Below are 144,179 nucleotides of genomic sequence, written 5' to 3' on the forward strand. Positions count from 1 at the left end.
TCATACCAAAGGGTCTGAATACTTATGTAAATAAGGTATTTCAGTAATTTTTTTCTCAATAAATTTGCAAACATTTCTGCACCTGTTTTTGCTTCATCATTATGGGCTATTGTGATGTCATTATGGGGTATTGTGATGTCATTATGGGGTATTGTGTGTAGATTGCTGAGGATCTGTTTTATTTAATCCATTTTAGAATAAGGCTGAAACGTAACAAAATGTGGAAAAAGTCAAGGGGTCTGAATACTTTCTGAAGGCAGTGTATGTGTATTCATATTAATGTCATTTTCATTGATTTCCTCACAGAAGGGACATCATCACCATTTTTTGTTCTTCGAATTCCCTGATAAAGGAGTCCATTTTAGAATCCGCTGTAAAAGCCATTGCAGCGTGTTACAGGCTCTTGAAAGAAGTTCCAAATTCTATAAACTAAAGGAAAAGACTTGGAAACAGAAGATGAAGACAAGACAACAAGAGAAGACAATGCAAAGACAAGACCTTGTTATACAAACAACGAAAGGAAAGAAACCAATAGCAACACACTTCCCTTGTCATCTGATTGAGAATGGTCAAATACTCACCATATCAACCATTTCCAATGATAGTGGAGAGGCCACAGCTGAACCCACACAGATTTATACAGGAAATAAGCAATATGTCATTTTTTACATTGAATCTAAAGGTGGTAAGAAAACCAAAACCAAGCAACTGCTCAAAAACAAAAGCCTTGAACCTTTTAGCCCTCTTTGCATCTACGGCATCTGTGGAGAGACAGTGGAGACAGCACTAACAAGAGATGGACGCTTCCATGACAATGTGTTCACTAAAACTTGCATTCTCGTTGAATCAGACTCAGATCCACCGAGTTGTGTTGAGATGAATGTACTAGTTCACTGTCTGGATAAACAAACCTTCAAAATGATCCTGGAAGAGGAAAACACAACACAGGCTGCAACTGCCCCTGCACAAGCTGGTTCTAACCTTCAGAAAGAAGATGAGAGTAACTCCATACAACTCCCCATGTCTAACACAAGCACTGAAACATCAGCTGCAGGGGAACCCCACAAAAATAAGAAACATCTAGTCACAGTGCCAGATTCTGCTGAGATTTTGAAGATTCTTCGCCACCAGTTTGCTGATTTGGTGAAACAGATGAAGAAGAGGTACGAAAAGAATAAATATTCTGAGGTGCTAAGTCATTTAAGCGGGGAATTTGGAAAGAGCACCCAGGGGTTCTCTGAAGTCTACACAGTAAAGAAGTTGATGGAACTGAGTGACTCAGTCTGTATGATCATTGTTGAGGGAGTTAAGCAAGGCACTGGCTTCCTGCTGTTTGATCATTACATTCTGACAAATGCACATTTGTTTATTAAAGATGGCATCTTGTATGTTGATGGAAATTACCAGAATATCTTAGCCAAAGTAACTGCCACATTCAACAAAGAAAATCCCAATGGGTCAGATCTGAAGGTGATTGAGGTGAAATCAGAGATCATTGACTTTCAATGGGGATCTGACCCCTACAATCGACATGTGGACTTTGCTGTACTAGAGCTTCAGGACATTGATACCTCAATCGGTCTTCTCCGTAGATATAGCCCAGATCCAAAGAAAGGTGGAGTCTGTCTCATTGGACACCCAGGTGGAGGAGTGAAAAGAACAGACCCCACCACCATTATTGAGAGAGAAAGAAGAGGTGAGGCTTTCCAAAGAGAGTTTGGGAAAAATGACAGAATGGATATGCTGATCAATACATCCATAGAAGAGAATAAAGTGAAGTATGACATGCTCATGAATCCAGACAACACTGAAGTGACCTATGACACCTGCCTCTTCCATGGAGCTTCTGGCTCCCCAGTCTTTGATGAATCCTGCCAGGTGATAGCCATGCACACTGGAGGGTTTCCCTACGAAGATGAAGGAGTGAAGAGTGTGATTGAGTATGCCATCCCTCTCCTCACCATACTGGAGAACTTTCTGATCAAGATGAAGGACAGAAACAATGTTGAAATACTGACCAAGTTCACCAGAGAAGCCTTGACATGCCCCCATTTGCATGATTTCATTTACAATTTTATCAGACACCTGGTAAATGAATGGAAGCCCTCATTCAGTGCAGCCTTGACAGCAGTCTGGGAAGCAGTTGAGGAAAATGAGAACCATCTAAGATTTAAAGAACATCTTAGAACACGGATCATTTCAGAAAAGGAGGCAGTACTGGAAAAAATTCAGAAAGCAGAAAATGAAGCTTTGAAAGAGTTCATGTTGAAAAATGATCTTGTCAAGTTACCCCAGTGACTTAACTCTACCCACAGTGGCAGTCAGATGTCGGTGCCTGGTTGCAGGGTGGACACACAACACACACAACACACACAACACGTAACACACACAACACACACAACACACACAACACACACAACACACGTAACACACACAACACACGCAACACACGCAACACACGCAACACACGCAACACACGCAACACACGCAACACACACAACACACACAACACACACAACACACACGTAACACACGTAACACACGTAACACACACATAACACACGTAACACACGTAACACACACACGTAACACATACAGCTGTTTGCTGTAATTGTCTGGTACCTTATGATGTCCTTTGTATTTTCTGTATTTTTCTGAGACTTTGGGAAAAGGTTCAATAAATAGATAGAGGGAACTTTGTAGATGCAACTGTCAAAATATAATAAAAAAAATGTATTATTCTGTTCTACATTTTTGTTACTTTGAGTTTTGGTCACTTGTCTTTGGTTTCACTTGTCACACTTTTTTTTAAAGATAATAGCTCAATACTTTTTCATTTTGACGATACTTTTGTACTCTTCTGAGAATGTCTTCATAATTTCTTTGTAGAAGGTGGTAATTGTCTTTATATTGGAATTCTGTATGATGTTGAAATTGTTATAACTCATGAAATGAAAACAACCATGCATAAAACTAGTGACAGACTAATCAATAAATGTGTTGGCAATTACAGCTTGCTTATTGCTTCTTATTGCAAGTGGACCAAACAATGGTGTGTCTGATCACATGACTGTGACCACACAATGGTGTGTCTGATCACATGACTGTGACCACACAATAGTGTGTCTGATCACATGACTGTGACCACACAATGGTGTGTCTGATCACATGACTGTGACCACACAATGGTGTGTCTGATCACATGACTGTGACCACACAATGGTGTGTCTGATCACATGACTGTGACCACACAATGGTGTGTTTGATCACATGACTGTGACCACACAATGGTGTGTCTGATCACATGACTGTGACCACACAATGGTGTGTTTGATCACATGACTGTGACCACACAATGGTGTGTTTGATCACATGACTGTGACCACACAATGGTGTGTCTGATCACATGACTGTGACCACACAATGGTGTGTCTGATCACATGACTGTGATCACACAATGGTGTGTTTGATCACATGACTGTGACCACACAATGGTGTGTCTGATCACATGACTGTGACCACACTATGGTGTCTGATCACATGACTGTGACCACACAATGGTGTGTTTGATCACATGACTTTGACCACACAATGGTGTGTTTGATCACATGACTGTGACCACACAATGGTGTGTCTGATCACATGACTGTGACCACACAATGGTGTGTCTGATCACATGACTGTGACCACACAATGGTGTGTTTGATCACATGACTGTGACCACACAATGGTGTGTCTGATCACATGACTGTGACCACACAATGGTGTGTTTGATCACATGACTGTGACCACACAATGGTGTGTTTGATCACATGACTGTGACCACACAATGGTGTGTCTGATCACATGACTGTGACCACACAATGGTGTGTCTGATCACATGACTGTGATCACACAATGGTGTGTTTGATCACATGACTGTGACCACACAATGGTGTGTCTGATCACATGACTGTGACCACACTATGGTGTCTGATCACATGACTGTGACCACACAATGGTGTGTTTGATCACATGACTTTGACCACACAATGGTGTGTTTGATCACATGACTGTGACCACACAATGGTGTGTCTGATCACATGACTGTGACCACACAATGGTGTGTCTGATCACATGACTGTGACCACACAATGGTGTGTTTGATCACATGACTGTGACCACACAATGGTGTGTCTGATCACATGACTGTGACCACACAATGGTGTGTCTGATCACATGACTGTGACCACACAATGGTGTCTGATCATTAAACGGGCAGAGACCATGGAACTTGAGGAGAAATAACATGAATCCATTTAGAGTCGACAGTAATATTGTCATCCTGCATTTGGTCTAATGTCCTGGTTGTAGAGCTTGTGATTTATATAGAAATATCTCCATGGTGATTTAGCCCTCAACTACAGCAGAAGAGGCAACCCTTTCTTTGGCACTAAACAGTGTAGGGTGAGACAGTGGTACATGTCTATTACATAATCAATACTTTCAGTGAAGTGATAAATAAGCAGAAAAGTACAATAAATAATGATACATACAGATATTGTGTAACGTTTTAGACTAGAACAGAACAGGAAATGATTGGTAGGCAGTTCAACAACCATCAAGTCCTAATTCTTTCCATTTTTTAAATGAATAACTAGGTTAAATTCAGTGAAATCTCTTTGATTTTAAGAACACCACCAAAAGAGGTGCTGCATGAATCTCAATGACATCTGGATTTATCATTTTGACTTATGTCATACATTTTTGCTAACCATAAGGGCTGCACAGCCCTAAATTACTGGCTTCCATCTGAAATTGCACCCTATCCCCTTTATAGTGCACTTTTGACCAGGACCCAAGGTAGTGCACTATATAGGGTATAGGGGTGTCATTTGGTACGTAGCCACATGCAGTTCTCATGGCTGCTGGTTCCAGTCCCACGGTTGTCTGTGTAACAGGTGTCTGAACGCTGAAGAATATGATGTGTTTTGTCCTACTGCCTAGGTTTCTACTGTCTGTGTTTCTACTGTCTGTGTTTCTACTGTCTTCTGTCTGTGTTTCTACTGTCTGTGTTTCTACTGTCTGTGTTTCTACTGCATGTGTTTCTACTGACTGGGTTTCTACTGTCTGGGTTTCTACTGTCTGTGTTTCTACTGTCTGTGTTTCTACTGTCTTCTGTCTGTGTTTCTACTGCCTGTGTTTCTACTGTCTGTGTTTCTACTGCCTGTGTTTCTACTGTCTGTGTTTCTACTGTCTGTGTTTCTACTGCCTGTGTTTCTACTGCCTGTGTTTCTACTGCCTGGGTTTCTACTGCCTGTGTTTCTACTGCCTGTGTTTCTACTGCCTGGGTTTCTACTGTCTGGGTTTTTACTGTCTGTGTTTCTACTGCCTGAGTTTCTACTGCCTGGGTTTCTACTGTCTGTGTTTCTACTGTCTGGGTTTCTACTGTCTGGGTTTCTACTGTCTGGGTTTCTACTGTCTGTGTTTCTATTGACAATACTTTCCTGACATTCTTAAGCCAAAACTGGATAATGTGAACGAGCAGTCCCATGAGCAGAAACTGGATTAATGCAGCTACATACCAGCTTGGACTGAGGACCTAGAGAGCAAACACTACTGTACCAGAGGTAGCAGGCTTCGGGGCTTTAGCAATATCTATACTGATAGATATAATCACGTTTGCCTTCAAGACCCTGACCTCTCAAGAGAGCATGGAAGACGTTCTGAACCGTGTGTTTGCAGATGAGGCGTCCTCTGTGAGCGATGTCATGGAGGAAGGCCTGAAGACGATGTCATAGAGGAAGGCCTGAAGACGATGTCATAGAGGAAGGCCTGAAGACGATGTCGTGGAGGAAGGCCTGAAGACGATGTCATGGAGGAAGGCCTGAAGACGATGTCATAGAGGAAGGCCTGAAGACGATGTCATAGAGGAAGGCCTGAAGATGATGTCATAGAGGAAGGCCTGAAGACGATGTCATGGAGGAAGGCCTGAAGACGATGTCATAGAGAAAGGCCTGAACACGATGTCATGGAGGAAGGCCTGAAGACGATGTCGTGGAGGAAGGACTGAAGACGATGTCGTGGAGGAAGGCCTGAACACGATGTCGTGGAGGAAGGCCTGAAGACGATGTCATGGAGGAAGGACTGAAGACGATGTCGTGGAGGAAGGCCTGAACACGATGTCATGGAGGAAGGCCTGAACACGATGTCATGGAGGAAGGCCTGAAGACGATGTCGTGGAGGAAGGCCTGAACACGATGTCGTGGAGGAAGGCCTGAACACGATGTCATGGAGGAAGGCCTGAACACGATGTCATGTAGCTGTAGCTCAGTTGGTAGAGCATGGTGTTTGCAACACCAGGGTTGTGGGTTCGATTCCCACGGGGGGCCAGCACAGAAAAAAAATGTATGAAATTGTATGAAATGTATGCATTCACTACTGTAAGTCGCTCTGGATAAGAGCGTCTGCTAAATGACTAAAATGTAAATGTAAATGTCATGGAGGAATGCCTGAAGACGATGTCATAGAGGAAGGCCTGAACACGATGTCATGGAGGAAGGCCTGAAGACGATGTCATAGAGGAAGGCCTGAAGATGATGTCATGGAGGAAGGACTGAAGACGATGTCATGGAGGAATGCCTGAACACGATGTCATGGAGGAAGGCCTGAACACGATGTCATGGAGGAAGGCCTGAAGATGATGTCATGGAGGAAGGCCTGAAGACGATGTCATAGAGGAAGGCCAGAAGATGATGTCATGGAGGAAGGCCTGAAGACGATGTCATGGAGGAATGCCTGAACACGATGTCATGGAGGAAGGCCTGAACACGATGTCATGGAGGAAGGCCTGAAGACGATGTCATAGAGGAAGGCCTGAAGATGATGTCATGGAGGAAGGCCTGAAGAGACGGAAGATGAACATGATGTGGAAAAGATGAAGAGATGCAAACGTTGTGTTTCCATTGACGCAACTGAAGAACTCCATGCTGGAAGATGGCCACATGAAGACTCGTCCTCTCAAGATCTGGATCAACCAGATCATGGACATGACCCCTTCCATGTCCAGATGCTGATCCAGCTGGCTCGACTGGAGGTGGGGGCTGATGGCTGCTCAGCGCATGCAGCCATCTCAACCTACCAGAACAACCTGAAAGAACTTCTCCTTAAAAGCTGACCGCAACCTGAAATCGGGCACTAGGATTACTTCAAAAAAAGATGTATATGTTTACATTACTTATTTTATAAAATCCCTGCAGTTTTTTAAGTCAAAAGACTGAAATCGACCTTTCTAGGACCATGTAAAGGTCCTTTGTCGGATAAACATGTATCTACCTCCCTCTGGTGGTCGGCTGCATCATTACATCAATGTGTATCACTTCACTCCGACGTCACATCAAATTGGGGCAGTCCTTAGAAAAACATTTATCCAACTCGACTGCTTCACAGCACAGACACGGCAAAGCAATTGCTGAATTTGTCTCGAGCAGTTGAATCTAAATATATAACTTTCATAGCTCTACAATAAAGAATGCGACCTACACACTTCCTTAAACCTAAAATAAATAAAGAAGTAATTATGTGTGGAAGTAAAGAAATGTTTTATGTTGGAGGCAGACACATTGCATATGCTACAGAACAACAAAATGGAGCCCTTTACATAGTCCTTCTCCCCTTGTCTATAGGAGTAACACACGCTGTCTAAATGGCCCAAATGTTGATTTAGACCCTTTACATAGCCCTTCTCCCCTTGTCTATAGCAGGGACACACGCTGTCTAAATGGCCCAAATGTTGATTTAGACCCTTTACCTAGTCCTTCTCCCCTTGTCTATAGCAGGGACACACACTGTCTAAATGGCCCAAATGTTGATTTAGACCCTTTACATAGCCCTTCTCCCCTTGTCTATAGCAGGGACACACGCTGTCTAAATGGCCCAAATGTTGATTGAGACCCTTTACATAGTCCTTCTCCCCTTGTCTATAGCAGGGACACACGCTGTCTAAATGGCCCAAATGTTGATTTAGACCCTTTACATAGTCCTTCTCCCCTTGTCTATAGCAGGGACACAATCTGTCTAAATGGCCCAAATGTTGATTTAGACCCTTTACATAGTCCTTCTCCCCTTGTCTATAGCAGGGACACACGCTGTCTAAATGGCCCAAATGTTGATTTAGACCCTTTACATAGTCCTTCTCCCCTTGTCTATAGCAGGGACACACGCTGTCTAAATACCCCAAATGTTGATTTAGACCCTTTACATAGCCCTTCTCCCCTTGTCTATAGGAGTAACACACGCTGTCTAAATGGCCCAAATGTTGATTTAGACATTGACAAATGTAACAGATTTTGACGATCACTAATGTCATGATATGTTTGGTAAAGTCGTAAAGAAGGTGAAATATTTTGGGTACATTTTCCTAAAACATAACTATATATGGACATAATATAAAGTATGAAAATACTTAGATCGTATGGGTTGAAGTGTTTATTGTGTACTAGATCATATGGGTTGAAGTGTTTATTGTGTACTAGATCATATGGGTTGAAGTGTTTATTGTGTACTAGATCATATGGGTTGAAGTGTTTGTGTACTAGATCATATGGGTTGAAGTGTTTATTGTGGACTAGATCATATGGGTTGAAGTGTTTATTGTGGACTAGATCATATGGGTTGAAGTGTTTATTGTGTACTAGATCATATGGGTTGAAGTGTTTGTGTACTAGATAATATGGGTTGAAGTGTTTATTGTGTACTAGATCATATGGGTTGAAGTGTTTATTGTGGACTAGATCATATGGGTTGAAGTGTTTATTGTGGACTAGATCATATGGGTTGAAGTGTTTATTGTGGACTAGATCATATGGGTTGAAGTGTTTATTGTGTACTAGATCATATGGGTTGAAGTGTTTGTGTACTAGATAATATGGGTTGAAGTGTTTATTGTGTACTAGATCATATGGGTTGAAGTGTTTATTGTGGACTAGATCATATGGGTTGAAGTGTTTATTGTGGACTAGATCATATGGGTTGAAGTGTTTATTGTGGACTAGATCGTATGGGTTGAAGTGTTTATTGTGTACTAGATCATATGGGTTGAAGTGTTTATTGTGTACTAGATTATATGGGTTGAAGTGTTTATTGTGGACTAGATCATATGGGTTGAAGTGTTTATTGTGGACTACATCATATGGGTTGAAGTGTTTATTGTGTACTAGATCATATGGGTTGAAGTGTTTATTGTGAACTAGATCATATGGGTTGAAGTGTTTATTGTGTACTAGATCATATGGGTTGAAGTGTTTATTGTGGACTAGATCATATGGGATGAAACATGTTTTTTTTCTCAGACATACAGTGTACGTGGAAAGTATTCAGACCCCTTAACTTTTTACACATTTTGTTACATTACAGCCCTATTCTAAAACAGATTAAATTGTTTTTTCCCTCATCAATCTACACACAATACCCCATAATGACAACGCAAAAACAGGTTTTTAGCAGTTAGATGTGTACACCTGGGGTGAGTTTCTAGTATAGTTAGTAGTTAGATTAGTACACCTGGGGTGAGTTACTAGTATAGTTAGTAGTTAGGAGTACACCTGGGGTGAGTTACTAGTATAGTTAGTAGGTAGTTAGAGGAGTAAACCTGGGGTGAGTTACTAGTATAGTTAGTAGTTAGATTAGTACACCTGGGGTGAGTTACTAGTATAGTTAGTAGTTAGGAGTACACCTGGGGTGAGTTACTAGTATAGTTAGTAGGTAGTTAGAGGAGTACACCTGGGGTGAGTTACTAGTATAGTTAGTAGTTAAAGGAGTACACCTAGGGTGAGTTACTAGTGTAGTTAGTAGTTAGAGGAGTACACCTGGGGTGAGTTACTAGTATAGTTAGTAGTTAGAGGAGTACACCTGGGGTGAGTTACTAGTATAGTTAGTTGTTAAAGGAGTACACCTAGGGTGAGTTACTAGTATAGTTAGTAGTTAGAGGAGTACACCTGGGGTGGGTTACTAGTATAGTTAGTAGTTAGAGGAGTACACCTGGGGTGAGTTACTAGTGTAGTTAGTAGTTAGAGGAGTACGCCTGGGGTGAGTTACTAGTATAGTTAGTAGTTAGAGGAGTACACCTGGGGTGAGTTATTAGTATAGTTAGTAGTTAGAAATGACCTGTGAAATGATTCAAATCCAATGTATTGGTCACATACACGTGTTTAGCAGATGTTATTGCGGGTGTAGTGAAATGCTTGTGCTTCTAACTCCGACAGTGCAGTAATATCTAACAAGTAATATCTAACAGTTTCACAACATTTACCCCAAAATACACGTAAATCTAGGTAAGGAATGGATTAAGAATATATACATATGTCAGAGCAGCATTGGACTAAGATACAGTGGCACAGTATAGAATACAGTATATACATATGAGATGGGTGATGCAATATTTACACAGAATTAAAGTGACTAAGATACTGTAGAATAGTATAGAATACAGTATATACATATGAGATGGGTGATGCAATATTTACACAGAATTAAAGTGACTAAGATACCGTAGAATAGTATAGATTACAGTTTATACATATGAGATGAGTAATGCAAGATACAGAAACATTAAAGTGCCTATTGTTTCATTTCCTTAAAGTGGCCAGTGATTTCTAATCTATGTCTATAGGCAGCAGCCTCTGATGTGCTGGAGATGCTGTTTAACAGTCAGTGGTGTAGTATAGAATACAATACAGTATATACATAAGAAATGGGTGATGCAATATTTAAACACAATTAAAAGTGACTAAGATACCGTAGAATAGTGTAGAGTGCAGTTTATACATATGAGATGAGTAATGCTAGATACAGAAACATTATTAAAGTGGCTAATGATCCATTTCTAAAAGTGGCCAGTGTTTTCTATGTCTGTCTATAGGCAGCCGCCTCTGATGTGCTAATGATGGGCTGTTTAGCAGTCTGATGGCCTTGAGATAGAAGCTGTTTTTCAGTCTCTCGGTCACAGCTTTGATGCACCTGTACTGACTTCGCCTTCTGGATGAATGCGGGGTGAACAGGCAGTGGCTCGGATGGTTGATGTCCTTGATGATCTTTTTGGCCTTCCTATGGCATCGGGTGCTGTAGGTGTCCTGGAGGGCGGGAAGTTTGTCCCCGGTAATGCGTTGGGCAGACCGCACCACCTTCTGGAGAGCTTTGCGGTTGTGGGCGGTGCAGTTGTTGTACCAGGCGGTGATACAGCCCGACAGGATGCTCTTAATTGTGTAGCTGTAAAATTTTGTGAGGGTTTTAGGTGCCGAGCCAAATGTCTTTAGCCTCCTGAGGTTGAAGAGGCGCTGTTGTGCCTTTTTCACCACACTGACTGTGTGGGTGGACCATTTCAGTTTGTCAGTGATGTGTACGCCGAGGAACTTGAAGCTTTCAACCTTCACTGCGGTCCCATTTATGTGGATGAGGGGTGCACCCTCTGCTGTTTCCACGATCATCTCCTTAGTTTTGTTGACGTTGAGTGAGAAGTTATTTTCCTGACACCACACTCCGAGGGCCCTCACCTCCTCCTTGTAGGCTGTCTCATCGTTGTTGGTAATCAAGCCTACCACTGTAGTGTTGTCTGCAAACTTGATGATTGAGTTGGAGGCGTGCTTGGCCACACAGTCATGGGTGAACAGGGAGTACAGGAGGGGGCTGAGCACGCACCCTTGTGGGGCCCCAGTGTTGAGGATCAGCAAAGACGAGGTGTTGTTTCCTACCTTCACCACCTGGGGGCGACCTGTCAGGAAGTCCAGGACCCAGTTTCACAGGGCGGGATTCAGACCCAGGACATAGAGCTTGATGATGAGCTTGGAGAGTACTATGGTGTTGAATGCTGAGCTATAGTCAATGAACAGCATTCTTACATAGGTATTCCTCTTGTCCAGATGGGATACGGCAGTGTGCAGTGTGGCGGCGATTGCATCATCTGTGGATCTATTGGGGCAGTAAGCAAATTGAAGTGGGTCTAGGGTGACAGGTAAGGTGGAGGTGATATGATCCTTGACTAGTCTCTCAAAGCACTTCACGATGACAGAGGTGAGTGCTACGGGGCGATAGTAGTTTAGTTCAATTACCTTTGCTTTCTTAGGTACAGGGACAATGGTGGCCATTTTGAAGCATGTGGGGACAACAGACTGGGATAGGGAGAGATTGAATATATCTGTAAACACACCAGCCAGCTGGTCTGCGCATGCTCTGAGGATGTGGCTAGGGATACCATCTGGGCAGGCAGCCTTGCGAGGGTTAACACTCTTAAGTGTCTTACTCACTTCGGCCATGGAGAAGGAGAGTCCACAGTCCTTGATAGCGGACTGCGTCAGTGACACTGTATTATCCTCAAAGCAAACGCAGAAGGTGTTCAGCCTGTCCGGGAAGCAAGACGTCGGTGTCCTGGTCGCTAGTTTTCCCTTTATAATCCGTGATTGTCTGTAGACCCTGTGATGGGGTTCACCTTGGGGTCATGATAGGGGCTGCACCAAATGATTGATGATTTATAATAATTGATTATGCTTATTTTGTATTAATAGAAGGGGAAGGGCTATAAGACCCCTCCCCCACTTAATTTACAGGGTCCTGGACCACAGATTAGCAATATATATATTCATTATAAGGTTTAATACTGTTCCACAGTTCATTTCTAGTCTCTGCCTTTTATAGAAACGGTCTGAGAGATGTGTGAGTTATTGAAGTCAAAACAGGGTGTCTGTGAGAAAGCGCCTCAAGACCAAAAGAGATACATAGACACAGAACCCTGCAGGGGAGTAAAGAGATAAGAGACAAGTCAGACATACCACTGTAAAATTACTGCTGAGCCCTTAGAAAACACTGGAACTATTGTTCTCTCCTGCAATTTTGTATAACTGTATATGCATGGGCTTGGTCTCATGAGTAGAAGGTGTTGACGTAGGCAGTTACATCACTAGGGGTTCGACTGCAAGCGTATTAAAGCAACTTTGACCTTTTTTTATTTTGCAGAACTTACTCTGAAACATGCCTGCTGTGTTTCCGTTGTCAACTTCTGTCTGCAATTGCATTAATAAAGGTTTAATTGATTTACTTAAAGAAGATATTGTCCGATTGCTGATTTCACCAATAAGCCAATGATTGATAAGGAACAAGGAACCTACCCCAACACCTGCTACATACGTCTCGTGTCTGAGCCTTTCAACTGAGTCTCAACTTTGTCCCTATACCAACGTTTAGCGTGCTTGATTGCTCTGCGGAGGGAATAACTACACTGTTTGTAGTCTTCCATATTCCCAGTCTTATTGCCCTGGTTAAATGCGGTGGTTCGCGCTTTCAGTTTTGCGCAAATGCTCCCATCTATCCATGGTTTCTGCTTGGGGTAGGTTTTAATAGTCACATTGGGTACAACATCTCCTATGCACTTCCTGATAAACTCATTCACCATATCATTATTATGAAGTCCATTGGTTGATAAGAGGGTCATTCCATCAATAGTGCCTTTTGGGTAATTTGGTTTAAAACAACTATTTATGTCACCTAATTGTAACATTGTCATAAAGAGCACATTCAACTTCATAAAGAAACATGTTTTCCCATCTCAAGAGGTTAAAGGTAGACTCAGTGAAATGACGTAGCAACGAGCAGCTGACTAGGTATCCCCTTTCCCCTTCCCCAGCTCACCGGCTTTTACACTATAACTATTAGATGTTTCATGTTTCTTTTGAAACATTTTTTATAAAGGAATAGTTTCACCATATTGAAATAAGAATTCAGTTCAATAGACACCCTACCGGTGGTTCACAAGAACAAGCCAGATCCAATGGTACTCAATGACCAGCTAAGCTTTGGTTAAATGAATCTAGAAAAATCAGTTGTGATAGTGTAGAAGCCTACTGCTATGGCAACCACGTCTAAACCAGAGACTGTTGGTGATCACTGCATACAGTATATAGGGTACTGTATATTGCATATATAGCGTACTGAGCGTAACATACCCCACCCTCAACTTCTGGAAAGGCCCTGTCTACACTAAATGATTGTAAATTAATAAAGCAACTGTCTTTTTGGTCGGGCTATAGAAGGTAATGGAGAGAGATATAATTATAATAACAATTAGAAAATCACCCCTACACACACACACACTGTTCGCCCCCTAAACACACACACACACACACACACACACACACACACACACACACACACACACACACACACACACACACACACACACACACACACACACACACACACACACACACACTCTTCGTCCCCTACACACTCACTCTTCGCCCCTTCTCACACTGATCTTCCTCATTAACAAAAACTGGTAATGAAATGGGAGAACACATTGGGAGGGATCTAAGACCATTCCTCCATAGAGAACATTTCTAGATTCTTGATATCCTTTGTCTGCACTTATGGACTGCCCCCTTTAATTCAAACCAACAGGATTTCAATGGGGTTCAAGTCCAGACACTGAAATGGCCATTGCAAAATGTTGACTTTGATGTGTGCTTGGCGTAATTTCCTTGCTGGAAGATCCACTTGCGGTCAAGGCAACCAGGTTTTTGGCAAAATGTACTGGTACCGGGTAAAGTTCATGATGCCGTTGACCTTGACAAGGGCCCCAGAGGAAGCAAAATAGACGCATAACATCAAAGATCCACCACCATATTTCACAGTAGGTATGGGGTTCTTTTCTTCATATGTATCTTTCTTTCTACACAAAGCCCACCACTGGTGTCGACAAAAAGCTATTTTCAAATCATCCAGCAAGTCTAAACCCCTGGAGATAAACTGAATTGGCACTTGGATTGGAACCTGTCTGTCCTGCTCTGTTTGAATGTGGCTCGATGGGGGGAAAAAACATAGTTCTTGGCATGTGATTGGTTCTGCTCTTGGGGGCGGCACGCAGCCTAGGAGACAGCACTTGTGTGTGTGCGTGTGTGTCACGTCCTGACCAGTAGAGGGTGTAGTTGGGTCAGGACGTGGCAGAAGAGAAGTGTGTAGGTTGGTTTGTTTCCTTTATTTTGGCCGTGTGGCTTCCAATCAGGCACAGCTGTAGAGGGTTATTGCTGATTGGGAGTCACACATAAGTAGCCTACTTTTCCTTTGGGGTTTGTGGGTAATTGTTCTTGTTACTGTGTTAAACGTGACAGGACTGTTTTGGTTGTCTGTTTATTGTTTTGTATTGTATAGTGTCCGTTTGATCATTAAATATATAATGAACACTAACTCCGCTGCATTTTGGTCCACTCTCTCTAAAGACAGCCGTTACTGTGTGTGTGTGTGTGTGTGTGTGTGTGCGTGCGCGCGCGTGCGTGCGCGTGTGTGTGTGTGCTTACCCTGTCAGTAAACACACCGGGGCCGCATTTGCGGACATAAGCAGGCATTTAGAGGTTTCCAGTAAAACCCTGCAAAGTCCAACCCTGTTCAAACATTCTATTTACATGAATTTACTTTTGATTACATTTAGAAAAGCAACATAAAGAGACAGCAACAGCCATTCTTCCACAGTCACATTCTCCTAACAACATCAAGAAGAGCCCACAGTAGCCTAATTTAGAGGTGACTTCTTAAAAACTCTATTCAGAAACTTAGAAACAATGGGAAACTCAGCAACAAGCTCAGAGAACACTGCATCTACAGCAGTCACACATATTTTCAACACCACTCCCTGGGATTTGGGAATTGACCATACTTTCCAGACATTCTTTACCCCGAACGCCCTGGATAATCTGAACAAGCAGTACAATGGACGAAAACTGGAAGTGGTCAGCGACATACCAATCTGGACTAAGAGCCTAGTGACATACTTAGGGGGACTCACCCGTATACCAAAAGCATCAGGCTTCGGGGCTTTAATCATATCTATAGTGATAGACATAGTCACGGCTTCCATCAAGGACCTGATCCCAGAAGAGAACAGCGCAGACATTCTGCGCCGTGTATTTGCAGAAGAGAAGGCGTCCACGGTGTACAATGAAATGGAGGAAGCCCTCAAGAGATGTACGATGAACATAAATAATGAGGCTAAGATGAAGAGCGGCATCGTGTATGTGGAGCGCAGACTTAGTGTTGCGCTGACAACTCTGAAGAACTCCATGTTACATGACCACATGAAGACTCGTTCACTCAAGATCTGGGTCAACGGAGCAGCCTTCCATGTCCAGTTGCTGATTCACCTGGCTCGACTGGAGGAGGGGGCTGACAGCCACCAAGCGCTAGCAGCCGTCTTAATCTACCAGAAAAACCTGGAGCAGCTGCTCCTTAAGTACAAGGAATCTAAATCTAAGACTATCGTTGGAAAATATACCATGGGAAATCACCGCGTTTGCTGCCCTGTCTCGTACGATATTGTGGATGAAGACATTGGTCAATCTCTTTTGAGTGGATCATTTTATGCTCCCAAATATCCTCCAAACCTTTGGCCTCATCCACGAGAAATAGTAAAGGCATTGCATGATGACATTTTAAAATATCATCAAATTATACAGGTGCGAGAGCATTTCAGGGAAGTCAGGGAAAATCTGGTCGAACTAATCAGTCAGAGAGAATACTTCATACTGTCTTAGAGACTCCAGATCTATATATATATATATATATATATTTCAAAATTAAGTTTCTTACATTATTCAGCAAAAAGTGTGAAGGCAGACTTGGAGAAGATTTTTATCATGGCTAAATTAAAGCCACAGGCTATTGTTAGAGGTGTTCTTTAAAGGAGACGGTCTACTGCGGTTGGTGATTAACCACTGAATTATTTTAAACAAAATTCTTGACTATTGAATATTTGCTTGACCTTACATGCTATAATTCCTTAGAGTCCAAGATGTTGGGGGGGGGGGGGGGTGTACTAAGCTGACATGGACTTGTTTTAAGATGGTCATACTATGGATCATTTAGTTATTTGATTTTGAATTTTAGGACCCCTTTAGGGGATCTATATAAATTGGATCTATATTGATATATATATATATAATCAATATAGATCCAATTTATATAGATCCGATGTACTTCCAATTTTCGGGATGACTCGTGGTCTGACAAACACCGCTCTAGTTCTGCCACCTTTCACCACAGATGCGGAAGTGAGACACTGGCAGATGCGGAAGTGAGACACTGGCAGATGAGGAAGTGAGACACTGGCAGATGAGGAAGTGAGACACTGGCAGATGAGGAAGTGAGACACTGGCAGATGAGGAAGTGAGACACTGGCAGATGAGGAAGTGAGACACTGGCAGATGCGGTGGATTGAGATCTCTATGTTAAACTGATGATTTTTGATGTGGATTGTTTTTGTTATGTAAATTTAGATTGACACACCGGTGCATCAACTCTAGGGGCTTAAATAATATACTCATATGCATTCATCTTGATTTGACTATAGATACTGATACTGGTTTACCTCATCTATGTTGTCTTTCCTAACAAATTAAACAGGGTGGTTATGTAGTTATAAAGTTCTGTATCTGTTGTCACACTGCCTACAAGTGTACAATGCATTCATCTCAATGGAAATATCCTTAAGAATTACAATCAGTTTGCAATAAAATCAGTTTGCAATAAAATCACACAAGTCTTTTTGTACATTTCATTATATTTACATTTCTCTTATATAAAACCTTTTCAGATAAAACATGACATTATTCTACCTCCATGTGTCCTGGAGCATGGTTATTTTCATGTTTGAGTTTTGACTTAATCTCCTATAACATCCTGACTCTTCTCCTCCACTCTGCCGTTCTCTGGCGTGTACAGCAGGACGCAACGTTTGAAAACATTTGTTTAATTTTTTTGGGGTGTGGCTGCCTTCAGTCATTATGGTCCGGGCCATTGGAACCAACCTGGTCTCAGACCATTTTGTATTATTCTGTATGTAAATCCGAGATATTTTAAACAAAGTTTCATTTTCAATTAGTCGGAAATTAGAAGTTATAATCTGTATAAAGGCAAAAAGGCAATTTTTGAGAAAAGGATGATCCTATCTTAATAATCGACTGGAGAACCATTTTGGGTTTAAGTATAACTTATGTATGAATGATGCTTTTAGTGAGAGGTTTAATGCTTTAATATTTAATAATTTTAGCCCCCAAACTCGTATTCTGTAACTTCTCGTATTCTGTAATGTATACGCAGTGAGTCAGGAAGCATGTGCAGAAGAAAATACAAAACAGGAGCAGCGTGCTGAATGTAACCAAAACCAATACTGCCTGATGATTGAAGCTACTGAGGGCTAAATGAAGGGAGACTAATCAGGGTGGTGATGAAGTCCAGGTGTGCTTAACGATGGGGACCAGGTGTGCTGCGCAATGATGGTTGCCAGATGTGTACAATGTGGGTTGCCAGGACCGGTGATTAGACGAGCGCCGGAAGGAGGGAGCAGGAGTAGGCATGACAGTGCGGGGCTCCCCTTGATGTCCAAGGGAGGCGGAGGGGTGTCGTGGGGGACGCCATCAGCCAGGGGACCAGGAACCACCGGCCTGAGGAGGGAAACATGAAAACAGGGTGAGATTCGGTAGTTGGTGGGGAGTTCTAAACAATAGGTTACCTCATTGACCCTCTGGAGGACATTGAGGGGCTCAGCTTCCGACAGGGCAGGGGGAAGGTTCCTGGTGGAGAGCTAGACGCGGTCACCAGTATGGAACACGGGAGCCTCACTGCAGTGGCAGTCCACCTGATCCTTCTGACGGCAGACGGCGCACTGGGGCCACACATGGGCGGCGTTCCTAGGACGCACTGGAAGGGGTGACGAAGTGAGTTCTGGGTGTGTTCCTCCCAGGGAAGGTTCAGGCCCAATCCCCCTGCCGGTCCTGGCACTGTACCACAACCAATGTTTGTAAACGTACCTTATCAAAAAGCACCATGACGATGAAGAGTCCGTCTAGCTGTACCATAATATTAGAACTGTTAAGCATACTGTAGCTGCAACTGTGTAAAAAGAAAAACAAACCCTTGAATGAGTAGATGTATCCAAACATTTGACTGGTACTGCATATACAGGAAGTACCAGTACCAGATCAATGTGGAGCTATATACAGGAAGTACCAGTACCAGATCAATGTGGAGCTATATACAGGAAGTACCAGTACCAGATCAATGTGGAGCTATATACAGGAAGTACCAGTACCAGATCAATGTGGAGCTATATACAGGAAGTACCAGTACCAGATCAATGTGGAGCTATATACAGGAAGTACCAGTACCAGATCAATGTGGAGCTATATACAGGAAGTACCAGTACCAGATAAATGTGGAGCTATATACAGGGAGTACCAGTACCAGATCAATGTGGAGCTATATACAGGAAGTACCAGTACCAGATCAATGTGGAGCTATAAACAGGAAGTACCAGTACCAGATCAATGTGGAGCTATATACAGGAAGTACCAGTACCAGATCAATGTGGAGCTATATACAGGAAGTACCAGTACCAGATCAATGTGGAGCTATATACAGGAAGTACCAGTACCAGATCAATGTGGAGCTATATACAGGAAGTACCAGTACCAGATCAATGTGGAGCTATATACAGGAAGTACCAGTACCAGATCAATGTGGAGCTATATACAGGGAGTACCAGTACCAGATCAATGTGGAGCTATATACAGGGAGAACCAGATCAATGTGGAGCTATATACAGGGAGTACCAGTACCAGATCAATGTGGAGCTATATACAGGAAGTACCAGATCAATGTGGAGCTATATACAGGAAGTACCAGTACCAGATCAATGTGGAGCTATATACAGGAAGTACCAGTACCAGATCAATGTGGAGCTATATACAGGGAGTACCAGATCAATGTGGAGCTATATACAGGAAGTACCAGTACCAGATCAATGTGGAGCTATATACAGGGAGTACCAGATCAATGTGGAGCTATATACAGGGAGTACCAGTACCAGATCAATGTGGAGCTATATACAGGGAGTACCAGATCAATGTGGAGCTATATACAGGGAGTACCAGTACCAGATCAATGTGGAGCTATATACAGGGAGTACCAGTACCAGATCAATGTGGAGCTATATACAGGAGAGTACCAGATCAATGTGGAGCTATATACAGGAAGTACCAGTACCAGATCAATGTGGAGCTATATACAGGGAGTACCAGATCAATGTGGAGCTATATACAGGAGTACCAGTACCAGATCAATGTGGAGCTATATACAGGGAGTACCAGATCAATGTGGAGCTATATACAGGGAGTACCAGTACCAGATCAATGTGCAGCTATATACAGGGAGTACCAGTACCAGATCAATGTGGAGCTATATACAGGGAGTACCAGTACCAGATCAATGTGGAGCTATATACAGGGAGTACCAGATCAATGTGCAGCTATATACAGGGAGTACCAGTACCAGATCAATGTGGAGCTATATACAGGGAGTACCAGTACCAGATCAATGTGGAGCTATATACAGGGAGTACCAGTACCAGATCAATGTGGAGCTATATACAGGAAGTACCAGTACCAGATAAATGTGGAGCTATATACAGGGAATACCAGTACCAGATCAATGTGGAGCTATATACAGGAAGTACCAGTACCAGATCAATGTGGAGCTATATACAGGGAGTACCAGTACCAGATCAATGTGGAGCTATATACAGGGAGTACCAGTACCAGATCAATGTGGAGCTATATACAGGGAGTACCAGATCAATGTGGAGCTATATACAGGGAGTACCAGTACCAGATCAATGTGGAGCTATATACAGGGAGCACCAGATCAATGTGGAGCTATATACAGGGAGTACCAGTACCAGATCAATGTGGAGCTATATACAGGGAGTACCAGATCAATGTGGAGCTATATACAGGGAGTACCAGTACCAGATCAATGTGGAGCTATATACAGGGAGTACCAGTACCAGATCAATGTGGAGCTATATACAGGAGTACCAGTACCAGATCAATGTGGAGCTATATACAGGGAGTACCAGTACCAGATCAATGTGGAGCTATATACAGGGAGTACCAGTACCAGATCAATGTGGAGCTATATACAGGAAGTACCAGTACCAGATCAATGTGGAGCTATATACAGGGAGCTACCAGATCAATGTGGAGCTATATACAGGAAGTACCAGTACCAGATCAATGTGGAGCTATATACAGGGAGTACCAGTACCAGATCAATGTGGAGCTATATACAGGGAGTACCAGTACCAGATCAATGTGGAGCTATATACAGGGAGTACCAGTACCAGATCAATGTGGAGCTATATACAGGGAGTACCAGTACCAGATCAATGTGGAGCTATATACAGGAAGTACCAGTACCAGATCAATGTGGAGCTATATACAGAGGGTACCAGTACCATACAGCCTCTCTCTCTCCTTACTAGCCAGGGGCGTATTCATTACATAAACAGTTCACCGTTTATAACCAAATGGAAGCACACAGAGTAAAACCAGAGTTTCTATTGGAAAAATTCAGGAAGGTCCCTCCCCATTTCCTTCCTTTTAAGAACAGTTTTGCAACAGAAACTGTGTAATGAATACACCCCAGTTCCTTTGGTTTCTGTGTTTTACATTCAGCAAGCAAGAGCAAGCTGGAGTAAGTGGACAACAAGCTATTGTATGCCTAGTGTAGCTTTTCAAATCAAATTGTATTTGTCACATACAGATGTTTATGCAAGTGTAGCGAAATGCTTGTGCTTCTAGTAGCCTCTCTGAGTTAATGATTGCTGTTTAACAGTCTGATGGCCTTTGAGATAGAAGCTGTTTTTCAGTCTCTGGGTCCCAGCTTTGATGCACCTGTACTGACCTCTCCTTCTGGATGGTAGCGGTGTGAACAGGCAGTGGCTCGGGTGGTTGATGTCCAGGGACTCCAAGAGCTAAAGAGGAATGATAAGGAATAGTACTACAGTGAATAGCCTATAGGCCTACCCAATGAATTTACACAGTCAAATATCTTTTTTTTTACAAATCACTTGATGTGAAATCAAATCAAACGTTATTTGTCACATGCGCCGAATTCAACGTGTGTAGATCTTACCTTGAAACGCTTACTTACAAGCCCTTAACCGACAGTGCAGTTCAAGAAAGAGTTAAGAAAATATTTACTAAATCATCTAAAATAATAAAAAGTAACATTAACATGACAATAACGAGGCTATATACAGTGAGTACCGGTACAGAGTCAGTGTGTGGGCGTACAGGTTAGTCGAGGTCATTTGTACCTGTAGGTAGGGGTGAAGTGACTATGCATAGATGACAGGCAGCCTAGGATGACAAAAATATCACTTGAAAAAAGGAGAACAATTCGTAGGCATACAGCCTGTCCAGCCATCCACATGGACTGTTGTCTTCCCCATTTGGTACCAACTACAAACACCCGATGTAATCACTTTTCCCTACCATTGAGGAACCATCTTCTTTCCACTCCAAAATTACATGGAACTTTTCAAGACTCTCTTCAGCAGACAGAGACTGCAACAGACCCTTCACTTTTCACATGCTGTGTTCCTTGCGTAATTGTGCGACGCCATGCTTGTTGTTGTTATAAACCAGAGTTTTTTTTTTGGTGCTTTCAAGACAACAGGGAACTCAGGGGGAAAATGATGTAAAACAATGACGTCAATGATCTTCTGTTCAGGAAGTCGGAGCTTTAGAAAGATGCCAGAGTTTCCGACTTTTAATTCAGAGCTGGATGACCGTTCAAAACGATTTTGCCAGTCAGTTTCTTTATTTCCAGAGTTCTTAGTTATCTTGAATGCACTGACTCTGGAAGTCGGTGATTTCAGAGTTCCCAGTTGTTTTGAATGCAGCATCTCTGTTGTTGTTAGATCCCTATGTCATCACTACAAGCATTACTTTACTCGCCAGATACTCTACATGCCCACATTCTGGATATAAAGGGGAAATGCCCACCCGGCCGGGCTCAGCGAGGAGAACGAGAGCGAGAGAGCAAAGTTACACAGTCAAATTAAATTAGTTGTCACGGCTGTCGTAGGAAGGAGCGGACCAAAGTGCAGCGTGTGTGTCGTTCCACATTTTATTTTCACTGTGAAACTATGCAATACATAAATAAACTAAAGAACGGAAACAACAAACCATGACGCGCAACTTACTCAAACTCAAAAACAATCTCCCACAAACCCAGGTAGAAAAAAACCCTACTTAAGTATGATCTCCAATTAGAGACAACAAGGACCAGCTGCCTCTAATTGGAGATCATCCCAAACAAAACCCAACATAGAAATACAAAACTAGAACGTAACAACATAGAAAAACTAAACTAGAAAACCCCCGTCACGCCCTGACCTACTCTACCATAGAAAATAACATCTTTCTACAGTCAGGACGTGACAGTACCCCCCCCCAAAGGTGCGGACTCCGAATGCACCTAAACAAAACAACAACAACAACCCCCCCCCCCCTAAAAAAAGGGAGGGTAGGGTGGGTAACTACTGTCTATGGCGGCTCTGGTACAGTACACATAACCTTCTCATCCCGCGGATCCTCCAACAGAGGAGGCGGCTCCGGTTCTTAGATTTACGTGTATTTTGGGGTATATGTTGTGAAACTGTTAGATATTACTTGTTAGATATTACTGCACTGTCGGAGTTAGAAGCACAAGCATTTCACTTCACTCACAATAACATCTGTATGTGACCAATAAATTGGATTTGATATTGGAATCATTTCACAGGTCATTTCTAACTATACTAGTAACTCACCCCAGGTGTACTCCTCTAACTACTAACTATACTAGTAACTCACCCCAGGCGTACTCCTCTAACTACTAACTATACTAGTAACTCACCCCAGGCGTACTCCTCTAACTACTAACTATACGAGTAACTCACCCCAGGTGTACTCCTCTAACTACTAACTATACTAGTAACTCACCCCAGGTGTACTCCTCTAACTACTAACTATACTAGTAACTCACCCCAGGTGTACTCCTCTAACTACTAACTATACTAGTAACTCACCCCAGGTGTACTCCTCTAACTACTAACTATACTAGTAACTCACCCCAGGTGTACTCCTCTAACTACTAACTATACTAGTAACTCACCCCAGGTGTACTCCTCTAACTACTAACTATACTAGTAACTCACCCCAGGTGTACTCCTCTAACTACTAACTTTACTAGTAACTCACCCCAGGTGTACTCCTAACTACTAACTATACTAGTAACTCACCCCAGGTGTACTCCTCTAACTACTAACTATACTAGTAACTCACCCCAGGTGTACTCCTCTAACTACTAACTATACTAGTAACTCACCCCAGGTGTACTAATCTAACTACTAACTATACTAGTAACTCACCCCAGGTGTACTCCTCTAACTACTAACTATACTAGTAACTCACCCCAGGTGTACTCCTCTAACTACTAACTATACTAGTAACTCACCCCAGGTGTACTAATCTAACTACTAACTATACTAGTAACTCACCCCAGGCGTACACATCTAACTGCTAAAAACCTGTTTTTGCGTTGTCATTATGGGGTATTGTGTGTAGATTGATGAGGGAAAAAACTATTTGATCTGTTTTAGAATAAGGCTGTAATGTAACAAAATGTGTAAAAAGTCAAGGGGTCTGAATACTTTCCACGTACACTGTATGTCTGAGAAAAAAAACATGTTTCCCCATACGATCTAGTACACAATAAACACTTCAACCCATATGATCTAGTACACAATAAACACTTCAACCCATATGATCTAGTACATAATAAACACTTCAACCCATATGATCTAGTCCACAATAAACACTTCAACCCATATGATCTAGTACACAATAAACACTTCAACCCATATGATCTAGTACACAATAAACACTTCAACCCATATGATCTAGTCCACAATAAACACTTCAACCCATATGATCTAGTACACAATAAACACTTCAACCCATATGATCTAGTCCACAATAAACACTTCACCCATATGATCTAGTACACAATAAACACTTCAACCCATATGATCTAGTACACAATAAACACTTCAACCCATATGATCTAGTACACAATAAACACTTCAACCCATATGATCTAGTACACAATAACACTTCAACCCATATGATCTAGTACACAATAAACACTTCAACCCATATGATCTAGTACACAATAAACACTTCAACCCATACGATCTAGTACACAATAAACACTTCAACCCATATGATCTAGTCCACAATAAACACTTCAACCCATATGATCTAGTACACATAAACACTTCAACCCATATGATCTAGTACACAATAAACACTTCAACCCATACGATCTAGTACACAATAAACACTTCAACCCATATGATCTAGTACCAATAAACACTTCAACCCATATGATCTAGTCCACAATAAACACTTCAACCCATATGATCTAGTACACAATAAACACTTCAACCCATATGATCTAGTACACAATAAACACTTCAACCCATATTATCTAGCACACAATAAAAGTATAATAAAACATATACAAATATGATGAATGATAAAAATAAGCCCTTTCATACTTTATATTATGTCCATGTTATATGTTTAAGGAATATCTCTCCAACATATTTCAGGAGAGAAACATGAAACATGAGAAGATGGTGATATCCAGTAGTTAGTGGGGAGTTGTAATCTGTAAGTTACTTCATGAGAGATGGTGATATCCAGTAGTTAGTGGGGAGTTGTCATCTGTAAATTACTTCATGAGAAGATGGTGATATCCAGTAGTTAGTGGGGAGTTGTAATCTGTAATTACTTCATGAGAAGATGGTGATATCCAGTAGTTAGTGGGGAGTTGTAATCTGTAAATTACCTCATGAGAAGATGGTGATATCCAGTAGTTAGTGGGGAGTTGTAATCTGTAAGTTACCTCGCTGACCCTGCGGAGGACCTTGAACGGCCCCACAAACAAACAGGGACTCAGCTTCTTTACAGGGCAGGTGGAGTGGGAGGTACCTGGTGAGAGCCAGACGTGATCACCAGGATGGAACACGGGAGCCTGCTCTTTCTGATGGCGGACGGCACGTTGGAGTCTCACGTGGGCATCGTTCCATACCTCTTTCAGAGAGCCTGAACCACTCATCCACCCTAGGAGCTTCGGTCTGGCTCTGGGTCCACGGAGCCAGGAGCCATCTGATAACCCATAACACACTGCAAGGGAGTTAGGCTAGTGGAGGAGTGTCACAATGAATTCTGGGCGTATTCAGCCCAAGTAAGGAATCGTGACCACTCCCCCTGCAGGTCCTGGCAGTGACTCGTCAGGAACCTCCCCAGCTCCTGGTTCATCCTCTCCACCTGCCCGTTAGATTGAAGCCGGTACCCAGAAGTGAGGCTGACCGTGACCCCCAGCTTCTCCATGAAAGCCTTCCATACACGTGATGTGAATTGGGGGCCACGATCGGAGAGTATATCCTCCAGAAGGCCATAGTACTGGAAGACCTGCTGGAACAGTGCCTCAGAGACCTGGAGAGCAGTAGGGAGACCAGAGAGAAGGATGAAACGGCATGATTTAGAGAATCTGTCCACAACCACCAAAATGGTGGTGAAACCATCAGAGGAGGGAAGATGGTTTTTACTTAAACACATCCTGACTCTCCTCCTCCACTCTGCTGTTCTGGGGCGCGTTCAGCGGAAAGCAACATTTTGGAATGTTCAGATAGAAATATGCTACGTAATAATAATAATAATAATAAATGTTACATTTGCAAAAGCGCTTTACATTACACAAAAAAAATCTCAAAGTACATGAAATAAAAGATAAACTAGAATTTAAAATAAATAAATCAATAGAAATAACCATATCATGAAAGCAACAATCAAAGTCTAGGAGGAAGGGTAGCTAGGCCAGCCGATAGAGATGTTGTCACGTTGGTATGAATGATTCGGGAGACAGGCACAGGAATGCGTAATAGTTTTTTTTATTGTACCCAGATTACGGCGTGCCGTGTAAAGGCACGGGGACGAAGACCAAACAAACACTATACAAAAACCCAGGGTAGAAACCCAAACAAAAGAGGGAGGAGTACCTCGAATAAATAACACACGCACACGATGATAAACACACGGGATGAGACCCGCAATCATCTGAGCACGCCACAATGGCACGAAAGCCCAAAACACACAGCACAGGTACTCACAGCACCAACAGACATTGTAACAAAGGGTGCACTTATACAAGTACTACTCAGTGGGAATAGGGGACAGGTGTGCATAATGAACGTTCCGGAGGGATCCGTGACAGATGTCATAAAGCGTCTCAGAGAAGGAGTGCTGATTTAGGATCAGTTTTGCATTTAAGATCACAATGAATAAGATTACAGAACGGGGGGGGGGACCTGGGCCCTCATCCACAAAGAGTCTCAGAGTAGGAGTGCTGATCTAGGATCTGTCCATATAATCAATAAAACTGATCCTAGATCAGCCCTACTCTCAGAGGTTTAATACATACAGCCCCTGGTGTTCTGTGGAGCCTGGTCTCCAGATTCACTGATCACAGCACAGACCAACAGAACACAGACCATCCCCAACAGAACACAGACCATTCCCAACAGAACACAGACCATCTCCAACAGAACACAGACCATCCCCAACAGAACACAGACCATCCCCAACAGAACACAGACCATCCCCAACAGAACACAGCGACCATCTCTAACAGAACACAGACCATCCCCAACAGAACACAGCGACCATCTCTAACAGAACACAGACCATCCCCAACAGAACACAGACCATCCCCAACAGAACACAGACCATCCCCAACAGAACACAGACCATCCCCAACAGAACACAGACCATCCCCAACAGAACACAGCGACCATCTCTAACAGAACACAGCGACCATCTCTAACAGAACACAGACCATCCCCAACAGAACACAGGACATCCCCAACAGAACACAGACCATCCCCAACAGAACACAGACCATCCCCAACAGAACACAGACCATCTCTAACAGAACACAGACCATCCCCAACAGAACACAGACCATCTCCAACAGAACACAGACCATCCCCAACAGAACACAGACCAACCCCAACAGAACACAGACCATCTTCAACAGAACACAGCGACCATCCCCAACAGAACACAGCGACCATCTCTAACAGAACACAGACCATCCCCAACAGAACACAGACCATCTTCAACAGAACACAGACCATCCCCAACAGAACACAGACCATCCCCAACAGAACACAGACCATCCCCAACAGAACACAGCGACCATCTCTAACAGAACACAGCGACCATCTCTAACAGAACACAGACCATCCACAACAGAACTCTTATCCATAGCGAATTACAGTCGTGAATACATTTCTTTTTTCTTTTCTCCGTACTGCCCCCCCGTGGGAATCGAACCCACAACCCTGGCATTGCAAACACCATGCTCTACCAACTGAGCCACAGGGGGATATATCTCATACCAACCTAATCTGTATATTTCTCTGAAAAAATGTCTGTCTTTGGCCAGCTTCTCCATGAACTCCTGGCAGGAGAGATTGAAGTTTGTCTTCACAATAAGCATGGCCTTGATGGTAGGAACAGTGAACCTATTTCTTGCTGCTGTCAATATATCATTGATTCCGTTTCTTGGAAAGAGCCATTGTACCTCGGCTCTTCTTACTCTCTTAACTTTTTCTTCCGCTCCAATCTTTCTCCTCTTTTCTCCACTCATCTTACTGCTCTTTCTTCCTTTCCTTCTCTTCAAATTTCCACCTCAATCTTCTACAATCTCCTCGCTTCACTCTTTTTACTCCCTTCATTTTCCCTTCTCCTTCCTCTCCAATCTTTAATAATAAATAGTACACTATTAGATTAAAATACTTTGGTTAACAGATTCCCATTGCTTGCCTCCTTTTTGTATTTTATTTCAAAAACATTGTTTGGAATAATAAATTGTCAGGCTCTGTAATCATATCTTTACCTTTCCTCCTCTCTCTCTTTCTCTCTTCTTCCTATCCAGTCTTCCTCCTCTCCTTCCTCTCCACTCTCTAACAGAAAACATTGTGCCAATGTTATCCATGGAAATTTCTAAATATATTTTCACACTACTTATTATAATGCCAAACCATTAAAATTGTAATCTACAAATAAATATTATCATAAATAATTGTGCATACATTTAATATAATCATATTGTAACGACCTGACTAGATCATGAAGGAACAATTGTCCAGACGGAGGATGGAGTTAACGAATGGACGGTTTATTAACACAACTTAACACAGGCTACTGTTTGGCCGTAGCCCACGCCAAATGAATGAAAGGTACACTACAAAACGAACCGTGACCTTCTCTTGTGAAGCCCAGATGTAAGAGAGAGAACAATGGCTAAACCCGGTCTTAACTTCCAATGCTCCATCCCCCTGCCCAACCCCCCTTCACGCCACTCTGCCCGGTATCCTAACATTCCAGGCATTCCCGTGATTGGCAGATAGCAGGTTGATTGGCATGACCCCACGAACACTGGTAAGTACGACACAACCCACTAATAGCCTAACACATAACCCACAACTGTCTGTGCGGGTCGCTACAATATTTTCAAAATAGCCCATCAGTAGCCTTCCCTGTAGCTCAGTTGGTAGAGCATGGTGTTTGCAACACCAGGGTTGTGGGTTCGATTCCCACGGGGGGCCAGCACAGAATTTTTTTTAATGATATGTATGAAATTGTATGAAATGTATGCATTCACTACTGTAAGTCGCTCTGGACAAGAGTTTCTGCTAAATGACAAAAATTGTAAATATAGTAAAACGAATTGTGTCCGAATAGAGCTAGTGACTCTTCTGTCCCTTCACTCCATCCTGCCTACATCGCAACAAACGACGAGGTGGGAATCTTCCCCTTCAACTGGTTCTCCTTCACATTTCCAGCTCCCCCAGTAAATCATTCCTTTAAATGGCGCCCTGTTCCTAAGATCAAAGCAAACAACCGATCTGGTCCCGAGTTGCTGATATTGATCGCCAGCTCCCTCTGGGAGGAAGAAGTACACATCACAAGCCCACTACAGATTACCTTCACTGACTCAACTCATTCTACACCCGGGCCATGTGTGCAACAAAAATTCAACATTCACATTTTGCTACTTTCTGTCAAGTCTACACATACAATTTGACCACACAGAACGTGCAACAACTGCCTCTGCAACGCAATGCTGCAAGGCAAACGCAGCGTTCCATTGGAAATGAATGTACTTCTGGTGTATTGAAACGCAAAAACACAGTCGGTGTGTTCGAAGCGTAACGGATGAATTTAAGAAAGGTGAATATGGCCGGTGTCAGTAAAAGGCGGCAAAAAAGAGCGCGTAATTACATTTTTGCCAATGTGACAAAATGAAAACGTTGAGTTTCCGTCAACTTCGCGCGCAATTTAAATGTCAAAGAAAGAACCCCGCAGTTCGCGGGTAGAGTGGTGGGTGAAACCATTCACTTCAGGAAAAGGTGTGATATAAATAAAGTTTCCTTTCATTATGTGTTGTTGAATTCATAATAATAATTTGCTGCCATTGTAGTAAGGTTGGCAATACGAGAGGTCTTCGGACGTACCATTTTTGTTTTATTTTCTTTGAATGTACAACTAGTGGGTTTTGAGTACTTCTCCCCTATTTGGGAAGTTGGTCTGCCTGCTCCTCAGTCTGAGAGAGATTTTCTGAGAACAGGTTGGTGTCTCCTTCCTCTGTATATAAACAACTGTTTTTTAAACTGTATAACACAATAGTGTCTTTGGAAAACGGGTTCATGTATCCTAAAGTCAATAGCGAATGTGACTTTGTATATATTTATTTAGCCGTTAATGTATGTAAGACCTGTTTCGGTAAGTTAACCAAGTTTTTGCTGGCTTAGCTTGCCATGTTAATGACGAGCTAACTAACACCGTCGGTCACTGCGCTACAATGTCTCGCTAGCTACTGCTAGCAGGTGATTTATTGAAATATTAAGTGAATGTTTATTTTCTTACTACCTTAAAAAAAAGTTTATGTAAAAACGGTTGTACTTGTGCTCTGTATTTATGGATTAATGTCACTTCACATTGAGGCCATGTATCATTACTGTTGCTCCTATCTAAAATATATCTTGTGTCCTACCTAACCAGTGAACGTGTGGCTGTTACCGTCCTGTCAATGCCTGTCATCACTGTTTGATATCTTTTACTGCAGGTATGCTTTTCTGTATTTTTATTTTATTTTTTAAACACAACTCATGTATACTATACAATCACTTTGTGGATTGAGTCAGAGAGAGATATTCTGAGAGCAGTGAACATGTGGCTGTGACCGTCCTGTCGATGCCTGTCGTCACTTTGATATCTTTTACTGCAGATAAAAACCAAGTCAACCTGAAGTGTGGTTGTCCATGTGCCTTTCTTCTGGGGGGGTTATGTGAAGTTGGTTACACCAGCAGCACAGTTAGTCACCACCGCTCTGGACAACATGAAAACAGCCTAACCAGGTCTGCTAGGGCGAGTAAAATTATCAGTGTGAGGTGTTCTCTCATTTGTGTCTGGAAGTAGCTTGCAAGCTAGCCAACGTTAGCCTGTTAGCTTGATTGCCGTTGTGAAGCCAGAACGCTCGGATCAACCCTACTCCACGGCCAGAGCATCCAGTGAGATCTCTGAACCCTCTGAGAGCAAAACGCTCTGAATTTATGACCGGATAAACTGACAAAGCTCTGAATTTACGAACGCCCAGCGTGCACTCTGGCACTCCAGATTGAATTTATGAACACACCCTGTGTTGTTACACAATAGTGTGGTGGTAATAACACAAGTTTATCAATCCAAAACCTTTCAATAATTGACCACTGTCTTTTGAACACACCTGTTGTACGTACTAGTAGGGAGGTAATAACACAAGCTTATCAATCATGTCATCATAAGAGACTGTTTGGCTCACATTTCACTAATCATTTGGCATTTTCACATATGACTGTCTACTCAACTAAATTGTAAAATGTAAAACAAGGTAATTTTCTAATTGTTATTATAATTATATCTCTCTCCATTACCTTCTATAGCCTGACCAAAAAGACAGTTGCTTTATTATATTACTACCGTCTGGTTTAGACAGGACCTTTCCAGAAGTTGAGGGTGGGGCAGGTATGTTACGCTCAGTACGCTATATATGCAATATACAGTACCCTATATATGCAGTGATCACCAACAGTCTCTGGTGTAGACAGGACCTTTCCAGAAGTTGAGGGTGGGGCAGGTATGTTACGCTCAGTACGCTATATATGCAATATACAGTACCCTATATATGTAGTGATCACCAACAGTCTCTGATTTAGACAGGGCCTCTCCAGAAGTTGAGGGTGGGGCATTTATACAGTACCCTATATATGTAGTGATCACCAACAGTCTCTGATTTAGACAGGACCTCTCCAGAAGTTGAGGGTGGGGTATGTTACGCTCAGTACGCTATATATGCAATATACAGTACCCTATATACTGTATGCAGTGATCACCAACAGTCTCTGGTTTAGACGTGGTTGCCATAGCAGTAGGCTACTACACTATCACAACTGATTTTTCTAGATTCATTTAATCAAAGCTTAGCTGGTCATTGAGTACCATTGGATCTGGCTTGTTCTTGTGAACCACCGGTAGGGTGACTATTTTACAAGCCAAAGAGAGAAGGTACTGGTTTATCTTGTGTTTGGGTCTTTATTGAATGCCCTCTCTGGGCCGTCTTCTTCCCTGTTCTTCTTCCGTCTACCTGTTCTCGGTCGTTCTCACAAGTAGAGTGCCTTTTGCCCTTTTTATATTTTAAGTAGAAATGTGCACCAATTTTGCATCCTTCTGTTCTTTCTATTTCTAGGATGATTTTAACCCACAACATTACGCCACGTTTTGACCATCATTGTAAAGCCTAGTTACTTTGTTGCTTTGACAGTCATTTTTTAAGATGTTTTATTATATAACCTCTCTGGGCTAGGTGGCACCAAATCGTCCCACCTACGTAACAGCCAGTTGAATCCTGTGGCGCGATTTTCAAATACCTTAGAAATGCTATTACTTCAATTTCTCAAACATATGACTATTTTACAGCTATTTAAAGACAAGACTCTCGTTAATCTAACCACACTGTCCGATTTCAAAAAGGCTTTACAACGAAAGCAAAACATTAGATTATGTCAGCAGAGTACCCAGACAGAAATAATCAGACACCCATTTTTCAAGCTAGCATATAATGTCACATAAACCCAAACCACAGCTAAATGCAGCACTAACCTTTGATGATCTTCATCAGATGACACACCTAGGACATTATGTTATACAATACATGCATGTTTTGTTCAATCAAGTTCATATTTATATCAAAAAAACAGCTTTTTACATTAGCATGTGACGTTCAGAACTAGCAAACTTCCAGGGAATTTACTAACAATTTACTAAATTACTCACGATAAACGTTCACAAAAAGCATAACAATTATTTTAAGAATTATAGATACAGAACTCCTCTATGCACTCGATATGTCCGATTTTAAAATAGCTTTTTGGTGAAAGCACATTTTGCAATATTCTAAGTAGATAGCCCAGCCATCACGGGCTAGCTATTTAGACACCCAGCAAGTTTAGCCTTCACCAAAATCAGATTTACTATAACAAAAATGTTATTACCTTTGCTGTTCTTCGTCAGAATGCACTCCCAGGACTTCTACTTCAATAACAAATGTTGGTTTGGTCCCAAATAATCCATCGTTATATCCAAACAGAGGCGTTGTCACGTCCTGACCAGCAGATGGAGCTAGTGTTTTAGTTTTGGGGTCAGGACGTGGCATGTTTGTATTGGTTAAATGTTGGGTGGATGATTGGGACTTCCAATTGAAGGCAGGTGTGTATGAGTTGCCTTTGATTGGAAGTCCTATATAGGTGTGTGTGTTTTTCTTTGGGGTTGTGGGTGGTTGTTTTTTGCACTGCGTTTCTAGCCTGCAGAACTGTAGCTGTTGTTACTTTGTTTGCATTGTTAAGTGGATGCTTTACTCCTTTATTTTAATTAAAGATGAGTATTCACATACCTGCTGCGCCTTGGTCCATTTCTACAGAAGACAGCCGTTACAGGCGTTTTGTTCGTGCGTTCTAGACACTATCCGAAATGGTAAATCAGGGTTACGAGCATGGCGCATTTCGTGACAAAAAATTTCTAAATATTCCATTACCGTACTTCGAAGCATGTCAACCGCTGTTTAAAATCAATTTCTATGCAATTTATCTCGTAAAAAAGCGATAATATTCCGACCGGGAATCTGCGTTTCGGTAAATAGAGGAAAAAAAGAAAGATGGGGGCGACCAGTGCACACGCCTAAGCCCACTGTCCCCTGATCGGCCACTTGACAAAGGCGATAATGTGTTTCAGCCTGGGGCTGGAATGACGACATTCAGCTTTTTCCCGGGCTCTGAGAGCCTATTGGAGCCGTGGGAAGTGTCACGTTACCGCAGAGATCCTTTGTTTTGGAAAGAGATGTCAAAGAAAGCCAATAAATGGTCAGACAGGCCACTTCCTGTAAAGGAATCTCTCAGGTTTTTGCCTGCCATATGAGTTCTGTTATACTCACAGACACCATTCAAACAGTTTTAGAAACTTTAGGGGGTTTTCTATCCATATCTAATAAGTATATGCATATCCTAGTTACTGGGTAGGAGTAGTAACCAGATTAAATCGGGTACGTTTTTTATCCGGCGGTGTAAATACTGCCCCCTAGCCCTAAGAGGATAACGTCATTAGTGATGAAGTAACATTTGTCCCTCGTTTCAAGATCAAACCCTGTTAGGTACGTGAACTGAACTCTCATTTTAATATGGTGAAACTATTCCTTTATAAAAAATGTTTCAAAAGAAACATGAAACATCTAATAGTTATAGTGTAAAAGCCGGTGAGCTGGGGAAGGGGAAAGGGGATACCTAGTCAGCTGCTCGTTGCTACGTCATTTCACTGAGTCTACCTTTAACCTCTTGAGATGGGAAAACATGTTTCTTTATGAAGTTGAACGTGCTCTTTATGACAATGTTACAATTAGGTGACATAAATAGTTGTTTTAAACCAAATTACCTAAAATGCACTATTGATGGAATGACCCTTTTATCAACCACAATAGACTTAATAATGTTGAATCATTTCACAGGTCATTTCACAGGTCCAATGGCAGCCACGGTGAAGTCTGAGCCGCTTGAGAGCAATGTAAGTGAAGTTATTTTACTTTAAGCATGACTTTGATGGGTCACATAATAAAAGCATCATCAGCAATCAAGGACAGAGGGATCTTATCGTGTGTGTATATATTTATCACTGTTTCTCAATATGATGAAAATATACTGCAGAGTATCTCAGAATACTTTATGCTCACCATTTCAGTAACACCAGTAACATGAGAATATTGATGTTCGATTTTCTTTTACAGATTTATCTAGAAACGGAACACTGTCACTCGTTCTCCTTCAGTTGCTCAACTCATAAAATAACTAAAGAGGAAATCACCTGCACCAAACCTGGAACAATATTGAGAGCACTTAAAACTAATGACACATTCAAGGAGTTAAACCAAATGGACAATAAGACACTGAAAGGGAAAGACATTGTCATCAAGAGTTATAAGGGGTACATAGTGAAGCACTTTCCATGTTGGCTGATCAAAGAGGATGACCTTCTCACTATTGAGATGGTCACATATGCCACAGATGAAACTGCAGGGGACACGGATGAGGAAACAGACAATTATGTCACTTTCTCTATTGAGACAACAGGAGGGAAAAACAGCAAATCAAAACCAATACTTAGAAACAAACAACTTCAGTCCTACCGACCTCTATGTATCTATGCAAAACAGAAGGAGGAAGTGAAGAAGGCTCTACGAAATGATGGGCGCTTCTCTGACATTGTGTTTGAACAAAAATGTCAGCTCTCTGAGCGATTAACAGGGAGCAAGGTTTCAATGGGGCAAATAGCAAAAAAACTTAATGGTCGAAACTTTGAAATCTGTCTGACAAAACGGAAGGAGGAAACGGAAACCAAGATGGAAACATCTGACTCCACAATAAAAACCCTTGTAAACTCTGAAGGAGATAGAACACAGATGACTCCATCGACGCTAACAACTGAAACATCAGATGTAGGGGAGTCCTCTTCGAGAAGAAAGCAGAAACGGAAAAGCAATCCCATGCCAGACCATGGTGAAATATTGACGATCCTTCGCAACCAGTTTGATGATCTGGTGAAGCAGATGGAAAGTAGGAGGGAGGACAGCCAAAAGAAGACACTTCCTGAAGAGTTGGATCTGATGAAGCAGGAATTCGGGAAAATCAGACAGAAGTTCTCGGAGGTTCACAGAGTGAAGAAATTGATTAAACTTGGTGCCTCCGTTTGTCAGGTGATTGTTGAGGGTGTTCAGGGTGTTCAGGGGACAGGCTTCGTGCTGTTTGATAACTACATCCTAACAAATGGACATTTGTTTGGTGAAAATGTAAGAAAAAACATGCAGCTGTTAGTTGACGTATCTGTGAAGTTCAACTATGAAAATCCAAATGGATCCGATGTGAACGTGATCAAAGCAAAAACCCTGCTGATCGACTTTCAACATGGACTTCAGGGAAAACATTACATGGACTATGCCATACTGGAGATGGAACCTCCGAAAAACAAGCAACAGAAAAAGGTCCCTCCTGGTCTCCTCCGTGAATATGGCCCAGTTCCAGCATGCGGTGGGGCCTGCCTCATTGGACACCCAGGTGGACTGGTGAAACAAATGGACCCCACCTCCATCATTGGCAGTGAAATAAGAGAGGAGGCTGCGAATAAATATAAACGGGAAAATGGACATGCAATCTTCACAATAAATGATGCCGTTGAAGAAAACAAAAAGCGCTACGAGGACGTGATGCAGGAGAACAAGGACGACTTTGTGACCTATAACACCTCCTTCTTCCATGGATCTTCTGGCTCTCCAGTCTTCGATGACCTTGGTCGAGTGTTTGGCATGCATACTGGTGGCTTTGACTATAAGGATAAGCGCACTCAGAGCACACAGAGTGTGTTAGAGTACGCCCTCCCTCTGTTCACCATATTACAGAACTTTGTCATCCGTTTGAAGGAGGACAACAATCAGGCAGTTTTGACAAGAGTTCAGGAAGAGGCACAGAAAAACCTCTTCCTGTTTGAGGCTCTTTTCAAAACGTGTGGTCATGAGCCTATGGATATGTCGTAGGAGATTGTTGCAAATACAGCTAATACAATGCCACCCAGTGGTTGTCCTGGGAACAACACAACAATGCCACCCAGTGGTTGTCCTGGGAACAACACAACAATTCCACCCAGTGGTTGTCCAGGGAACAACACAACAACGCCACCCAGTGGTTGACCTGGGAACAACACAACAATGCCACCCAGTGGTTGACCTGGGAACAACACAACAATGTCTATTTAGAATTCAGAGGTAGGCTGCAAATACTGTAATGTCAGTATTTCTGTTCAACCATTCCACTAGTGCCTTTTGGGCATTGATAGATTACTTGTCCTAGGTCAAAGGTACATGTTTTTTTAATCATTTGTATTGTTTTATCTCTCATGCACCTTTGTTTTCTGTAATTCTCATCACCTGTTCCTTATGAAGTACGCTGCATTTCTGTGAAGCATGGTTTCCTTTGAAAAATAAACTTTGGTCTCAGTGGGCCTTCCCTGCAAAAATAAACATTTAATAGATTAAGACATCTACCTAGATCAGATTGTAACAATTTAAATATGGTTTTATTTTGTTCTACATTTTGATCACTTGTCTTTGCTTTAACGTGTCTCAAAATATCATGTGGAATAAGAGTCATGTTGAATAGTCATGGCTCACTACTTTTGTACTCTTCTGAGACGGTGACTTCCCAGTAACTTCAGGTCCTTTGTAGCTCAGTTGGTAGAGGATGGTTAGATTCCTGGGACCACCCATACTTACAAAACAATATTTTATGCAGTGTGACTGTAAGTCTCTTTGGATAAAAGCGTCTGCTAAATGGTATATTATTATATTACTTCATGGATCCATCATTCTGCTTTCTTGGTTTTGACAATGTAGCTTGTTAAAGTTAATCATGGATACAATGTGGTAACTATTATTACATTGGAATTCTGTATCATGTTGAAATTGTTATAACTCATGAAATGAAAACAACCATGCATAAAACTAGTGACAGACTAATCAATAAATGTGACAATTACAGCTTGCTTATTGCTTCTTATTGCAAGTGGACCAAACAATGGTGTGTCTGATCACATGACTGTGACCACACAATGGTGTGTCTGATCACATGACTGTGACCACACAATGGTGTGTCTGATCACATGACTGTGACCACACGATGGTGTGTCTGATCACATGACTGTGACCACACAATGGTGTGTCTGATCACATGACTGTGACCACACGATGGTGTGCCTGATCACATGACTGTGACCACACGATGGTGTGTCTGATCACATGACTGTGACCACACAATGGTGTGTCTGATCACATGACTGTGACCACACAATGGTGTGTCTGATCACATGACTGTGACCACACGATGGTGTGTCTGATCACATGACTGTGACCACACAATGGTGTGTCTGATCACATGACTGTGACCACACGATGGTGTGCCTGATCACATGACTGTGACCACACGATGGTGTGTCTGATCACATGACTGTGACCACACAATGGTGTGTTTGATCACATGACTGTGACCACACAATGGTGTGTCTGATCACATGACTGTGACCACACAATGGTGTGTCTGATCACATGACTGTGACCACACGATGGTGTGTCTGATCACATGACTGTGACCACACAATGGTGTGTCTGATCACATGACTGTGACCACACAATGGTGTGTCTGATCACATGACTGTGACCACACAATGGTGTCTGATCATTAAACGGGCAGAGACCATGGAACTTGAGGAGAAATAACATGAATCCATTTAGAGTCGACAGTAATATTGTCATCCTGCATTTGATCTAATGTCCTGGCTGTAGAGCTTGTGATTTATATAGAAATATCTCCATGGTGATTTAGCCCTCAACTACAGCAGAGGAGGCAACCCGCTCTTCAACATTAGATTGGATGGTCTGCTCTAAACAGTACAAGGTGAGACAGTGGTACATGACTTTTACATAATCAAGTTTCAGTAAAGTGATAAATTAGCAGAATACTATGACATATACTGCATACAAATATCATGTAGCTTTTTTTAGACAAGAATAGAACAGGAAGTAACTGGTAGTTCAAAGGCAATCAAGTCAGACTTTATTTATTTTGGTGATGTGATTTTAAAAACCAAAGAGAAAGCACTTTATAATCTACACTATTTAAAAACAGATTAAAGTTCTACATTTCTTCTCATCAATCACATCTTGATTGTTGATCAGTTGTACTTATTTCCAGATCATAGCTAAGAGATAAGCCCACATAGCCCAGGTCCTACTGTATAGACACATTACATAACCCAGGTCCTACTGTATAGGTTGATACATTACATAGCCCAGGTCCTACTGTATAGACACATTACATAACCCAGGTCCTACTGTATAGATTGACACATTACATAACCCAGGTCCTACTGTATAGACACATTACATAACCCAGGTCCTACTGTATAGATTGACACATTACATAACCCAGGTCCTACTGTATAGACACATTACATAACCCAGGTCCTACTGTATAGATTGACACATTACATAACCCAGGTTCTACTGTATAGGTTGACATGACAAGCCTGGCTGCAATTAGGGTGTTTTCCTCTGGTGCAGATTTACAATCACACAGATACGAGCTTCATTACTTACACACATCAAATACCACACAAATCAAGCCCTGTTCAAATACAATACAATTTAAGTTCAATGTCAATGATAAGTCACAATGTGCAGAGAGTCATTACAGATTTCACCTGCAGTGTTTTGACAGGACAGTGTTGTGAAGATTAGTTTTGACAGGACAGTGTTGTGGAGATGAGTTTTGATAGGATAGTGTTGTGAAGATTAGTTTTGATAGGATAGTGTTGTGAAGATGATTCCCAGGAATATCCACAGCATCTGGAGTGGAGATTCTCGGAGGCTGGTGTATTCTGTGGTTGTCAACAACAACATCAACAAGAGGTCATTCATCTCATCCACGTTTCATTTCCACAATGGTTCATGCTTACTTCATTAAAGCTTATATATTACACAGTATGCAGTACTAGGGCTGGGCGATATACCATATTTGACTATATACCGGTATTGATGCATGGACCAGTTTGGGTTTTTACTTTACCTTCTATAAAGGTATTTCAATGTTAGGTTTGTTAAATTACATGCTATTCCGCAGTAACCTAGGCTAACAGCAACAGTGTGGCTAACAGTAGCCTAGGCTAACAGCAACAGTGTTTGGCTAACAGTAGCCTAGGCTAACAGCAACAGTGTTTGGCTAACAGTAGCCTAGGCTAACAGCAACAGTGTTTGGCTAACAGTAGCCTAGGCTAACAGCAACAGTGTGGCTAACAGTAGCCTAGGCTAACAGCAACCGTGTTTGGCTAACAGTAGCCTAGGCTAACAGCAACAGTGTTTGGCTAACAGTAGCCTAGGCTAACAGCAACAGTGTTTGGCTAACAGTAGCCTAGGCTAACAGCAACAGTGTTTGGCTAACAGTGTTTGGCTAACAGTAGCCTAGGCTAACAGCAACAGTGTTTGGCTAACAGTAGCCTAGGCTAACAGCAACAGTGTTTGGCTAACAGTAGCCTAGGCTAACAGCAACAGTGTTTGGCTAACAGTAGCCTAGGCTAACAGCAACAGTGTGGCTAACAGTAGCCTAGGCTAACAGCAACAGTGTTTGGCTAACAGTAGCCTAGGCTAACAGCAACAGTGTGGCTAACAGTAGCCTAGGCTAACAGCAACAGTGTGGCTAACAGTAGCCTAGGCTAACAGCAACAGTGTTTGGCTAACAGTAGCCTAGGCTAACAGCAACAGTGTGGCTAACAGTAGCCTAGGCTAACAGCAACAGTGTGGCTAACAGTAGCCTAGGCTAACAGCAACAGTGAAAGAAGTCATAGAACTGATTCTGTTTCAAAAAAACGTTTTGTGTTGAGTGTTTTGTGTTGACCTGTGTCAGTGTTGTGGACCCTCCGTTGGTGCTGTAGGCTAACCGTTATTTGAAGTGGGGAAGACAGCATACCATTGTCAGGGCTGACCAAAGGGCTAAATGCTATGATAGTAAATCACCTGTTCATGTAAAATGCAACCCGATAGGCCATGAGAGAAACATTAGCTTGAAGATAAGACAATTACTTTGTCCTCAGAGCTGTAGGCTACATTTAAAGTGCACAACTTTAAACAATGTGCTGTCAACAATGTAACATGGATCATTTGATTTATTGTTAAATATCGCCCAGCCCTACCATATTGTCCAGCCCTACCATATTGTCCAGCCCTACCATATCTCCCAGCCCTACCATATCGCCCAGCCCTACCATATCGCCCAGCCCTACCATATTGTCCAGCCCTACCATATTGTCCAGCCCTACCATATCGCCCAGCCCTACCATATTGTCCAGCCCTACCATATCGCCCAGCCCTACCATATCCCCCAGCCCTACCATATCCCCCAGCCCTACCATATTGTCCAGCCCTACCATATCGCCCAGCCATACCATATTGTCCAGCCCTACCATATTGTCCAGCCCTACCATATCCCCCAGCCCTACCATATCCCCCAGCCCTACCATATTGTCCAGCCCTACCATATTGTCCAGCCCTACCATATCGTCCAGCCCTACCATATCGTCCAGCCCTGCCATATTGTCCAGCCCTACCATATCGCCCAGCCCTACCATATCTCCCAGCCCTACCATATTGTCCAGCCCTACCATATCGCCCAGCCCTACCATATTGTCCAGCCCTACCATATCGTCCAGCCCTACCATATCGCCCAGCCCTACCATATTGCCCAGCCCTACCATATTGTCCACCCCTACCATATCGCCCAGCCCTACCATATCGCCCAGCCCTACCATATCACCCAGCCCTACCATATCGCCCAGCCCTACCATATTGTCCAGCCCTACCATATTGTCCAGCCCTACCATATCGCCCAGCCCTACCATATTGTCCAGCACTATTCAGTTCTCTACACAGTATAACAATAACCACCAGTTGTTAGTGACCAAAGCTAAAGAACTGCCATCTAAATAGAGTGTTTCTCTACAAATGAAATGATCAGACATACACACCTGCAGCGATGAGCACCGAAGCCTTACATATCTGGTTCTGTAGAGGAAATAGGAAAAGTTGGTTTCTGTTAGTCAATGGCATATATATATTATGATTAACTCCCCACACACACACACACACACACACACACACACACACACACACACCACACACACACACACACACACACCACACACACACACACACACACACCCTGAAGTCAGATTCTGAAAGAGAACTTAGCAACGTGTGGGTTTTCACCTCAGGTGAGGGACTCTGCAGGTGTACTTCAACTACTAACTACTAACTACACTAGTAACTCACCCCAGGTGTACTCCTCTAACTACTACTACACCAGTAACTCACCCCAGGTGTACTCCTCAACTACTAACTACTTGTAACTCACCCCAGGTGTACTCCTCTAACTACTAACTACACTAGTAACTCACCCCAGGTGTACTCCTCTAACTACTAACACACCAGTAACTCACCCAGGTGTACTCCTCTAACTACTAACTACACCAGTAACTCACCCCAGGTGTACTCCTCTAACTACTAACTATACTAGTAACTCACCCCAGGTGTACTCCTCTAACTACTAACTATACTAGTAATCACCCCAGGTGTACTCCTCTAACTACTAACTATACTAGTAACTCACCCCAGGTGTACTCCTCTAACTACTACTAACTAGTAACTCACCCCAGGTGTACTCCCTAACTACTACTAACTAGTAACTCACCCCAGGTGTACTCCTCTAACTACTAACTATACTAGTAACTCACCCCAGGTGTACTCCTCTAACTACTAACTATACTAGTAACTCACCCCAGGTGTACTCCTCTAACTACTAACTATACTAGTAACTCACCCCAGGTGTACTCCTCTAACTACTAACTACACTAGTAACTCACCCCAGGTGTACTCCTCTAACTACTAACTATACTAGTAACTCACCCCAGGTGTACTCCTCTAACTACTAACTATACTAGTAACTCACCCCAGGTGTACTCCTCTAACTACTAACTACACTAGTAACTCACCCCAGGTGTACTCCTCTAACTACTAACTATACTAGTAACTCACCCCAGGTGTACTCCTCTAACTACTAACTATACTAGTAACTCACCCCAGGTGTACTCCTCTAACTACTAACTATACTAGTAACTCACCCCAGGTGTACTCCTCTAACTACTAACTATACTAGTAACTCACCCCAGGTGTACTCCTCTAACTACTAACTACACTAGTAACTCACCCCAGGTGTACTCCTCTAACTACTAACTACACTAGTAACTCACCCCAGGTGTACTCCTCTAACTACTAACTATACTAGTAACTCACCCCAGGTGTACTCCTCTAACTACTAACTATACTAGTAACTCACCCCAGGTGTACTCCTCTAACTACTAACTATACTAGTAACTCACCCCAGGTGTACTCCTCTAACTACTAACTATACTAGTAACTCACCCCAGGTGTACTCCTCTAACTACTAACTACACTAGTAACTCACCCCAGGTGTACTCCTCTAACTACTAACTACACTAGTAACTCACCCCAGGTGTACTCCTCTAACTACTAACTATACTAGTAACTCACCCCAGGTGTACTCCTCTAACTACTAACTACACTAGTAACTCACCCCAGGTGTACTCCTCTAACTACTAACTATACTAGTAACTCACCCCAGGTGTACTCCTCTAACTACTAACTACACTAGTAACTCACCCCAGGTGTAGGTCTTCAGATTCTTCAGGTGGCGGACTCTGCAGGTGTACTCCTCTCCGCTGTCTGGTGTGAATCCAACACTCTTGGTGAGGTGGAACTGCCATCCCTGTTCGAAGGCCAGGTCTGTCTGCTTGGCGTCTGGGATCTCCACACCATTCTTCAGGAGCTGGATGCTGATGTCAGGGGGGTGGAAGCCACTCACGTGACAGATCAGGGTGTTGTCCTTCCCATGTTCCCCTGGGTTACGGCTGTACACCTGCACCTTGGGGGGAGCTACAGGGGGAGGAGGGAATGGCACAGTCAGGCAGGCGCCCGCACACACATATGCAGTATCACAGAAGTTGATTATCTTATTCTCACTATAAAAACAAAATAGTAATCTCTCTGCTCAATATACATTTGCTTAGAAGCGTAACCCATATAAAGTACACATTTGCTGTCGACTTAAGATATAAGTTAAGATATAAGGAAATATATAATTGTTTTCAGGAACGTCGTGGGTGAGGCCTTTCAAATTAAGTTCGTACACAACACAATCCCATCAATATAGGCTAATCATAATTACAAAGTAATTCTTATACATTACTTACATTCTTTTGCGTTTATGGTCACCAACACGACGCAGAAAGCAACTACGGACAAAACCGTTTTCATGATTTCTTTTTCCAAGTCTTTCCAATGCTGAAAAATATATGAAACTGGACCAAACCAACAGTCGCAAACGAAGAAATGAAACTGAAAGTAAAATATATATTTTACTCAATGTAGTAAAGCCGCACCCTCTTCGATTTATGCACCAATTGAAAATCCTAGTTCACAGTTGCTATGCAGTCTTCTCCTCTTGATGCTTCTTTAGGCAGCCTGATGCAGTCAGTGACAAAGTTGATGCAGTCTTCATTTTATTAGTTACAATGTTGCACACATAATACATTGAGATAAAGTATGTTGAAAGGCAAGGTCATGTACAGTATAGTCATAATAAAATATGGTGAAAGGCTAGGTAGGTCATGTACAGTATAGCCATAATAAAGTATGGTGAAAGGCTAGGTACAGTATAGCCATAATAAAGTATGGTGAAAGGCTAGGTACAGTATAGCCATAATAAAGTATGGTTAAAGGCTAGGTAGGTCATGTACAGTATAGCCATAATAAAGTATGGTGAAAGGCTAGGGGCAGTATAGCCATAATAAAGTATGGTGAAAGGCTAGGGGCAGTATAGCCATAATAAAGTATGGTTAAAGGCTAGGTAGGTCATGTACAGTGTAGCCATAATAAAGTATGGTGAAAGGCTAGGGGCAGTATAGCCATAATAAAGTATGGTGAAAGGCTAGGTAGGTCATGTACAGTATAGCCATAATAAAGTATGGTGAAAGGCTAGGTACAGTATAGCCATAATAAAGTATGGTGAAAGGCTAGGTAGGTCATGTACAGTATAGCCATAATAAAGTATGGTTAAAGGCTAGGTACAGTATAGCCATAATAAAGTATGGTGAAAGGCTAGGTAGGTCATGTACAGTATAGCCATAATAAAGTATGGTGAAAGGCTAGGTACAGTATAGCCATAATAAAGTATGGTGAAAGGCTAGGTAGGTCATGTACAGTATAGCCATAATAAAGTATGGTTAAAGGCTAGGTACAGTATAGCCATAATAAAGTATGGTGAAAGGCTAGGTAGGTCATGTACAGTATAGCCATAATAAAGTATGGTGAAAGGCTAGGTACAGTATAGTCATAATAAAGTATGGTGAAAGGCTAGGTAGGTCATGTACAGTATAGCCATAATAAAGTATGGTGAAAGGCTAGGGGCAGTATAGCCATAATAAAGTATGGTGAAAGGCTAGGTAGGTCATGTACAGTATAGCCATAATAAAGTATGGTGAAAGGCTAGGTACAGTATAGCCATAATAAAGTATGGTGAAAGGCTAGGTAGGTCACGTACAGCATAGCCATAATAAAGTATGGTTAAAGGCTAGGTAGGCCACGTACAGCATAGCCATAATAAAGTATGGTGAACAAAAATATAAAAGCAATATGTAGTGTTGGTCCCATGTTTCATGAGTTGAAATAAAAGATCCCAGAAATTATCCATGGGCACAAAAAGCTTACTGCTCTCAATTGATGTACACACATTTGTTTACATCCCTATTGATGAGCATTTCTCCTTTGCCAAGATAATCTATCCACCTGATAGGTGTGGCATATCAAGAAGCTGATAAAACAGTATGATAATTGCACAGGTGCACCTTGTGCTGGGGTAAAAGGTCACTAAAATATTATTATTTGTTATTTATTATTTATCCTCTTGCTCTTTTGCACCCCAGTATCTCTACTTGCACATCATCATCTGCACGTCTATCACTCCAGTGTTAATGCTAAATTGTAATTATTAGAGATGATGTCACAGTAGGTGGCAGCGTAGAAACCCTGAGAGATGCACTGTTCTGAGAGATGATGTCACAGTAGGTGGCAGCGTAGAAACCCTGAGAGATGCACTGTTCTGAGAGATGATGTCACAGTAGGTGGCAGCGTAGAAACCCTGAGAGATGCACTGTTCTGAGAGATGATGTCACAGTAGGTGGCAGCGTAGAAACCCTGAGAGATGCACTGTTCTGAGAGATGATGTCACAGTAGGTGGCAGCGTAGAAACCCTGAGAGATGCACTGTTCTGAGAGATGATGTCACAGTAGGTGGCAGCGTAGAAACCCTGAGAGATGCACTGTTCTGAGAGATGATGTCACAGTAGGTGGCAGCGTAGAAACCCTGAGAGATGCACTGTTCTGAGAGATGATGTCACAGTAGGTGGCAGCATAGAAACCCTGAGAGATGCACTGTTCTGAGAGATGATGTCACAGTAGGTGGCAGCATAGAAACCCTGAGAGATGCACTGTTCTGAGAGATGATGTCACAGTAGGTGGCAGCATAGAAACCCTGAGAGATGCACTGTTCTGAGAGATGATGTCACAGTAGGTGGCAGCATAGAAACCCTGAGAGATGCACTGTTCTGAGAGATGATGTCACTGTAGGTGGCAGCATAGAAACCCTGAGAGATGCACTGTTCTGAGAGATGATGTCACAGTAGGTGGCAGCATAGAAACCCTGAGAGATGCACTGTTCTGAGAGATGATGTCACAGTAGGTGGCAGCATAGAAACCCTGAGAGATGCACTGTTCTGAGAGATGATGTCACAGTAGGTGGCAGCATAGAAACCCTGAGAGATGCACTGTTCTGAGAGATGATGTCACAGTAGGTGGCAGCATAGAAACCCTGAGAGATGCACTGTTCTGAGAGATGATGTCACAGTAGGTGGCAGCATAGAAACCCTGAGAGATGCACTGTTCTGAGAGATGATGTCACAGTAGGTGGCAGCATAGAAACCCTGAGAGATGCACTGTTCTGAGAGATGATGTCACAGTAGGTGGCAGCATAGAAACCCTGAGAGATGCACTGTTCTGAGAGATGATGTCACAGCTGGACACTGTTGGGGCTTCTTTTCAGTGGAGGGTGGGAGATAGGAGGGACGGTGAGTCGGGTGACAGGCAGCCTCACCACTGCTCTCTCCCTCCCCTCAGACTGACCATCAGATCCAGGCCAAGTCCAGTAAAAAAAAAAAACCGCTAATTATTATCCTCACTCAGCTGTGCCTCACAAGAAGCAATATAACAAATAATCTATTACCAGTGTGAACATATACTGTAGCTGACATGTTGAAATATAATTTCTAAAATGGTCTGAGAAGAACAACATTGGCAGGGCAATTGAAGCGTAGCCCAATATGCAGTGATAATGTATTGGGCCTATAGCCTACTGCAGAAACCTCATTGCTACACAACTGTTTTTAATTGGTTAATGTTGCATAGGTGATAAGGAAATTATATAATAAAGGTAAATTAATAAAGAATCCATACCTGAAACGTAACTGATTAGTAATTAGTAGTTATGTAGCATGTGTAATGAATAATTAAAGTACTGAACGTAAGTCCCATAAGGTCTAGTAGAGACCGGAGAGGGAGAGAAATGTGTGTATTAGCTAAGAGAACTGTTGACATGTGGTTGACCTAACCTGGAGAGACTTTGGAGAAAACCGGGAGTAACCTTCAAGGTCCCCCTAATCTCTGGGGAAAGGAACAGACAGCGCTGGGTAGTGAGTAACAGTGGTGAGAAGTCCGGGGAGGGATACATTTCACCTACTGTTTGTGTGTATGTATGTGTGTAGGATATCTACTGTTTGTGTGTAGGTGTGTGCGTAAGCGAGAGGGGGCATAAAATGAAGCTCTTTGTGTAATGTTCTTCAGAACGTTCTCTGAATAAACTGTACGAACCTTATGCAGATGCTGAGTCTTTGACTAATTATTACTAACCCATTGTCTTACAAACCTTGGGGATTAGTCAAAGCTTATTGATTGTTAATTATTATCATTAGGATAGAAAATTCCTACGACAACAGGCTTATGTTTTTTAAGTCATGTTTATAAAAGAAATCTCAGCGGTAGATCATCGGCTTGCGTTTTGACTCAAGAATGTGATCTGGGCTCAGAAAAATGTTGGTGACCACTGCTGTAGATTACTGCTCTGCATTCATTGCCTTCCTGCCTTGGCAATTTGACTAGCTTATTACAAGTATTTTACTGATTTACTCATTGATAATAAAGTAGAAATATAACTTCTCAAAAAATGACCGTTGACAATGACTGAGATCTTTAGAGATATTTCATCAAGAGATATCAATCATGTGCATTTTTGTTCACAAGGATTTTTGATTCCTTTAAAAAAATCTTTAGTCAAATAGAGGCCAATTAATGTCCTGTCGTAGAAACCCCTCCCCAAAAGGCAGAAGAGCAGCAGCAGTGGCTCTGTCTCCCTGGAAGCCCGAAGTTCCACATAAGAACCAAAAGGACTAAGTAAGTCATGTCAATAGTTTACAATTTTGTTTTTTATAAAACTCAACAGAACAGTGTTCTGTGCAAGGCCCTCTCATTAGGTAGGATGAGGTGAGACCAGGGCCTCTCATTGGGCAGGATGAGGTGAGACCAGGGCCTCTCATTAGGCAGGATGAGGTGAGACCAGTGCCTCTCATGGGCGGTGGGGGCCAGGGCCCATGGCAGGTGGTGAGACCAGGCGGCCTCTCATTAGGCAGGATGAGGTGAGACCAGGGCCCCAGCGGGGGTGGCCGGGCGGCCTCTCATTAGGCTGGATGAGGTGAGACCAGGGCCTCTCATTGGGCAGGATGAGGTGAGACCAGGGACGGTCCTCTCATTAGGCTGGATGAGGTGAGACCAGGGCCGGTCCTCTCATTAGGCAGGATGAGGTGAGACCAGGGCCGGCCCTCTCATTAGGCAGGATGAGGTGAGACCAGGGCTGGTCCTCTCATTAGGCAGGATGAGGTGAGACCAGGGCCTCTCATTGGGCAGGATGAGGTGAGACCAGGGCCGGTCCTCTCATTAGGCAGGATGAGGTGAGACCAGGGCCTCTCATTGGGCAGGATGAGGTGAGACCAGGGCTGGTCCTCTCATTAGGCAGGATGAGGTGAGACCAGGGCCTCTCATTGGGCAGGATGAGGTGAGACCAGGGCCGGTCCTCTCATTAGGCAGGATGAGGTGAGTCCAGGGACTCTCTCATTGGGCAGGATGAGATGAGACCAGGGCTGGTCCTCTCATTAGGCAGGATGAGGTGAGACCAGGGCCGGTCCTCTCATTAGGCAGGATGAGATGAGACCAGGGCCTCTCATTGGGCAGGATGAGATGAGACCAGGGCTGGTCCTCTCATTGGGCAGGATGAGGTGAGACCAGGGCTGGTCCTCTCATTAGGCAGGATGAGGTGAGACCAGGGCCTCTCATTGGGCAGGATGAGGTGAGACCAGGGCCGGTCCTCTCATTAGGCAGGATGAGGTGAGACCAGGGCCGGTCCTCTCATTAGGCAGGATGAGATGAGACCAGGGCTGGTCCTCTCATTAGGCAGGATGAGGTGAGACCAGGGCCTCGCATTAGGCAGGATGAGGTGAGACCAGGGACTCTCTCATTGGGCAGGATGAGGTGAGACCAGGGCTGGTCCTCTCATTAGGCAGGATGAGGTGAGACCAGGGCTGGTCCTCTCATTAGGCAGGATGAGGTGAGACCAGGGCTGGTCCTCTCATTAGGCAGGATGAGGTGAGACCAGTGCCTCTCATTGGGCAGGATGAGGTGAGACCAGGGCCTCTCATTAGGCAGGATGAGGTGAGACCAGGGACGGTCCTCTCATTAGGCTGGATGAGGTGAGACCAGGGCCTCTCATTGGGCAGGATGAGGTGAGACCAGGGCCTCTCATTGGGCAGGATGAGGTGAGACCAGGGCCTCTCATTAGGCAGGATGAGGTGAGACCAGTGCCTCTCATTAGGCAGGATGAGGTGAGACCAGGGCCGGTCCTCTCATTAGGCAGGATGAGGTGAGACCAGTGCCTCTCATTAGGCAGGATGAGGTGAGACCAGGGCCGGTCCTCTCATTAGGCAGGATGAGGTGAGACCAGGGCCTCTCATTAGGCAGGATGAGGTGAGACCAGGGCTGGTCCTCTCATTAGGCAGGATGAGGTGAGACCAGGGCTGGTCCTCTCATTAGGCAGGATGAGGTGAGACCAGGGCCTCTCATTAGGCAGGATGAGATGAGACCAGGGCCTCTCATTGGGCAGGATGAGATGAGACCAGGGCTGGTCCTCTCATTGGGCAGGATGAGGTGAGACCAGGGCTGGTCCTCTCATTAGGCAGGATGAGGTGAGACCAGGGCCGGTCCTCTCATTAGGCAGGATGAGGTGAGACCAGGGCTGGTCCTCTCATTAGGCAGGATGAGGTGAGACCAGGGACGGTCCTCTCATTAGGCAGGATGAGGTGAGACCAGGGCTGGTCCTCTCATTAGGCAGGATGAGGTGAGACCAGGGCCTCGCATTAGGCAGGATGAGGTGAGACCAGGGACTCTCTCATTGGGCAGGATGAGGTGAGACCAGGGCTGGTCCTCTCATTAGGCAGGATGAGGTGAGACCAGGGCTGGTCCTCTCATTAGGCAGGATGAGGTGAGACCAGGGCCGGCCCTCTCATTAGGCAGGATGAGGTGAGACCAGGGCCGGTCCTCTCATTAGGCAGGATGAGGTGAGACCAGGGACTCTCTCATTGGGCAGGATGAGATGAGACCAGGGCTGGTCCTCTCATTGGGCAGGATGAGGTGAGACCAGGGCTGGTCCTCTCATTAGGCAGGATGAGGTGAGACCAGGGCCGGTCCTCTCATTAGGCAGGATGAGGTGAGACCAGGGCTGGTCCTCTCATTAGGCAGGATGAGGTGAGACCAGGGCCGGTCCTCTCATTAGGCAGGATGAGGTGAGACCAGGGCTGGTCCTCTCATTAAGCAGGATGAGGTGAGACCAGGGCCTCTCATTAGGCTGGATGAGGTGAGACCAGGGACGGTCCTCTCATTAGGCAGGATGAGGTGAGACCAGGGCTGGTCCTCTCATTAGGCAGGATGAGGTGAGACCAGGGCTGGTCCTCTCATTAGGCAGGATGAGGTGAGACCAGGGCCGGTCCTCTCATTAGGCAGGATGAGGTGAGACCAGGGCCTCTCATTAGGCAGGATGAGGTGAGACCAGGGACTCTCTCATTGGGCAGGATGAGATGAGACCAGGGCTGGTCCTCTCATTAGGCAGGATGAGGTGAGACCAGGGCTGGTTCTCTCATTAGGCAGGATGAGGTGAGACCAGGGCCGGTCCTCTCATTAGGCAGGATGAGGTGAGACCAGGGCTGGTCCTCTCATTAGGCAGGATGAGGTGAGACCAGGGCCTCGCATTAGGCAGGATGAGGTGAGACCAGTGCCTCTCATTAGGCAGGATGAGGTGAGAGCAAGGCTGGCCCTCTCATTAGGCAGGATGAGGTCTATGGCGGCAGATTGATGAGAGGTAAACATTGTCTGAGGTAAACTGACCAAGACGCACCTCCAACAACAATGACAACTTCTCTCAACCAGTGGCATATGTTTATTTTTAGGTGAGCGCTGATGCCGCCCTGTGATAAGAAGTGCCCACTTAGTCAAAGGCAGGGACTCCAAATATTTATCTAGTCCATTCCCAGCATGCCTCTCCAGGGTGCTGTTGGAGAGATGCAGTGCTACGGCGCTCCACATTCCATCAGATATAGCATCTGGTAGAAAGAGTATGTGGCCTTTTCTGTAGCCTACAGGCTGGAGTGGAGATAAAAATGTATGACAATGCAATGAGCCGAAAACGTTTTACATCATGCAGGTTTCTCTGATCAAATAGCCTGACCTAAATCACGCTCAATCAAAAAATAAAAAAATGTGCTGACATGTTAACAAACATATTCTAAAAACAGGACAGGTCATAGTAAAATGGAAAACCAGGCTACTCACAACGGCTGTCCAGTAGTTTAAAATGTCATGGTCAGTGGTTTCAAGTTTGTATCCAAATTGATTTGTCAACAGGAATTGGGACCAATACATCCAATGCAACAACCTGTTTTACAAACGGTGAGCATTCATAAAATTCCATTGCAGGACATGGTAGGCTACACCCCAGTAAGAACGCACTAACGTCTTTCTTTTGGTCTTGTCCAGAACGGCCATCTTTTCTTAAATTTGTGTTTTACAAACGGTATGGACATACATAGATGGGCGTTCCTAAAATAAAAATTCTGTCAACACTGTAGACCAGGGATAGGCAACTCCAGTCCCCTGGGGACTGACCCTGGTTCAGTATCACTCAAAGATTGAAAAACAGACGCTGCTTTTTAAAGAAAACCATCATAAAAATACAGTTCTCTAATTATCAACAATATTCCTTTAAAAAAAAAAAAAAATCCCCTTTTATTAGACTGTTGATAACTGGTAATTTACACAAACATTGAAGGATAGACATAAGATTTGATTTCATGGTGTTGATGAAAAAAATTACTCCAAAGCAAAAAGGACATTTATATTTACAAGTCACGCAAATACAACAACGGATGTTCTGCAAATTATTTGGGCTTTTAAATATATTTTTAATCAAATATCAGATTTGACATTGTTGACAATTTGTGCTTGTAACTAAAACCACATTAACATAGGTGTTTAAAATTATGTAAAAATGTTGTGCTCACACTTAATGGTACCAACTTCAAGGATATTAAAGGACTACAAGGAGTCCCCACACATCTAAAAAAAATACAATGAAAATACTTGATCAATCATTAATTATTGTTTTTAAAGAAGAGAATGCGATTCTCAGCCAGAAATACTGGCAGCTTTTCTAGAAGAGGTCCCCCACACAGTGAATTCTCAGCCAGAAATACTGGCAGCTTTTCTAGAAGAGGTTCCCCACACAGTGGATTCTCAGCCAGAAGTACCAGCAGCTCCCACCGTGGATTCTCAGCCAGAAGTACGGCAGCTTTTCTAGAAGAGGTTCCCCACACAACTTTAATCATTTAAGTGTTTAGTAATGATTCTCTAAACTCAAAACCCTTGAAACTGGCACCTTGGCACAAAGTGTTATCAAAAATGAAAACGAAAGCCCATGTTGAGAGGGGAAATTACAGTCATCTCAGCTCTAGTGTAGGGCTGGCCACAGATGGAACGCCCCCCTGTTAAGAAAGATGGGTAAAGGTATGAGTTTTAGTTATGATTTAATCTAGTTACAGTTAATCTAATTAGATACAGTTTCAACAAACACTACCGTTCAAAAGTTGGGGTCACTTCGAAATGTCCTTGTTTTCCATGAAAACAGACATGAAATTAATTGAAAAAATGAATTGGAAATATAGTCAAGACGTTGGCAAGGTTTTAAATAATGATTTTTAATTGAAATAATAATTGTGTCCTTCAAACTTTGCTTTTTACAGCCTTGCAGACCTTTGGCATTATAGTTGTCAATTTGTTGAGGTAATCTGAAGAGATTTCACCCCATGCTTCCTGAAGCACCTCAAACTAGACACTCTAATGTACTTGTCCTCTTGCTCAGTTGTGCACTGGGGCCTCCCACTCCTCTTTCTATTCTGGTTCGAGCCAGATTGCGCTGTTCCGTGAAGGGAGTAGTACACAGTGTTGTACGAGATCTTCAGTTTCTTGGCAATTTCTCGCATGGAATAGCCTTCATTTCTCAGAACAAGAATAGACTGACGAGTTTCAGAAGAAAGTTATTTGTTTCTGGACATTTTGAGCCTGTAATCGAACCCACAAATGCAGATGCTCCAGATACTCAAATAGTCTACAGGCCAGTTTTATTGCTTCTTTAATCAGAACAACAGTTTTCAGCTGTGCTAAAATAATTGCAAAAGGGTTTTCTAATGATCAATTAGCCTTTTAAAATTATAAACTTGGATTAGCTAACACAACATGCCATTGGAACACAGGAGTGATGGTTGCTGATAATGGACCTCTGTACGCCTATGTAGATATTCAATTTTTTTTTAAGTCAGCTGTTTCCAGCTACAACATTAACAATGTATACACTGTATTTCTGATCAATTTGATGTTATTTTAATGGACAAAAAAATAGCTTTTCTTTAAAAACAAGGACATTTCTAAGTGACCCCAAACTTTTGAACGGTTGTGTATATTCACGCATGACTGTAAGTCACTTTGGATAAAAACATCTGCAAAATGGCATATATTATTATTATAAATAAATATAAATAAATTTGGCTGAATACCTACCATTAAGTCCTGCTCCAGATCCTTACATATTTGACTCTGGAGACAAAAACACAGAAAGCATTGTTATTGTTTTTACATTCAGACTCCCCACTAACTACAATCCTACCATGGTTTATGCCAGTAAAATGGGATTTAGTATTTTAACCCGACAATCAAATAAACATAAAGAAGGACAGAGTCAAGCTGCTCATCAACTAAATAGCTCCATAGAATAGAAGGACAGGGTCAAGCTGCTCATCACCTAAATAGCTCCATAGAATAGAAGGACAGGGTCAAGCTGCTCATCACCTAAATAGCTCCATAGAATAGAAGGACAGGGTCAAGCTGCTCATCACCTAAACAGTTGGCTGTCTGCAGGTGATGATGGTCACACATAAACACAGGAGCCAGATTTCATTTAGGAGGGGGAACTAACTCACACCGGGTTTGATCTCAAGGTTCTTCAGGTGGCGGGCTCTACAGGTGTACTCCTAACTACTAACTGCTACTAACTACTAACTATACTAGTAACTCACCCCAGGTGTACTCCTCTAACTACTAACTATACTAGTAACTCACCCCAGGTGTACTCCTCTAACTACTAACTGCTACTAACTACTAACTATACTAGTAACTCACCCCAGGTGTACTCCTCTAACTACTAACTATACTAGTAACTCACCTCAGGTGTACTCCTCTAACTACTAACTATACTAGTAACTCACCCCAGGTGTACTCCTCTAACTACTAACTGCTACTAACTACTAACTATACTAGTAACTCACCCCAGGTGTACTCCTCTAACTACTAACTATACTAGTAACTCACCCCAGGTGTACTCCTCTAACTACTAACTATACTAGTAACTCACCCCAGGTGTAGGTCTTCAGATTCTTCAGGTGGCGGACTCTGCAGGTGTACTCCTCTCCGCTGTCTGGTGTGAATCCAACACTCTTGGTGAGGTGGAACTGCCATCCCTGTTCGAAGGCCAGGTCTGTCTGCTTGGCGTCTGGGATCTCCACACCATTCTTCAGGAGCTGGATGCTGATGTCAGGGGGGTGGAAGCCACTCACGTGACAGATCAGGGTGTTGTCCTTCCCATGTTCCCCTGGGTTACGGCTGTACACCTGCACCTTGGGGGGAGCTACAGGGGGAGGAGGGAATGGTACAGTCAGCCAGTCAGGTCACATGATTTTACATGAATCTTTCAAAATTTTACATTTCAATAGCTCCTTGGTCATGTGACCTACTGACTTCAAACAAGGTTCAGAATGTCCACTGACTATACCTTCATATCGCACACTGATGTTTGTCTACTTTCATCTCATGCTATTAGACTTACATCTGTAAGATTTGCAGGCCTTCATTTTACATGGGTGTTATTTTTTGTTGTTGAAGTTAACAAATGTTCCAGCCTCACAATAACTATCTTTCACATGGACACTGAAAAGATCTGGAAATGGCTGTATGTGGTATGGATCAAGGACAGGAGAGGTGTTCGAACAGAGGTGCTTAAAGGAAGGCTTCTACTTTTAAAGCTTCTACTTTTAAAAATCCACCTTTCCAGAAACAAGTCTCTCACCGTTGCCGTTTGCTATAGACCACCTTCTAAGCTCAGCTGTGCCCTGGACACAATATGTGAATTGATTGCCCCCCATCTATTTTCGGAGCTAGTACTGTTAGGTGACCTAAACTGGGACATGCTTAACACCCCGGCCATCCTACAATCTAATCTTGATGCCCTCAATCTCACACAAATTATCAATGAACCTACCAGGTACAACCCCAAATCCGTAAACACGGGCACCCTCATAGATATCATCCTAACCAACCTGTCCTCCAAATACATCTCTGCTGTCTTCAACCAGGATTTCAGCGATCACTGCCTCATTTCCTGCGTCCATAATTGGTCTGCGGTCAAACGACCACCCCTCATCACTGTCAAACGCTCCCTAAAACACCTCAGCGACCAGGCCTTTCTAATCGACCTGGCCCGGGTATCCTGGAAGGATATTGACCTCATTCCGTTAGACCCAGGAACAGATATAGCCCTTGGTTCACTCCAGACCTGACTGCCCTTGACCAGCACAAAAACATCCTGTGGTGTACTGCATTAGCATCGAATAGCCCCCGCAATATGCAGCTTTTCAGTGAAGTTAGGAACCAATATACACAGGCAGTTAGGAAAGGAAAGGCTAGCTTTTTCAAACAGAAATTTGCATCCTGTAGCACAAACTCCAAAAAGTTCTGGGACACTGTAAAGTCCATGGAGAATAAGAACACCTCCTTGCAGCTGCCCACTGCACAGAGGATAGGAAACACTGTCACCAACGATAAATCCGTGATAATTGAGAATTTCAATGAGCATTTTTCTACGGCTGGCCACACCGCACAGCAACTTGCCCAAGCCTCCACCATTTCTCCTTCACCCAAATCCAGATAGCTGATGTTCTGAAAGAGCTGCAAAATCTGGAGCCCCACAAATCAGCCGGGCTAGACAATCTGGAACCTCTCTTTCTAAAATTATCTGCCGAAATTCTTGCAACTCCTACTACTAGCCTGTTTAACCTCTCTTTCGTACCGTCTGAGATCCCCAAAGATTGGAAAGCTGCCGCGGTCATCCCCCTTTTCAAAGGGGGAGACACTCTAGACCCAAACTGTTACAGACCTATATCCATCCTACCCTGCCTTTCTAAGGTCTTCGAAAACCAAGTTAACAAACAGATCATCGACCATTTCGAATCCTACCGTACCTTCTCCGCTATGCAATCTGGTTTCCGAGCTGGTCATGGGTGCACCTCAGCCACGCTCAAGGTCCTAAACGATATCTTAACCTCCATCGATAAGAGGCAATACTGTGCAGCTGTATTCATCGACCTGGCCAAGGCTTTCGACTCTGTCAATCACCATATTCTTATCGGCAGACTCCACAGCCTTGGTTTCTCAAATGACTGCCTCACCTGGTTCACCAACTACTTCTCAGACAGAGTTCAGTGGGTCAAATCGGAGGGCCTGTTGTCCGGGCCTCTGGCGGTCTCTATGGGGGTGCCACAGGGTTAAATTCTTGGGCTGACTCTTTTCTCTGTATACATCAATGATGTCGCTCTTGCTGCTGGTGATTCTCTGATCCACCTATACGCAGATGACACCATTCTGTATACTTCTGGCCCCTCTTTGGACACTGTGTTAACTAACCTCCAGACAAGCTTCAATGCCATACAACTCTCCTTCCGTGGCCTCCAACTGCTCTTAAATGCAAGTAAAACTAAATGCGTGCTCTTCAACCGATAGCAGCGCCTGCCCGTCCAGCATCACTACTCTGGACGGTTCTGACTTAGAATATGTGAACAACTACAAATACCTAGGTGTCTGGTTAGACTGTAAACTCTCCTTCCAGACTCACATTAAGCATCTCCAATCCAAAATTAAATCTAGAACCGGCTTCCTATTTTGCAACAAAGCAGCCTTCACTCATGCTGCCAAACATACCCTCGTAAAACTGACCATCCTACCGATCCTTGACTTCAGCGATGTCATTTACAAAATAACCTCCAACATTACTCAGCAAGCTGGATGCAGTCTATCATAGCGCCATCTGTTTTGTCACCAAAGCCCCATATACTACCCACCACTGTGTAACGGTTGTCGTACTGGAGAGAAGACCAAGGCGCAGCGGGTTGCGTGCTCATCATGATAATTTATTCAATACACGTGAACACGAAAAAACAATAAACAAAAGAGAACGACAGACCGACAGTTTTACAGGCTAGGTACTTACATACAGCAGTGCAAAATCAACTACCCACAAAATAACCAAACCAAACACACACCTCTATATAGGACTCTCAATCAGAGGCAACTAGAAACACCTGCCTCCAATTGAGAGTCCAACACCCAATCCTAAACATAGAAAAACTAAACTAGACAGAACATAGAAATACATACACAACACAAATCCTCTGCCACGCCCTGACCAAAACTAATACAATTACTCCCTCTGCTGGTCAGGACGTGACACACTGCGACCTGTGTGCTCTCGTTGGCTGGCCCTCGCTTCATACTCGTCGCCAAACCCACTGGCTCTAGGTCATCTAAGTCTTTGCTAGGTAAAGCCCCGCCTTATCTCAGCTCACTGGTCACCATAGCAGCACCCACCCGTAGCACGCGCTCCAGCAGGTATATTTCACTGGTCGCCCCCAAAGACAATTCCTCCTTCGGCCGCCTTTCCTTCCAGTTCTCTGCTGCCAATGACTGGAACGAACTGCAAAAATCACTGAAGCTGGAGACATATCTCCCTCACTAGTTTTAAGCACCTGCTGTCAGAGCAACTCATAGATCACTGCACCTGTACATAGCCCATCTGTAAATAGCCCATCCAACTACCTCATCCCCATACTGTTATTTATTTTATTTTATTTTATCTTGCTCCTTTGCACCCCAGTATCTCTACTTGCACACTCATCTTCTGCACATCTATCACTCCAGTATTTAATTGCTATATTGTAATTATTTTGCCACCATGGCCTATTTATTGCCTTACCTCCCTTATCCTACATCATTTGCACACACTGAATATAGACTTTTGTTCTACTATATTATTGACTGTATGTTTGTTTTACTCCATGTGTAACTCTGTGTTGTTGTTTGTGTCGCACTGCTTTGCTTTATCTTGGCCATGTCGCAGTTGTAAATGAGAACTTGTTCTCAACTAGCCTACCTGGTTAAATAAAGATAAAATAAAATAAGGTGCACAGGTAGACCTCATGAAAAACAATGTTTCATATGTTATTTTTAATCACAGTAATAGGCAGGGATTTGTCAGTCAGAGTGAGCTTGATAACGTGAAATAATTCTTTTCATAGCATCACTTTGATATTACTGTACATTAAGACAAATCCTTCTACTGTGAGTATTAGAACACCGTTTACATTACCTGATAATGACTTGATATTTGAGTGCATTCACAACAAGCCGCCTGCATTTGAGGGTTCCTTTTTCTGATGAAAATAGTTATTTGATGCATGGCCTTCTATTTCTAACTGGAAAAATAAATTCCTATGTCTTTTGTTGTAACACCAAAATGTATAACACTCCAACCACAACTACACGTTACAACTACAGTTTTTTTTTTCCTGTGCAGTGATCAACTTACAGTTTGATAGGTTTTTTTTTTTGTATTTCTGAGTGACGTAAAGGTATCGACATAGTGATTAATTAACTTTTAATGTCATTACAGAAAACCATACAGCAACAACAAAATAATCGAGGTAACGACACATTAGAAACAGAGCGTGTCATGAAACCGGCAAATAAAGATGACAATGGAAATATTGATGACGGCCAGAAATTCAGTCAACACCAACTAGATCATTACTCCAGAGAGAGAGGGACAGAAGGTGAGGCAGAGAGACTCTAGAGGACAGGAAGGATGAGGCAGAGAGACTCTAGAGGACAGGAAAGATGAGGCAGAGAGACTCTAGAGGACAGGAAGGATGAGGCAGAGAGACTCTAGAGGACAGGAAAGATGAGGCAGAGAGACTCTAGAGGACAGGAAGGATGAGGCAGAGAGACTCTAGAGGACAGGAAAGATGAGGCAGAGAGACTCTAGAGGACAGGAAAGATGAGGCAGAGAGACTCTAGAGGACAGGAAAGAGGAGGCAGAGAGACTCTAGAGGACAGGAAAGAGGAGACAGAGAGACTCTAGAGGAGGCAGAGAGACTCTAGAGGACAGGAAAGATTTACATTTTAGTCATTTAGCAGACGCTCTTATCCAGAGCGACTTACAGTAGTGAATGCATACATTTCATACATTTTTTCCCCGTACTGGTCCCCCGTGGGAATCGAACCCACAACCCTGGCGTTGCAAACACCATGCTCTACCAACTGAGCCACACGGGACCTACTAACTGCTAGATGTGGCAGAGAGACTCTAGAGGACAGGAAAGATGAGGCAGAGAGGCAGATGAGGCAGAGAGACTCTAGAGGACAGGAAAGATGAGGCAGAGAGACTCTAGAGGACAGGAAAGATGAGGCAGAGAGACTCTAGAGGACAGGAAAGACGAGGCAGAGAGACTCTAGAGGACAGGAAAGACGAGGCAGAGAGACTCTAGAGGACAGGAAAGACGAGGCAGAGAGACTCTAGAGGACAGGAAAGACGAGGCAGAGAGACTCTAGAGGACAGGAAAGACGAGGCAGAGAGACTCTAGAGGACAGGAAAGACGAGGCAGAGAGACTCTAGAGGACAGGAAAGAGGAGGCAGAGAGACTCTAGAGGACAGGAAAGATGAGGCAGAGAGACTCTAGAGGACAGGAAAGACGAGGCAGAGAGACTCTAGAGAACAGGAAAGAGGAGGCAGAGAGACTCTAGAGGACAGGAAAGAGGAGGCAGAGAGTCTCTAGAGGACAGGAAAGATGAGGCAGAGAGACTCTAGAGGACAGGAAAGATGAGGCAGAGACTCTAGAGGACAGGAAAGATGAGGCAGAGAGACTCTAGGGAACAGGAAAGATGAGGCAGAGAGACTCTAGAGGACAGGAAAGATGAGGCAGAGAGACTCTAGAGAACAGGAAAGAGGAGGCAGAGAGACTCTAGAGAACAGGAAAGATGAGGCAGAGAGACTCTAGAGGACAGGAAAGATGAGGCAGAGAGACTCTAGAGGACAGGAAAGATGAGGCAGAGAGACTCTAGAGGACAGGAAAGATGAGGCAGAGAGACTCTAGAGGACAGGAAAGAGGAGGCAGAGAGACTCTAGAGGACAGGAAAGATGAGGCAGAGAGACTCTAGAGGACAGGAAAGACGAGGCAGAGAGACTCTAGAGGACAGGAAAGACGAGGCAGAGAGACTCTAGAGCACAGGAAAGAGGAGGCAGAGAGACTCTAGAGGACAGGAAAGATGAGGCAGAGAGACTCTAGAGGACAGGAAATATGAGGCAGAGAGACTCTAGAGGACAGGAAAGACGAGGCAGAGAGACTCTAGAGGACAGGAAAGACGAGGCAGAGAGACTCTAGAGGACAGGAAAGACGAGGCAGAGAGACTCTAGAGGACAGGAAAGACGAGGCAGAGAGACTCTAGAGGACAGGAAAGACGAGGCAGAGAGACTCTAGAGGACAGGAAAGATGAGGCAGAGAGACTCTAGAGGACAGGAAAGATGAGGCAGAGAGACTCTAGAGGACAGGAAAGATGACACACAAGCACAAAGTGACGTTTTTTCTCTCCAAATGTTAAAGGATTGTGATAGTTTGTTTTCAGTTCATGTTTAAGAGGACAATAACTCTTCTAAATGTGTTTCATTTGCATATTGCAGGTCACAGCTCTGTGGCGAAGAAACAATTGCGAGGTGTTGGTTGCTGTTGTGAGGTCTACAGACAAAAAGTCCCCTTTCCTTCTCCATCCTTCAGAGTTTAAAACTCTGCAGCCCCACAAATGGCTTGTGAGTGAGGTAATAAATACTAGCCATAACATGACAATAAGCATTTATTTTTTAAATCACAATTCTAAACGTCTTCATACAGTATGAAGGATGAACATAGAAGTACATTAGATGTGCACGTAACCAAGTCTAAGGACATGTAATATCATTATGTAGATAACTGGAATTGGAGGTGAATGTATCTGATGAAGTACACGTGAATATTTATGGCCCTTTATTCTGTCACTTTAAAGTATATGGGGAAGATGTGTCATCACGTAAACACAGTACTGTCAGCAATAACACCGTTTTTTGACTACATAACACCTTATGTATGATACTTAAATCTCCCTAACAAAGCATATACCGTAATTTCAGGAATATAAGCCGCTACTTTTTTCCCAGGCTTTGAACCTCGCGGCTTAAACAATGACGCGGCTAATATATGGATTTTTCCCGCTTTCAAATTACATTTTTTTTTTATAAAAATACATTCTGTGACGTGCTCAGTTTTTTGCCGGCATGAAGCTTTCATTAGACCAATAAAATTGCCGAACGGGTTAAGGTCAAACAACTTTATTGTTTACTGTTTAGATTAAATCGAGTGCGCTCAAACTTCCCATCATTCTGATTACGGTAGTCATTTTGTCACCCTCATCATGGCAAAGACACGGAGAAATGCATATGATGCAGCTTTCAAGTTGAAGGCAATTGATGGAAAAGGAAATAGAGCTGCTGCACGGGAGCTTGGTCTGGAGCAATGACTTTCTTGGTAGGCTATTGTTTACTGCTAATTTTGTATTTTTTGTTACAAGCCGTGTTTCGTTAAAGCCTATTTATTTTTTGTTACAAGCCGTGTTTCGTTAAAGCCTGTGTAAAGTTAATTTGTTTCAATGTACCGGTAGGCACCTGCGGCTTATAGACATGTGCAGCTTATTTATGTTAAAAAATATATTTAAAAAATTAATTCAGTGGGTGCGGCTTATATTCAGGTGCGCTTAATAGTCTGGAAATTACGGTATACAGTATGTGACAATGACCCATTAAATTGCATGTAGCCAGAATATATTAGACAAATAAAAACAAAAGGCAAATGTAATTACGTTTGTTTTAAATCTCAATAAACAATCCTTCTAACTAACCAATATTCTCTGAAATGTCTATGTATTTTAGTTTATGCTTAATTATTTGTATAATGTTCTTCACATTCAAAGCATTTGTGGTTTTACTTTCTCTCCTTATACAGACAATCGAATGGTACTTTCAAAAGCAAACACAAAAAACTGCGGTCACGGGACAAAGATATACATCCTAAATCACTACTCAGACCAAGTCATTCTAAATGGAGAAAGAAGTTTAGTGAGCGAGCAAAGTCTGCCGAGGTACTAATACAATCTGTTGGTGTAATTTTAAAGGATTAACTCTTGATCCATTTTTTTGTGTTAGTGGAAAGCATGTGAATGTATTTATTTCAGGTGAACTTCAGTAACTACAACGCTGTCATGAGTTTCTTCAATGTGAACCAGAACCACTGGAAGTTCATTGTGAGTAAAATCCTTTTTTTCCTAAATTGATTTAGGTACATTTTTGTGAAGAGGTATGAGGGTTGTGATATGGGTCATTTAATAGTAAAATCATTTAAGGGTTCAATACATTTCTATATTTGCTTCCCCAGTATCTGCATGAACCATCAGGCTGTGTGTTTTTGGTTGACCCTGCTGGACAGGAAGAGAAGGAGGAATTGGAACACGCTGCATTCTAATTCAGGTCCTAGTTATTCCATTGTACTGGATCTAATACATATAAGCATTTTACATACATTCATAAGTGTAATAATTTTTTATGACATACTGTGAAAAACTCTCTTGGCTGCTGGCTCTGTCACTTTCAGACATGCGCAGAGCAGACTGAACGAGGAAAGGTAGCTCTTGATTTGAACCACAGGGGTTCTCTGTAAATAGAGAGTAATCCAAAAGGCACAGACACACCCCTTGACTTTCTATTGGCACCGTTGACCTGTATGTATTCTCTCCTGATTGGCTCTGTGGTGCGCAGTCTGGCAGTCTGACTAAAGTGCCAGTGTTATGAGGAGAGACATCCTCCTTTGTATTTATGGGAACAAATATTTCCTAACACTTTGGATCCTATTCTTGGACACTTAGAAGACACAATGGATCAATGCGAAAAAAAGAAGAAAAAAAATGTATGAAACTGTCACATAATATTTGTTTCTTAAAGTCTACAAACGCTCTACATGTATTCTCTCTGTGATAGGGTTGGATCCTGTATGCTACTTTTATTATTGTCCTGTAAATGGTTCAGTGGCTATAATTTAGGCTGTGTGTGGAATGGGGCATAAAGGAAATTACCTCTACTAGATTATAGTGATAAGGAAAACAGCATACAGTTTTGGCCTGTGTATTCATTTGCCTATAAACTAATCAGAATTCCATTATGTTTACATAAAAAAGAGAATACTTCAAAATGAGAAGATCCTGCCATGGAAAAGAGGACTGGGTGTCCACCCAGTGGAAAGGAGGGGAAATAACTCCCACCATGCAGCAGGACACCTTCAGCTGCAGGGTCTTTGTAATGCAGGTTTGATAGTTATATTTCAGTAATGAATGGTTAGCTGTTATGTGACAATTAGGTCAAAAACTCTATTTTATTTTTTGGTGTAGATGGCCAAGGAAGTTGCACAGAACATCCCCAACATTCCAAATTGATATAAAACCTTCACAAAAACACATGGAGCAACAGCGAAAAGAAATGGCTGAGGATATACTAAAAATGTCTGGTACAGTTGAAGTCGGACGTTTACATACACCTTAGCCAAATACATTTAAACTCAGTTTTTCACAATTCCTGACATTTAATCCGAGTAAAAATTGTCTTAGGTCAGTTAGGATCCCCACTTTATTTTAAGAATGTGAAATGTCAGAATAATAGTAGAGAGAATGATTTATTTCAGCTTTTATTTTTCATCACATTTCCATTGGGTCAGAAGTTTACATACACTCAATTAGTATTTGGTAGCATTGCCTTTACATTTTTTACTTGGGTCTAACGTTTTGGGTAGCCTTCCACAAGCTTCCCACAATAAGTTGGATGAATTTGGCCCATTCCTCCTGACAGAGCTGGTGTAACTGAGTCAGGTTTGTAGGCCTCCTTGCTCACACACACTTTTTCTGCCCACAAATTTTTAATAGGATTGAGATCAGGGTTTTGTGATGGTCACTCCAATAACTTGACTTTGTTGTCCTTAAGCCATTTTGCCACGACTTTGGTAGTATGCTTAGGGTCATTGTCTATTTGGAAGACCCATTTACAACCAAGCTTTAACTTCCTGACTGATGTCATGAGATGTTGCTTCAATATATCCACATAATTTTCCGCCCTCATGATGCCATCTGTTTTGTGAAGTACTCCAGTCCCTCCTGCAGCAAAGCACCCCCACAACATGATGCTGCCACAGGTACATCTCCAATTGACTCAAATGATGTCAATTAGCCTATCAGAAGCTTCTAAAGCCATTACATAATTTTCTGGAATTTTCCAAGCTGTTTAAAGGCACAGTCAACTTAGTGTATGTAAACTTCTGACCCACTGGAATTGGGTCAGTGAAATAATCTGTCTGTAAACAATTGTTGAAAAATGACTTGTGTCATGCACAAAGTAGATGTCCTAACCGACTTGCCAAAACTATAGTTTGTTAACAAGAAATTTGTGGAGTGGTTGAAAAACAAGTTTTAATGAATCCAACCAAAGTGTATGTAAACTTCCCACTTCAACGGTATATAATGACATTTAATTCATCAAAGTAAATGTAAATTCTTTATTTATATGTAGTTGTGTGGGACAACCATATGTTCAGTTCATGCCTATGATTTCAGAGTTCAACAAAGCCAACAACTGCTTCATATGTGTCACTGATAAAGAACCTGGATGTGGCCCAAAGACTGACTGGCTTAGTAACTTTATCTAACATGTTTATAATCTTTTGACAACAGCGACGGCATGTAAGACAATTTATGATACAACACAATGGCTAATTCATCATTCATCGTACTGCATTGATATTATTTATAACGTGTTACGCTTTTTTTTGTTTTAGATTGAATGTTTTGCATGCCAACGGTGGTTCCATGTGCTGTAACTAGGAATGAAGACAAGAGAGTTGAACAGAGTGAAGAACAGAAACAGGAAGTGCTGTCTTTGTTGTTGAACATGTATGCTATACCGCCTCCACACTGAAGAGGCTCTGACATGTACATCAACCAGGGATAAAGAGGAAGTTAACACTCTGAAATGTTTCGTACTAATTTGAAGTAAAGTGTCTGTTGACATGATGGAAAAGATTAAAGGTCTACAATTTCTGTTTAATTTGTCAACATTACATTTTTATTCATTGATTTACTGGCCACCATTACTGTGGTTACATGTTCAGTGTATGTATTGACCAGCAAACCCACTGCAACCTATCTCACTAGCTCACTCTCTATCCCTGCTGAGGACAATTAATAGCATGTCTCTCGTACTTTACCATTTTCCTTTATGGTTGATATTAACGACGAAAGGAGATATTATCTGTCTCTCTCCTATTATGTACTGCTGTTAAATACTGTGGAAAAATAAAAATCAGGGAAAATAAGTACTTAGAACTATCAATTATTATAGATAAATATTAAAGACAAGGGTAAACACAACACTGGACTGAACCCCCTAATTGTCAAACTAATATTAATGTGAATGCACCAATTTGTAAGTCGCTCTGGATAAGAGCGTCTGCTAAATGACGTAAATGTAAATGTAATGTACAACAATATAGAAGATACATGACTAGAGGTTATGCAATATGGGTGTATATCCACTGCACGCTTCTTAGGGACCAAGGAGTTATTGACATTTAAAACGATGAAAAATGTAAATTACACCGTGTGATTTTACAGTACACAAGTAAGAGTGTGCAATATAGAAGGGTAGTCAGTGGACATTCTGCACCATGTTTGAAGTCATTAGGTCACATGCCCTGTGTAGGGTGCTGTCTTTCGGATGGGACGTTAAACGGGTGTCCTAACTCTCTGAGGTCATTAAAGATCCCATGTCACTTATTGTAAGAGTAGAGGTGTTAACCCCTGGTGTCCTGACTCTCTGTGGTCACTATAGATCCCATGTCACTTATCGTAAGAGTAGGGGTGTTAACCCTGGTGTCCTGACTCTCTGTGGTCACTATAGATCCCATGGTACTTATTGTAGAGTAGGGGTGTTAACCCTGGTGTCCTGACTCTCTGTGGTCACTATAGATCCCATGGTACTTATTGTAGAGTACGGGTGTTAAGCCTGGTGTCCTGACTCTCTGTGGTCACTATAGATCCCATGGTACTTATTGTAGAGTAGGGGTGTTAACCCTGGTGTCCTGACTCTCTGTGGTCACTATAGATCCCATGGTACTTATTGTAGAGTAGGGGTGTTAACCCTGGTGTCCTGACTCTCTGTGGTCACTATAGATCCATGGTACTTATTGTAGAGTAGGGGTGTTAACCCTGGTGTCCTGACTCTCTGGTCACTATAAATCCCATGGTACTTATTGTAGAGTAGGGGTGTTAACCCTGGTGTCCTGACTCTCTGTGGTCACTAAAGATCCCATGGTACTTATTGTAGAGTAGAGGTGTTAACCCTGGTGTCCTGACTCTCTGTGGTCATTAAAGATCCCATGGTACTTATTGTAGAGTAGGGGTGTTAACCCCGTTGTCCTGACTCTCTGAGGTCATTAAAGATCCCATGTCACTTATCGTAAGAGTAGGGGTGTTAACCCCTGGTGTCCTGACTCTCTGAGGTCATTAAAGATCCCATGTCACTTATCGTAAGAGTAGGGGTGTTAACCCCGTTGTCCTGACTCTCTGAGGTCATTAAAGATCCCATGTCACTTATCGTAAGAGTAGGGGTGTTAACCCCTGGTGTCCTGACTCTCTGTGGTCATTAAAGATCCCATGTCACTTATCATAAGAGTAGAGGTGTTAACCCTGGTGTCCTGGCTAAATTCCCAATCTAGCCCTCAAACCATCACGGTCACCTAATAATCCCCAGTTTCCAATTGGCTCATTCATCCCCCTCCTCTCCCCTGTAACTATTCCCCAGGTCGTTGCTGTAAATGAGAACGTGTTCTCAGTCAACATGGTAAAATAAGGCATAAATAAAATGAATAAATAAAACATGACCAAGGAGATATTGAAATTCGAATGTAAAAAAACGTTTTTACTTTGTTTACGCTCCATAACTAATTCAACTAGAAATACAACATTTTAGTCACATTTCCACATGTTTATTAGCTTTGGTAAGTGAATTAATGTCAAAATTGTGAAAATAAGACCTGTGCAATGTTGTGTGCATTTTTTCCAACATCATGACACTTATTTGGAGTCTGTGGCTCAAGTGGTTTGAAAGCTATTGAGGTTTGAAAGCGCAAATATCCGTCGAATATCCAACTTGAAACTGTCTTTACCTCGGTAAACTATTATGACCCCTCTATGGAAAGGGGAGACTCTCACAAACACGTTTTGCTCTATTACCCCCCCCCCCCCCCCCCCCCAATAAGTGTCATGACTCTTCAACCCATACAAACGAATGGAAGTATGGAGGTAGTTTTGTTCCAACAAAAATAGGGGGGTTAAATGATATATAGATATAAAACAAACACTTCCAAACCTTACGATTTATTTTTAGACGTTTTTTGCCATTTCAGAATATTGTAATGAAACAGCAGTTAACAATATGTTATTCAATGCGTATCTTTGGGCACTAATAGTAAACATCAAATTCAATATTTTATCAAGTAATAATAGTTGCCTAATGCTAGGTTTATTGTTTACTTAAAACAATGTAAAGGAAATATCTAATTGTTTTCACGAACGTCATCATGGGTGACAAAGACAATCCCATCAATAATTATAATGACAAAGTGATAACTTTAACTACTTACATTCTTTGGCGTTTATGAACCCCAGGAAGACGCAGAAAGCGATCACGGACAAAACAGTTTTCATGATTTCTTTCCAAGGCTGAAAAAATATACAATTGCGCCAAACAGAACAAAACAGACTTTGCAGATGGTGTCTGATGAAAGTGAAATATATATTCTTCCTGAAATGTACTAAAGCCGCACCCACTTCGATTGATGTGCCAATTGAAAATCGTACTTCACAGTTGCTATGCAGGCTTCACCTCTCGATGTTTCTCTAGGCTGATCCAGGGTCGTCACTAGTTAATACAGCCACAAAGTAATAATTATGGCTAAACCCCACCCATTTCCACCCAATTCCACAATTTATCTGATTTAAACTCAACCTTAACCACACTGTTAACTTTGTGCCTAACCTTAAATTGAGACCCAAAAGGTTACAGGGCTAGAAGAGAAACAGCTTTTGTGAAATGAACGTGAGAATTGACTTTTTGTAGCAGGTTAGGAGAATTTGGATAAGGTTTGGAAAAGGGTTTGCTGAAATGCAAAAGAACAAAACTTTTTTTTTTTAAATGACTTGAATTTGACAAAAGCTGTATGTATCCCTTCTAGCCATGACAGTCTGTTACAAAGTTGACGCAATCTTCATTTTACCAGTTACAATGCTGGACATGCATTGCATTGAGAGAAGGTATGGTAATAAAGTATAGTGTATGATCTGAAATGTCAACATCGTATCATCACCCAATATAATGCTGTTGACTACTGTGCTCTGCATGCATTGCCTACCTGCCTTGGCAATGTGAGTTAGCGGCCGGCCGATTATGATTTTTCAACGCCGATACCGATTATTGGAGGACCAAAAAGGCCGATACCGATTAATCGGCCGATTTTTATTTATTTATTTGTAATAATGACAATTACAACAATACTGAATGAACACTTATTTTAACTTAATATAATACATCAATAAAATCAATTTAGCCTCAAATAAATAATGAAACATGTTCAATTTGGTTTAAATAATGCAAAAACAAAGTGTTGGAGAAGAAAGTAAAAGTGCATTATGTGCCATGTAAGAAAGCTAACGTTTAAGTTCCTTGCTCAGGACATGAGAACATATGAAAGCTGGTGGTTCCCTTTAACATGAGTCTTCAATATTCCCAGGTAAGAAGTTTTAGGTTGTAGTTATTATAGGAATTATAGGACTATTTCTCTCTTTACGATTTGTATTTCATATACCTTTGACTATTGGATGTTCTTATAGGCACTTTAGTATTGCCAGTGTAACAGTATAGCTTCCGTCCCTCTCCTCGCTCCTACCTGGGCTTGAACCAGGAACACATCGACAACAGCCACCCTCGAAGCAGCGTTACCCATGTAGAGCAAGGGGAACAACTACTCCAAGTCTCAGAGCGAGTGATAATTTGAAACTCTATTAGCGCGCACCCGGCTAACTAGCTAGCCATTTCACATCGGTTAAACCAGCCTAATCTTGGGAGTTTATAGGCTTGAAGTCATAAACAGCGCAATGCTTGAAGCACAGCGAAGAGCTGCTGGCAAAACTAAAGTGCTGTTTTGAATGAATGCTTACGAGCCTGCTGGTGCCTACCATCGCTCAGTCAGACTGTTCTATCAAATCATAGACTTGATTATAACATAACACACAGAAACACGAGCCTTAGGTCATTAATATGGTCGAATCCGGAAAGTATCACGTTTATTCTTTCAGTGAAATACGGAACCGTTCCATATTTTATCTAACGGGTGGCATCCCTAAATCTAAATATTCCTGTTACATTGCACAACCTTCAATGTTATGTCATAATTACGTAAAATTCTGGCAAATTAGTTCGCAACGAGCCAGGCGGCCCAAACTGTTGCATATACCCTGACTCTGCGTGCAATGAACGGAAGAGAAGTGACACAATTTCACCTGGTTAATAATGCCTGCTAATCTGGATTTCTTTTAGCTTAATATGCAGGTTTAAAAATATATACTTCAGTGTATTGCTTTTAAGAAAGGCATTGATGTTTATGGTTGGAGCAACGTGTACCTAAGCGATTATATGCAACGCAGGACAGGCTAGATAAACTAGTAATATCATCAACCATGTGTAGTTAACTAGTGATTATGATTGATTGATTGTTTTTTATAAGATAAGTTTAATGCTAGCTAGCAACTTACCTTGGCTTCTTACTGCATTCGCGTAACAGGCAGGCTCCTCGTGGAGTGCAATGTAAAGCAGGTGGTTAGAGCGTTGGACTAGTTAACCGTAAGGTTGCAAGATTGAATACCCCAGCTGACAAGGTAAAAATCTGTCGTTCTGCCCCTGAACAAGGCAGTTAACCCACCGTTCCTAGGCCGTCATTGAAAATAAGAATGTGTTCTTAACTGCCTTGCCTGGTTAGACATATTTATCTAAAAAAAATGTTTTTAAAAATGACAAAAAATTTTTTATATTAAATTTAAAAAAAATACAAATAAAAACAAAAAATAATAATAAAAAAATAAAAAAATACAAAAAAAAAAAATTGCCATATCGGTGCCCAAAAATACCGATTACCGATTGTTATGAAAACTTGAAATCGGCCCTAATTAATCGAACATTCCAATTAATCGGTCGACCTCTAATGTGAGTAGCTTCAGTACATTACTGATTGAATGATTAATATAACTTATCAAAATGGACTTTTGAACATTACTGAGTCGATCACAACAAGTTCTTACAGTTAGAGACATTTAATCAAGAAATATCATAAAAAGTGCATTTTTGGTCACAATGATTTTGTATTTCTTTAAATTAAAAATATTTAGTCAAATAGTTGTCCGATGTCAGTGGTTTACCATTTATTTTTTTATCAAACGGAACAGAAAAGTGTTGTATAATACACCGAAAGACAGAACATATCTTTTTTTTTAAGTAATGAAAATACAGTTCTCTACTTAGCAAAATGTGCCTGTAAAAAGACCCCATTTATTACTGTTGATAATTGGTCATTTACAGGAATGTTGAAGGATAGACAGAAGATTAGATGTTATATTGATAAATGACTTCAAACCAAAATGAACGTTGATATTTACAGGTCACACAAATACATATCACATGGGCTTCCTCTAAAAATAATTTGGACTTAAAAAAATAAAATGCTGATCAAATATCAGACTTTATAGCTAAAACCACATTCAAATAGTGCAAGTTATGGAGTTAATTTATTTCCATTTTGAGAAAGTGTTCAAATCTAATGGTACCAATTTCAAGGAAATTAAAGGTTTTCTTAATCTAAAAATAAAATACTTGATAAAGCCTTTGTTTTAAAAGAGAATGAGAATGTTCATCAGAAGCTGTGCCATTTGTCAATTAACAATAGCTTGCCCAAAATCTAATAATTTTGTGTCTAAGTGTTTAGTAATGATTTTCAATTCAAAACCCTTGAAACTGGCACCGTCGCACAAAGTGTTACCAAAAATGAAAACAAAAGCCCAAGTTAGTCATCTCAGGTCTAGTTTAAGGCTGGCACGGATTGGACAACCCCAGATGGAATGGCCGCCTGTTAAGAAAGAAGGGTAAAGGTATGAGTTTTAATTCTGATTTAATCTAGTTAAGTTACAGTTAATGTAATTAGATACAGTTTCAACAAATAAATGTAAATAAATTCAGCTGAATACCTACCATTAAGTCCTGCTCCAGACAGATCCTTACATATCTGCCTCTGGAGAAAACAACAAAGAAAGCATTGTTACTGTTTTACAGATTTCCACAAACTACATGTCTACATGATATCAGTCTCTTAGTGTAACTAATGGCTCATCAATTGGTATCTAAATCAATGACCACATAATGCACCTAGCTCTCCACGGCCCTGTCCAGAAACAACCCCTGTACTTCCTCCCTAGAAACTTGTGGATGTGAGAGGATAGGCCAGTCAGCTCATGACTGATGTACTAGCCCACTGTACTCAGTAGCATTGTAATCCATGTAGATTTGATATGATTTTTATGTCACGTGCTCCTCTGCTACAAAACCAACTGCCCTCTCTGGGACAAATAAAGTACAAACTTGAATTGTAGTCAATATGTCAAGAAAATTCCACCTAGCCTATCAGAAGGACAGGTTCAACCTAAACCAAATCCTTTCAGTTCTCCACAAGTGACTCTAGGGAGTAGGGGCTTCTGTACAGGGCCCAGGTCTAGTGGTTGGCTTCTGCAGGTGACAGTCACACAAACACAGGAGCCAGGGTTAATCAAGGAGGTGGAAATACTAAGTAACTCACCCCAGGTGTACTCCTCTAACTACTAACTATACTAGTAACTCACCCCAGGTGTACTCCTCTAACTACTAACTATACTAGTAACTCACCCCAGGTGTACTCCTCTAACTACTAACTATACTAGTAACTCACCCCAGGTGTACTCCTCTAACTACTAACTATACTAGTAACTCACCCCAGGTGTACTCCTCTAACTACTAACTATACTAGTAACTCACCCCAGGTGTACTCCTCTAACTACTAACTATACTAGTAACTCACCCCAGGTGTACTCCTCTAACTACACTAGTAACTCACCCCAGGTGTACTCCTCTAACTACTAACTACACTAGTAACTCACCCCAGGTGTAGGTCTTCAGATTCTTCAGGTGGCGGACTCTGCAGGTGTACTCCTCTCCGCTGTCTGGTGTGAATCCAACACTCTTGGTGAGGTGGAACTGCCATCCCTGTTCGAAGGCCAGGTCTGTCTGCTTGGCGTCTGGGATCTCCACACCGTTCTTCAGGAGCTGGATGCTGATGTCAGGGGGGTGGAAGCCACTCACGTGACAGATCAGGGTATTCTTATCTCCAAAGTTGCCAGGGTTACGGCTGTACACCTGCACCTTGGGGGGAGCTGGTAGAAATACGAAAGGAAATGCCACAGGAAGATTCATAGGTTTTCATCAGTTAAAGTTTAAATTATGCCATTTGTAGGTATTGGAATACATAAATATATTAATTTACATTTCACACAGGTAGGCTATATATATTTTAACAAAGTTATTTCCTAGCAAAGTGCACTTAGGGAAAAAGGTCTGAGTTATCAGCCATTTATTATGGCTCTGGAACCATACTGACTGCCAAAGACAGCAGCCATTTCATTAAAAGTGAAAGTAAAATCTGGAGGGGATTTCCAACCATAACAAAATGTGGCGTCATTGTTGGTCTATACAAGGTAGTCTATAACCTATCTACTGAAACAATCCCTTAACGTTACATTCTGGTCACGTTAAAAACTTTACATTCGGTGACATGCTCATCACACATCTCACAACAAGTTACAGGCCAGGCCTACATAAACAATCAATGATTAGGATGTAGAAATAACGATTATCTGGCAAAAATGGCAAAAGGTTAATGCAAATGATTTAGCTAGGGCTGGAGGTTGTGGTGTCCTTCGTCCCACATGATATGACAATGTAGGGTTTACAAGAAACAGTGTTATATAAACAACAAAAGTATACATTTGGTATTTAAATAAATATCCTAGTAAAAAACGTACAACTAAAATATAAATAGCGTACAAACAAACTGATGGTAAGAAATCGATAAAGACGTGCATTTCCAAACGTTGCGGTGACTTTATAAAACAAGACACTTACATTCTTTGGACTCCACCGCGCTGTAAATGAGCACAAGTACAACGATTGACAGAATAGACTTCATATTTGGTCTAATTCGGAATTATTCGTAGTCAACTAAACTAGATAATGGACAGATCGGTCTGTCTGTGTCTGTCTGTGGAAATAACCTAACTGAAAGTAAGGCAGATAGTCGTATAAATACTCTCCAGGACCGCCTCCTCTCTATTTTAAAAGCCAATCAAAAGTGGTATATTTCTGTTGTTAGGCTAAAGAAAGCCTCACAGGTTAGGTAGTTTATTGGGGAGGACTATAGTCTGGAAATAACCTGAAATCCAGGCGAGCTACCATAATAACAATTTCGATTTAACATGTATGTCATGAGATAATGTTATTTCACCTAGGCATCCGTTTTGAGAATCAAAAAATATAGAATAGAATAGTTGTTTTGCCTTTTCAATATTTTGTGTCTCTGTTGATCTAATTGTAATTTGTATTTATTGAAACTTTATTTAACTAGGCAAGTCAGTTAAGAACAAATTCTTATTTACAATGACGGCCTACCCCGGCCAAACCCGGACGACGCTGGGACCAATTGTGCGCCGCCCTATGGGATGTGATACAGCCTTAATTCGAGCCAGGGACTCTTGCACTGAGATGCAGTACCTTTAGACTGCTGCGCCACTCGGGAGCCCAAATATATTAGTCATTACAGTGAAAAGTTGCTAGAATGGTTACACACCATTACTTAATCCAATATAACAATGCATGTATCTCTTTAAAAATATATGTGTATTTATACGGTATTTTCAGATTTTATTGAACAGAGTGAGGATGACAGTGGGGAAAGATAGTTTATATCAGGCAGTACGCCGGATTTGAACCCAGGCCAACACCGTAGACGTGCGGCATAGACCACTAGACCACCCTAGGCCACAATACACATACCTCTTTTAATTAAGGTTTTTGTTTTGAGTTTTAGCATAAAGTTGAGCATAGTCTACTCTACCGCTTTAATAGTTCCCTGAAAATGACCCTTTGTCAACAGTAGGTGGTGTGTTGTGCTATTGCAGGTTTCACAGAAATCACGAGACATGTCACATGACAAACCAAGCCGGAAGCCGGAAGTGGAGTGAACTGACGCACGTCAACAGGAACAGCTGTGCAAGGGCCCAAAACAGAAAACATCACACAGTATTTTAGTCTGAATTAAAGCTGGATCAAGATGACTACACCTGAAAAATATCCTAGGTCTTCAATTGAAGATGATTTCAACTATGGGACAAACGTTGCGACTGCGAGTGTGCAAATCCGGATGGGTAAGAGAAGACCCGTTCTAGTCTATTTACCTAGCTAGCTAGCCTAGCCGATGATGGTTGCTAACTAGCAAGCCATCTTATCAATATGTCTAGATCATGCCTTGCCAAATGAAATAAAACTATGTGATATTTATTGTGGTGGTAACTAACTAAATGACAGAATCAAATAAATCTGCTGCTATAGAATTTAATTAAATAAATCATGATTTCAATAAGCCTACTTAGCTGTCTATCTATTTATTCTCTCTCCCCGGAACAGATTTCCTGCGCAAGGTGTACACCATCCTGTCTCTTCAGATCATCCTGACCACGGCTACTTCTGCTCTCTTCATGTTCTGTGACACCATCAAGGACTTTGTCCATTCAAGGTAAATTGTGAACTATTAGTAGGCCTGCATCATTCAATGGGCATATCTGGGAAACACTGTGGTAGAAGGGTAATGAGGGTGGGTATAATTTGTGGAATGTTCCAACGGGAATCTGTTTCAAAAACGTTGCCAACAAACAACGTATACAAAGAGGTATATCGGCAGAATAAGATACCAGGTAGAGGGTGGGCTATTTCATTACTTTTTTAACTCACCACGTTTATTCTGGAAAAGTGTCTGTCCTCTCTCTGGTAGCCTATGGACAAACATTAAGAATAAGCTACGTGGTGAGTTGATGCCTATTCGGCAGCTAGTCAGCTAGGTGAATTGATCATACTACTTTGTATGTGTTGTTTGTTGGCATTCTTGTTATTTACAAAGTTTTTGGAACAGATTCCTGTTGGAACATTCCACAAATGATACCCACCTGGGTAATGATATTGTTATGATGGATATTAGTAAATGATACCCACCTGGGTAATGATATTGTTATGATGGATATTAGGAAATGATACCCACCTGGGTAATGATATTGTTATGATGGATATTAGGAAATGATACCCACCTGGGTAATGATATTGTTATGATGGATATTAGGAAATGATACCCACCTGGGTAATGATATTGTTATGATGGATATTAGTAAATGATACCCACCTGGGTAATGATATTGTTATGATGGATATTAGGAAATGATACCCACCTGGGTAATGATATTGTTATGATGGATATTAGGAAATGATACCCACCTGGGTAATGATATTGTTATGATGGATATTAGGAAATGATACCCACCTGGGTAATGATATTGTTATGATGGATATTAGTAAATGATACCCACCTGGGTAATGATATTGTTATGATGGATATTAGGAAATGATACCCACCTGGGTAATGATATTGTTATGATGGATATTAGTTGATATTGTTATGATGGATATTAGTAAATGATACCCACCTGGGTAATGATATTGTTATGATGGATATTAGTAAATGATACCCACCTGGGTAATGATATTGTTATGATGGATATTAGGAAATGATACCCACCTGGGTAATGATATTGTTATGATGGATATTAGTTAATGATACCCATCTGGGTAATGATATTGTTATGATGGATATTAGGAAATGATACCCACCTGGGTAATGATATTGTTATGATGGATATTAGGAAATGATACCCACCTGGGTAATGATATTGTTATGATGGATATTAGGAAATGATACCCACCTGGGTAATGATATTGTTATGATGGATATTAGTTAATGATACCCATCTGGGTAATGATATTGTTATGATGGATATTAGTTAATGATACCCATCTGGGTAATGATATTGTTATGATTGATATTAGTAAATGATACCCATCTGGGTAATGATATCGTTATGATAGATATTAGTAAATTCAGATAGTTGAATGCGTACTCCACTAGGGCTGTAACGGTAATGGATGAAGACCGTCAGGAAAAAAATCAAATAACAGCCCAAAACATTAAAATAGGCGTACATTTTTTGGGGGGAAAATGAATGTATGCCAATCCTCCACCCCCTAAATAGCCCTATACACCAGTATTGTGCATGTATTCATATACTGTAAGGAGACATGTATTTTGGCTACGATGACATCAAATTACTATTATACTAATCTCTCCAGCCTGGGTGTCAGTCTGTTTCTGCCGTCTTGCCAACTCCTTATGGAACTTTCAATGGATTATGCAAGTGACAAGAGCCCAACCAGATGTGCAATAGTATAATCTGTCCAACACGCTGCCTGGTTGGCTTGGCTTGGTTCTGACTCTCTCATTGGTTCTGTCCCCCACAGTCCAGCGGTTGTGTTGATGTCAGCCATTGGCTCCCTGGTGTTGATCATTGCCCTGGCCTTCTACAGACATCAACACCCCATTAACCTATACCTGCTTGCCGCATTCGTAAGTTCTGGTTTGCACAGGTTGCGTCCCAAACGGCACCCTATTCCCTATATAGTGCACTACTTTTGACCAGGGCCCATAGGGTTCTGGTCAAAAGTAGTGCACTATATAGGGAATAGTGGCCCCGGTTAAAAGTAGTTCACTATGTAATGAATTTGTTTAACCTAACATTGTTTTCTTTCTGTCTTTCAGACTCTGTTGGAGTCGGTGTCTGTTGCTACTGCAGGTGAGTTCTGCTTTGATTGATGTTGATTCATCTTTTGAAAACTTATTTTATGTTTAGTTCAAAATATCCACCGCCTCTATATAAATTACATCCAATTCATTCTATTCATGTCTCAATAAATAATAAATTAGTTCATCTACTGTGAGACACCTCTGATCTCATTAGTAATATGATTATTCATAGCTTATTATTCCCCTCAGGAAATATCGACCCTCTACAGTGTTTCCATAGCAACACCACAGGCTACACTCCCTGCCTGCATCCGACATGGCATCCTATTCATAGGGAATAGGGTGCACTAATTAGTGCCCTTTATAGGGAATAGGGTGCACTAATTAGTGTCCTTTATAGGGAATAGGGTGCACTAATTAGTGTCCTTTATAGGGAATAGGGTGCACTAATTAGTGTCCTTTATAGGGAATAGGGTGCACTAATTAGTGCCCTTTATAGGGAATAGTGTGCACTAATTAGTGCCCTTTATAGGGAATAGGGTGCACTAATTAGTGCCCTTTTAGGAAATACGTTTCAATTTCAGACGCAGTCCACGTTGTTTGTTCCCTCCTATACATTGTGAATCAGGCATGTGTTTGTGTTGTTGTCTCTGTAGTGACCTTCTATGAGTACTCCATCGTGCTCCAGGCCTTCTTCCTCACAGCCGCTGTGTTCCTTGGGCTGACTGCCTACACCTTCCAGTCTAAGAGAGACTTCAGTAAACTGGGAGCTGGGTAAGAGGCCTTAAACTCCTGTCGTAGACCTGGCTGTGTCTGTAATAACACCCTCTTTTTCAATAGTAGTGCACTATGTAGGGAATAGCGTCAGGGTTCCATTTTGGATGCAAACGTACCTGTTAGCAGCTCACTGTTACAGATATATGACCTATTTATTATAGCTGCTACAGATATATTACCTATTTATTATAGCTGTTACAGATATATTACCTATTTATTATAGCTGCTACAGATATATTAACTATTTATTATAGCTGCTACAGATATATTAACTATTTATTATACCTGCTACAGATATATTAACTATTTATTATAGCTGTTACAGATATATTACCTATTTATTATAGCTGTTACAGATATATGACCTATTTATTATAGCTGTTACACTGTTACAGATATATTACCTATTTATTATAGCTGTTACAGATATATTACCTATTTATTATAGCTGTTACAGATATATTACCTATTTATTATAGCTGTTACAGATATATGACCTATTTATTATAGCTGTTACACTGTTACAGATATATTACCTATTTATTATAGCTGTTACACTGTTACAGATATATTACCTATTTATTATAGCTGCTACAGATATATTACCTATATTATAGCTGCTACAGATATATTAACTATTTATTATAGCTGCTACAGATATATTAACTATTTATTATAGCTGCTACAGATATATTAACTATTTATTATAGCTGCTACAGATATATGACCTATTTATTATAGCTGCTACAGATATATTACCTATTTATTATAGCTGCTACAGATATATTAACTATTTATTATAGCTGCTACAGATATATTACCTATTTATTATAGCTGCTACAGATATATTACCTATTTATTATAGCTGCTACAGATATATTACCTATTTATTATAGCTGCTACAGATATATGAACTATTTATTATAGCTGCTACACGGTTACAGATACATTACCTATGTATTTTTAGAGGTTATTTCTAAACACCAAGCATGGTCTCAGGTTTGTAAGTGCTGTCTTGATGACAACGACCATAGGAGCCACTAACGCCCCTTCTTGATAAAGATTCACACACAGCTGTATCCACAACTGTATGGTTGTCAACTACAGACAACGTGTAATAGGTAGCCGCTGGTGGAACACTAGGAACAGAATCTGAATCTTCACTGTGTTCCAGACTGTTCTCCGGCCTGTGGATCCTGATCATCGCTGGTTTCATGAAGGTGAGTTTCGTCCTTTTTACAGTTTCTGTTTACTGTTCAAATCTGTTTTCCTTCAAGTAGTGGTTACTACAGTAGAGGTGGTTTCAGGTAGTGGTTACTACAGTAGAGGTGGTTTCAGGTAGTGGTTACTACAGTAGAGGTGGTTTCAGGTAGTGGTTACTACAGTAGAGGTGGTTTCAGGTAGTGGTTACTACAGTAGAGGTGGTTTCAGGTAGTGGTTACTACAGTAGAGGTGGTTTCAGGTAGTGGTTACTACAGTAGAGGTGGTTTCAGGTAGTGGTTACTACAGTAGAGGTGGTTTCAGGTAGTGGTTACTACAGTAGAGGTGGTTTCAGGTAGTGGTTACTACAGTAGAGGTGGTTTCAGGTAGTGGTTACTACAGTAGAGGTGGTTTCAGGTAGTGGTTACTACAGTAGAGGCGGTTTCAGGTAGTGGTTACTACAGTAGAGGCGGTTTCCTGTAGTGGTTACTACAGTAGAGGTGGTTTCAGGTAGTGGTTACTACAGTAGAGGTGGTTTCAGGTAGTGGTTACTACAGTAGAGGCGGTTTCAGGTAGTGGTTACTACAGTAGAGGTGGTTTCAGGTAGTGGTTACTACAGTAGAGGTGGTTTCAGGTAGTGGTTACTACAGTAGAGGTGGTTTCAGGTAGTGGTTACTACAGTAGAGGTGGTTTCAGGTAGTGGTTACTACAGTAGAGGTGGTTTCCTTCAGGTAGTGGTTACTACAGTAGAGGTGGTTTCCTGTAGTGGTTACTACAGTAGAGGTGGTTTCAGGTAGTGGTTACTACAGTAGAGGTGGTTTCAGGTAGTGGTTACTACAGTAGAGGTGGTTTCAGGTAGTGGTTACTACAGTAGAGGTGGTTTCAGGTAGTGGTTACTACAGTAGAGGTGGTTTCAGGTAGTGGTTACTACAGTAGAGGTGGTTTCAGGTAGTGGTTACTACAGTAGAGGTGGTTTCAGGTAGTGGTTACTACAGTAGAGGTGGTTTCAGGTAGTGGTTACTACAGTAGAGGTGGTTTCAGGTAGTGGTTACTACAGTAGAGGTGGTTTCAGGTAGTGGTTACTACAGTAGAGGTGGTTTCAGGTAGTGGTTACTACAGTAGAGGTGGTTTCAGGTAGTGGTTACTACAGTAGAGGTGGTTTCAGGTAGTGGTTACTACAGTAGAGGTGGTTTCAGGTAGTGGTTACTACAGTAGAAGTGGTTTCAGGTAGTGGTTACTACAGTAGAGGCGGTTTCAGGTAGTGGTTACTACAGTAGAGGCGGTTTCAGGTAGTGGTTACTACAGTAGAGGCGGTTTCAGGTAGTGGTTACTACAGTAGAGGCGGTTTCAGGTAGTGGTTACTACAGTAGAGGCGGTTTCAGGTAGTGATTACTACAGTAGAGGCGGTTTCAGGTAGTGGTTACTACAGTAGAGGCGGTTTCAGGTAGTGGTTACTACAGTAGAGGCGGTTTCAGGTAGTGGTTACTACAGTAGAGGCGGTTTCAGGTAGTGGTTACTACAGTAGAGGCGGTTTCAGGTAGTGGTTACTACAGTAGAGGCGGTTTCAGGTAGTGGTTACTACAGTAGAGGCGGTTTCAGGTAGTGGTTACTACAGTAGAGGCGGTTTCAGGTAGTGGTTACTACAGTAGAGGCGGTTTCAGGTAGTGGTTACTACAGTAGAGGCGGTTTCAGGTAGTGGTTACTACAGTAGAGGCGGTTTCAGGTAGTGGTTACTACAGTAGAGGCGGTTTCAGGTAGTGGTTACTACAGTAGAGGCGGTTTCAGGTAGTGGTTACTACAGTAGAGGCGGTTTCAGGTAGTGGTTACTACAGTAGAGGCGGTTTCCTTCAGGTAGTGGTTACTACAGTAGAGGTGGTTTCAGGTAGTGGTTACTACAGTAGAGGTGGTTTCCTTCAGGTAGTGGTTACTACAGTAGAGGCGGTTTCCTTCAGGTAGTGGTTACTACAGTAGAGGTGGTTTCCTTCAGGTAGTGGTTACTACAGTAGAGGTGGTTTCCTTCAGGTAGTGGTTACTACAGTAGAGGCGGTTTCAGGTAGTGGTTACTACAGTAGAGGCGGCTTCAGGTAGTGGTTACTACAGTAGAGGTGGTTTCAGGTAGTGGTTACTACAGTAGAGGTGGTTTCAGGAAGTGGTTACTACAGTAGAGGTGGTTTCAGGTAGTGGTTACTACAGTAGAGGTGGTTTCAGGTAGTGGTTACTACAGTAGAGGTGGCTTCAGGTAGTGGTTACTACAGTAGAGGTGGTTTCCTTCAGGTAGTGGTTACTGCAGTAGAGGCGGTTTCAGGTAGTGGTTACTGCAGTAGAGGCGGTTTCAGGTAGTGGTTACTACAGTAGAGGCGGTTTCAGGTAGTGGTTACTACAGTAGAGGCGGTTTCAGGTAGTGGTTACTACAGTAGAGGTGGTTTCAGGTAGTGGTTACTACAGTAGAGGTGGTTTCAGGTAGTGGTTACTACAGTAGAAGTGGTTTCAGGTAGTGGTTACTACAGTAGAGGCGGTTTCCTTCAGGTAGTGGTTACTACAGTAGAGGTGGTTTCAGGTAGTGGTTACTACAGTAGAGGTGGTTTCAGGTAGTGGTTACTACAGTAGAGGCGGTTTCAGGTAGTGGTTACTACAGTAGAGGCGGTTTCAGGTAGTGGTTACTACAGTAGAGGTGGTTTCAGGTAGTGGTTACTACAGTAGAGGTGGTTTCAGGTAGTGGTTACTACAGTAGAGGCGGTTTCAGGTAGTGGTTACTACAGTAGAGGCGGTTTCAGGTAGTGGTTACTACAGTAGAGGCGGTTTCAGGTAGTGGTTACTACAGTAGAGGTGGTTTCAGGTAGTGGTTACTACAGTAGAGGTGGTTTCCTTCAGGTAGTGGTTACTACAGTAGAGGTGGTTTCCTTCAGGTAGTGGTTACTACAGTAGAGGTGGTTTCCTTCAGGTAGTGGTTACTACAGTAGAGGTGGTTTCAGGTAGTGGTTACTACAGTAGAGGCGGTTTCAGGTAGTGGTTACTACAGTAGAGGTGGTTTCCTTCAGGTAGTGGTTACTACAGTAGACGTGGTTTCAGGTAGTGGTTACTACAGTAGAGGCGGTTTCAGGTAGTGGTTACTACAGTAGAGGCGGTTTCAGGTAGTGGTTACTACAGTAGAGGTGGTTTCAGGTAGTGGTTACTACAGTAGAGGTGGTTTCAGGTAGTGGTTACTACAGTAGAGGTGGTTTCAGGTAGTGGTTACTACAGTAGAGGCGGTTTCAGGTAGTGGTTACTACAGTAGAGGCGGTTTCAGGTAGTGGTTACTACAGTAGAGGCGGTTTCAGGTAGTGGTTACTACAGTAGAGGCGGTTTCAGGTAGTGGTTACTACAGTAGAGGCGGTTTCAGGTAGTGGTTACTACAGTAGAGGCGGTTTCAGGTAGTGGTTACTACAGTAGAGGTGGTTTCCTTCAGGTAGTGGTTACTACAGTAGAGGTGGTTTCCTTCAGGTAGTGGTTACTACAGTAGAGGTGGTTTCAGGTAGTGGTTACTACAGTAGAGGCGGTTTCAGGTAGTGGTTACTACAGTAGAGGCGGTTTCAGGTAGTGGTTACTACAGTAGAGGTGGTTTCAGGTAGTGGTTACTACAGTAGAGGTGGTTTCAGGTAGTGGTTACTACAGTAGAGGTGGTTTCAGGTAGTGGTTACTACAGTAGAGGTGGTTTCAGGTAGTGGTTACTACAGTAGAGGTGGTTTCAGGTAGTGGTTACTACAGTAGAGGTGGTTTCAGGTAGTGGTTACTACAGTAGAGGTGGTTTCAGGTAGTGGTTACTACAGTAGAGGTGGTTTCCTTCAGGTAGTGGTTACTACAGTAGAGGTGGTTTCCTTCAGGTAGTGGTTACTACAGTAGAGGCGGTTTCAGTTAGTGGTTACTACAGTAGAGGTGGTTTCAGGTTGTGGTTACTACAGTAGAGGCGGTTTCAGGTAGTGGTTACTACAGTAGAGGTGGTTTCAGGTAGTGGTTACTACAGTAGAGGTGGTTTCAGGTAGTGGTTACTACAGTAGAGGTGGTTTCAGGTAGTGGTTACTACAGTAGAGGCGGTTTCAGGTAGTGGTTACTACAGTAGAGGCGGTTTCAGGTCGTGGTTACTACAGTAGAGGCGGTTTCAGGTAGTGGTTACTACAGTAGAGGCGGTTTCAGGTAGTGGTTACTACAGTAGAGGCGGTTTCAGGTAGTGGTTACTACAGTAGAGGCGGTTTCAGGTAGTGGTTACTACAGTAGAGGTGGTTTCAGGTAGTGGTTACTACAGTAGAGGTGGTTTCAGGTAGTGGTTACTACAGTAGAGGTGGTTTCAGGTAGTGGTTACTACAGTAGAGGTGGTTTCAGGTAGTGGTTACTACAGTAGACGTGGTTTCAGGTAGTGGTTACTACAGTAGAGGTCGTTTCAGGTAGTGGTTACTACAGTAGAGGTGGTTTCAGGTAGTGGTTACTACAGTAGAGGTGGTTTCAGGTAGTGGTTACTACAGTAGAGGTGGTTTCAGGTAGTGGTTACTACAGTAGAGGTGGTTTCAGGTAGTGGTTACTACAGTAGAGGTGGTTTCAGGTAGTGGTTACTACAGTAGAGGTGGTTTCAGGTAGTGGTTACTACAGTAGAGGTGGTTTCAGGTAGTGGTTACTACAGTAGAGGTGGTTTCAGGTAGTGGTTACTACAGTAGAGGTGGTTTCAGGTAGTGGTTACTACAGTAGAGGTGGTTTCAGGTAGTGGTTACTACAGTAGAGGTGGTTTCAGGTAGTGGTTACTACAGTAGAGGTGGTTTCAGGTAGTGGTTACTGCAGTAGAAGTGGTTTCCTTCAGGTAGTGGTTACTACAGTAGAGGTGGTTTCAGGTAGTGGTTACTACAGTAGAGGTGGTTTCAGGTAGTGGTTACTACAGTAGAGGTGGTTTCAGGTAGTGGTTACTACAGTAGAGGTGGTTTCAGGTAGTGGTTACTACAGTAGAGGTGGCTTCAGGTAGTGGTTACTACAGTAGAGGTGGTTTCCTTCAGGTAGTGGTTACTGCAGTAGAGGCGGTTTCAGGTAGTGGTTACTGCAGTAGAGGTGGTTTCAGGTAGTGGTTACTACAGTAGAGGTGGTTTCAGGTAGTGGTTACTACAGTAGAGGTGGTTTCAGGTAGTGGTTACTACAGTAGAGGTGGTTTCAGGTAGTGGTTACTACAGTAGATGTGGTTTCAGGTAGTGGTTACTACAGTAGAGGCGGTTTCCTTCAGGTAGTGGTTACTACAGTAGAGGCGGTTTCAGGTAGTGGTTACTACAGTAGAGGCGGTTTCAGGTAGTGGTTACTACAGTAGAGGCGGTTTCAGGTAGTGGTTACTACAGTAGAAGTGGTTTCAGGTAGTGGTTACTGCAGTAGAGGTGGTTTCAGGTAGTGGTTACTACAGTAGAGGTGGTTTCAGGTAGTGGTTACTACAGTAGAGGTGGTTTCAGGTAGTGGTTACTACAGTAGAGGTGGTTTCAGGTAGTGGTTACTACAGTAGAGGCGGTTTCCTTCAGGTAGTGGTTACTACAGTAGAGGTGGTTTCCTTCAGGTAGTGGTTACTACAGTAGAGGCGGTTTCAGGTAGTGGTTACTACAGTAGAGGCGGTTTCAGGTAGTGGTTACTACAGTAGAGGTGGTTTCAGGTAGTGGTTACTACAGTAGAGGTGGTTTCAGGTAGTGGTTACTACAGTAGAGGTGGTTTCAGGTAGTGGTTACTACAGTAGAGGTGGTTTCAGGTAGTGGTTACTACAGTAGAGGTGGTTTCAGGTAGTGGTTACTACAGTAGAGGTGGTTTCCTTCAGGTAGTGGTTACTACAGTAGAGGTGGTTTCCTTCAGGTAGTGGTTACTACAGTAGAGGTGGTTTCCTTCAGGTAGTGGTTACTACAGTAGAGGCGGTTTCAGGTAGTGGTTACTACAGTAGAGGCGGTTTCAGGTAGTGGTTACTACAGTAGAGGTGGTTTCAGGTAGTGGTTACTACAGTAGAGGTGGTTTCAGGTAGTGGTTACTACAGTAGAGGTGGTTTCAGGTAGTGGTTACTACAGTAGAGGCGGTTTCAGGTAGTGGTTACTACAGTAGAGGCGGTTTCAGGTAGTGGTTACTACAGTAGAGGCGGTTTCAGGTAGTTGTTACTACAGTAGAGGCGGTTTCAGGTAGTGGTTACTACAGTAGAGGCGGTTTCAGGTAGTGGTTACTACAGTAGAGGCGGTTTCAGGTAGTGGTTACTACAGTAGAGGCGGTTTCAGGTAGTGGTTACTACAGTAGAGGTGGTTTCAGGTAGTGGTTACTACAGTAGAGGTGGTTTCAGGTAGTGGTTACTACAGTAGACGTGGTTTCAGGTAGTGGTTACTACAGTAGAGGTGGTTTCAGGTAGTGGTTACTACAGTAGAGGTGGTTTCAGGTAGTGGTTACTACAGTAGAGGTGGTTTCAGGTAGTGGTTACTACAGTAGAGGTGGTTTCAGGTAGTGGTTACTACAGTAGAGGTGGTTTCAGGTAGTGGTTACTACAGTAGAGGTGGTTTCAGGTAGTGGTTACTACAGTAGAGGTGGTTTCAGGTAGTGGTTACTACAGTAGAGGTGGTTTCAGGTAGTGGTTACTACAGTAGAGGTGGTTTCAGGTAGTGGTTACTACAGTAGAGGTGGTTTCAGGTAGTGGTTACTGCAGTAGAGGTGGTTTCAGGTAGTGGTTACTGCAGTAGAAGTGGTTTCCTTCAGGTAGTGGTTACTACAGTAGAGGTGGTTTCAGGTAGTGGTTACTACAGTAGAGGTGGTTTCAGGTAGTGGTTACTACAGTAGAGGTGGTTTCAGGTAGTGGTTACTACAGTAGAGGTGGTTTCAGGTAGTGGTTACTACAGTAGAGGTGGCTTCAGGTAGTGGTTACTACAGTAGAGGTGGTTTCAGGTAGTGGTTACTACAGTAGAGGTGGTTTCAGGTAGTGGTTACTACAGTAGAGGTGGTTTCAGGTAGTGGTTACTACAGTAGACGTGGTTTCAGGTAGTGGTTACTACAGTAGACGTGGTTTCAGGTAGTGGTTACTACAGTAGAGGTGGTTTCAGGTAGTGGTTACTACAGTAGAGGTGGTTTCAGGTAGTGGTTACTACAGTAGAGGTGGTTTCAGGTAGTGGTTACTACAGTAGAGGTGGTTTCAGGTAGTGGTTACTACAGTAGAGGTGGTTTCAGGTAGTGGTTACTACAGTAGAGGCGGTTTCAGGTAGTGGTTACTACAGTAGAGGCGGTTTCAGGTAGTGGTTACTACAGTAGAGGCGGTTTCAGGTAGTGGTTACTACAGTAGAGGCGGTTTCAGGTAGTGGTTACTACAGTAGAGGTGGTTTCAGGTAGTGGTTACTACAGTAGAGGTGGTTTCAGGTAGTGGTTACTACAGTAGAGGTGGTTTCAGGTAGTGGTTACTACAGTAGAGGTGGTTTCAGGTAGTGGTTACTACAGTAGAGGTGGTTTCCTTCAGGTAGTGGTTACTACAGTAGAGGTGGTTTCCTTCAGGTAGTGGTTACTACAGTAGAGGCGGTTTCAGGTAGTGGTTACTACAGTAGAGGTGGTTTCAGGTAGTGGTTACTACAGTAGAGGCGGTTTCAGGTAGTGGTTACTACAGTAGAGGCGGTTTCAGGTAGTGGTTACTACAGTAGAGGTGGTTTCAGGTAGTGGTTACTACAGTAGAGGTGGTTTCCTTCAGGTAGTGGTTACTACAGTAGAGGTGGTTTCCTTCAGGTAGTGGTTACTACAGTAGAGGTGGTTTCCTTCAGGTAGTGGTTACTACAGTAGAGGTGGTTTCCTTCAGGTAGTGGTTACTACAGTAGAGGTGGTTTCCTTCAGGTAGTGGTTACTACAGTAGAGGCGGTTTCAGGTAGTGGTTACTACAGTAGAGGCGGTTTCAGGTAGTGGTTACTACAGTAGAGGCGGTTTCAGGTAGTGGTTACTACAGTAGAGGTGGTTTCAGGTAGTGGTTACTACAGTAGAGGTGGTTTCAGGTAGTGGTTACTACAGTAGAGGTGGTTTCAGGTAGTGGTTACTACAGTAGAGGCGGTTTCAGGTAGTGGTTACTACAGTAGAGGCGGTTTCAGGTAGTGGTTACTACAGTAGAGGCGGTTTCAGGTAGTGGTTACTACAGTAGAGGCGGTTTCAGGTAGTGGTTACTACAGTAGAGGCGGTTTCAGGTAGTGGTTACTACAGTAGAGGCGGTTTCAGGTAGTGGTTACTACAGTAGAGGCGGTTTCAGGTAGTGGTTACTACAGTAGAGGTGGTTTCAGGTAGTGGTTACTACAGTAGAGGTGGTTTCAGGTAGTGGTTACTACAGTAGAGGTGGTTTCAGGTAGTGGTTACTACAGTAGAGGTGGTTTCAGGTAGTGGTTACTACAGTAGAGGTGGTTTCAGGTAGTGGTTACTACAGTAGAGGTCGTTTCAGGTAGTGGTTACTACAGTAGAGGTGGTTTCAGGTAGTGGTTACTACAGTAGAGGTGGTTTCAGGTAGTGGTTACTACAGTAGAGGTGGTTTCAGGTAGTGGTTACTACAGTAGAGGTGGTTTCAGGTAGTGGTTACTACAGTAGAGGTGGTTTCAGGTAGTGGTTACTACAGTAGAGGTGGTTTCAGGTAGTGGTTACTACAGTAGAGGTGGTTTCAGGTAGTGGTTACTACAGTAGAGGTGGTTTCAGGTAGTGGTTACTACAGTAGAGGTGGTTTCAGGTAGTGGTTACTACAGTAGAGGTGGTTTCAGGTAGTGGTTACTACAGTAGAGGTGGTTTCAGGTAGTGGTTACTACAGTAGAGGTGGTTTCAGGTAGTGGTTACTGCAGTAGAAGTGGTTTCCTTCAGGTAGTGGTTACTACAGTAGAGGTGGTTTCAGGTAGTGGTTACTACAGTAGACGTGGTTTCAGGTAGTGGTTACTACAGTAGAGGTGGTTTCAGGTAGTGGTTACTACAGTAGAGGTGGTTTCAGGTAGTGGTTACTACAGTAGAGGTGGTTTCAGGTAGTGGTTACTACAGTAGAGGTGGTTTCAGGTAGTGGTTACTACAGTAGAGGCGGTTTCAGGTAGTGGTTACTACAGTAGAGGTGGTTTCAGGTAGTGGTTACTACAGTAGAGGTGGTTTCAGGTAGTGGTTACTACAGTAGAGGTGGTTTCAGGTAGTGGTTACTACAGTAGAGGTGGTTTCAGGTAGTGGTTACTACAGTAGAGGTGGTTTCAGGTAGTGGTTACTACAGTAGAGGTCGTTTCAGGTAGTGGTTACTACAGTAGAGGTGGTTTCAGGTAGTGGTTACTACAGTAGAGGTGGTTTCAGGTAGTGGTTACTACAGTAGAGGTGGTTTCAGGTAGTGGTTACTACAGTAGAGGTGGTTTCAGGTAGTGGTTACTACAGTAGAGGTGGTTTCAGGTAGTGGTTACTACAGTAGAGGTGGTTTCAGGTAGTGGTTACTACAGTAGAGGTGGTTTCAGGTAGTGGTTACTACAGTAGAGGTGGTTTCAGGTAGTGGTTACTACAGTAGAGGTGGTTTCAGGTAGTGGTTACTACAGTAGAGGTGGTTTCAGGTAGTGGTTACTACAGTAGAGGTGGTTTCAGGTAGTGGTTACTACAGTAGAGGTGGTTTCAGGTAGTGGTTACTGCAGTAGAAGTGGTTTCCTTCAGGTAGTGGTTACTACAGTAGAGGTGGTTTCGGGTAGTGGTTACTACAGTAGACGTGGTTTCAGGTAGTGGTTACTACAGTAGAGGTGGTTTCAGGTAGTGGTTACTACAGTAGAGGTGGTTTCAGGTAGTGGTTACTACAGTAGAGGTGGTTTCAGGTAGTGGTTACTACAGTAGAGGTGGTTTCAGGTAGTGGTTACTACAGTAGAGGTGGTTTCAGGTAGTGGTTACTACAGTAGAGGTGGTTTCAGGTAGTGGTTACTACAGTAGAGGCGGTTTCCTTCAGGTAGTGGTTACTACAGTAGAGGCGGTTTCAGGTAGTGGTTACTATAGTAGAGGCGGTTTCAGGTAGTGGTTACTACAGTAGAGGCGGTTTCAGGTAGTGGTTACTACAGTAGAGGCGGTTTCAGGTAGTGGTTACTACAGTAGAGGTGGTTTCAGGTAGTGGTTACTACAGTAGAGGTGGTTTCAGGTAGTGGTTACTACAGTAGAGGTGGTTTCCTTCAGGTAGTGGTTACTACAGTAGAGGTGGTTTCCTTCAGGTAGTGGTTACTACAGTAGAGGCGGTTTCAGGTAGTGGTTACTACAGTAGAGGTGGTTTCAGGTAGTGGTTACTACAGTAGAGGTGGTTTCAGGTAGTGGTTACTACAGTAGAGGTGGTTTCAGGTAGTGGTTACTACAGTAGAGGCGGTTTCAGGTAGTGGTTACTACAGTAGAGGCGGTTTCAGGTAGTGGTTACTACAGTAGAGGCGGTTTCAGGTAGTGGTTACTACAGTAGAGGCGGTTTCAGGTAGTGGTTACTACAGTAGAGGCGGTTTCAGGTAGTGGTTACTACAGTAGAGGCGGTTTCAGGTAGTGGTTACTACAGTAGAGGCGGTTTCAGGTAGTGGTTACTACAGTAGAGGTGGTTTCCTTCAGGTAGTGGTTACTACAGTAGAGGTGGTTTCCTTCAGGTAGTGGTTACTACAGTAGAGGTGGTTTCCTTCAGGTAGTGGTTACTACAGTAGAGGTGGTTTCAGGTAGTGGTTACTACAGTAGAGGTGGTTTCAGGTAGTGGTTACTACAGTAGAGGTGGTTTCAGGTAGTGGTTACTACAGTAGAGGCGGTTTCAGGTAGTGGTTACTACAGTAGAGGCGGTTTCCTTCAGGTAGTGGTTACTACAGTAGAGGCGGTTTCAGGTAGTGGTTACTACAGTAGAGGCGGTTTCAGGTAGTGGTTACTACAGTAGAGGCGGTTTCAGGTAGTGGTTACTACAGTAGAGGCGGTTTCAGGTAGTGGTTACTACAGTAGAGGTGGTTTCCTTCAGGTAGTGGTTACTACAGTAGAGGTGGTTTCCTTCAGGTAGTGGTTACTACAGTAGAGGTGGTTTCCTTCAGGTAGTGGTTACTACAGTAGAGGTGGTTTCAGGTAGTGGTTACTACAGTAGAGGTGGTTTCAGGTAGTGGTTACTACAGTAGAGGCGGTTTCCTTCAGGTAGTGGTTACTACAGTAGAGGCGGTTTCAGGTAGTGGTTACTACAGTAGAGGCGGTTTCAGGTAGTGGTTACTACAGTAGAGGTGGTTTCAGGTAGTGGTTACTACAGTAGAGGTGGTTTCAGGTAGTGGTTACTACAGTAGAGGTGGTTTCAGGTAGTGGTTACTACAGTAGAGGCGGTTTCAGGTAGTGGTTACTACAGTAGAGGCGGTTTCAGGTAGTGGTTACTACAGTAGAGGCGGTTTCAGGTAGTGGTTACTACAGTAGAGGCGGTTTCAGGTAGTGGTTACTACAGTAGAGGCGGTTTCAGGTAGTGGTTACTACAGTAGAGGCGGTTTCAGGTAGTGGTTACTACAGTAGAGGCGGTTTCAGGTAGTGGTTACTACAGTAGAGGCGGTTTCAGGTAGTGGTTACTACAGTAGAGGCGGTTTCAGGTAGTGGTTACTACAGTAGAGGCGGTTTCAGGTAGTGGTTACTACAGTAGAGGTGGTTTCAGGTAGTGGTTACTACAGTAGAGGTGGTTTCAGGTAGTGGTTACTACAGTAGAGGTGGTTTCAGGTAGTGGTTACTACAGTAGAGGTGGTTTCAGGTAGTGGTTACTACAGTAGAGGTGGTTTCAGGTAGTGGTTACTACAGTAGAGGTGGTTTCAGGTAGTGGTTACTACAGTAGAGGTGGTTTCAGGTAGTGGTTACTACAGTAGAGGTGGTTTCAGGTAGTGGTTACTACAGTAGAGGTGGTTTCAGGTAGTGGTTACTACAGTAGAGGTGGTTTCAGGTAGTGGTTACTACAGTAGAGGTGGTTTCAGGTAGTGGTTACTACAGTAGAGGTGGTTTCAGGTAGTGGTTACTACAGTAGAGGTGGTTTCAGGTAGTGGTTACTACAGTAGAGGTGGTTTCAGGTAGTGGTTACTACAGTAGAGGTGGTTTCAGGTAGTGGTTACTGCAGTAGAAGTGGTTTCCTTCAGGTAGTGGTTACTACAGTAGAGGTGGTTTCGGGTAGTGGTTACTACAGTAGACGTGGTTTCAGGTAGTGGTTACTACAGTAGAGGTGGTTTCAGGTAGTGGTTACTACAGTAGAGGTGGTTTCAGGTAGTGGTTACTACAGTAGAGGTGGTTTCAGGTAGTGGTTACTACAGTAGAGGTGGTTTCAGGTAGTGGTTACTACAGTAGAGGTGGTTTCAGGTAGTGGTTACTACAGTAGAGGTGGTTTCAGGTAGTGGTTACTACAGTAGAGGCGGTTTCCTTCAGGTAGTGGTTACTACAGTAGAGGCGGTTTCAGGTAGTGGTTACTACAGTAGAGGCGGTTTCAGGTAGTGGTTACTACAGTAGAGGTGGTTTCAGGTAGTGGTTACTACAGTAGAGGCGGTTTCAGGTAGTGGTTACTACAGTAGAGGCGGTTTCAGGTAGTGGTTACTACAGTAGAGGCGGTTTCAGGTAGTGGTTACTACAGTAGAGGCGGTTTCAGGTAGTGGTTACTACAGTAGAGGTGGTTTCAGGTAGTGGTTACTACAGTAGAGGTGGTTTCAGGTAGTGGTTACTACAGTAGAGGTGGTTTCCTTCAGGTAGTGGTTACTACAGTAGAGGTGGTTTCCTTCAGGTAGTGGTTACTACAGTAGAGGCGGTTTCAGGTAGTGGTTACTACAGTAGAGGTGGTTTCAGGTAGTGGTTACTACAGTAGAGGTGGTTTCAGGTAGTGGTTACTACAGTAGAGGTGGTTTCAGGTAGTGGTTACTACAGTAGAGGCGGTTTCAGGTAGTGGTTACTACAGTAGAGGCGGTTTCAGGTAGTGGTTACTACAGTAGAGGCGGTTTCAGGTAGTGGTTACTACAGTAGAGGCGGTTTCAGGTAGTGGTTACTACAGTAGAGGCGGTTTCAGGTAGTGGTTACTACAGTAGAGGCGGTTTCAGGTAGTGGTTACTACAGTAGAGGCGGTTTCAGGTAGTGGTTACTACAGTAGAGGTGGTTTCCTTCAGGTAGTGGTTACTACAGTAGAGGCGGTTTCAGGTAGTGGTTACTACAGTAGAGGTGGTTTCCTTCAGGTAGTGGTTACTACAGTAGAGGTGGTTTCAGGTAGTGGTTACTACAGTAGAGGCGGTTTCCTTCAGGTAGTGGTTACTACAGTAGAGGTGGTTTCCTTCAGGTAGTGGTTACTACAGTAGAGGTGGTTTCAGGTAGTGGTTACTACAGTAGAGGCGGTTTCAGGTAGTGGTTACTACAGTAGAGGTGGTTTCAGGTAGTGGTTACTACAGTAGAGGTGGTTTCAGGTAGTGGTTACTACAGTAGAGGTGGTTTCAGGTAGTGGTTACTACAGTAGAGGCGGTTTCAGGTAGTGGTTACTACAGTAGAGGCGGTTTCAGGTAGTGGTTACTACAGTAGAGGCGGTTTCAGGTAGTGGTTACTACAGTAGAGGCGGTTTCAGGTAGTGGTTACTACAGTAGAGGCGGTTTCAGGTAGTGGTTACTACAGTAGAGGCGGTTTCAGGTAGTGGTTACTACAGTAGAGGCGGTTTCAGGTAGTGGTTACTACAGTAGAGGCGGTTTCAGGTAGTGGTTACTACAGTAGAGGTGGTTTCCTTCAGGTAGTGGTTACTACAGTAGAGGCGGTTTCAGGTAGTGGTTACTACAGTAGAGGTGGTTTCCTTCAGGTAGTGGTTACTACAGTAGAGGTGGTTTCAGGTAGTGGTTACTACAGTAGAGGCGGTTTCAGGTAGTGGTTACTACAGTAGAGGTGGTTTCAGGTAGTGGTTACTACAGTAGAGGTGGTTTCAGGTAGTGGTTACTACAGTAGAGGTGGTTTCAGGTAGTGGTTACTACAGTAGAGGCGGTTTCAGGTAGTGGTTACTACAGTAGAGGCGGTTTCAGGTAGTGGTTACTACAGTAGAGGCGGTTTCAGGTAGTGGTTACTACAGTAGAGGCGGTTTCAGGTAGTGGTTACTACAGTAGAGGCGGTTTCAGGTAGTGGTTACTACAGTAGAGGCGGTTTCAGGTAGTGGTTACTACAGTAGAGGCGGTTTCAGGTAGTGGTTACTACAGTAGAGGTGGTTTCAGGTAGTGGTTACTACAGTAGAGGTGGTTTCAGGTAGTGGTTACTACAGTAGAGGTGGTTTCAGGTAGTGGTTACTACAGTAGAGGTGGTTTCAGGTAGTGGTTACTACAGTAGAGGTCGTTTCAGGTAGTGGTTACTACAGTAGAGGTGGTTTCAGGTAGTGGTTACTACAGTAGAGGTGGTTTCAGGTAGTGGTTACTACAGTAGAGGTGGTTTCAGGTAGTGGTTACTACAGTAGAGGTGGTTTCAGGTAGTGGTTACTACAGTAGAGGTGGTTTCAGGTAGTGGTTACTACAGTAGAGGTGGTTTCAGGTAGTGGTTACTACAGTAGAGGTGGTTTCAGGTAGTGGTTACTACAGTAGAGGTGGTTTCAGGTAGTGGTTACTACAGTAGAGGTGGTTTCAGGTAGTGGTTACTGCAGTAGAAGTGGTTTCCTTCAGGTAGTGGTTACTACAGTAGAGGTGGTTTCAGGTAGTGGTTACTACAGTAGACGTGGTTTCAGGTAGTGGTTACTACAGTAGAGGTGGTTTCAGGTAGTGGTTACTACAGTAGAGGTGGTTTCAGGTAGTGGTTACTACAGTAGAGGTGGTTTCAGGTAGTGGTTACTACAGTAGAGGTGGTTTCAGGTAGTGGTTACTACAGTAGAGGCGGTTTCAGGTAGTGGTTACTACAGTAGAGGCGGTTTCAGGTAGTGGTTACTACAGTAGAGGCGGTTTCAGGTAGTGGTTACTACAGTAGAGGTGGTTTCAGGTAGTGGTTACTACAGTAGAGGTGGTTTCAGGTAGTGGTTACTACAGTAGAGGTGGTTTCAGGTAGTGGTTACTACAGTAGAGGTCGTTTCAGGTAGTGGTTACTACAGTAGAGGTGGTTTCAGGTAGTGGTTACTACAGTAGAGGTGGTTTCAGGTAGTGGTTACTACAGTAGAGGTGGTTTCAGGTAGTGGTTACTACAGTAGAGGTGGTTTCAGGTAGTGGTTACTACAGTAGAGGTGGTTTCAGGTAGTGGTTACTACAGTAGAGGTGGTTTCAGGTAGTGGTTACTACAGTAGAGGTGGTTTCAGGTAGTGGTTACTACAGTAGAGGTGGTTTCAGGTAGTGGTTACTACAGTAGAGGTGGTTTCAGGTAGTGGTTACTACAGTAGAGGTGGTTTCAGGTAGTGGTTACTGCAGTAGAAGTGGTTTCCTTCAGGTAGTGGTTACTACAGTAGAGGTGGTTTCGGGTAGTGGTTACTACAGTAGACGTGGTTTCAGGTAGTAGTTACTACAGTAGAGGTGGTTTCAGGTAGTGGTTACTACAGTAGAGGTGGTTTCAGGTAGTGGTTACTACAGTAGAGGTGGTTTCAGGTAGTGGTTACTACAGTAGAGGTGGTTTCAGGTAGTGGTTACTACAGTAGAGGTGGTTTCAGGTAGTGGTTACTACAGTAGAGGTGGTTTCAGGTAGTGGTTACTACAGTAGAGGCGGTTTCCTTCAGGTAGTGGTTACTACAGTAGAGGCGGTTTCAGGTAGTGGTTACTATAGTAGAGGCGGTTTCAGGTAGTGGTTACTACAGTAGAGGCGGTTTCAGGTAGTGGTTACTACAGTAGAGGCGGTTTCAGGTAGTGGTTACTACAGTAGAGGTGGTTTCAGGTAGTGGTTACTACAGTAGAGGTGGTTTCAGGTAGTGGTTACTACAGTAGAGGTGGTTTCCTTCAGGTAGTGGTTACTACAGTAGAGGTGGTTTCCTTCAGGTAGTGGTTACTACAGTAGAGGTGGTTTCCTTCAGGTAGTGGTTACTACAGTAGAGGCGGTTTCAGGTAGTGGTTACTACAGTAGAGGTGGTTTCAGGTAGTGGTTACTACAGTAGAGGTGGTTTCAGGTAGTGGTTACTACAGTAGAGGCGGTTTCAGGTAGTGGTTACTACAGTAGAGGCGGTTTCAGGTAGTGGTTACTACAGTAGAGGCGGTTTCAGGTAGTGGTTACTACAGTAGAGGCGGTTTCAGGTAGTGGTTACTACAGTAGAGGCGGTTTCAGGTAGTGGTTACTACAGTAGAGGCGGTTTCAGGTAGTGGTTACTACAGTAGAGGCGGTTTCAGGTAGTGGTTACTACAGTAGAGGTGGTTTCCTTCAGGTAGTGGTTACTACAGTAGAGGTGGTTTCCTTCAGGTAGTGGTTACTACAGTAGAGGTGGTTTCAGGTAGTGGTTACTACAGTAGAGGTGGTTTCAGGTAGTGGTTACTACAGTAGAGGCGGTTTCAGGTAGTGGTTACTACAGTAGAGGTGGTTTCCTTCAGGTAGTGGTTACTACAGTAGAGGCGGTTTCCTTCAGGTAGTGGTTACTACAGTAGAGGTGGTTTCAGGTAGTGGTTACTACAGTAGAGGTGGTTTCAGGTAGTGGATACTACAGTAGAGGTGGTTTCAGGTAGTGGTTACTACAGTAGAGGCGGTTTCAGGTAGTGGTTACTACAGTAGAGGCGGTTTCAGGTAGTGGTTACTACAGTAGAGGCGGTTTCAGGTAGTGGTTACTACAGTAGAGGCGGTTTCAGGTAGTGGTTACTACAGTAGAGGCGGTTTCAGGTAGTGGTTACTACAGTAGAGGCGGTTTCAGGTAGTGGTTACTACAGTAGAGGCGGTTTCAGGTAGTGGTTACTACAGTAGAGGCGGTTTCAGGTAGTGGTTACTACAGTAGAGGTGGTTTCAGGTAGTGGTTACTACAGTAGAGGTGGTTTCAGGTAGTGGTTACTACAGTAGAGGTGGTTTCAGGTAGTGGTTACTACAGTAGAGGTGGTTTCAGGTAGTGGTTACTACAGTAGAGGTGGTTTCAGGTAGTGGTTACTACAGTAGAGGTGGTTTCAGGTAGTGGTTACTACAGTAGAGGTGGTTTCAGGTAGTGGTTACTACAGTAGAGGTGGTTTCAGGTAGTGGTTACTACAGTAGAGGTGGTTTCAGGTAGTGGTTACTACAGTAGAGGTGGTTTCAGGTAGTGGTTACTACAGTAGAGGTGGTTTCAGGTAGTGGTTACTACAGTAGAGGTGGTTTCAGGTAGTGGTTACTACAGTAGAGGTGGTTTCAGGTAGTGGTTACTACAGTAGAGGTGGTTTCAGGTAGTGGTTACTACAGTAGAGGTGGTTTCAGGTAGTGGTTACTACAGTAGAGGTGGTTTCAGGTAGTGGTTACTGCAGTAGAAGTGGTTTCCTTCAGGTAGTGGTTACTACAGTAGAGGTGGTTTCGGGTAGTGGTTACTACAGTAGACGTGGTTTCAGGTAGTGGTTACTACAGTAGAGGTGGTTTCAGGTAGTGGTTACTACAGTAGAGGTGGTTTCAGGTAGTGGTTACTACAGTAGAGGTGGTTTCAGGTAGTGGTTACTACAGTAGAGGTGGTTTCAGGTAGTGGTTACTACAGTAGAGGTGGTTTCAGGTAGTGGTTACTACAGTAGAGGTGGTTTCAGGTAGTGGTTACTACAGTAGAGGCGGTTTCCTTCAGGTAGTGGTTACTACAGTAGAGGCGGTTTCAGGTAGTGGTTACTACAGTAGAGGCGGTTTCAGGTAGTGGTTACTACAGTAGAGGCGGTTTCAGGTAGTGGTTACTACAGTAGAGGCGGTTTCAGGTAGTGGTTACTACAGTAGAGGCGGTTTCAGGTAGTGGTTACTACAGTAGAGGTGGTTTCAGGTAGTGGTTACTACAGTAGAGGTGGTTTCCTTCAGGTAGTGGTTACTACAGTAGAGGTGGTTTCCTTCAGGTAGTGGTTACTACAGTAGAGGCGGTTTCAGGTAGTGGTTACTACAGTAGAGGTGGTTTCAGGTAGTGGTTACTACAGTAGAGGTGGTTTCAGGTAGTGGTTACTACAGTAGAGGCGGTTTCAGGTAGTGGTTACTACAGTAGAGGCGGTTTCAGGTAGTGGTTACTACAGTAGAGGCGGTTTCAGGTAGTGGTTACTACAGTAGAGGCGGTTTCAGGTAGTGGTTACTACAGTAGAGGCGGTTTCAGGTAGTGGTTACTACAGTAGAGGCGGTTTCAGGTAGTGGTTACTACAGTAGAGGCGGTTTCAGGTAGTGGTTACTACAGTAGAGGCGGTTTCAGGTAGTGGTTACTACAGTAGAGGTGGTTTCCTTCAGGTAGTGGTTACTACAGTAGAGGTGGTTTCCTTCAGGTAGTGGTTACTACAGTAGAGGTGGTTTCCTTCAGGTAGTGGTTACTACAGTAGAGGTGGTTTCCTTCAGGTAGTGGTTACTACAGTAGAGGCGGTTTCAGGTAGTGGTTACTACAGTAGAGGCGGTTTCAGGTAGTGGTTACTACAGTAGAGGTGGTTTCAGGTAGTGGTTACTACAGTAGAGGTGGTTTCAGGTAGTGGTTACTACAGTAGAGGTGGTTTCAGGTAGTGGTTACTACAGTAGAGGCGGTTTCAGGTAGTGGTTACTACAGTAGAGGCGGTTTCAGGTAGTGGTTACTACAGTAGAGGCGGTTTCAGGTAGTGGTTACTACAGTAGAGGCGGTTTCAGGTAGTGGTTACTACAGTAGAGGCGGTTTCAGGTAGTGGTTACTACAGTAGAGGCGGTTTCAGGTAGTGGTTACTACAGTAGAGGCGGTTTCAGGTAGTGGTTACTACAGTAGAGGCGGTTTCAGGTAGTGGTTACTACAGTAGAGGTGGTTTCAGGTAGTGGTTACTACAGTAGAGGTGGTTTCAGGTAGTGGTTACTACAGTAGAGGTGGTTTCAGGTAGTGGTTACTACAGTAGAGGTGGTTTCAGGTAGTGGTTACTACAGTAGAGGTGGTTTCAGGTAGTGGTTACTACAGTAGAGGTGGTTTCAGGTAGTGGTTACTACAGTAGAGGTGGTTTCAGGTAGTGGTTACTACAGTAGAGGTGGTTTCAGGTAGTGGTTACTACAGTAGAGGTGGTTTCAGGTAGTGGTTACTACAGTAGAGGTGGTTTCAGGTAGTGGTTACTACAGTAGAGGTGGTTTCAGGTAGTGGTTACTACAGTAGAGGTGGTTTCAGGTAGTGGTTACTACAGTAGAGGTGGTTTCAGGTAGTGGTTACTACAGTAGAGGTGGTTTCAGGTAGTGGTTACTACAGTAGAGGTGGTTTCAGGTAGTGGTTACTGCAGTAGAAGTGGTTTCCTTCAGGTAGTGGTTACTACAGTAGAGGTGGTTTCAGGTAGTGGTTACTACAGTAGACGTGGTTTCAGGTAGTGGTTACTACAGTAGAGGTGGTTTCAGGTAGTGGTTACTACAGTAGAGGTGGTTTCAGGTAGTGGTTACTACAGTAGAGGTGGTTTCAGGTAGTGGTTACTACAGTAGAGGTGGTTTCAGGTAGTGGTTACTACAGTAGAGGTGGTTTCAGGTAGTGGTTACTACAGTAGAGGCGGTTTCAGGTAGTGGTTACTACAGTAGAGGTGGTTTCAGGTAGTGGTTACTACAGTAGAGGTGGTTTCAGGTAGTGGTTACTACAGTAGAGGTGGTTTCAGGTAGTGGTTACTACAGTAGAGGTGGTTTCAGGTAGTGGTTACTACAGTAGAGGTCGTTTCAGGTAGTGGTTACTACAGTAGAGGTGGTTTCAGGTAGTGGTTACTACAGTAGAGGTGGTTTCAGGTAGTGGTTACTACAGTAGAGGTGGTTTCAGGTAGTGGTTACTACAGTAGAGGTGGTTTCAGGTAGTGGTTACTACAGTAGAGGTGGTTTCAGGTAGTGGTTACTACAGTAGAGGTGGTTTCAGGTAGTGGTTACTACAGTAGAGGTGGTTTCAGGTAGTGGTTACTACAGTAGAGGTCGTTTCAGGTAGTGGTTACTACAGTAGAGGTGGTTTCAGGTAGTGGTTACTACAGTAGAGGTGGTTTCAGGTAGTGGTTACTACAGTAGAGGTGGTTTCAGGTAGTGGTTACTACAGTAGAGGTGGTTTCAGGTAGTGGTTACTACAGTAGAGGTGGTTTCAGGTAGTGGTTACTACAGTAGAGGTGGTTTCAGGTAGTGGTTACTACAGTAGAGGTGGTTTCAGGTAGTGGTTACTACAGTAGAGGTGGTTTCAGGTAGTGGTTACTACAGTAGAGGCGGTTTCCTTCAGGTAGTGGTTACTACAGTAGAGGCGGTTTCAGGTAGTGGTTACTACAGTAGAGGCGGTTTCAGGTAGTGGTTACTACAGTAGAGGCGGTTTCAGGTAGTGGTTACTACAGTAGAGGTGGTTTCAGGTAGTGGTTACTACAGTAGAGGTGGTTTCAGGTAGTGGTTACTACAGTAGAGGTGGTTTCAGGTAGTGGTTACTACAGTAGAGGTGGTTTCCTTCAGGTAGTGGTTACTACAGTAGAGGTGGTTTCCTTCAGGTAGTGGTTACTACAGTAGAGGCGGTTTCAGGTAGTGGTTACTACAGTAGAGGTGGTTTCAGGTAGTGGTTACTACAGTAGAGGTGGTTTCAGGTAGTGGTTACTACAGTAGAGGTGGTTTCAGGTAGTGGTTACTACAGTAGAGGCGGTTTCAGGTAGTGGTTACTACAGTAGAGGCGGTTTCAGGTAGTGGTTACTACAGTAGAGGCGGTTTCAGGTAGTGGTTACTACAGTAGAGGCGGTTTCAGGTAGTGGTTACTACAGTAGAGGCGGTTTCAGGTAGTGGTTACTACAGTAGAGGCGGTTTCAGGTAGTGGTTACTACAGTAGAGGCGGTTTCAGGTAGTGGTTACTACAGTAGAGGCGGTTTCAGGTAGTGGTTACTACAGTAGAGGTGGTTTCAGGTAGTGGTTACTACAGTAGAGGTGGTTTCAGGTAGTGGTTACTACAGTAGAGGTGGTTTCAGGTAGTGGTTACTACAGTAGAGGTGGTTTCAGGTAGTGGTTACTACAGTAGAGGTCGTTTCAGGTAGTGGTTACTACAGTAGAGGTGGTTTCAGGTAGTGGTTACTACAGTAGAGGTGGTTTCAGGTAGTGGTTACTACAGTAGAGGTGGTTTCAGGTAGTGGTTACTACAGTAGAGGTGGTTTCAGGTAGTGGTTACTACAGTAGAGGTGGTTTCAGGTAGTGGTTACTACAGTAGAGGTGGTTTCAGGTAGTGGTTACTACAGTAGAGGTGGTTTCAGGTAGTGGTTACTACAGTAGAGGTGGTTTCAGGTAGTGGTTACTACAGTAGAGGTGGTTTCAGGTAGTGGTTACTACAGTAGAGGTGGTTTCAGGTAGTGGTTACTACAGTAGAGGTGGTTTCAGGTAGTGGTTACTGCAGTAGAAGTGGTTTCCTTCAGGTAGTGGTTACTACAGTAGAGGTGGTTTCAGGTAGTGGTTACTACAGTAGACGTGGTTTCAGGTAGTGGTTACTACAGTAGAGGTGGTTTCAGGTAGTGGTTACTACAGTAGAGGTGGTTTCAGGTAGTGGTTACTACAGTAGAGGTGGTTTCAGGTAGTGGTTACTACAGTAGAGGTGGTTTCAGGTAGTGGTTACTGCAGTAGAAGTGGTTTCCTTCAGGTAGTGGTTACTACAGTAGAGGTGGTTTCAGGTAGTGGTTACTACAGTAGAGGTGGTTTCAGGTAGTGGTTACTACAGTAGAGGCGGTTTCAGGTAGTGGTTACTCCAGTAGAGGCGGTTTCAGGTAGTGGTTACTACAGTAGAGGCGGTTTCAGGTAGTGGTTACTACAGTAGAGGCGGTTTCAGGTAGTGGTTACTACAGTAGAGGCGGTTTCAGGTAGTGGTTACTACAGTAGAGGCGGTTTCAGGTAGTTGTTACTACAGTAGAGGCGGTTTCAGGTAGTGGTTACTACAGTAGAGGCGGTTTCAGGTAGTGGTTACTACAGTAGAGGCGGTTTCAGGTAGTGGTTACTACAGTAGAGGCGGTTTCAGGTAGTGGTTACTACAGTAGAGGCGGTTTCAGGTAGTGGTTACTACAGTAGAGGCGGTTTCAGGTAGTGGTTACTACAGTAGAGGCGGTTTCAGGTAGTGGTTACTACAGTAGAGGCGGTTTCAGGTAGTGGTTACTACAGTAGAGGCGGTTTCAGGTAGTGGTTACTACAGTAGAGGCGGTTTCAGGTAGTGGTTACTACAGTAGAGGCGGTTTCAGGTAGTGGTTACTACAGTAGAGGCGGTTTCAGGTAGTGGTTACTACAGTAGAGGCGGTTTCAGGTAGTGGTTACTGCAGTAGAAGTGGTTTCCTTCAGGTAGTGGTTACTACAGTAGAGGTGGTTTCGGGTAGTGGTTACTACAGTAGACGTGGTTTCAGGTAGTGGTTACTACAGTAGAGGTGGTTTCAGGTAGTGGTTACTACAGTAGAGGTGGTTTCAGGTAGTGGTTACTACAGTAGAGGTGGTTTCAGGTAGTGGTTACTACAGTAGAGGTGGTTTCAGGTAGTGGTTACTACAGTAGAGGTGGTTTCAGGTAGTGGTTACTACAGTAGAGGTGGTTTCAGGTAGTGGTTACTACAGTAGAGGCGGTTTCCTTCAGGTAGTGGTTACTACAGTAGAGGCGGTTTCAGGTAGTGGTTACTACAGTAGAGGCGGTTTCAGGTAGTGGTTACTACAGTAGAGGCGGTTTCAGGTAGTGGTTACTACAGTAGAGGCGGTTTCAGGTAGTGGTTACTACAGTAGAGGCGGTTTCAGGTAGTGGTTACTACAGTAGAGGTGGTTTCAGGTAGTGGTTACTACAGTAGAGGTGGTTTCCTTCAGGTAGTGGTTACTACAGTAGAGGTGGTTTCCTTCAGGTAGTGGTTACTACAGTAGAGGCGGTTTCAGGTAGTGGTTACTACAGTAGAGGTGGTTTCAGGTAGTGGTTACTACAGTAGAGGTGGTTTCAGGTAGTGGTTACTACAGTAGAGGTGGTTTCAGGTAGTGGTTACTACAGTAGAGGCGGTTTCAGGTAGTGGTTACTACAGTAGAGGCGGTTTCAGGTAGTGGTTACTACAGTAGAGGCGGTTTCAGGTAGTGGTTACTACAGTAGAGGCGGTTTCAGGTAGTGGTTACTACAGTAGAGGCGGTTTCAGGTAGTGGTTACTACAGTAGAGGCGGTTTCAGGTAGTGGTTACTACAGTAGAGGCGGTTTCAGGTAGTGGTTACTACAGTAGAGGTGGTTTCCTTCAGGTAGTGGTTACTACAGTAGAGGTGGTTTCCTTCAGGTAGTGGTTACTACAGTAGAGGTGGTTTCCTTCAGGTAGTGGTTACTACAGTAGAGGTGGTTTCCTTCAGGTAGTGGTTACTACAGTAGAGGCGGTTTCAGGTAGTGGTTACTACAGTAGAGGCGGTTTCAGGTAGTGGTTACTACAGTAGAGGTGGTTTCAGGTAGTGGTTACTACAGTAGAGGTGGTTTCAGGTAGTGGTTACTACAGTAGAGGTGGTTTCAGGTAGTGGTTACTACAGTAGAGGCGGTTTCAGGTAGTGGTTACTACAGTAGAGGCGGTTTCAGGTAGTGGTTACTACAGTAGAGGCGGTTTCAGGTAGTGGTTACTACAGTAGAGGCGGTTTCAGGTAGTGGTTACTACAGTAGAGGCGGTTTCAGGTAGTGGTTACTACAGTAGAGGCGGTTTCAGGTAGTGGTTACTACAGTAGAGGCGGTTTCAGGTAGTGGTTACTACAGTAGAGGCGGTTTCAGGTAGTGGTTACTACAGTAGAGGCGGTTTCAGGTAGTGGTTACTACAGTAGAGGTGGTTTCAGGTAGTGGTTACTACAGTAGAGGTGGTTTCAGGTAGTGGTTACTACAGTAGAGGTGGTTTCAGGTAGTGGTTACTACAGTAGAGGTGGTTTCAGGTAGTGGTTACTACAGTAGAGGTGGTTTCAGGTAGTGGTTACTACAGTAGAGGTGGTTTCAGGTAGTGGTTACTACAGTAGAGGTGGTTTCAGGTAGTGGTTACTACAGTAGAGGTGGTTTCAGGTAGTGGTTACTACAGTAGAGGTGGTTTCAGGTAGTGGTTACTACAGTAGAGGTGGTTTCAGGTAGTGGTTACTACAGTAGAGGTGGTTTCAGGTAGTGGTTACTACAGTAGAGGTGGTTTCAGGTAGTGGTTACTACAGTAGAGGTGGTTTCAGGTAGTGGTTACTACAGTAGAGGTGGTTTCAGGTAGTGGTTACTACAGTAGAGGTGGTTTCAGGTAGTGGTTACTGCAGTAGAAGTGGTTTCCTTCAGGTAGTGGTTACTACAGTAGAGGTGGTTTCAGGTAGTGGTTACTACAGTAGAGGTGGTTTCAGGTAGTGGTTACTACAGTAGAGGTGGTTTCAGGTAGTGGTTACTACAGTAGAGGTGGTTTCAGGTAGTGGTTACTACAGTAGAGGTGGTTTCAGGTAGTGGTTACTACAGTAGAGGTGGTTTCAGGTAGTGGTTACTACAGTAGAGGCGGTTTCAGGTAGTGGTTACTACAGTAGAGGTGGTTTCAGGTAGTGGTTACTACAGTAGAGGTGGTTTCAGGTAGTGGTTACTACAGTAGAGGTGGTTTCAGGTAGTGGTTACTACAGTAGAGGTGGTTTCAGGTAGTGGTTACTACAGTAGAGGTCGTTTCAGGTAGTGGTTACTACAGTAGAGGTCGTTTCAGGTAGTGGTTACTACAGTAGAGGTCGTTTCAGGTAGTGGTTACTACAGTAGAGGTGGTTTCAGGTAGTGGTTACTACAGTAGAGGTGGTTTCAGGTAGTGGTTACTACAGTAGAGGTGGTTTCAGGTAGTGGTTACTACAGTAGAGGTGGTTTCAGGTAGTGGTTACTACAGTAGAGGTGGTTTCAGGTAGTGGTTACTACAGTAGAGGTGGTTTCAGGTAGTGGTTACTACAGTAGAGGTGGTTTCAGGTAGTGGTTACTACAGTAGAGGTCGTTTCAGGTAGTGGTTACTACAGTAGAGGTGGTTTCAGGTAGTGGTTACTACAGTAGAGGTGGTTTCAGGTAGTGGTTACTACAGTAGAGGTGGTTTCAGGTAGTGGTTACTACAGTAGAGGTGGTTTCAGGTAGTGGTTACTACAGTAGAGGTGGTTTCAGGTAGTGGTTACTACAGTAGAGGTGGTTTCAGGTAGTGGTTACTACAGTAGAGGTGGTTTCAGGTAGTGGTTACTACAGTAGAGGTGGTTTCAGGTAGTGGTTACTACAGTAGAGGCGGTTTCCTTCAGGTAGTGGTTACTACAGTAGAGGCGGTTTCAGGTAGTGGTTACTACAGTAGAGGCGGTTTCAGGTAGTGGTTACTACAGTAGAGGCGGTTTCAGGTAGTGGTTACTACAGTAGAGGCGGTTTCAGGTAGTGGTTACTACAGTAGAGGTGGTTTCAGGTAGTGGTTACTACAGTAGAGGTGGTTTCAGGTAGTGGTTACTACAGTAGAGGTGGTTTCAGGTAGTGGTTACTACAGTAGAGGTGGTTTCCTTCAGGTAGTGGTTACTACAGTAGAGGTGGTTTCCTTCAGGTAGTGGTTACTACAGTAGAGGCGGTTTCAGGTAGTGGTTACTACAGTAGAGGTGGTTTCAGGTAGTGGTTACTACAGTAGAGGTGGTTTCAGGTAGTGGTTACTACAGTAGAGGTGGTTTCAGGTAGTGGTTACTACAGTAGAGGCGGTTTCAGGTAGTGGTTACTACAGTAGAGGCGGTTTCAGGTAGTGGTTACTACAGTAGAGGCGGTTTCAGGTAGTGGTTACTACAGTAGAGGCGGTTTCAGGTAGTGGTTACTACAGTAGAGGCGGTTTCAGGTAGTGGTTACTACAGTAGAGGCGGTTTCAGGTAGTGGTTACTACAGTAGAGGCGGTTTCAGGTAGTGGTTACTACAGTAGAGGCGGTTTCAGGTAGTGGTTACTACAGTAGAGGCGGTTTCAGGTAGTGGTTACTACAGTAGAGGTGGTTTCAGGTAGTGGTTACTACAGTAGAGGTGGTTTCAGGTAGTGGTTACTACAGTAGAGGTGGTTTCAGGTAGTGGTTACTACAGTAGAGGTGGTTTCAGGTAGTGGTTACTACAGTAGAGGTCGTTTCAGGTAGTGGTTACTACAGTAGAGGTGGTTTCAGGTAGTGGTTACTACAGTAGAGGTGGTTTCAGGTAGTGGTTACTACAGTAGAGGTGGTTTCAGGTAGTGGTTACTACAGTAGAGGTGGTTTCAGGTAGTGGTTACTACAGTAGAGGTGGTTTCAGGTAGTGGTTACTACAGTAGAGGTGGTTTCAGGTAGTGGTTACTACAGTAGAGGTGGTTTCAGGTAGTGGTTACTACAGTAGAGGTGGTTTCAGGTAGTGGTTACTACAGTAGAGGTGGTTTCAGGTAGTGGTTACTACAGTAGAGGTGGTTTCAGGTAGTGGTTACTACAGTAGAGGTGGTTTCAGGTAGTGGTTACTGCAGTAGAAGTGGTTTCCTTCAGGTAGTGGTTACTACAGTAGAGGTGGTTTCAGGTAGTGGTTACTACAGTAGACGTGGTTTCAGGTAGTGGTTACTACAGTAGAGGTGGTTTCAGGTAGTGGTTACTACAGTAGAGGTGGTTTCAGGTAGTGGTTACTACAGTAGAGGTGGTTTCAGGTAGTGGTTACTACAGTAGAGGTGGTTTCAGGTAGTGGTTACTGCAGTAGAAGTGGTTTCCTTCAGGTAGTGGTTACTACAGTAGAGGTGGTTTCAGGTAGTGGTTACTACAGTAGAGGCGGTTTCAGGTAGTGGTTACTACAGTAGAGGCGGTTTCAGGTAGTGGTTACTCCAGTAGAGGCGGTTTCAGGTAGTGGTTACTACAGTAGAGGCGGTTTCAGGTAGTGGTTACTACAGTAGAGGCGGTTTCAGGTAGTGGTTACTACAGTAGAGGCGGTTTCAGGTAGTGGTTACTACAGTAGAGGCGGTTTCAGGTAGTGGTTACTACAGTAGAGGCGGTTTCAGGTAGTGGTTACTACAGTAGAGGCGGTTTCAGGTAGTGGTTACTACAGTAGAGGCGGTTTCAGGTAGTGGTTACTACAGTAGAGGCGGTTTCAGGTAGTGGTTACTACAGTAGAGGCGGTTTCAGGTAGTGGTTACTACAGTAGAGGCGGTTTCAGGTAGTGGTTACTACAGTAGAGGCGGTTTCAGGTAGTGGTTACTACAGTAGAGGTGGTTTCAGGTAGTGGTTACTACAGTAGAGGTGGTTTCAGGTAGTGGTTACTACAGTAGAGGTGGTTTCAGGTAGTGGTTACTACAGTAGAGGCGGTTTCCTTCGGGTAGTGGTTACTACAGTAGAGGTGGTTTCCTTCAGGTAGTGGTTACTACAGTAGAGGTGGTTTCCTTCAGGTAGTGGTTACTACAGTAGAGGTGGTTTCAGGTAGTGGTTACTACAGTAGAGGTGGTTTCAGGTAGTGGTTACTACAGTAGAGGCGGTTTCCTTCAGGTAGTGGTTACTGCAGTAGAGGCGGTTTCAGGTAGTGGTTACTGCAGTAGAGGCGGTTTCAGGTAGTGGTTACTACAGTAGAGGTGGTTTCAGGTAGTGGTTACTACAGTAGAGGTGGTTTCAGGTAGTGGTTACTACAGTAGAGGTGGTTTCAGGTAGTGGTTACTACAGTAGAGGTGGTTTCAGGTAGTGGTTACTACAGTAGAGGCGGTTTCAGGTAGTGGTTACTACAGTAGAGGCGGTTTCAGGTAGTGGTTACTACAGTAGAGGTGGTTTCCTTCAGGTAGTGGTTACTACAGTAGAGGTGGTTTCCTTCAGGTAGTGGTTACTACAGTAGAGGTGGTTTCCTTCAGGTAGTGGTTACTACAGTAGAGGCGGTTTCAGGTAGTGGTTACTACAGTAGAGGTGGTTTCCTTCAGGTAGTGGTTACTACAGTAGAGGTGGTTTCCTTCAGGTAGTGGTTACTACAGTAGAGGCGGTTTCAGGTAGTGGTTACTACAGTAGAGGTGGTTTCCTTCAGGTAGTGGTTACTACAGTAGAGGTGGTTTCCTTCAGGTAGTGGTTACTACAGTAGAGGCGGTTTCCTTCAGGTAGTGGTTACTACAGTAGAGGTGGTTTCAGGTAGTGGTTACTACAGTAGAGGTGGTTTCAGGTAGTGGTTACTACAGTAGAGGTGGTTTCAGGTAGTGGTTACTACAGTAGAGGTGGTTTCCTTCAGGTAGTGGTTACTACAGTAGAGGTGGTTTCAGGTAGTGGTTACTACAGTAGAGGTGGTTTCCTTCAGGTAGTGGTTACTACAGTAGAGGTGGTTTCAGGTAGTGGTTACTACAGTAGAGGTGGTTTCAGGTAGTGGTTACTACAGTAGAGGTGGTTTCAGGTAGTGGTTACTGCAGTAGAGGTGGTTTCAGGTAGTGGTTACTACAGTAGAGGTGGTTTCCTTCAGGTAGTGGTTACTACAGTAGAGGTGGTTTCCTTCAGGTAGTGGTTACTACAGTAGAGGTGGTTTCCTTCAGGTAGTGGTTACTACAGTAGAGGTGGTTTCAGGTAGTGGTTACTACAGTAGAGGTGGTTTCCTTCAGGTAGTGGTTACTACAGTAGAGGTGGTTTCAGGTAGTGGTTACTACAGTAGAGGCGGTTTCAGGTAGTGGTTACTACAGTAGAGGTCGTTTCAGGTAGTGGTTACTACAGTAGAGGTCGTTTCAGGTAGTGGTTACTACAGTAGAGGTGGTTTCAGGTAGTGGTTACTACAGTAGAGGTGGTTTCAGGTAGTGGTTACTACAGTAGAGGTGGTTTCAGGTAGTGGTTACTACAGTAGAGGTGGTTTCAGGTAGTGGTTACTACAGTAGAGGTGGTTTCAGGTAGTGGTTACTACAGTAGAGGTGGTTTCAGGTAGTGGTTACTACAGTAGAGGTGGTTTCAGGTAGTGGTTACTACAGTAGAGGTGGTTTCCTTCAGGTAGTGGTTACTACAGTAGAGGTGGTTTCCTTCAGGTAGTGGTTACTACAGTAGATGTGGTTTCCTTCAGGTAGTGGTTACTACAGTAGAGGTGGTTTCCTTCAGGTAGTGGTTACTACAGTAGAGGTGGTTTCCTTCAGGTAGTGGTTACTACAGTAGAGGTGGTTTCCTTCAGGTAGTGGTTACTACAGTAGAGGTGGTTTCCTTCAGGTAGTGGTTACTACAGTAGAGGTGGTTTCAGGTAGTGGTTACTACAGTAGAGGTGGTTTCAGGTAGTGGTTACTACAGTAGAGGTGGTTTCAGGTAGTGGTTACTACAGTAGAGGTGGTTTCAGGTAGTGGTTACTGCAGTAGAAGTGGTTTCCTTCAGGTAGTGGTTACTACAGTAGATGTGGTTTCAGGTAGTGGTTACTACAGTAGACGTGGTTTCAGGTAGTGGTTACTACAGTAGAGGTGGTTTCAGGTAGTGGTTACTACAGTAGAGGTGGTTTCAGGTAGTGGTTACTACAGTAGAGGTGGTTTCAGGTAGTGGTTACTACAGTAGAGGTGGTTTCAGGTAGTGGTTACTACAGTAGAGGTGGTTTCAGGTAGTGGTTACTGCAGTAGAAGTGGTTTCCTTCAGGTAGTGGTTACTACAGTAGAGGTGGTTTCAGGTAGTGGTTACTACAGTAGAGGTGGTTTCAGGTAGTGGTTACTACAGTAGAGGTGGTTTCAGGTAGTGGTTACTCCAGTAGAGGCGGTTTCAGGTAGTGGTTACTACAGTAGAGGCGGTTTCAGGTAGTGGTTACTACAGTAGAGGCGGTTTCAGGTAGTGGTTACTACAGTAGAGGCGGTTTCAGGTAGTGGTTACTACAGTAGAGGCGGTTTCAGGTAGTTGTTACTACAGTAGAGGCGGTTTCAGGTAGTGGTTACTACAGTAGAGGCGGTTTCAGGTAGTGGTTACTACAGTAGAGGCGGTTTCAGGTAGTGGTTACTACAGTAGAGGCGGTTTCAGGTAGTGGTTACTACAGTAGAGGCGGTTTCAGGTAGTGGTTACTACAGTAGAGGCGGTTTCAGGTAGTGGTTACTACAGTAGAGGCGGTTTCAGGTAGTGGTTACTACAGTAGAGGCGGTTTCAGGTAGTGGTTACTACAGTAGAGGCGGTTTCAGGTAGTGGTTACTACAGTAGAGGCGGTTTCAGGTAGTGGTTACTACAGTAGAGGCGGTTTCAGGTAGTGGTTACTACAGTAGAGGCGGTTTCAGGTAGTGGTTACTACAGTAGAGGCGGTTTCAGGTAGTGGTTACTACAGTAGAGGCGGTTTCAGGTAGTGGTTACTACAGTAGAGGCGGTTTCAGGTAGTGGTTACTACAGTAGAGGCGGTTTCAGGTAGTGGTTACTACAGTAGAGGCGGTTTCAGGTAGTGGTTACTACAGTAGAGGTGGTTTCAGGTAGTGGTTACTACAGTAGAGGTGGTTTCCTTCAGGTAGTGGTTACTACAGTAGAGGTGGTTTCAGGTAGTGGTTACTACAGTAGAGGTGGTTTCAGGTAGTGGTTACTACAGTAGAGGTGGTTTCCTTCAGGTAGTGGTTACTGCAGTAGAGGCGGTTTCAGGTAGTGGTTACTGCAGTAGAGGCGGTTTCAGGTAGTGGTTACTACAGTAGAGGTGGTTTCAGGTAGTGGTTACTACAGTAGAGGTGGTTTCAGGTAGTGGTTACTACAGTAGAGGTGGTTTCAGGTAGTGGTTACTACAGTAGAGGCGGTTTCAGGTAGTGGTTACTACAGTAGAGGCGGTTTCAGGTAGTGGTTACTACAGTAGAGGCGGTTTCAGGTAGTGGTTACTACAGTAGAGGTGGTTTCCTTCAGGTAGTGGTTACTACAGTAGAGGTGGTTTCCTTCAGGTATTGGTTACTACAGTAGAGGTGGTTTCAGGTAGTGGTTACTGCAGTAGAGGCGGTTTCAGGTAGTGGTTACTACAGTAGAGGTGGTTTCAGGTAGTGGTTACTACAGTAGAGGTGGTTTCAGGTAGTGGTTACTACAGTAGAGGCGGTTTCAGGTAGTGGTTACTACAGTAGAGGTGGTTTCAGGTAGTGGTTACTACAGTAGAGGTGGTTTCAGGTAGTGGTTACTACAGTAGAGGCGGTTTCAGGTAGTGGTTACTACAGTAGAGGTGGTTTCAGGTAGTGGTTACTACAGTAGAGGTGGTTTCCTTCAGGTAGTGGTTACTACAGTAGAGGTGGTTTCAGGTAGTGGTTACTACAGTAGAGGTGGTTTCCTTCAGGTAGTGGTTACTACAGTAGAGGTGGTTTCCTTCAGGTAGTGGTTACTACAGTAGAGGTGGTTTCAGGTAGTGGTTACTACAGTAGAGGTGGTTTCAGGTAGTGGTTACTACAGTAGAGGTGGTTTCAGGTAGTGGTTACTACAGTAGAGGTGGTTTCAGGTAGTGGTTACTACAGTAGAGGTGGTTTCAGGTAGTGGTTACTACAGTAGAGGTGGTTTCAGGTAGTGGTTACTACAGTAGAGGTGGTTTCAGGTAGTGGTTACTACAGTAGAGGTGGTTTCCTTCAGGTAGTGGTTACTACAGTAGAGGTGGTTTCCTTCAGGTAGTGGTTACTACAGTAGAGGTGGTTTCCTTCAGGTAGTGGTTACTACAGTAGAGGTGGTTTCCTTCAGGTAGTGGTTACTACAGTAGAGGCGGTTTCAGGTAGTGGTTACTACAGTAGAGGTGGTTTCAGGTAGTGGTTACTACAGTAGAGGTGGTTTCAGGTAGTGGTTACTACAGTAGAGGTGGTTTCCTTCAGGTAGTGGTTACTACAGTAGAGGTGGTTTCAGGTAGTGGTTACTACAGTAGAGGTGGTTTCAGGTAGTGGTTACTACAGTAGAGGTGGTTTCCTTCAGGTAGTGGTTACTACAGTAGAGGTGGTTTCAGGTAGTGGTTACTACAGTAGAGGTGGTTTCCTTCAGGTAGTGGTTACTACAGTAGAGGTGGTTTCAGGTAGTGGTTACTACAGTAGAGGTGGTTTCAGGTAGTGGTTACTACAGTAGAGGTGGTTTCAGGTAGTGGTTACTGCAGTAGAGGTGGTTTCAGGTAGTGGTTACTACAGTAGAGGTGGTTTCCTTCAGGTAGTGGTTACTACAGTAGAGGTGGTTTCCTTCAGGTAGTGGTTACTACAGTAGAGGTGGTTTCCTTCAGGTAGTGGTTACTACAGTAGAGGTGGTTTCAGGTAGTGGTTACTACAGTAGAGGTGGTTTCCTTCAGGTAGTGGTTACTACAGTAGAGGTGGTTTCAGGTAGTGGTTACTACAGTAGAGGCGGTTTCAGGTAGTGGTTACTACAGTAGAGGTCGTTTCAGGTAGTGGTTACTACAGTAGAGGTCGTTTCAGGTAGTGGTTACTACAGTAGAGGTGGTTTCAGGTAGTGGTTACTACAGTAGAGGTGGTTTCAGGTAGTGGTTACTACAGTAGAGGTGGTTTCAGGTAGTGGTTACTACAGTAGAGGTGGTTTCAGGTAGTGGTTACTACAGTAGAGGTGGTTTCAGGTAGTGGTTACTACAGTAGAGGTGGTTTCAGGTAGTGGTTACTACAGTAGAGGTGGTTTCAGGTAGTGGTTACTACAGTAGAGGTGGTTTCCTTCAGGTAGTGGTTACTACAGTAGAGGTGGTTTCCTTCAGGTAGTGGTTACTACAGTAGATGTGGTTTCCTTCAGGTAGTGGTTACTACAGTAGAGGTGGTTTCCTTCAGGTAGTGGTTACTACAGTAGAGGTGGTTTCCTTCAGGTAGTGGTTACTACAGTAGAGGTGGTTTCCTTCAGGTAGTGGTTACTACAGTAGAGGTGGTTTCCTTCAGGTAGTGGTTACTACAGTAGAGGTGGTTTCAGGTAGTGGTTACTACAGTAGAGGTGGTTTCAGGTAGTGGTTACTACAGTAGAGGTGGTTTCAGGTAGTGGTTACTACAGTAGAGGTGGTTTCAGGTAGTGGTTACTGCAGTAGAAGTGGTTTCCTTCAGGTAGTGGTTACTACAGTAGATGTGGTTTCAGGTAGTGGTTACTACAGTAGACGTGGTTTCAGGTAGTGGTTACTACAGTAGAGGTGGTTTCAGGTAGTGGTTACTACAGTAGAGGTGGTTTCAGGTAGTGGTTACTACAGTAGAGGTGGTTTCAGGTAGTGGTTACTACAGTAGAGGTGGTTTCAGGTAGTGGTTACTACAGTAGAGGTGGTTTCAGGTAGTGGTTACTGCAGTAGAAGTGGTTTCCTTCAGGTAGTGGTTACTACAGTAGAGGTGGTTTCAGGTAGTGGTTACTACAGTAGAGGTGGTTTCAGGTAGTGGTTACTACAGTAGAGGTGGTTTCAGGTAGTGGTTACTCCAGTAGAGGCGGTTTCAGGTAGTGGTTACTACAGTAGAGGCGGTTTCAGGTAGTGGTTACTACAGTAGAGGCGGTTTCAGGTAGTGGTTACTACAGTAGAGGCGGTTTCAGGTAGTGGTTACTACAGTAGAGGCGGTTTCAGGTAGTTGTTACTACAGTAGAGGCGGTTTCAGGTAGTGGTTACTACAGTAGAGGCGGTTTCAGGTAGTGGTTACTACAGTAGAGGCGGTTTCAGGTAGTGGTTACTACAGTAGAGGCGGTTTCAGGTAGTGGTTACTACAGTAGAGGCGGTTTCAGGTAGTGGTTACTACAGTAGAGGCGGTTTCAGGTAGTGGTTACTACAGTAGAGGCGGTTTCAGGTAGTGGTTACTACAGTAGAGGCGGTTTCAGGTAGTGGTTACTACAGTAGAGGCGGTTTCAGGTAGTGGTTACTACAGTAGAGGCGGTTTCAGGTAGTGGTTACTACAGTAGAGGCGGTTTCAGGTAGTGGTTACTACAGTAGAGGCGGTTTCAGGTAGTGGTTACTACAGTAGAGGCGGTTTCAGGTAGTGGTTACTACAGTAGAGGCGGTTTCAGGTAGTGGTTACTACAGTAGAGGCGGTTTCAGGTAGTGGTTACTACAGTAGAGGCGGTTTCAGGTAGTGGTTACTACAGTAGAGGCGGTTTCAGGTAGTGGTTACTACAGTAGAGGTGGTTTCAGGTAGTGGTTACTACAGTAGAGGTGGTTTCCTTCAGGTAGTGGTTACTACAGTAGAGGTGGTTTCAGGTAGTGGTTACTACAGTAGAGGTGGTTTCAGGTAGTGGTTACTACAGTAGAGGTGGTTTCCTTCAGGTAGTGGTTACTGCAGTAGAGGCGGTTTCAGGTAGTGGTTACTGCAGTAGAGGCGGTTTCAGGTAGTGGTTACTACAGTAGAGGTGGTTTCAGGTAGTGGTTACTACAGTAGAGGTGGTTTCAGGTAGTGGTTACTACAGTAGAGGTGGTTTCAGGTAGTGGTTACTACAGTAGAGGCGGTTTCAGGTAGTGGTTACTACAGTAGAGGCGGTTTCAGGTAGTGGTTACTACAGTAGAGGCGGTTTCAGGTAGTGGTTACTACAGTAGAGGTGGTTTCCTTCAGGTAGTGGTTACTACAGTAGAGGTGGTTTCCTTCAGGTATTGGTTACTACAGTAGAGGTGGTTTCAGGTAGTGGTTACTGCAGTAGAGGCGGTTTCAGGTAGTGGTTACTACAGTAGAGGTGGTTTCAGGTAGTGGTTACTACAGTAGAGGTGGTTTCAGGTAGTGGTTACTACAGTAGAGGCGGTTTCAGGTAGTGGTTACTACAGTAGAGGTGGTTTCAGGTAGTGGTTACTACAGTAGAGGTGGTTTCAGGTAGTGGTTACTACAGTAGAGGCGGTTTCAGGTAGTGGTTACTACAGTAGAGGTGGTTTCAGGTAGTGGTTACTACAGTAGAGGTGGTTTCCTTCAGGTAGTGGTTACTACAGTAGAGGTGGTTTCAGGTAGTGGTTACTACAGTAGAGGTGGTTTCCTTCAGGTAGTGGTTACTACAGTAGAGGTGGTTTCCTTCAGGTAGTGGTTACTACAGTAGAGGTGGTTTCAGGTAGTGGTTACTACAGTAGAGGTGGTTTCAGGTAGTGGTTACTACAGTAGAGGTGGTTTCAGGTAGTGGTTACTACAGTAGAGGTGGTTTCAGGTAGTGGTTACTACAGTAGAGGTGGTTTCAGGTAGTGGTTACTACAGTAGAGGTGGTTTCAGGTAGTGGTTACTACAGTAGAGGTGGTTTCAGGTAGTGGTTACTACAGTAGAGGTGGTTTCAGGTAGTGGTTACTACAGTAGAGGTGGTTTCCTTCAGGTAGTGGTTACTACAGTAGAGGTGGTTTCCTTCAGGTAGTGGTTACTACAGTAGAGGTGGTTTCCTTCAGGTAGTGGTTACTACAGTAGAGGTGGTTTCCTTCAGGTAGTGGTTACTACAGTAGAGGCGGTTTCAGGTAGTGGTTACTACAGTAGAGGTGGTTTCAGGTAGTGGTTACTACAGTAGAGGTGGTTTCAGGTAGTGGTTACTACAGTAGAGGTGGTTTCCTTCAGGTAGTGGTTACTACAGTAGAGGTGGTTTCAGGTAGTGGTTACTACAGTAGAGGTGGTTTCAGGTAGTGGTTACTACAGTAGAGGTGGTTTCCTTCAGGTAGTGGTTACTACAGTAGATGTGGTTTCCTTCAGGTAGTGGTTACTACAGTAGAGGTGGTTTCAGGTAGTGGTTACTACAGTAGAGGTGGTTTCCTTCAGGTAGTGGTTACTACAGTAGAGGTGGTTTCCTTCAGGTAGTGGTTACTACAGTAGAGGTGGTTTCAGGTAGTGGTTACTACAGTAGAGGTGGTTTCAGGTAGTGGTTACTACAGTAGAGGTGGTTTCAGGTAGTGGTTACTACAGTAGAGGCGGTTTCAGGTAGTGGTTACTACAGTAGAGGTGGTTTCAGGTAGTGGTTACTACAGTAGAGGTGGTTTCAGGTAGTGGTTACTACAGTAGAGGTGGTTTCAGGTAGTGGTTACTACAGTAGAGGTGGTTTCAGGTAGTGGTTACTACAGTAGAGGCGGTTTCAGGTAGTGGTTACTACAGTAGAGGTGGTTTCCTTCAGGTAGTGGTTACTACAGTAGAGGTGGTTTCCTTCAGGTAGTGGTTACTACAGTAGAGGTGGTTCCCTTCAGGTAGTGGTTACTACAGTAGAGGTGGTTTCCTTCAGGTAGTGGTTACTACAGTAGAGGTGGTTTCCTTCAGGTAGTGGTTACTACAGTAGAGGTGGTTTCAGGTAGTGGTTACTACAGTAGAGGTGGTTTCAGGTAGTGGTTACTACAGTAGAGGTGGTTTCAGGTAGTGGTTACTCCAGTAGAGGCGGTTTCAGGTAGTGGTTACTACAGTAGAGGTGGTTTCCTTCAGGTAGTGGTTACTACAGTAGAGGTGGTTTCCTTCAGGTAGTGGTTACTACAGTAGAGGTGGTTTCAGGTAGTGGTTACTACAGTAGAGGTGGTTTCAGGTAGTGGTTACTACAGTAGAGGTGGTTTCAGGTAGTGGTTACTACAGTAGAGGTGGTTTCAGGTAGTGGTTACTACAGTAGAGGTGGTTTCAGGTAGTGGTTACTACAGTAGAGGTGGTTTCAGGTAGTGGTTACTACAGTAGAGGTGGTTTCCTTCAGGTAGTGGTTACTACAGTAGAGGTGGTTTCCTTCAGGTAGTGGTTACTACAGTAGAGGTGGTTTCCTTCAGGTAGTGGTTACTACAGTAGAGGTGGTTTCAGGTAGTGGTTACTACAGTAGAGGTGGTTTCAGGTAGTGGTTACTACAGTAGAGGTGGTTTCAGGTAGTGGTTACTACAGTAGAGGTGGTTTCAGGTAGTGGTTACTACAGTAGAGGTGGTTTCCTTCAGGTAGTGGTTACTACAGTAGAGGTGGTTTCCTTCAGGTAGTGGTTACTACAGTAGAGGTGGTTTCAGGTAGTGGTTACTACAGTAGAGGTGGTTTCAGGTAGTGGTTACTACAGTAGAGGTGGTTTCCTTCAGGTAGTGGTTACTACAGTAGAGGTAGGTCATTACCACTCTTTTCAACATCCATTATCCCTTCATTATCAATTTTTTCTTCTTCTAAGTAGTCATTCCTCATTAATGCCTTGTCAGTCAGTCATCCATCTATCATCCGTCCATTCAGACATCCTTAATCTATCCGTCAGTCAATCCATCTATCCAGCGTTTAATCTGAGTCTCCTCTCCCCATCCTCCTCTTCTCCCCCTCCCAGCTCTTCTTCCAGAACGACACAGTGGAGCTGGTATTTGCTGGTGCAGGAGCTCTGTTGTTCTGTGGCTTCATCATCTATGACACCCACCTCCTGATGCACCAGCTGTCCCCTGAGGAACACGTCCTGGCCTCCATTAACCTGTACCTGGACATCGTTAACCTCTTCCTGCACATCCTCCGCATGCTGGACTCCATGAAGAAAAACTGAGCTTCTATTCCCTATTTAGTGCACTACACACTATTCCCTATTTAGTGCACTACGTTTTGACCAGGGCCCATAGGGCTCTGTATGAACGTAGTGCACCGTGAAGGGAACAGTGTGTGGTTTGGGACTCAGGCGATTAGTGATCTGCTGCTTAGCTCACAGGGTGACTTGGGATCGATTCAGTTCTAAATTCAGTAACATTTTCTTGGAATTATTTAGAAAATCCTCATAGAAAAGAAAAATGGGCATTTATCGATTCACCTCCTGAATTGAAAACTGATTTGCCCCCAGTCTCTGATAGACAACCCTGCTGTAGATCCTACCAGTGATTGTGAAACGTTAACTCATCGTCTAAGTTTAACCCCGGAGATAATATTATATTATAACCTGTGCCATTGGAACTGGTTGTGTTTTGGACTTATGCTGTTTTGTTCTATACTGTTTATTATTCTTAATGTAAACAAAAAATATATATATTTAATTTTGGGTTGCTCGCTCAATGAATGAATCCTTTCTGAATATTGAAGCATACGGATTATGTAAGGTTGTTTTTGGGTGATGGTGTAAAATAGCATAACACATTTTTTAGACTAAAGTAGAATTAACTACTTTCCTAACTTCCATCCCCTAGCTTGCTGGTATTCTGAATTTCAACGCATGAAAACATCCCTTAGTTACTGTCCATAGGAATAGAAAAATCAACTCAGTGGCCAGTGTATTAGGTCCATCTGGTACCGGGTCGGACACCCTTTGCCTCCAGAACAGTCTGAGTTCTTTAAGGCAAGGAAACAATTGATGTCAAGGGACCTAACGCCCCCAGCCTGTACCGTTGACGCCAGGCAGGATGGGACCATGGACTCATGCTGCTTACACCAAATCCTGACTCTACCATCAGCCTGTACCGTTGACGCCAGGCAGGATGGGACCATGGACTCATGCTGCTTACACCAAATCCTGACTCTACCATCAGCCTGTACCGTTGACGCCAGGCAGGATGGGACCATGGACTCATGCTGCTTACGCCAAATCCTGACTCTGGCATCAACGCGACGCAACAGGAATCGGGATTCGTCGGACCAGGCAATGTTTTTCCACTCCTCAATTGTCCAGTGTTGGTGATGGCCTGCCCACTGGAGCATCTTCTCCTTGTTTTTAGCTGATAGGAACCCAGTGTTGGTGATGGCCTGCCCACTGGAGCATCTTCTTCTTGTTTTTAGCTGGTAGGAACCCAGTGTTGGTGATGGCCTGCCCACTGGAGCATCTTCTTCTTGTTTTTAGCTGATAGGAACCCAGTGTTGGTGATGGCCTGCCCACTGGAGCCTCTTCTTCTTGTTTTTAGCTGATAGGAACCCAGTGTTGGTGATGGCCTGCCCACTGGAGCATCTTCTTCTTGTTTTTAGCTGATAGGAACCCAGTGTTGGTGATGGCCTGCCCACTGGAGCATCTTCTTCTTGTTTTTAGCTGATAGGAACCCAGTGTTGGTGATGGCCTGCCCACTGGAGCCACTTCTTCTTGTTTTTAGCTGATAGGAACCCAGTGTTGGTGATGGCCTGCCCACTGGAGCCACTTCTTCTTGTTTTTAGCTGATAGGAACCCAGTGTTGGTGATGGCCTGCCCACTGGAGCCACTTCTTCTTGTTTTTAGCTGATAGGAACCCAGTGTTGGTGATGGCCTGCCCACTGGAGCATCTTCTTCTTGTTTTTAGCTGATAGGAACCCAGTGTTGGTGATGGCCTGCCCACTGGAGCATCTTCTTCTTGTTTTTAGCTGATAGGAACCCAGGGTGGTTGTCTGCTGCAATAGCCAATCCGTGACAAGGACCGACGAGTTGTGGGTTTCGAGACGCCGTTGTTCTGCGCCGTTATTTTCCTGTTTGTGTTCCACCTGTTAGCTTGCACATTTCTTGCCATCCTCCTTGGACATCTCTCATCAACGAGCTGTTTTCATCCACAGCACTGCCGCTGACTGGATGTTTTTTGTTTGTCGCACCATTCTCTGTAAACCCTAGGCAATGTCGTGCGTGAAAAGGCCAGGGTGGCCGGCTGTTTCTGAGGTACTGGAACCGGCTCGCCTGGCAACGATGATCATACCACGCTCAAATTCACTTAGGTCACTGGTTTTGCCCATTCTAACGTTTAATCAAACAGTAACTGAATGCCTTGATGCCTGTCTGCCTGCTTTATATAACAAGCCCAAGGCCACGTGACTCACTGACTGTAGGAACGAACCATTTTCGTGAACGGGGGTGGTGTACCTTATAAACTGGCCACTGAATGTAGAGATCTGATCATTCTAGAAAGACTTGAATAGTAGTCACAGTAAAGTTTTATAAAATACACTATTCTCCACTATTGACTTAACCAGGACACCTGAGAAAATGTATCACATAGCAACCTATTCCCTATATAGTGCACTACTTTTGACCAGAGGTCTTGTCCCAAATGGGACCCCCATTCCCTATATAGTGCACTACTTTTGACCAGAGGCCGTGTCCCAAATGGGACCCCATTCCCTATATAGTGCCCTACTTTTGACCAAAGCCCTATGGGTCATTTGGGACAGAGATTTGATATGCCAGCAAACAGAGGGATGCTCTGGGACCAGGAAACATGTTCAACCAGTTACCTGGTGGGCAGAACAATGTACAGTAGAATAATACCACATCAGTTGTCAGGAAAGGGAATCTGAAGAACACTACAGATTTGAATACCAAGAGGTTGAGATCATATAAATACTATGAAGGGATTTTACTAGGCTCTATATTCTGTTTCCTCAGTCATTCATTTATTAACAAACCTGCAAGTGCAATACAAATTGTCATGTGGAAAGTAAAATAGTTGCACATCTATTTGGTGAACTGTGAATGCACCATCAATTGTATATGCTTTGATTTCTTGATTAAATTGTAAAGTTGAGTGTTTTACATTTTCATGTATGTCTGCTCCCGCTAACTCAGTTGAACCAGTAATACCACTAGACAACACTCACCTATACTGAACCAGTTATACCACTAGACAACACTCACCTATACTGAACCAGTTATACTACTAGACCAGGTGAACACTCACCTATACTGAACCAGTTATACCACTAGACAACACTCACCTATACTGAACCAGTTATACCACTAGACAACACTCACCTCTATAGAACCAGTTATACCACTAGACCAGGTGAACACTCACCTGTACTAGAACCAGTTATACCACTAGACAACACTCACCTCTACTGAACCAGTTATACCACTAGACAACACTCACCTGTATAGAACCAGTTATACCACTAGACCAGGTGAACACTCACCTATACTGAACCAGTTATACCACTAGACAACACTCACCTATACTGAACCAGTTATACCACTAGACAACACTCACCTATACTGAACCAGTTATACCACTAGACAACACTCACCTATACTGAACCAGTTATACCACTAGACAACACTCACCTATACTGAACCAGTTATACCACTAGACAACACTCACCTATACTGAACCAGTTATACCACTAGACAACACTCACCTATACTGAACCAGTTATACCACTAGACAACACTCACCTATACTGAACCAGTTATACCACTAGACCAGGTGAACACTCACCTATACTGAACCAGTTATACCACTAGACCAGGTGAACACTCACCTATACTGAACCAGTTATACCACTAGACAACACTCACCTAGTACTAGAACCAGTTATACCACTAGACCAGGTGAACACTCACCTATACTGAACCAGTTATACCACTAGACAACACTCACCTATACTGAACCAGTTATACCACTAGACAACACTCACCTATACTGAACCAGTTATACCACTAGACAACACTCACCTATACTGAACCAGTTATACCACTAGACAACACTCACCTATACTGAACCAGTTATACCACTAGACAACACTCACCTATACTGAACCAGTTATACCACTAGACAACACTCACCTATACTGAACCAGTTATACCACTAGACAACACTCACCTATACTGAACCAGTTATACCACTAGACAACACTCACCTATACTGAACCAGTTATACCACTAGACCAGGTGAACACTCACCTATACTGAACCAGTTATATCACTAGACCGGAACACTCACCTATACTGAACCAGTTATACCACTAGACAACACTCACCTATACTGAACCAGTTATACCACTAGACAACACTCACCTATACTGAACCAGTTATACCACTAGACCAGGTGAACACTCACCTATACTGAACCAGTTATATCACTAGACCAGGTGAACACTCACCTATACTGAACCAGTTATACCACTAGACCAGGTGAACACTCACCTATACTGAACCAGTTATACCACTAGACAACACTCACCTATACTGAACCAGTTATACCACTAGACAACACTCACCTATACTGAACCAGTTATACCACTAGACCAGGTGAACACTCACCTATACTGAACCAGTTATACCACTAGACAACACTCACCTATACTGAACCAGTTATACCACTAGACAACACTCACCTATACTGAACCAGTTATACCACTAGACAACACTCACCTATACTGAACCAGTTATACCACTAGACAACACTCACCTATACTAGAACCAGTTATACCACTAGACCAGGTGAACACTCACCTATACTGAACCAGTTATACCACTAGACAACACTCACCTCTACTGAACCAGTTATACCACTAGACAACACTCACCTGTACTAGAACCAGTTATACCACTAGACCAGGTGAACACTCACCTATACTGAACCAGTTATACCACTAGACAACACTCACCTATACTGAACCAGTTATACCACTAGACAACACTCACCTATACTGAACCAGTTATACCACTAGACAACACTCACCTATACTGAACCAGTTATACCACTAGACAACACTCACCTATACTGAACCAGTTATACCACTAGACAACACTCACCTATACTGAACCAGTTATACCACTAGACAACACTCACCTATACTGAACCAGTTATACCACTAGACAACACTCACCTATACTGAACCAGTTATACCACTAGACAACACTCACCTATACGAACCAGTTATACCACTAGACAACACTCACCTATACTGAACCAGTTATACCACTAGACAACACTCACCTATACTGAACCAGTTATACCACTAGACAACACTCACCTATACTGAACCAGTTATACCACTAGACAACACTCACCTATACTGAACCAGTTATACCACTAGACAACACTCACCTATACTGAACCAGTTATACCACTAGACAACACTCACCTCTACAGAACCAGTTATACCACTACACCAGGTGAACACTCACCTGTATAGAACCAGTTATACCACTAGACAACACTCACCTATACTGAACCAGTTATACCACTAGACCAGGTGAACAGTCACCTATACTGAACCAGTTATACCACTAGACCAGGTGAACACTCACCTATACTGAACCAGTTATACCATTAGACCAGGTGAACACTCACCTATACTAGAACCAGTTATACCACTAGACAACACTCACCTATACTGAACCAGTTATACCACTAGACCAGGTGAACACTCACCTATATAGAACCAGTTATACCACTAGACCAGGTGACAGTGACAGGTGACACCACTAGACAGTGTCTTTTTATTGTTACAAATTGGAATTAAAATGGATTTGTGATTTTTTTGTCAATAATCTACACAAAATACTCTGCAATGTCAAAGTGGAAGAAAAATAAATGCATAACTAAAATATAATTGTTGCATAAGTATTCAGCCACTTTGTTTAGGCAAACCTAAAATTAGTTCAGGAGTAAAATGTGGTTTAACAAATCACATAAGTGACATGGACTCACTGTGTGAAATAATGGAGGTTAACAACTGCTTCCTTGTCTTTAAGCCTGGTGGTGTCTGCATCATGGTATGGGTATGCTTGCCATTGGCAAATACTGTGGAGTTTTTCAGGATAAAAAGAACCGGGATGGAGCTAAGCACAGGCAAAATCCTAGAGGGAAAAAAAACCTGCTTCAGTCTGCTTTACACCAGAGACTGAGAGGAATTCAACTTTCAGCAGGACAATAACCTACAACACAAAGCCAAATCTACACTGGAGTTGCTTACCAAGGAGACGGTGAATGTTCCTGAGTGACCAAGTTAGTTTTGACTTAAATCTGCTTAAGAATCCATGGCAAGACTTGAACATTGTTGTCTAGCCATGATCCCCAACATATTGACAGAGCTTGAAGATGTTTTTTAATAATAATGGGCAAATTTTGTGTCCCGTGTGGCTCAGTTGGTAGAGCATGGTGTTTGCAACGCCAGGTTTGTGGGTTCGATTCCCACGGGGGACCAGTACGAGAGGGGGAAAAAAAAATGTATGAAATGTATGCATTCACTACTGTAAGTCGTTCTGGATAAGAGCATCTGCTAAATGACTAAAATGTAAAATGTACAATCCAGGTGTGTAAAGCTCTTAGAGACTTACCCAGAAAGACTCACAGCTGGAATCAATGCCAAAGGTGATTCAAACATGTATTGACTCAGGGAGCTGAATACTTATGCAACAACTATAGTTTAGTTATAAAAACATGTATTAATCCCAAAAATTTTTTTTTTAAATCTTCCACTTTGACCTTAAGAGTATTTTGTGTAGATTGTTGACAAAAAAATGATTAAATCTATTTTAATCAATTTTAAATCCAAGGGTTCTGAATACTTCTGCAAGGCACTGAACATCCGGTATAAACTATGTTTGGCTGATAAGTAGGAGCAGGTCCACTGTGTTGCTAATAGGTTCTGTTATAATGTTTGGTCACAAGTTCCATTCAACCTGCTCTAAACCTAAATATGTTGTTCATACATTCCAAACGTTGAGTGTTTTGAGGATGGGAAAGGCTAGCCTCATCTCATCTTGATGGCCATAGGAGGTGGTAAGACAGCACAAATAGATCTGGGACCAGGCTAGGAAAAGGCTACATTTGGTCGACATAAAGCGCTGTGCCCAATGAGTTCAGGGTAGGGACAAGTTCCATTCAGATGCTCTGAGCTTCTAGAGTCACCAATGAGATCAGGGTAGGGACAAGTTCCATTCAGATGCTCTGAGCTTCTAGAGTCACCAATGAGTTCAGGGTAGGGACAAGTTCCATTCAGATGCTCTGAGCTTCTAGAGTCACCAATGAGTCCAGGGTAGGGCCAAGTTCCATTCAGATGCTCTGAGCTTCTAGAGTCACCAATGAGTTCAGGGTAGGGACAAGTTCCATTCAGATGCACTGAGCTTCTAGAGTCACCAATGAGTCCAGGGTAGGGACAAGTTCCATTCAGATGCTCTGAGCTTCTAGAGTCACCAATGAGTCCAGGGTAGGGACAAGTTCCATTCAGATGCTCTGAGCTTCTAGAGTCACCAATGAGATCAGGGTAGGGACAAGTTCCATTCAGATGCTCTGAGCTTCTAGAGTCACCAATGAGTTCAGGGTAGGGACAAGTTCCATTCAGATGCTCTGAGCTTCTAGAGTCACCAATGAGTCCAGGGTAGGGCCAAGTTCCATTCAGATGCTCTGAGCTTCTAGAGTCACCAATGAGTCCAGGGTAGGGACAAGTTCCATTCAGATGCTCTGAGCTTCTAGAGTCACCAATGAGTTCAGGGTAGGGACAAGTTCCATTCAGATGCTCTGAGCTTCTAGAGTCACCAATGAGTTCAGGGTAGGGACAAGTTCCATTCAGATGCTCTGAGCTTCTAGAGTCACCAATGAGTTCAGGGTAGGGTCAAGTTCCATTCAGATGCTCTGAGCTTCTAGAGTCACCAATGAGTTCAGGGTAGGGACAAGTTCCATTCAGATGCTCTGAGCTTCTAGAGTCACCAATGAGTTCAGGGTAGGGACAAGTTCCATTCAGATGCTCTGAGCTTCTAGAGTCACCAATGAGTTCAGGGTAGGGACAAGTTCCATTCAGATGCACTGAGCTTCTAGAGTCACCAATGAGTCCAGGGTAGGGACAAGTTCCATTCAGATGCTCTGAGCTTCTAGAGTCACCAATGAGTCCAGGGTAGGGCCAAGTTCCATTCAGATGCTCTGAGCTTCTGGAGTCACCAATGAGTTCAGGGTAGGGACAAGTTCCATTCAGATGCTCTGAGCTTCTAGAGTCACCAATGAGTTCAGGGTAGGGACAAGTTCCATTCAGATGCTCTGAGCTTCTAGAGTCACCAATGAGTTCAGGGTAGGGCCAAGTTCCATTCAGATGCTCTGAGCTTCTAGAGTCACCAATGAGTTCAGGGTAGGGACAAGTTCCATTCAGATGCTCTGAGCTTCTAGAGTCACCAATGAGTTCAGGGTAGGGCCAAGTTCCATTCAGATGCTCTGAGCTTCTAGAGTCACCAATGGTATTCAAAATGTTTCAGTGGGGACCCCATTTTCTCCTCAAGAATGTATTGCGACCTCACTCCAAAGAACCTTAAATTCATTGTGTTTTCATCCCTCATCAAAATGAAAAGAAACAAACAAATACATTTATTCAATAAACATTAAAAATATATATATATTTCTTAAAATGTTTAATTGTTTTTGTCCCATACAATATGTAATCTTAATAATATGTAATCTTAATAATAATAAGTACTCTTAATTCGCGACCCCACTGCAGTTCTCCAAACCGGACTTTGACTGCCACTGTTCCAGAGCCACCAACGAGTTCAGAGCAGGGGAAAAGGCTACATTTGGTCAACAGAAAGTCCATTATTCAGTGGCCTGTTATGCATAAAGCTTCTCAGAGTATGAGAACTGATCTAGGATCAGGTCACCCCCCCTGTCCATGTAATCTGATTCATTGTGATCTAAATGATACAACTGATCCTAGGTCAACACTCCTATTCCCAGCTCCTTCAGTAAGTCAGGCTGTTGTCTGAGGTCTGTCTTCAGTGACTCGGGGATGTCCAGTCTGTCGTAGTCCTCCACTTCTACCAGATTACGGATTAGCATCAGACAACACTCCTGGAGAGAGTACACTGGAACACAGAGAGAAACAATGACGTCTTTGAAACTTGACGTGTTTTTACACACTCCTGGATAGAGCTGGTCCCAGATGTGTCAAAACTCCTGGAAGGAGCTGGTCCCAGATCTGTCAACACTCCTGGACAGAGCCTGTCCCACATCTGTCAACATTCCTGGACAGAGCTGGTCCCACATCTGTCAACACTCCTGGACAGAACTGGTCCCAGATCTGTCAACACTCCTGGACAGAGCTGGTCCCAGATCTGTCAACACTCATGGACAGAGTTGGTCCCAGGTCTGTCAACATTCTTGGACAGAACTGGTCCCAGATCTGTCAACACTCATGGACAGAGTTGGTTCCAGGTCTGTCAACATTCTTGGACAGAACTGGTCCCAGATCTGTCAACACTCATGGACAGAGTTGGTCCTAGGTCTGTCAACATTCTCGGACAGAACTGGTCCCTGATCTGTCAACACTCATGGACAGAACTGGTCCCAGATCTGTCAACATTCTCGGACAGAACTGGTCCCAGATCTGTCAACATTCCTGGACAGAGTTGGTCTCATATCTGTCAACAGTCCTGGACAGAGTTGGTCTCATATCTGTCAACATTCCTGGACAGAGTTGGTCTCATATCTGTCAACACTCCTGGACAGAGTTGGTCTCATATCTGTCAACAGTCCTGGACAGAGTTGGTCCCAGGTCTGTCAACACTCCTGGACAGAGTTGGTCCCAGGTCTGTCAACAGTCCTGGACAGAACTGGTCCCAGGTCTGATTGTGCTTTTTGCCTACTCCATTGCCAAGCCAAATTATTGGTCAGGACAATTCCATCAGGAGTTGGCAAGATCAGAAAAGGATCTGGGTCCCAGGCTACTATAAACAATAGTGGAACACAGAAAGAAACAATCAAAATACTTTTTGAGGGGTAAAATGCCAAATAAGTAACGCATGTGTGGCTGGTGACACGAACAACAACTTGAGGGGAAGTGTCAATAGTTTAGGTTGTGTTCCTCTCTGTTAGAGCCCATGTGGACATATCTGTATAAAAGACAGAACACACAGGGCTCCATGTATATTAGTGTAAATATATGAATGTATATGATGAAATATTAGGTACCTTTATGATTTATATTTACCTGATTGAGATGTATTCATTTGTTGTTAGTGGAACTTAGTTTTTGCCCCCCCCCCCCCCCAGACAGGTCATATTATGTATTTTCCATGTCAGTAATCTCTGATTTAAGTTGATTGGAGAATCCTTTTTTTGTTAGATATTAGAAGAATAAACCTTTTTGTTGCACCATATCCCTGGATCTCATTGAATGTTTTGGCTGTTTGGAAACTTAAAGAGTGTGGACTGTATGCGTAGGAAACGACCCCGCTTCAGGCTAGGGCAGTGGCTATGGTCAAGAGGAAAGGAAGCCACTACACCCTCCTTGTCTGTTGCCTAGGCCTACCATTTATAAAACAACAGCCTATAGTAGCCTGGGACAGGGCAAATGTCAATGCTATTATTGGTTAGAGTCTTTTATATCTAGGTGACAACGAGGAAAGGAAACGACAGCACAAGGAAGTGTAGTGTATAACAGCTGTCTGTCAACGGGGTTGATGGAAGGCACATAGAGAGGGACACACCTGGTGTAGTTATGACAACATTCAGAAACTTGGGTTGACCATCCTCTTCATATTCGGTGGCAGCTGCTGGCTGATAAACTTCTTGCTGATTAGCTAAAAGTTTCGCCCCATTTCGAGAGGCTCTGAAAAGCCATGGATGCGCTGCGGAGAGTGGAATGAGATTGAGGGAAATGAAATGTTACGAACAATAGGTTTAGGCTATAACTCATTCAATTCAACATTTGGGAAAGGCCCATAGCTGAGTAATGCTTTGTTGGGGTAGAACTGTCTTCTTGGTTCAACCCATAGCTGAATTACATGACATGTTAAACTTAATACAGATCAAGTATTTGAGTAAAACAAGAAAGACTAAATAAAGGAAAGACAGAAAGCTGTGTTGCATGAGGGAGGGACTCACTCAGAAAAGTATCCATACGTAATAACCCGCTCGTTCGTATATCGCCATAAGAAACTGGATGTCCGGAAAAATCCAACCACCATGCTCGGGCGCTTTGTTTTGACTGGTTAATAAAATTAACGTGGGTTTTGACATCAGAATTTACAGACCAAAGAGTTTTATTTTCGACACTCACTACTTTCTGCCCATCCATGACGACAGTGACACTCAGAATGCCACGACGATGTCATTCCATAAACAAATCACAAGAGGTCGCTGTTGTTCAGCGCTCTGACGAGTCAGACATGAAACGTCATTCTTGGAACAACAGACGCCAATAGGGTCCAATAGAGTCCAATAGAGTCCAGTAGAGTCCAATAGAGTCCAATAGAGTCCAGTAGAGTCCAATGGAGTCCAATAGAGTCCAGTAGAGTCCTATAGAGTCCAGTAGTGTCCAATAGAATCCAATAGAGTCCAGTAGAGTCCAATGGATTCCAATAGAGTCCAATAGAGTCCAATAGAGTCCAATAGAGTCCAGTAGAGTCCAATGGATTCCAATAGAGTGTAATAGAGTCCAGTAGAGTCTAATAGAGTCCAGTAGAGTCCAATAGAGTCCAATAGACTCCAAAAGAGTCTAAAATAATGTTATAGAATCCAATAGAGTCCTATTAAAGATCTCTGAGAGAGTCCTGTGTTATGCAGTAGTTAATAATGCGTTAACAATATTAAGGGTGTGTGTGTGTGTGTGTGTGTGTGTGTGTGTGTGTGTGTGTGTGTGTGTGTGTGTGTGTGTTTGTGTGTGTGTGTGTGTGTGTGTGTGTGTGTGTGTGTGTTTGTGCTTTAATCACTACTAATGGTCTCTGACAAGCTACGTTACCACCATACACTGGTGTGTTTAACCTGTTACCACCATACACTGGTGTGTTTATCCTGTTACCACCATACACTGATGTGTTTATCCTGTTACCACCATACACTGGTGTGTTTATCCTGTTACCACCATACACTGGTGTGTTTATCCTGTTACCACCATACACTGATGTGTTTATCCTGTTACCACCATTCACTGGTGTGTTTATCCTGTTACCACCATACACTGGTGTGTTTATCCTGTTACCACCATACACTGGTGTGTTTAACCTGTTACCACCATACACTGGTGTGTTTAACCTGTTACCACCATACACTGATGTGTTTAACCTGTTACCACCATACACTGGTGTGTTTATCCTGTTACCACCATACACTGATGTGTTTAACCTGTTACCACCATTCACTGGTGTGTTTATCCTGTTACCACCATACACTGGTGTGTTTATCCTGTTACCACCATACACTGGTGTGTTTATCCTGTTACCACCATACACTGGTGTGTTTATCCTGTTACCACCATACACTGGTGTGTTTAACCTGTTACCACCATTCACTGGTGTGTTTATCCTGTTACCACCATACACTGGTGTGTTTATCCTGTTACCACCATACACTGGTGTGTTTAACCTGTTACCACCATACACTGGTGTGTTTATCGTGTTACCACCATACACTGGTGTGTTTATCCTGTTACCACCATACACTGATGTGTTTAACCTGTTACCACCATACACTGGTGTGTTTATCCTGTTACCACCATACACTGGTGTGTTTAACCTGTTACCACCATACACTGGTGTGTTTATCCTGTTACCACCATACACTGGTGTGTTTATCCTGTTACCACCATTCACTGGTGTGTTTATCCTGTTACCACCATACACTGGTGTGTTTAACCTGTTACCACCATACACTGGTGTGTTTATCCTGTTACCACCATACACTGGTGTGTTTAACCTGTTACCACCATACACTGGTGTGTTTAACCTGTTACCACCATACACTGATGTGTTTAACCTGTTACCACCATACGCTGGTTCGAGTACAGTGCCTGTGCATTGCTCAACACACACACACACACACACACACACACACACACACACACACACACACACACACACACACACACACACACACACACACACACACCCCGCCTCCCCCGATCCAACCCACTCCTCTTCTACCCCTTAGTCTGGTTTCCATCCCTCCATCACTCCATCCCTCCAGACAGACAGATTACCTATATAGATTCTCTGCTCTTTAGACAGACAGACAGACAGACAGACAGACAGACAGACAGACAGACAGACAGACAGACAGACAGACAGACAGACAGACAGACAGACAGACAGACAGACAGACAGACAGACAGACAGACAGACAGACAGACAGACAGACAGACAGACAGACAGACAGACAGACAGACATTACCTATATAGACTTTGTTGATTCTCTAATCTTTAGACAGACAGACATATTTTTCACCTAGTCGGCCTTTAGGCTACTGGCCCAACGCTCTTAACCGCTGAGCTATCTGCCGCCCCGTTTGATGTGTAGCTATAATTACCATCTACTGGCTCTACACCTCCATCCTCTACAACTCCATCCTCTACAGCTCCATCCTCTACAGCTCCATCCACTACACCTCCATCCTCTACAGCTCCATCCTCTACAGCTCCATCCTCTACAGCTCCATCCTCTACAGTTCCATCCTCTACAGCTCCATCCTCTACAGCTCCATCCACTACAGCTCCATCCCCTACAGCTCCATCCTCTACAGTTCCATCCACTACACCTCCATCCTCTACAGCTCCATCCCCTACAGCTCATCCACTACAGCTCCATCTTCTACAGCTCCATCCACTACAGCTCCATCCACTACAGCTCCATCCTCTACAGCTCCATCCACTACAGCTCCATCCTCTACAGCTCCATCCTCTACAGCTCCATCCACTACAGCTCCATCCCCTACAGCTCCATCCTCTACAGCTCCATCCCCTACAGCTCCATCCTCTACAGCTCCATCCCCTACAGCTCCATCCACTACAGCTCCATCCCCTACAGCTCCATCCACTACAGCTCCATCCCCTACAGCTCCATCCCCTACAGCTCCATCCTCTACAGCTCCATCCCCTACAGCTCCATCCTCTACAGCTCCATCCCCTACAGCTCCATCCACTACAGCTCCATCCTCTACAGCTCCATCCTCTACAGCTCCATCCTCTACAGCTCCATCCTCTACAGCTCCGTCCCCTACAGCTCCATCCCCTACAGCTCCGTCCCCTACAGCTCCATCCTCTACAGATCCATCCCCTACAGCTCCATCCTCTACAGCTCCATCCCCTACAGCTCCATCCTCTACAGCTCCGTCCCCTACAGCTCCATCCCCTACAGCTCCATCCTCTACAGCTCCATCCACTACAGCTCCATCCTCTACAGCTCCATCCACTACAGACTACAGCTCCATCCTCTACAGCTCCATCCTCTACAGCTCTGGCCTCTATGTTTGTTTAGTACAGTTCAAAACAAAGGAAATACATACCATATTATGGTCTGGGCTGGTGTCTAGACCTCTTTAATAGTGTGTGTGTGTGTGTGTGTGTGTGTGTGTGTGTGTGTGTGTGTGTGTGTGTGTGTGTGTGTGTGTGTGTGTGTGTGTATATATTTATGTGTGTGTGTCTGTGTGCATGTGTGTGTGTATGCTCTCTGAAGTAACAGTGTGATCTGGCCAGGCTGGGCACGGTGAGCCCACAGGCTTATGTTGGCATAGACAGGGATTTACTAGGCTGGTACTTTACCGGCCCACAGACCTGGGATCAAATACTATTTAAAATCCCCTCAGACATGGGTTCAGATACTATTTAAAATCCCATCAGACCTGGGTTCAGATACTATTTAAAATCCCCTCAGACCTGGGTTCAGATATTATTTAAAATCCCATCAGACCTGGGTTCAGATACTATTTAAAATCCCACCAGAACTGGGATCAGATACTATTTAAAATCCCATCAGACCTGGGTTCAGATACTATTTAAAATCCCATCAGACCTGGGTTCAGATACTATTTAAAATCCCATCAGACCTGGGTTCAGATACTATTTAAAATCCCATCAGACCTGGGTTCAGATACTATTTAAAATCCCCTCAGACCTGGGTTCAGATACTATTTAAAATCCCATCAGACATGGGTTCAGATACTATTTAAAATCCCATCAGACCTGGGTTCAGATACTATTTAAAATCTCCTCAGACCTGGGTTCAGATGCTATTTAAAATCCCATCAGACCTGGGTTCAGATACTATTTAAAATCCCCTCAGACCTGGGTTCAGATACTATTTAAAATCCCCTCAGACCTGGGTTCAGATACTATTTAAAATCCCATCAGACCTGGGTTCAGATGCTATTTAAAATCCCATCAGACCTGGGTTCAGATACTATTTAAAATCCCCTCAGACCTGGGTTCAGATACTATTTAAAATCCCATCAGACCTGGGATCAGATACTATTTAAAATCCCCTCAGACCTGGGTTCAGATACTATTTAAAATCTCCTCAGACCTGGGTTCAGATGCTATTTAAAATCCCATCAGACCTGGGTTCAGATACTATTTAAAATTCCCTCAGACCTGGGTTCAGATACTATTTAAAATCCCCTCAGACCTGGGTTCAGATACTATTTAAAATCCCATCAGACCTGGGTTCAGATGCTATTTAAAATCCCATCAGACCTGGGTTCAGATACTATTTAAAATCCCATCAGACCTGGGTTCAGATACTATTTAAAATCCCATCAGACCTGGGTTCAGATACTATTTAAAATCCCATCAGACCTGGGTTCAGATGCTATTTAAAATCCCATCAGACCTGGGTTCAGATACTATTTAAAATCCCCTCAGACCTGGGTTCAGATACTATTTAAAATCCCATCAGACCTGGGTTCAGATACTATTTAAAATCCCATCAGACCTGGGTTCAGATACTATTTAAAATCTCCTCAGACCTGGGTTCAGATACTATTTCAAATCCCATCAGACCTGGGTTCAGATACTATTTAAAATCCCATCAGACCTGGGTTCAGATACTATTTAAAATCCCATCAGACCTGGGTTCAGATGCTATTTAAAATCCCATCAGACCTGGGTTCAGATACTATTTAAAATCCCCTCAGACCTGGGTTCAGATACTATTTAAAATCCCATCAGACCTGGGTTCAGATACTATTTAAAATCCCCTCAGACCTGGGTTCAGATATTATTTAAAATCCCATCAGACCTGGGTTCAGATACTATTTAAAATCCCATCAGACCTGGGTTCAGATACTATTTAAAATCTCCTCAGACCTGGGTTCAGATACTATTTAAAATCCCATCAGACCTGGGTTCAGATACTATTTAAAATCCCATCAGACCTGGGATCAGATACTATTTAAAATCCCATCAGACCTGGGTTCAGATACTATTTAAAATCCCCTCAGACCTGGGTTCAGATACTATTTAAAATCCCATCAGACCTGGGTTCAGATACTATTTAAAATCCCATCAGACCTGGGATCAGATACTATTTAAAATCCCCTCAGACCTGGGTTCAGATACTATTTAAAATCCCATCAGACCTGGGTTCAGATACTATTTAAAATCCCCTCAGACCTGGGTTCAGATACTATTTGAAATCCCCTCAGACCTGGGTTCAGATACTATTTAAAATCCCATCAGACCTGGGTTCAGATGCTATTTAAAATCCCATCAGACCTGGGTTCAGATACTATTTAAAATCCCCTCAGACCTGGGTTCAGATATTATTTAAAATCCCATCAGACCTGGGTTCAGATACTATTTAAAATCCCATCAGACCTGGGTTCAGATACTATTTAAAATCTCCTCAGACCTGGGTTCAGATACTATTTAAAATCCCATCAGACCTGGGTTCAGATACTATTTAAAATCCCATCAGACCTGGGTTCAGATACTATTTAAAATCTCCTCAGACCTGGGTTCAGATACTATTTAAAATCCCCTCAGACATGGGTTCAGATACTATTTAAAATCCCATCAGACCTGGGTTGTCACGACTTCCGCCGAGGTCGGTCCCTCTCCTTGTTCTGGCGGCATTCGGCGGTCGATGTCACCGGTCTTCTAGCCATCGCTGATCCATCTTTCATTTCCCATTGGTTTTGTCTTTATTTTCTACATACCTGGTTTTCATTATCCAATTCCATGTTCATGTATTTAACCCTCTGTTTCCCCCATGTTTGTTGTGTGATTGTTTCTGTGTTCAGTTCGGTTCATGATGGCTGGTTTTTCCACGGGTGCTGTGTTCACCGTGCGTAATGTTTACCGTTGGTTATTGGTCAAGTGTATTTGTTACCTTGTGCCTTTATTTTTTGAGTAAAGTACATTGCTCACTCATTTTGCTCTCCTGCGCCTGACTTCATGCACCAGCTACACCCACCTTCTGACATGGGTTCAGATACTATTTAAAATCCCATCAGACCTGGGTTCAGATACTATTTAAAATCTCCTCAGACCTGGGTTCAGATACTATTTAAAATCCCCTCAGACCTGGGTTCAGATACTATTTAAAATCCCATCAGACCTGGGTTCAGATACTATTTAAAATCTCCTCAGACCTGGGTTCAGATACTATTTAAAATCCCATCAGACCTGGGTTCAGATACTATTTAAAATCCCCTCAGACCTGGGTTCAGATACTATTTAAAATCCCATCAGACCTGGGTTCAGATACTATTTAAAATCCCCTCAGACCTGGGTTCAGATACCATTTAAAATCTCCTCAGACCTGGGTTCAGATGCTATTTAAAATCCCATCAGACCTGGGTTCAGATACTATTTAAAATCTCCTCAGACCTGGGTTCAGATACTATTTAAAATCCCATCAGACCTGGGTTCAGATACTATTTAAAATCCCCTCAGACCTGGGTTCAGATACCATTTAAAATCTCCTCAGACCTGGGTTCAGATACTATTTAAAATCCCATCAGACCTGGGTTCAGATACTATTTAAAATCTCCTCAGACCTGGGTTCAGATACTATTTAAAATCCCTTCAGACCTGGGATCAAATACTATTTAAAATCCCCTCAGACCTGGGTTCAGGTACTATTTAAAATCCCCTAAGACCTGGGTTCAGGTACTATTTAAAATTGTTCAAATACTTTCAGCGTTTGCTCTAGTCTGCCTGGAGTGCCAGGTGGGCTGCTAGGGTTGTCACTTCTCTATTGGTTCCTTTGCACCAGACAAGCTCTATCAAACACAGCTAAATTATTTGAAATTATTTCAAATAGTAGTTGAACCCAGGTTAGGGTCACGCTCGCCCCAGCCCTTCGCCAACCTCCCTTAGATTTACAAAAGGGATAAAACGTGTTGTTTTAATGCTGAATTACTCCTGGGTTGTGTCTGAAATAGTACCCTATTCCCTATGTAGTGCACTCCTTTGAACCAGGGCCCATGGGGAATAGGGAGCCTTTATGGACAGAGCCCTGCTCCTCTCCCCTGCTACAGCCACTACAGCCTGAACAACAATGTTCTGAGCACGAGACAGACAGACAGACAGACAGACAGACAGACAGACAGACAGACAGACAGGGCAAAGACTAAAACAAGCTGGGTCTCTGTTACCGTGGTGATGAGTTAAAATGGCTGCTAATGACTGTTTTGTTGGCTTGTTCATAAAGATCTGATGAACCCACCAAACCACTAAATGATGGAAATATTGTCCTTTAGATAAATAGGTAAATGTGTGTGTGTGTGTGTGTGTGTGTGTGTGTGTGTGTGTGTGTGTGTGTGTGTGTGTGTGTGTGTGTGTGTGTGTGTGTGTGTGTGTGTGTGTGTGTGTGTGTGTGTGTGAAATGTAACCACATCTCAGCCTGATCACACAGAAGAAAAATACATTAATAGTCTGAACGACCAGCTGGAACAGACTGTCAGGAGACAGAACGACCAGCTGGAACAGACTGTCAGGAGACAGAACGACCAGCTGGAACAGACTGTCAGGAGACAGAACGACCAGCTGGAACAGACTGTCAGGAGACAGAACGACCAGCTGGAACAAACTCTCAGGAGACAGAACGACCAGCTGGAACAGTCTTGTATAGCTTAACCAGGGGTTTTGGCCAGCCTGGGTAACATGTGGTTCGGGTCCAACATCTGTGCCATCTGATACTTGAAAAGTAATGTCACTGGCCTGGCGGGCTAGTCTGGCACATTTTCTACAATGCCGGTTCTACTATCCCCATTCTACTATCCCGATTCTACTATCCAGGTTCTACTATCCCGATTCTACTATCCAGGTTCTACTATCCAGGTTCTACTATCCCGATTCTACTATCCAGGTTCTACTATCCAGGTTCTACTATCCAGGTTCTACTATCCAGGTTCTACTATCCCCATTTTACTATCCAGGTTCTACTATGCCGGTTCTACTATGCCGGTTCTACTATCCAGGTTCTACTATGCCGGTTCTACTATCCAGGTTCTACTATCCCGGTTCTACTATCCCGATTCTACTATCCCGGTTCTACTATCCAGGTTCTACTATGCCCATTCTACTATCCCGGTTCTACTATCCCGGTTTTACTATCCAGATTCTACTATCCAGATTCTACTATCCCAGTTCTACTATCCAGGTTCTACTATCCCAGTTCTACTATCCAGGTTCTACTATCCAGCTTCTACTATCCCCATTCTACTATCCCCATTCTACTATCCCAGTTCTACTATCCCGGTTCTACTATCCCGGTTCTACTATCCAGGTTCTACTATCCCCATTCTATCATCCCCGTTCTACTATCCCCGTTCTACTATCCCTGTTCTACTATCCCGGTTTTACTATCCCGGTTCTACTATCCCGGTTCTACTATCCCCATTCTACTATCCCCATTCTACTATCCCGGTTCTACTATCCCCGTTCTACTATCCCCGTTCTACTATCCCGATTCTACTATCCCGGTTTTACTATCCAGGTTCTACTATCCCGGTTCTACTATCCAGGTTCTACTATCCCGGTTTTACTATCCCGGTTCTACTATCTCGATTCTACTGTCCCGGTTCTACTATCCCGGTTCTACTATCCCGGTTCTACTATCCCGGTTCTACTCTCCCGGTTCTACTCTCCCGGTTCTACTCTCCCGATTCTACTATCTCGATTCTACTATCCCCATTCTACTATCCCGGTTCTACTTTCCCTGTTCTACTCTCCCGGTTCCAAGTACTTGCCTTTGGCTAGCAGGCTAGCAGGGCTATCCATCTGGAGCGTAATGTAACCAGGTAAAGAACTCGATAAGTAAAATCACAACCATGAAACCAAATGTAGCATTTACAAACTGTTTATTTTAATAATACATTACATTACATACATGAAGAAATAAAGAACAGCAAATGGATTACTTTAAAGTTTTTTACGATATATTAGACAGTTCATGTAGTGTCATCATGTTATAAACGAAATATTAAAACACTAAATAGTAACGTTTTTTAAAAAGAGACAAATGTACTTGTTGTTTTAATACTACTTTATTATGTCATCTAAAATAAAACCACTAGATAAATACTCAACCAAAAAAAGTGGTTCACAACAAAAAGTCTATTTAATCCGCATGTAAAAGTAAACGGATTAGGCTTTTAGAATACATAATATTTATCTGGGAATGGAAACTTTAAAGGATTTGAATAGGATTTACACCATCAGGGGATAGAGATTACAGTTTCAACTGAAGACAGTAGAGATTCTTCTATATATTAATACATTTATAGTTGAGGTTTGTATTTCTTATTGCTTTCTTTGGCTTTCTTTCTTTCAGGAAGAGTGTTGCTGGGCTGGTATGGTGAGATAGTGTTGCTGGGCTGGTATGGTGATACATTAGAAGTGAGGATGATTTGAAAGGTGCACGATGCTGAAATTGCTCCGCCATTTCCTGGTTACTAAAATTCTAATAGTTTATTTAACTTCAGTTTATGTGACAACTAAATCGCTGTGGAATATATTTTGCATAACCAAAAATATTGTATTTTCAGTTGATGTACAAAACCCCATAGTAAAAGACGCAAAAAAACTAAACTTAAGAAGGAGAAGCATAGAAAATAGCGCACATAGAACAGATTTACGGCTTTTTAGACTTGCTTTCGATGCCAATGACAGATCTATAACTCGCATTTCTATGTGAATTTGGTTGGGTCGCCCCCCCCAAAAAATGGCATATTGCAGCTATAAGTTGGATCCTCTTGGCCTATGATCTGTCTTGAGGCCTTTGAACCCCCCCTCAAAAAAATGATCTCTTCACATATGACCAACTATATTCACTGTCCTCTTTACTGTTGTTTTATTTCTTTACCTACCTATTGTTCAGCTAATACCTTTTTTTGCACTATTGGTTAGAGCCTGTAAGTAAGCATTTCACTGTAAGGTCTACACCTGTTGTACTCAGCGCACGTAACAAATGAACTTTGATTTGATATGATGATGATCCTGTCTGGCCATCAGTCAACTACATAAGAAATAAGAGAGGTCTTCTAGTATCTTTAGTGGTGGTGTCCTCTACCGATACAATACCCAGTCAATCACTTCTCCACTTCCTTCTTAGGAAGCCATAGAAAGACAGACAGCTCAGGGCAAACACACAGACACCACCATCCAGCATCATAGAACACTAACAAACAGATGAGTCACACTCTCCTCTCTGTCTCCGGTTGTCAGGGTTACGGTTACTCAGGTGATTTAGAGCGATTGTGAAGCATTATGACTGTACTGACAGCAGCCACCAGAATTCCTCCACAGACTAAAGACTTCAGAGATATCTGAACGAAGGCTAGGTGCGTGGAAGGATGACCAAGTGAAAGAATACACAGGAGAACAGCAACAGAAACACACCAAAACAAAAACCACCAATGGATTCCTACACTCTTATCTAGAACCTAACAAGGTTCTTCGGCTGTCCCCATAGGAGAACCCTTTGAAGAACCCTTGTTGGTTCCAGGTAGATGCCTTTTGGTTCCACTCCTATCGACAGAGGGTTCTACATGGAACCTAAAATGGTACTACATGTAACCAAAAAGAGTTTTATCTGGAACCAAAAAGGGTTCACATAGCCGAATAACCCTTTTGGAACTATTTTTTCTAAGACTGTAAGAAAATGAGATGAGATGAGATGAGTGGTGTGTGTGTGTGTGTGTGTGTGTGTCTGTAGGAGCAGCTGACCATGTAGATTGGTCTAGGGTAGGTAGGTAGTGGGAGGGGTTTGATGATAGGTAGGTAGGTAGGTAGTGGGAGGGGCTGAGGGTAGGTATCTAAGGTAGCTAGGTAGTGGGAGGGGTTTGATGGTTGGTAGGTAGGCAGTGGGAGGGGATGAGGGTAGATAGGTAGGCAGTGGGAGGGGATGAGGGTAGGTAGCTAGGAGGTGGGAGGGATGAGGGTAGGTAGCTAGGTAGTGGGAGGGGATGAGGGTAGGTAGCTAGGTAGTGGGAGGGGCTGAGGGTAGGTAGCTAGGCAGTGGGAGGGGATGAGGGTAGGTAGCTAGGTAGTGGGAGGGGATGAGGGTAGGTAGCTAGGTAGTGGGAGGGGCTGAGGGTAGATATCTAAGGTAGCTAGGCAGTGGGAGGGGATGAGGGTAGGTAGCTGGGTAGTGGGAGGGGATGAGGGTAGGTAGCTAGGTAGTGGGAGGGGATGAGGGTAGGTAGCTAGGTAGTGGGAGGGGATGAGGGTAGGTAGCTAGGTAGTGGGAGGGGATGAGGGTAGGTATCTAAGGTAGCTAGGTAGTGGGAGGGGATGAGGGTAGGTATCTAAGGTAGCTAGGCAGTGGGAGGGGATGAGGGTAGGTAGGCAGTGGGAGGGGATGAGGGTAGGTAGGTAGGCAGTGGGAGGGGATGAGGGTAGGTAGCTAGGCAGTGGGAGGGGATGAGGGTAGGTGGTAGGCAGTGGGAGGGGATGAGGGTAGGTTGGTAGGCAGTGGGAGGGGATGAGGGTAGGTAGCTAGGCAGTGGGAGGGGTAGAGGGTAGATAGGTAGGCAGTGGGAGGGGATGAGGGTAGGTAGATAGGCAGTGGGAGGGGATGAGGGTAGGTAGGTAGGCAGTGGGAGGGGATGAGAGTAGGTAGGTAGGCAGTGGGAGGGGATGAGGGTAGGTAGCTAGGCAGTGGGAGGGGATGAGGGTAGGTAGGTAGGCAGTGGGAGGGGATGAGGGTAGGTAGCTAGGTAGTGGGAGGGGATGAGGGTAGGTAGCTAGGTAGTGGGAGGGGATGAGGGTAGGTAGCTAGGCAGTGGGAGGGGATGAGGGTAGGTGGTAGGCAGTGGGAGGGGATGAGGGTAGGTTGGTAGGCAGTGGGAGGGGATGAGGGTAGGTAGCTAGGCAGTGGGAGGGGTAGAGGGTAGATAGGTAGGCAGTGGGAGGGGATGAGGGTAGGTAGATAGGCAGTGGGAGGGGATGAGGGTAGGTAGGTAGGCAGTGGGAGGGGATGAGAGTAGGTAGGTAGGCAGTGGGAGGGGATGAGGGTAGGTAGCTAGGCAGTGGGAGGGGATGAGGGTAGGTAGGTAGGCAGTGGGAGGGGATGAGGGTAGGTAGCTAGGTAGTGGGAGGGGATGAGGGTAGGTAGCTAGGTAGTGGGAGGGGATGAGGGTAGGTAGCTAGGTAGGTAGGCAGTGGGAGGGGATGAGGGTAGGTAGCTAGGTAGTGGGAGGGGATGAGGGTAGGTAGGTAGCCAGTGGGAGGGGATGAGGGTAGGTAGGTAGCCAGTGGGAGGGGATGAGGGTAGGTTGCTGGGCAGTGGGAGGGGATGAGGGTAGGTAGCTAGGTAGTGGGAGGGTATGAGGGTAGGTAGGTAGCCAGTGGGAGGGGATGAGGGTAGGTAGCTGGGCAGTGGGAGGGGATGAGGGTAGGTAGGTAGGCAGTGGGAGGGGATGAGGGTAGATAGCTAGCCAGAGGGAGAGGATGAGGGTAGGTAGCTAGCCAGTGGGAGGGGATGAGGGTAGGTAGCTAGCCAGTGGGAGGGGATGAGGGTAGGTAGCTAGCCAGTGGGAGGGGATGAGGGTAGGTAGGTAGCCAGTGGGAGGGGATGAGGGTAGGTAGCTAGGCAGTGGGAGGGGATGAGGGTAGGTAGCTAGCCAGTGGGAGGGGATGAGGGTAGGTAGCTAGCCAGTGGGAGGGGATGAGGGTAGGTAGGTAGCCAGTGGGAGGGGATGAGGCTAGGTAGCTAGCCAGTGGGAGGGGGTGAGGCTAGGTAGGTAGCCAGTGGGAGGGGATGAGGCTAGGTAGGTAGCCAGTGGGAGGGGATGAGGCTAGGTAGGTAGCCAGTGGGAGAGGATGAGGCTAGGTAGGTAGCCAGTGGGAGGGGATGAGGGTAGGTAGGTAGGCAGTGGGAGGGGATGAGGGTAGATAGCTAGCCAGAGGGAGAGGATGAGGGTAGGTAGCTAGCCAGTGGGATGGGATGAGGGTAGGTAGCTAGCCAGTGGGAGGGGATGAGGGTAGGTAGCTAGCCAGTGGGAGGGGATGAGGGTAGGTAGGTAGCCAGTGGGAGGGGGTGAGGGTAGGTAGCTAGGCAGTGGGAGGGGATGAGGGTAGGTAGCTAGCCAGTGGGATGGGATGAGGGTAGGTAGCTAGCCAGTGGGATGGGATGAGGGTAGGTAGCTAGCCAGTGGGAGGGGATGAGGGTAGGTAGCTAGCCAGTGGGAGGGGATGAGGGTAGGTAGGTAGCCAGTGGGAGGGATGAGGGTAGGTAGGTAGCCAGTGGGAGGGGATGAGGGTAGGTAGGTAGCCAGTGGGAGGGGATGAGGCTAGGTAGGTGTGGTAATAAATGGTGTATAACATCACGTATGGGTATAAGTAGTCTACCACAGAGGACAGGAGGAGGTGCTGGGGGACTGGTGGGGTTTTCTGCACACCTGGGTTCAAATACTACTTCAAATAATTACACATGCTTTATATGTTGTTGATTGAGTTTGCCTTGCTTAACAGACCAGTAGCACTGTCCTAAAACCGCAAAATCCTCCCATCAAACACAGCCCATCAAACCCCGCCCATCAAACCCCACCCATCAAACCCCACCCATCAAACCCAACCCATCAAACCCAACCCATCAAACCCCACCCATCAAACCCCGCCCATCAAACCCCGCCCATCAAACCCCGCCCACCAGGCCGCACCCATCAGGCGCTGCCAACCAGACTAGAGCAGATGCTGAAAGTATCTGAAAGATGTTGAATAGTGCTTGAACCCAGGTGTGGTTGTCTGGACCCAGGTCTTATACCACGTAATTGGTCTCTGCTGGGATGTCGGCATCGGGGACGTCTTTCACCTCCTTGGCAGAGGAGGAGTGCTGCTGAGGCTTGTGTTTAGGGCCTGATGAGAGACGATGGCTGTTAGGGGCACCTCCTCTGTATCCTGAGAGAGAGAGAGAGAGAGAGAGAGATAGAGAGAGTGAGAGAGAGAGAGAGAAGAGGAAAGGAAGGAGGTAGGTAGATAGGTATGGAGTGGGAGAGAGAGAGACAGAGCGAGAAAGAGGTGGGTGAGTAGAGAGAGAGGAGAGAGAAAGGGAGGGAGGGAAAGAGGGGGTGAGTAGAGAGAGAGAGGAGAGAGAAAGGGAGGGAGGGAAAGAGGGGGTGAGTAGAGAGAGAGGAGAGAGAAAGGGAGGGAGAGAAAGAGGGGGTGAGTAGAGAGAGAGGAGAGAGAAAGGGAGGGAGAGAAAGAGGGGGGTGAGTAGAGAGAGAGGAGAGAGAAAGGGAGGGAGGGAAAGAGGGGGTGAGTAGAGAGAGAGAGGAGAGAGAAAGGGAGGGAGGGAAAGAGGGGGGTGAGTAGAGAGAGGAGAGAGAAAGGGAGGGAGAGAAAGAGGGGGGTGAGTAGAGAGAGAGAGGAGAGAGAAAGGGAGGGAGAGAAAGAGGGGGTGAGTAGAGAGAGAGAGGAGAGAGAAAGGGAGGGAGGGAAAGAGGGGGGTGAGTAGAGAGAGAGGAGAGAGAAAGGGAGGGAGGGAAAGAGGGGGTGAGTAGAGAGAGAGAGGAGAGAGAAAGGGAGGGAGGGAAAGAGGGGGTGAGTAGAGAGAGGAGAGAGAAAGGGAGGGAGAGAAAGAGGGGGGTGAGTAGAGAGAGAGAGGAGAGAGAAAGGGAGGGAGAGAAAGAGGGGGGTGAGTAGAGAGAGAGGAGAGAGAAAGGGAGGGAGGGAAAGAGGGGGGTGAGTAGAGAGAGAGGAGAGAGAAAGGGAGGGAGAGAAAGAGGGGGGTGAGTAGAGAGAGAGAGGAGAGAGAAAGGGAGGGAGAGAAAGAGGGGGGTGAGTAGAGAGAGAGGAGAGAGAAAGGGAGGGAGGGAAAGAGGGGGGTGAGTAGAGAGAGAGAGGAGAGAGAAAGGGAGGGAGGGAAAGAGGGGGGTGAGTAGAGAGAGAGGAGAGAGAAAGGGAGGGAGAGAAAGAGGGGGGTGAGTAGAGAGAGAGAGGAGAGAGAAAGGGAGGGAGAGAAAGAGGGGGGTGAGTAGAGAGAGAGAGGAGAGAGAAAGGGAGGGAGGGAAAGAGGGGGGTGAGTAGAGAGAGGAGAGAGAAAGGGAGGGAGAGAAAGAGGGGGGTGAGTAGAGAGAGAGGAGAGAGAAAGGGAGGGAGAGAAAGAGGGGGGTGAGTAGAGAGAGAGGAGAGAGAAAGGGAGGGAGGGAAAGAGGGGGTGAGTAGAGAGAGAGAGGAGAGAGAAAGGGAGGGAGGGAGGGAAAGAGGGGGTGAGTAGAGAGAGAGAGGAGAGAGAAAGGGAGGGAGGGAGGGAAAGAGGGGGTGAGTAGAGAGAGAGAGGAGAGAGAAAGGGAGGGAGGGAAAGAGGGGGGTGAGTAGAGAGAGAGAGGAGAGAGAAAGGGAGGGAGAGAAAGAGGGGGGTGAGTAGAGAGAGAGAGGAGAGAGAAAGGGAGGGAGGGAAAGAGGGGGGTGAGTAGAGAGAGAGAGGAGAGAGAAAGGGAGG

At 43.8% G+C, this 144,179-nt stretch overlaps 6 protein-coding genes across 6 annotated transcripts in view; 2 read left to right on the forward strand and 4 right to left on the reverse strand.

The window, feature by feature from the left end:
- Positions 1 to 30,396: 30,396 nt before the first annotated feature.
- LOC145850176 (serine protease FAM111A) lies at positions 30,397 to 37,420 on the forward strand. Its single transcript, XM_082964281.1, has 4 exons — positions 30,397 to 30,603; positions 31,038 to 31,101; positions 35,068 to 35,123; positions 35,344 to 37,420. The coding sequence occupies exons 3-4, from the start codon at positions 35,085 to 35,087 to the stop codon at positions 37,141 to 37,143; spliced, it is 1,839 nt and encodes a 612-aa protein (XP_082820407.1). The 5' UTR covers positions 30,397 to 30,603; positions 31,038 to 31,101; positions 35,068 to 35,084; the 3' UTR covers positions 37,144 to 37,420.
- A 2,367-nt stretch (positions 37,421 to 39,787) lies between these two features.
- On the reverse strand, positions 39,788 to 44,766 carry LOC106609830 (beta-2-microglobulin). The gene is made up of 4 exons (XM_082964282.1): positions 44,478 to 44,766; positions 43,888 to 44,160; positions 42,177 to 42,213; positions 39,788 to 40,037 (listed from the first exon to the last, which is right to left on the reverse strand). The coding sequence occupies exons 1-3, from the start codon at positions 44,539 to 44,541 to the stop codon at positions 42,200 to 42,202; spliced, it is 351 nt and encodes a 116-aa protein (XP_082820408.1). The 5' UTR covers positions 44,542 to 44,766; the 3' UTR covers positions 39,788 to 40,037; positions 42,177 to 42,199.
- An 8,040-nt stretch (positions 44,767 to 52,806) lies between these two features.
- On the reverse strand, positions 52,807 to 69,163 carry LOC123732792 (beta-2-microglobulin). Its single transcript, XM_082964283.1, has 4 exons — positions 68,909 to 69,163; positions 55,396 to 55,668; positions 54,546 to 54,581; positions 52,807 to 53,473 (listed from the first exon to the last, which is right to left on the reverse strand). Exons 1-3 carry the CDS (start codon positions 68,970 to 68,972, stop codon positions 54,568 to 54,570), a joined length of 351 nt encoding a protein of 116 aa, XP_082820409.1. The 5' UTR covers positions 68,973 to 69,163; the 3' UTR covers positions 52,807 to 53,473; positions 54,546 to 54,567.
- A 2,451-nt stretch (positions 69,164 to 71,614) lies between these two features.
- On the reverse strand, positions 71,615 to 74,647 carry LOC100136933 (beta-2-microglobulin). Its single transcript, NM_001123699.1, is given in 4 exon segments — positions 71,615 to 72,439; positions 72,562 to 72,601; positions 73,500 to 73,772; positions 74,521 to 74,647. Coding segments are annotated over 3 exon segments (351 nt in total). The 5' UTR covers positions 74,585 to 74,647; the 3' UTR covers positions 71,615 to 72,439; positions 72,562 to 72,587.
- A 925-nt stretch (positions 74,648 to 75,572) lies between these two features.
- On the forward strand, positions 75,573 to 120,332 carry LOC145861440 (protein lifeguard 4). Its single transcript, XM_082964284.1, has 7 exons — positions 75,573 to 75,818; positions 76,078 to 76,186; positions 78,013 to 78,118; positions 78,311 to 78,344; positions 78,952 to 79,069; positions 80,247 to 80,292; positions 117,215 to 120,332. Exons 1-7 carry the CDS (start codon positions 75,725 to 75,727, stop codon positions 117,419 to 117,421), a joined length of 714 nt encoding a protein of 237 aa, XP_082820410.1. The 5' UTR covers positions 75,573 to 75,724; the 3' UTR covers positions 117,422 to 120,332.
- A 17,246-nt stretch (positions 120,333 to 137,578) lies between these two features.
- The window catches only part of LOC145861441 (wnt inhibitory factor 1), a 60,606-nt gene continuing 54,005 nt past the window's right edge, over positions 137,579 to 144,179 (reverse strand). Inside the window, exon 10 of the mRNA XM_082964285.1 lies at positions 137,579 to 142,636. Within this exon, the coding sequence (XP_082820411.1) occupies positions 142,497 to 142,636 (140 nt within the window). The 3' untranslated portion in view covers positions 137,579 to 142,496. The remainder of the gene's footprint in view (positions 142,637 to 144,179) is intronic.

The sequence above is a fragment of the Salmo salar genome, chromosome 17, assembly GCF_965601325.2.
Source record: "Salmo salar chromosome 17, fSalSal1, whole genome shotgun sequence".
Lineage (NCBI taxonomy): Eukaryota > Metazoa > Chordata > Actinopteri > Salmoniformes > Salmonidae > Salmo > Salmo salar.

What these genes read in the sequence shown, in the direction of transcription:
- LOC145850176 (XM_082964281.1), top strand. Translation starts at nt 35,085, where the DNA reads ATGGCAGCCACGGTGAAGTCTGAGCCGCTTGAGAGCAAT. An exon ending in CTGAGCCGCTTGAGAGCAAT is followed by an intron (nt 35,124 to 35,343) that starts GTAAGTGAAGTT and finishes TTTCTTTTACAG; the next exon opens with ATTTATCTAGAAACGGAACA.
- LOC106609830 (XM_082964282.1), bottom strand. Translation starts at nt 44,541, where the DNA reads ATGAAAACGGTTTTGTCCGTAGTTGCTTTCTGCGTCGTGTTGGTGACC. An exon ending in GACCATAAACGCAAAAGAAT is followed by an intron (nt 44,161 to 44,477) that starts GTAAGTAATGTA and finishes CTCCCCCTGTAG; the next exon opens with CTCCCCCCAAGGTGCAGGTG.
- LOC123732792 (XM_082964283.1), bottom strand. Translation starts at nt 68,972, where the DNA reads ATGAAAACTGTTTTGTCCGTGATCGCTTTCTGCGTCTTCCTGGGGTTC. An exon ending in GTTCATAAACGCCAAAGAAT is followed by an intron (nt 55,669 to 68,908) that starts GTAAGTAGTTAA and finishes CTCCCCCTGTAG; the next exon opens with CTCCCCCCAAGGTGCAGGTG.
- LOC145861440 (XM_082964284.1), top strand. Translation starts at nt 75,725, where the DNA reads ATGACTACACCTGAAAAATATCCTAGGTCTTCAATTGAAGATGATTTC. An exon ending in AAGGACTTTGTCCATTCAAG is followed by an intron (nt 76,187 to 78,012) that starts GTAAATTGTGAA and finishes TGTCCCCCACAG; the next exon opens with TCCAGCGGTTGTGTTGATGT. An exon ending in TTCAGTAAACTGGGAGCTGG is followed by an intron (nt 79,070 to 80,246) that starts GTAAGAGGCCTT and finishes ACTGTGTTCCAG; the next exon opens with ACTGTTCTCCGGCCTGTGGA.